Here is a 144179-nt window from a genome sequence, read left to right on the forward strand (position 1 = left end):
ATGCCTATCATCTCCTTGTTATATTTCTCCGGTTTTCCGTCCTCACTCTCAGATAGCAATGAGAGAAAAGAGGGACAGTGTTTTGGGAAAACAAATCTCCTGTAGAAAAATGCAACATGTCAGAAAAGGGTTGTTTTAATCACAGACTGATAAGGAGTTTAGGTTGGAGGTCATAGTGCAGGAAGTGGAGTAATTCTCCAGAGTGTGTTACAGTGCTGACAGCCAAGGCCAGGCCTTCCTCATGTCCCTTTGTATTGTTATCTGGCTGACAAGAGTAACAGTGCACCATTGAGCACAGGTTTTCTGTTCCATTATCTTAAATCATTTTTTGTTCTTATTGCCATTAGTGTATCAGTTTTTATCTCACTATCTTCTGTATTTTCTTCAGTGCTGAGCTTATGTGTGTTATCCAAAATTGTTTTTTTTTTGTTATGCCAATTTAATTTTACCCAAAACTCCCTGTTGCTAGTGCCTCAGATTATACTTCTGTTGTCCACAGACAGTACTTTCTGAGTACTTTGTCAACTCGTAAAGTGTAAATTTATATAAGTTTGTCTCTCACTTTCTCTGTTCTCCTGTTGTTATTTTAGCCTCTTGCTCTACACCTCTAGGTCTCTGAGTCGTGGTGTCTCAAACCCATTACTGGTCAGATTTTGATTGACAGCTATTGCAGCAATGTATGCAAGGTCAGATGACATGATGCTCCAGTCACAACACGTGCTCCGTCCCAAGGGTGGGGCAGGCCTGCTTGTACTTGTGCTTGTAATGTTATAGAGAGCTTGCTATTTACATTCTAGGAATTCAGACCTCTATAAAAGTACCAATTTGCACTTTTTTAATTTTCTTGTTCCATCTGGCCTGGTCTCACTGTAGGTGCAAATAGAGTGAGAACCCAATAAAATACCTCAAGTAGAAATAAATTATTAGTTTTTGGTTAGGCTATAAAATCGTACACTATACAAGCTTACAATCTTGTCCAAGCAGTTCAGGATTTTTTTTTTCCATTCTGTATTGTTAGCTGAAATGGCTGAGGAAGGATCTGGAGCTGCGTTGTTTGAATGGACATCTTTAAGGCCCAAGACTTTGTTGATTACATTCAGATTATGGTCTTTTTGCTCCCTTTAAATGACTTCATTGTTCCAGAACATTATGCAGTTCAAATAATCATGAAGCAGAAGCAGAGCACATCCAAATCAGAGCTGGCAATTTTACTGAAGTCCTGGTTACATTATAAACATTATAGAGGAGGATATAAACATTGAATACTTTCATAAAATAAGGAGCCATCAAACATGCCCTCAAATATTGAATGCGGCTTCAGACAGACAATGGTTGAGCAGATCCAGGGTAATTCTCCTAAACAAGGACACCCACTGTGCATGACACTGGATGGAGTTCATGTCATGCCTTATTACTTAACATGTACGTCTGGTCTGCAGGCCTTAGCAGAACAAACATCTCTCTACAATGCAGCCAGCTGAACACGTTAGTTTGTGGTCTTACAATGAAGCTTTGACGTGCCATGTGGCCCTTATAGATGCGCCGCAGAAAGCCATGTCTTAACTCAGAGCAAAATTTATGTGGTTTCCCCTCTAAGTTAGGGTGAATTAGCAGTAGCCTCATGCTTCATAGCAGGGACTCCCCAAGGAGTTGGAAGATTCTGTTAATCTTAGTGGTGAGAACGTAATTTACGGCTGGAAATGAAGCGAAAGAAAACGTTCCTGCTCTGGAACGCATACTTGTCATAACCTAGATATGATTAATATTTTGGGATTGTTTTTAGAAAAAAAAGAAGAGCATTACCACCCACTTCTTGAACTTCTTGGTTGCAACTCGTAAAATTGCTTTTACTTGGCTATTTTTTTTTTTTTTTATTCAAACTGATGCATCTATTATTTCTTTGAATCATCTTATACATACTTTTGCTTTATTAGTGGCTATAAATAGTATATAAATTTAAACTTTTTATCATGCTAGGACCAAAGCTTGAGCTTTATTTTGACAAAACAATCTGTTTTCAAAAGCCAAAGCGCATTTCTTTACAGTCAAACAAGAACATGAAAAATTGCAAACTCTCCAGAACTCAAAAGATCATATGAAAAGAGAAAATGTTTTTGGAAAAAGAAAAGAACTATAAATTTCAGCTGTTGTCAGTCAGTCAACTGATATAGATGAAGACTGACCTGCGCGACATTTACATGTACTGATGTTCTGATACGTGCATGCAAATGTCCTTCCTTATTGAAAATTGAACATTTTATCTCTAATCCAAGCAGCAAATTCTGACATCAACTCAATAATGAGCTGAAAGGTGACAATGACAGTCAATGAGAAAGTATTGCAGTAAAACTGTTGCCAATGAATAATCCTGCCATTTTCTCAGTGTCTGCAAAAGCCTCCTGTGCATTAATGGGGTGGCCCCTAGAAAGTCTCCATGCTCAGTCTAATGTTCAGCATGACATCAAACAGACCCAGTGGATTTCTGCAGTTCCTTTCTCCGTTCTAGTTTCCTAGAATCATCGCACCTTTCACCACTTAAGCAACGGGACCATTGGAACTTCATTGGGCTTATTATGGGTTTTGGTGCGACGGTTTGGCTCCTCTCATGGGACATTCCTGGCGAGCAGCCCCTCCCTGAAGTCGCTCATTGCGCAGACTCGCGGTCCTCCGCTGTCAGGGCAAGGCAGACTTGACAGTATGGCGGCGGGGTGCAGCTGGAAGGATGCTACTGTCGCCCGTGATGTATCCATCGCCGGTAGGACGTAAATGGACTACTGAGGGCATAAAGAGAAGAGGATTTCGCGTGAAAGGCCTGTAGCCGTGAGCTCCGAGATGGCCAGGCTCGCTGACTACTTTGTAGTGGTCGGTTACGACCTCGATAAGCGAGGTAGGTGCCTCAGCTAGCCTGACCTGCTAGCTGCAACGGCGTATTATTAGCTTTGGGTAAATTGGAGGCGGGGATGGGCCGGGCCGTCACTCACAGCTGAACGACTCTGGTCGCTGTCAGACGCTTGTGGCGTAAACTTAGGCCGGGGACGCACAGGCCGCATGGGATTAGTGTGCGTAAAAGCTAGCCCGTCAGGTGGTGTCTCGCATATTTTGGCGGGGGCAACAGTCTACATACACAATCCCTCTGCAGTGGGTTACTTCATGCCATGTAGTCAGTACTAGCATAACAAGCCGCCTCACACTGTTGACAGTTAACTTTAGCTAACCCAACCAGGAGCTAACATTAGCCGGGCGAGTTGTGAAGTCGGCTATGTCCTAAGACGGATTTATTCACCCGTTTCAGCTTTATCTCGCCATCGTTGTCTGTCAGATGATGCGTGATACGTATCGGTTTCTGAAAGTGACTTTTAAAGCAGAACTTCACTGAGAAGTTACCGTTCATCAGGGTTTGGGCTGCAGGGTCCCGGATGGGGAGAACCCTTACAACCCCGCTGACTTCTTCCAGGTCTTGGTTTAAATGGTGTCAGCGAAAAACCTAACAAATGGTTTTCCTTGGTTGTTGTTTGGTTTGTGTGGATTAACCTAGATGGATTTGCCCCTCCTTGAACCCCCCGGACCGAAGCTGGTGTTACCTAGTGTTGTTGGGACGGAGTTTGGACCGTTATCTGAGCCCCCTCCCCTCCAGGCTGAGTCATGGCCTAGATCTGTTCAGTATAATGGACCGTTTAATCATGAAATATTCATACCGCCTATCTGATGGAAGCATTGGGTTTGTAACGTGGTACTGTTTTATTTAGAGTGGGGGCTTGCCCAAGATTAATTTAGAGCAAATTGTAACAGGACAAGACCTCTGCTACCAAAAGCAGCTGGAGAACTGGCTTTTAACTTGATGTTGCAGCAACCTACATTGCACTTTTGCTGGAATGCTCTTATTGCATCTTGTATTTTCCATGCAAAGGTGCTAATACAGGATGTTATAATGTGGACAATGCAAACGTTGCAGAAAGTCCTCTTCCTGTTTAACTGTGGCTGCATGCAATGTAGCGCAGAACAGGCCTGTAAAAAGCATCTGGGATCCAGACATTAAAACCTTCGGTGACTTTAATGGATCAAGGCTCCGATGCCTCGTAAAAGTTAACACTTAAGGGTGATGATGATTGTTGCCTTTGACTTGTTGTTGACGGCGGCTTTGGAGGTGCAGAGATTGTTTGCTTCATGTCATCATTTCCATTTTCATCAAATTCTCTTCAAATTTTTGAAAAAAAAAGCCATGATTAACTGATACTTATATTTTTGTGTACACTTTCCTCCGTTTGTCCTTCTGTTAGCTTTTTGTGGTTCCTCACACATGATCATATATTCCACAGTGACATGCATTTCAAATTTTATTATTGTATATAAATGTGGTGTAGTGTTTGTCACTCATCAATGTCTCATATCGTGTGATACTACCTGTATGTTCTGTTGTAATGGAGTCTTTAAACATAATTTTCCATACTCTCAAGATATGATTCCAGAATGAACGGTTCCCGATTGCAAGTAGACCAGGAATTCTGCAGCACAGTGGAGTTTCCTCCTGTGTCTAAATATTTCATACATCCTGTGTGTGTGTGTGTGTGTGTGTGTGTGGACGCGCGCGCGTGTGCGTGCGTGCGTGTGCGCGCGCGTATTTTTTGTTGTCCCTGAGTGGAATGTTTGGCAAGCATGGGGAATGAAAAGTTGTCGGGACTAACATGCAATGAAAAGTTGTCAGGACTAACATTATCATTGTTAATCTGTCTCTCAGGATGCCGCCACCACGAGTATTACCACCAGAAAATCTGTGGGCGTAAATTAATATCCTGCAGGCAAAACAATGTTTATAGTATGGTCTTTTTTGATTTAATATGCAGTTCTGTCCAATTATTATACCATGATTTTGCTTACATGTTAATATGGATGCAGTGCATTGAATAGTTAGTTTGTTCAAAGGTTTATGGTTCTCACATTGTGTACTACCTACATGGTCAATTGTTTTATCAGTCGCTATTGTGTAGAGCTGAGATAGTTGTCCATGAGTCGAATTGTCCACAGTTGCTGGGGTGTGGTCCCTGCTGCAAGGATCTTTAGAGAAACACCACAGCATGTCTCTGTGTCTTGACTGTGCCAGGGACCTGGCAGTCAATTTGACACACTGTTGGAACCCCAAGCAGGAAAGAGGAGAGAGCCCAAGGGGGGTAGTGCTTCGAGTGAGAATCCAGATTGTCCCCTTGTGTGTGTCTGAAAGCCAAAGGGACGAATGTGAGCTCTGTGGGACAGCCTTTCTGAAAGACAGTAAAGTTACACAAATTCATGCACATACACTAAAATTCAGCTTTTATTGTAGCTCTGTCTATGTTTCTGGCAGTGCACTTTGTGGTCCTGGTCATTGCTATGGCAGCCAAAACCGAATGATGCAGGATGGTTTGACAACTCTGGCACACAGATCTTCAGATGAACAAATGCACCACACCTAGAGCTACTCCCAAAAGCATGAGTGTTTCTGATTTCTTAAAGCCCATGTAAGTTAGATCATAACAGATTATCATGTTTAATTTGAAAATTACTCTAGGCTGTATATGTATACTTGTGTGCGTGTGTGCGTGTGTGCCTGTGTGCCTGTGTGCCTGTGTGCGTGTGTGTGTGTGTGTGCGCGCGCGCGCGCGTGGGTGCGTGCGTGCGTGTGTGTGTGTGCGTGCGTGTGGGAGAAACACTGTTTCAGACCCCTTTTACAAAAACATTTTGCAAAAGTGCTGTTGCAAGTACCCCACCACTGTGGCCATGGTCCCCAGAGAACCACACAAAGCATGCTATTAGTATTCAGGTGTGTGAATTTGTCAAATTTATGTCATTTTACAGCTTAGCTGTGTTATGTCAATATATAATTCTCACTCTGTACTTTTTTCTCCCTACATCTTTGTGAACCTTTATCAAATAGTGGAAGTCAGACTATGTAAAAGTCCTATCTACACCATACTGGTGCTGTTATGTTTGTATGCTCTTTTATGATTAATATACAGGTCAGAACACATTACAATTTACTCTATAGAGTAGCATCACCCCAAGATTGTGTGGTGTAGTTCAAGACAAAGTCTCTTCAAATTTTTGAAAAAAAAATGGGGGTGCCTTGATTCCATGTGATGAATGCATAGCAACAACTTGTAGCTCATATGACAAGAACACTTGCAACGATCAATATGTTGTTAGTTGTAGGTTTGTCTACGGAAATTACCTCACCCTCATCTCTGTGTAGCAGTTGTTTCCGTCTCTGTTGGGTTTTTATTTGGATTATACATTTTTGTCAAATTGATAGATTATTTGGCTTAAATTTGCCAATAAATCTTTTATGGTGCTGATTGAAAAATGTTTTTTTTCCCCAACATTACTTAAAAGCATTAAGGACTCAGTTTTTTTTCAGATTGCTCTTTTGATCAGGTATTCCCAATGTAGAAAATTAATATACCTGTGTTGTAGTCCCTTGGCATTTTTATGGTTTTCCCGATGCTGAGGGGTTGTGCCCTCACTCACTGCTGTCACTGCCATTGTTAAAACAACCACACCGTTAAAAGTTAAAGTTAACCTTATGATGGATAACAAAACAAATATGGCTAATTATCATTTTATGAATTTATAAAATAGGACAACTTAATGTCACTCAAAGATTCACCTGTCAGTCTGCATGGTTTCCTGTTCCTGGGTTTTCATCTGCTGTCTTTTTTGTTCTGTACCTCAAAATTACATTCCAGGTTACTCTCCTGTTACTGCCTCCAATAGGTCTATTGCAGAGGAAAACAGTCACATGCAAAAGTTGCATATGACATACTGTGTGTCAGGAGAAAGAATTTGCCATGCATTGCTGTGGGAGACCCTGCTGTGTTATTGATGTGGTACCCAAATGACATCCATATTGCGACAGAAACATTTGGTCATAAAATAAAGTAACTTGAAATGTGTCTGAAAGAGGGATGCAAATCTTTGTTGTAGTGCTGTATGGATAATGGATTTGCATCATTGTGGCGAAGCTGTTACTTATTCATGCCAACGTTACTGCACATGAAGCTGTACACAGAGCCTAAGAAATCTCATAGGGGAAATAGAAACCTCTCACACTAAAAGCAAGATGAAGCAAATGTGCGAGTAGAGGAGAGAGGAGTGTGTGTGATGTTGCCAGCAGAGCCTGCCTGTGGCCAGCCACTTCCTCTAGTGCTCCAGTGCATGGCTTTAGCCTTCAGGCTCTCCAGAAATAACCCCACAATCTGCCTTTCATAGGGGCACAGAGTGACAGTGGGTCGCGACTGTGGTGCATGGACACTTGTGTGTGTTGGCGTGAGTTGCTCGCTTGAATTTCTTCTGTGTTTGCAGCATAACAACCATCATTTTGTATGCTGTGGGTTGTGAACAGCTATTGTTGCTAACTTGTTATATTTTTTGTATACTAATTTGTGCTGAAGTTGCCAATTGCTAATATCTAGCAAGCCAATCATGTAAAAACAAACAAACCTTTATCTAAATTTAATTCAAGGAATTGAGATTATATTTCATAATATTGAGATAGCACAACTTACCCCTCACACCAAAGTGGATGGGCTACTAAGTAAACCATACAAGTAGACAGAAAATGGTTATATTCAGCAGCGAAACAACAAATTTAAATGTAATGATAAATGGAAAAGTCTGCGATGAAACAAGTAGGAATAGAGAATCTATTTTTGGCTTTGTAATCAACAGATGTTAGATAGTTAGTTGCTAAGAGGCAAAAATCTCTTTCACATCACTGTGTGTGGCAGTATTACATCAGGCTGTCTGCTTAGCTGAATGCTGGTTATTCATGAGGGAGACGAAGGCCCTCAGGCCCAAAGGCTGCCCCCATTCCCTCATTCCTACTACACAGATACAGAAGAGAGGGAGTGTGTTTATGCGCTGGGGGGCAGTTACATAGTTCCTCACACATGTTCTCTTTACCCCAATGGCTGGTAGATCATCTCTGTTGGCAGACACATGTTGTTCTGGCTGATACTTCTGATACTGTATAGTCAGCTGTAATTCCCAATAATAGGACAACTTTTGTGTATTCTTATGTAACTTTGATATGCACTCGAGGGCAAGGGGTACTCAGTAGAGGTAACTGAATAATTGGTTGGTTGCTGATAAGAATGATTTTTTTTCGATGGACCTTGGCTCAGATAGTGACTAACATCTGTGCACCATTGCACTAGGACATAATTCCAATTTACTCAGCTGCTGCTCTTCTCTAGTAGTCGGATGGCTGATATGGATTAATTAATAATCACATATAGCACCCGGCTGTGTAAGAAAGTGGAGACAACAGAACCAGACGAGCTGAAATCAGCATAACAAGCAGTCACACTTGCTAAGACACACATTTGCCGAAAATGTTTAAATGAAACCTAACTGAATACAAAATATTATCAGTGATACATTTTTTTAAATCAAGACAATGATGATGCTAGCAAGGAAATGCTATACTATACTGTCAAGTTGCTGTCATATTTCAGAAGCGTTCATGATCGTCTTTAATTTGTGAGAAAATCAACCACCCACAACACTCCATTTTGACTGTAACCTTGCTTTGCTACTATACTGATAACGCAACATAAGATCATAGGTATTAAAGACATCATGTGGTTCTGTTTCTGTATCAAAGTAGTCCTTGCAGTGGAGAAGACAGTCCTTTCTGGCACACACACACACGTTCAAGAGGCATTTTGAAAGCTATGTTTATCTTTCACACCCTGTATGCCACCGTCACAGCAGCAAGTTTCTATCTGTGTAGAGGGCTGTCTGCTTTACACAGGATTGTGTTAGTTGAAAGTGCGTCTGCTCACTGTGCCCAAGTCACTGGCTGTTTAAACAGACTGGCTTCTGGGGTAGCAGCTATCTCACCTCCTGCTGTCTGTGCAGTCATTGTCTGTCTAACCTTCCTTTTCTCCTCTAATATACTACAGCTGACAAGAGTCCTCTGTTTCGATGATAGATGGAGTAAGTGAGGGGGCTAAGGGTCTGCCATTGGAAATAATAAAATATAACCCACCGCCCTACAACACACGGTCTCTGAACTTAAAAAGTTTGCAATCAACACTGTGTTTGGAATGTGTGGGTTAAAAGGCATGAACCTCAACCAGACACCACTGACTGCTTTAGTGACTGGTTTATGGAATGAGTCAGAAGAGCTCAGCTGGAATATCATGACATGCTGCAGAGGGAGGACAGCTAATGCTGGGGGCTGGTCATCTGAGCTGAAGGCCCGAATTTCTGCATTGAACAGTTTCATTTTAATGAGGTGCTCCAAAACACATTCAAGTGTTTGTTCCAAATGGACATTACTCTCCTTAGAATAAAAGATGGCATTGCCCTTGTATTTTAGATACCCAACATTATATGTGATGTTTTATTATTGTGTTTTTTTTCTCTATGAATTTGAGAGCTAATTTTCCTTTGGTAAACAATTGTTGGAAAGAAACTCCCCAGAGCTGACCTCAGTTTATGTCCAGCACAGGGTCACATTAAGCATTTTTTGGCATGGTGTGATTTTAAAGTGGTATTACCATTTTTCTCAATATTGCCATCTGCATTTAGTTATGTAGCTGTTGCCCAAATTATTGACATTCTGTATATCATGCAATTATTTTGAATTTGTTGGAAAAAAGCAAACTTTTTAGCAATGGTTGCAGTTAGTGAAAAAATGAACATCACTGATTTTTAAAAATGTCAAAGGAATGTGTAATACAACAGTAAAGGTAGTGGTCTGTAGTGATTCGCCTTATTTAACTACAAATTAACTAGAAAATTAAAGAAAACAAACTGATTATACTTAAGCAGAAGAAAGATACTGTCAGTGTGCCACTTTGTTGTCACATATGATTGGATCAGTCATTTGCGGATTGCTTGCTGATACAGACCCCCTGGAAACTGTGTTTGTTTGACATTAAATCCAATATTTTCAAGTCCTTTTGCAGATCTGTCATGTGTGTTGGTCACATTACTTGTTACTCTTGTATCAGCAGAGGATAAATTAGATGGTTATAGCTGGGGCGTCATAACAGTTTTCTCTTTGTTGATTGATGCTGTATATTTTCATTATTTTGATTTCACATATGAGAGAGCCTAGATACTGTATTAATGTGGTGGATTTGTAGAACATTTTCTGGGAAAACTGGCAAAGTAGTATCCTTAAATCTGTCTGTCTGGAATCAGCATGATGTTGAAGTCGCAGCGGCTATCAGATGACAGTAACTGACCATCTGTCCAAAAAGGCAGAAATAGAACTAGTCAAATGAATAGTAAAATGGTTTCTACTGTCAGAAGAAGCAGTCCGTGTCACACAGTCTCATGTTAGTTGATGCATTTTAATAGCTTTCAGAGGCTTGAAATAGATCACTGATAAAGCTTTTCAGAGAACTTGTTGACTCATGGCAGCTGTCAAACATACAGACTTCCTCTACATTATCAGGTGACACGTACTTGAGGTCATTTTTTTTGCTTTGCTATTTAATTTTAAAGATAAAGCCATAACGTATGTAAAGGACAAAAGACCCTGCACTACAATACAAAGCAGCAACTCAACAGACACATTTCCCCACCGCTGCAGTGATGTACATCAAACTGGGCTTGTGTGTTCCCTCAAAAGAATGTACGACAATTGTAATACAAGCTGAAAAGCCAGTGGTCAGTGTCATGTATTCAACATTGGTAGGACAATGATTGAATCACACATACATTGTGATTTTAGAGGGATTTAGAATAGGCATGAAAAACATCGGCCTGGCCTCCAGTGCATTGTCATTTGGTGTGGTTCTGAGGAATTCACTCCAGTTTTTTGGATATTGGTTCTCCAAGTTACTGAGCATAAGGGTAGGGGTGTGTGGGGGGCGGGGGGATTAATGTTGTTGCATGAGCGAGTTTTGGGGCTAATTTGCAACTGAATGCAATCTGATGCTAGAATATTGTAGAAGCGAACAGACAGGAAAGAAGAAGAGAGTTTGCATGAAATAAAGACAGGGATTTATTGCTGAGTAAAGAGCAGGATGTGTGCAACAGAAGATAAGTTGTGAGCCGGAACTATCAGGTTTCTGCTGTGGCAAATGGAGGCCATATATGCCTCTTGTTCAGACAGTGCTGATTATTTCCTGTCTGTGTCTGCTTTGGTTTGGTAGCGTCATGTCTTAATGCTTCTCTGATAATACCCATCATATAGCCTATTAAGGAAATTTTCAATGACTTTTACCTCCCACTGATTACTTTCAATGTAATATATTTTTTGTTGTTTATCTATCAGGAGCTAATTCGGACTTTTGAGTAATATGCACTGTGCGCTGATGATAACAAGCAATGTATGCTCGTGAACTATTGATTCAACACTGTTCTCTGCCAGTTGCATTTAGTATTATTTTATCTTTCTGTTTCCCTTCCCCCTAACTTTCTCTGTAAATCAATTTAAGTCCGACATTTGTGTTAGTGAAAAATCAGGAGATAATCAGTGGGTCACACAATTGGATCTGCTGTATTGACGACCCTAATCAAAACGGATTTGTTGAGACAACTTGATGCAGCCATGCGGTGCTTTCCTTTTTTGACATCCTTTTGCAGCGCTCCCAAGCACCTTTGCACCACTATTCTGTTTTTAAAGTTAGCTTGGTGGTCGCATGCCATTCCCCTCCTCTTCATGCAATGAAAACGTTGTGGTCTAAGCTGGTTCTTTGTCGAACTTTATTGAATGCTGCCGGGCCACCGTGACTGTTAAGTCAAGCTAATTTCTACAAGCCTTTACAAGACTTTAATCTTTTGCCGGAATGTGGTTGGTAGCAATTTCCAACTAATTAAATGTCTGAATAGTCATCCTCTTGCCCAGTCAATGGTCCCTCAACGTCATAAAAGTCAGCATAATCAGTACAATTGCTATCCTCATATGACCATCATCCACTGATGACTCTTTGCTGTCACTGGTAGTGTCTCACTTTTTGTTCGTCTGCCACAAGTACACTGAAATGCACACCCCTGATGCACTGATGATCGGAATTATTGCAAGTTTTACTACTTTACAGAGACTGAATTTGGTTGGTACCACTTTTCAACTTATCAAATGTCTGAATAGTCACCCTCTTGCCCAGTTAATGGTCCCTCAACATCATAAGGGTAAGCATCATCAGTACAAATGCTATCCTCATATGACCATCATCCACTGATGACTCTGCCGTCACTGGTAACTTCTCACTTTTTGATAAAAATAGCCCAGTTGGGCCACTGAAGGCTCGTATAGGCCTGCTATCCTTTTAAGCTAACTTTCAGTTGATGTGATATTCATCTTGTACAGATGTGCCAAAAACCTATGGTAACAAGATACAGTAAAACTATAAATCTTATTATTGTTTTGTTTTTTTTTGTTTGTTTTGCTTGTTGTTCATTGCCCAATACCAAACTGAGATAGAATTGCATTTGGCCAAAATGAACCTGATCCAATAGTGATGAAACATGTCAGGTGTTTCATTTGTGTCTTTCACACTGTATTAAAAATTTAAGCTTACAAATGTAACTATTTCTGCAGCAATGTGCTGAGCCGTTCTTAATATGCAGCATTCACACTCATACTCAAAACTAGTTCACAAAGTGAAATAATGGATGCAGAAACCTGACACATATAACTCTGATGAGGAAGGAAGTTTGTCATTCGATGCCACAAGTATACTGAAATGCATACACCCCTAATGCACTGGTGATTGGAATTACTGCGAGTTTTACTACCTTACAGAGAATGAAATGGCAGTTGCATAGAAACTCATGATATCTGCAACTGAAACTTTCACAAGTATAAGTGAAGGCAGAATCAAAGTGAATGCACCTTTATCTTTTTTTTTTTCAAGGTCCAGACCCAACATGTGAGTAAGTGTATGTCCATAATTCCCAATGTAGATATGACCTTGTCCTTCAGATCTTTTTATTAGCAGCGGCGCAACTTTTTGAAAAGGAAAGCAGTACTGCTTTTACCCCTCAGAAGGATATTGATGTATTGAAAAAATCTGTATGAAGAATGTTTTGTGCATTTTGACTGGCCTTACTTCAGGAAGACAATAAAACAGACAGACAGTGAAACAGCAACATAACTGGGGATGTGGCAGATGACTTGAGCTGATGTGTTCAGTTATTAGTTGATACTGGTGATAGTTTGTGAGCTAGAGGCCTTGGAGAAAGTACCCACGTGCCAATGGTGATTCTTCCTTTGGTTCTGTCAATGCTGAGTGAGCCACTGACCATTTTGTAAATATAAATATTCTGTCTGAGCGTTTAAACTTTTAATCTTGGATTTCAGGTGCAGGAACACAGTTGTGACAAAATCCTTAGCTGAACTCGTGACACATTTTACTTAATGATGATAATATGGTGCATGTGTTGTTAAACAATCTGTGGATGGTTTTTTGCCAGTGGAAGTGGAATAATAGATGTTCTCCAGAGTGAGCAGAAAGCAGATGGCCAGTGTTCTGTGAGCATTGGCAAGTTCTGCTACTCTATTGAATGTGTTTGACAGTTTGGACTTAAGCATAGGACATTCTTGAAAGACACCTGCAGCTACAGAAGGAAACCAAAAATTAATCTCATGTTGTGAATCATAACTGTCGTTTTGATGTGAATGTACTCTACAGTGGCCAAACCTCAAACTGAAATAAGACCAGTGACTTACTGTGGCTGCTGTCTCTGAGGTTGTTTCCTCTCCTGGAAAGCCTTTTTCTTTTGTTTGAGGGTGAGAGAGATGGATGGGGTGGGTATTGGTTTTGCAGGAAGGATGTGAGTTTGCTGAAGAGCTTTTGTACAATGAAAACGTCCCACGTTGTCACCAGGGTGACTGTGTTGCTAGATGGAGATTCTTTATTTCTTCCAGCCTCTATTCATTGAGTTCCTAAATGCAGCTCTGCTTGTGAATAATACAGGATTATCGTCTTTGACGTTGCCAGACAGAAATCAAGCAAATCAAAATGTCAGGTGTTATTTATTGCTGTTCTTAACTTCTCTCTGGCCTTAAATGATATCAAGCCATCTACTGTAGGCTCCGTCCAACCCAAGCCAGCAGTTTGTTAGTGCTGCATTTAATCAGTGACTCCCTCCCCTTCATCTTATTCTCTATATGTGAGTCTTCACAAATATATCCATTTAGAATTGAATGTTTGTAATAGTAAACTGGTTGGACAGCAAAGAGCCCTGTCCAAGGGTGTGGAGTGTACATACTGTATATATAATTACATCCTAATATTGTTCACCCTAAGACCGCAATTCCATGAAGCCTTAGGAACTGTCACAATTACTTACTAATAATAAGATTGCAATTATTATGTCTTGGCAGAAATTACCCAAAAACCCAATAATGCTCATGCTGTAAGATTAATGTTCAGCAGCAGTAACAAAGCATATCATTTTAAGAGTCATTCTTTGACGAAGCTTTCTCACTTGAGCCATCTGAGCCTGCTGCTCTCCATCTTGGGTGCTGCTTGCAGAAGTTCCAGTGATCAGTGGTTATCTGTCTTTATATGTAACCAATCAGGGGAGGCTGTGGGCAAGACATCCTGCTGGAACTCAAACTGATGACTGCAGGCAGGGGCAACCGACGCTGTGCACTTTTATGTTAACTTATTTTCTCTGCTGAAATTCAGATTCTGATGAATATCAGTTGTAATGACTGGTGAGCATCTAGTTTAGGGTCCTCTGTCATTTTCTTCAAATTACTTAGAAATATTTTGATCATTAATTGTATATGCTTAAGAAGTGCCCTTTCATAGATTAACAGCATGCTTTCCATCATTATGTGTTGATTTGCAGTTGGAATGAGTTTATGATCCTTCCTTTGGTCTCTAGTCACAGATAAGACCAAGTTCCCCTTCCTATATTTTGGTTTTATATAATTTGAATCATGATCAGTAATAAAAATAAAAAAATTAATCGTTTTTAAAAAAAAGTAATTAAAAAAAGGGAATAACTTGAAATATTGACAGCTCTCCTTGTTTATTTGTTTAGTAAGCAAGCCAAAGAAAAAGAAAATGTGATCAATGAAAAAAGTTACAAGTCGATAATAGAAGCGAAAGGGAGCAAAGTCCAAATCCTTTTCAAACAGCCTCTGCACACATGATGCAAGTTCGCCTTGCCCCTTATTGGACCTGTTAGTAATACAGCTGTCATTTTAATCTCAACACCTGACTATAGTCTTTACACATTGTCCACATCAATTTAAGTCACTGTAGAAATGAGGTAAAAGACAGTAATATCTGAAAAATTGAGTGGTAATGACATTGAGATCCAGCGCCATTAACGTTGCATTTTTATATGAAAAATATCACAATCAATTTTCACCTTCTCCAATCCCTTCATTTTTGTGTTGTTAAACCGCTGCAAATGCCGACATTTGAGTTGTAGACTACTTTATAACAGATTTGTTCCATATTAGGCACACCGATTTCGGTAGGAGAAGCAGGAAGCACAGAAGCTTGATCCGGCTGTTCAGCTGCTGCCTACAAAGAGTTCTGCTCTAGAGGAAAGGCCTGTTCACGCTCTGCACATTGGCAGAGTCACTTTGTTGTCTCACTGAATGCGACTGAATGCGCTGATTGTGAGTTGCCGATGGTGTTGCCAAACTGAACACACAGCTGCTGTTATCCCTGCATGGACAAAATAGTGAAAAAAAATTGCCACCAATTTCGTATTTGGATGTGTGCTGCATTGTCTGACCACTGTTACATCGGCATCGTTTTCAGGCCAGTACAAACTCATTTCATCGTCTTTTATGCATGACAGGGCAAGACGATAAAGACGAAATCAGAATGTCTAAGATGAATATTGTAATTGTAGTAAAATGATCCATATCTGGCATGAGGGGAATAGTGACATATTGAAAGTGGCAGTGGCAGCTATCCAAACACTAAACAGGCAATTACAGCACAAACAGCCCTGAGTTAAAACACACCATATCTGTATGCATCAGTAGATACAGAGCATTCCCAGTACTACAGAGCAGTGCATGTGTGAGCGGCTACAGCAGAGGATGACATGTCAGCCTGACATGAACTGCCATACTGGTCTCTTTCGGGCTGGCTTCTGTTGGAACTCAAAAGGCCCGGCTGAAAGCAGCGGCCGCACTCTGTGTGTTGATCACATCGCTTCACATTAGACTCACTCTGTAGTGAACCTTTCAACTGAAAATTTATTTTTTGAATTTATATGTATCTTTCTTTTAGTGATTTTAATTTGTCTTTGGAGAGGAAAGGTACAGCACCATTCCCTGAATTAATCTTGGAAATCAACAAGTTCTTTACTGGGTGGGAAACCGCAACAAAATGAAACCCACATTTTTTTTGTCATCTGAATGTATCAATGCTGCACTCCTCTTCTACAGCATTAGTACCAGTGCCTTGCACCAGTTGTCATGTCTAATTATGACTAATTTTTTTCTTCTCCAGTCCCACCTGCCAATTCTACCTGTAGTGCAAGCTCATTACCAGTACAGTATTGACAGCACAGTCATGCATTTTGGAAACTTTGAATTGGCCATATTGTTTTGGGAGCTTGCCTCCTTTGCGTTTGTGTATTATCTTTGTGTGTCAGTGCTCCTTTTTCCTCCCTTGGTAAGGCCTTCAGGCTCCCTGTGGATTTCTGTCAAACAGCAGAATTTAATCCAAAATCTCTCCTTTATTCAACATGAGATACTATTTCATTCTGTGCAGTTGTTATGCCTAATTTTTTTTTGTTTTTTTTTTGTCCATTGTATTGGAAGGATAAGTCTATTCTCTGTGCCGATGAATACTGCCATTAAACAGGCTTCAGATGGGAAGCTGAAAGACAGGCCTGTGTTGGTTACATAAGTCAGCCTTTTTTGTGTCATTGGGCCATTTTGTGGCGAGCCAGGCACTGGCCAACAGTGGAAATGGCCCAATTAATCAGCAGCAAATAAGCATTATATTACAGCTGACTTATTTTTACCAGAAACGGGACATGTTACGATAAAAATATACACATCTAAATATACATATGCTGTAACTAATAAAGTCTTACTCAATTTCATCCCTTCTTTTTATTCAAGTGGTCAGTCCTTGCCATGTGGTTTGCAGAAAATATCCAGTATGTTGTAGAAAAGATGAAAAAGAAGTATTGGGCCATCAGAGCTAACTAAACAATTAAACGACAGCACCAGAAAAGAATAAAAACACACCCTAACATATTTTCTAAAAACTTTTCATAATTCGAAGCACAAACCCAAATTCGGATTAACCACAGTTTTCAAGACTTACTGTAAAAAGTGCTGTGCTTGACAAACATGAGTACATATAAACAATCAGACTTTTTGCACTTTGCCCGGGTGAAGGACACATCCCATTCTTGCATCAAAGACAGACTGCAGCATTTGATTGTTACAGTGGTCAAGGGTTCTGCTGATTATTCCATAGATCATTTGAATAATCACATAAGAGATACTTGTCTGAAATTATCCGTGACAACTGCTAGTAGGCTGACATACTATGGTGAAACTACAATGAGATGCAATGGAATACAAAAAGGGGAAAAACAATTAAGTCCATCCAAGGGGAAATTTGAAATGAAGCACTGAAGCAAATTTCTTAAACCAATAGACCTGAAGTCACAGCAGCCATACTGTACGGCCATACATATGTATGTATAAAATGACAAAGCAATGCTCCAGTATTCCTATTTTTCCCCATGATATTGGGTTGATCATGATTTAACAATCGTGATCCTCGAATCTTTCATTGACTGTAAGACATCAATTTGAGTAAAATGCAAAATCCAAACCTGCCCACTGATTTTTTTTTTTTTTTGGTTAAAACAAGGCGTGAAACTGTAAATATTGAAAGGCAGCCATTTGCTAATGACAGTCCATGGAGAAGAACAGCTGTACTTTGGTCTGTTCTGACATGAGATCACGTTACCAAGTAAAGAATTGGAATTTGTGGTATGTGTCATCAGGTGACTTAAATGAGTCTAGGACACACGTACACTCATTCACCCAGACACGTACACAAACACAGACACGTGAATGCACATGTGTGCTCAAACACATGCACATACACTGCTAAATGCCAATTAATTGTATCAGTTGCAGGGTGAGGCAGTATTACAACAATGTGGGATGTTTGTTATTGGTTTGCTATTGCCATGGCTGTCTAGCTAATCAATATACATGTTGTGCAGCCACTGATAGCATTCATGAAAAAATTAAAGTAATTTAAATATTAAAGGGAATGCCAACATTTCCTGCTTCATATCTCTTCTGGAAAACACCACTCCTAATGACTCTTGCTGTGGCACAGGGAGCCGCTTCAGCCGACCAAACAACACACTCTTCCCTCGCCCTGCTGTTTTGCAGTCGGGCTGTCCTTTCTTCAGTTTAGCAGACCTATTGACGGTTTGCACAACAAACAGTACAGATGTTTTCTTTTGGCTGGACAATTAAAAAAAAAATTTAAGCAAATGCTAAAAGGTTTCATCCAATTTATTTTTGAAGCCAAATCAAGCATATTTACTATTCAGATATCAAGTCAGTTTACTACCCTGAATTGATTTTTCGTCTTTTACACATCCCACAAATGGTCAGAGGGTAGAAATTGACTCAATTTAACTGGTATGATCCAATTTTTTTCCACTGATTAAAAATCCATGGCCCTGTGACTGACTGGTGACTGCTCCTGGATGAACCACTCCTCTCGCCCAATGACACCTGGGATAGGCTTCAACCCCCCATGGCCCTGAGTGCAGGATAAGTGGTATAGATAATGAATGAATGATTCGAAAAATCAGGTTTACTGTCCTGAATCACTTTTTAAAGGTGTTGTATTGCTACATTTGCTGGCACTGAAATTCAGCATCTTTTGATTTTTTTAGATTTAACAGAGCTACACCAGCTGGGAGTCCTATTCATCTGTGGAAAGATTTGTTTTTCGAAACCACTAAGATGTTGCACAAACTGCCTTGTGAATGATTTGTTGTCTCAGTGCGTGAAACTTGGCCCGAGGTTCTATTCTTCCTGAGGAACCCCACTCATCATCGTGTCAAAAAGGAACAAAGTGGCACTTAAACCCAATGTACCATTCTATAAGATCAGCGCAGTGTTTGCTGTGGCATGGAAAAACCTCAGTTTATCTTTCAGTATGATTATTTTATTTATTTTCTTGGCAGTAGATACAAAAGGAAGGTGGACTCGGTGAAATGTACACACTTTCAAAACTGGAGAGTTGTCGAGAACAAATAGACAACAAACAATCTTTATAACAAACACTGATCTCTGTATGTCTCCCTCTCTTGTCCCATGTATATATGTCTCTGTAGTGGAAGGTGAAGGTCAAGGTCGCATTCTCCAGCGGTTTCCTGAGAAAGATTGGGAGGACAGCCCATTCCCACAAGGCGTCGAGCTTGTAAGTCAACACTTACAGACACTTTCTTGCGATTAGATCAAGACGCTTAACCCTGTCATAGTCATGTTTCTATGATGAAGGCCACATGCTGTTGGGCTCTATCACACCTTGGAATAATTTTTCAAATCTGGTATAAGTCAGCATAGGTTTTTTTCAGGCCGTGTTAAAAAGTAACCAGAATGACTAATTTCAGATTTCTGTAAAAGGGAGTGTTATGGGAGTATGCCTTCTAATCAAAACTAATTGATATCCTTTTTTTTATGTGTGTTTGTATGATGAACATAATACCCAGTGATCAAAGAACCCATAATCAATAACTGCGCTGGTATATTTGTCTTTTTTTCCCCTTATGTTCAAGTATTTGGTAATGGTATTTAAGTACATTAAAAATACATGTCATCGAAGTACTATTTGAATTTATCTATTGACATGTTTCTGCATATTAAAATTTGCCAACCAAATCGATTAAAACAATCCTACTTAAGAGTCCGGAATTGGGTTGAATGAGACAGGAGGGATTTTAACTCACAATTATTAGTAGGGAAGTGTCAGAGATTGTTTCAAACTGTTCATTAGTGACTCAGAGATCCTGTCTTCCTTGGACTAAAACAAAATATTCCCTACCATTTGTTATATGTGCATTTTGTTTTCACTAGTTTGTCCCCTTCAGACTGTGTATTTCAATAAAAGGAAAACACATTTTCTTTTGCAAGTGATTTGAACTTGACAACTGTGATGGCCCAATTTCATGTTGAGAACAGAGGAATCACATGTCTGGATTTTTCATTTGCCCATAGAGACCAGAGGATTGCAATTATATGTGGTACATTTGCCACTACATGTTGGTCCTATATATAGGTCCACAGCAAAATGACTGAAAAAGCACAAAGTGGGGGGCATGATAGTTAGCATGGAAATTTGGATCTCCTCTTCAAGGAGGGTTGCCTTTTCTTTTTCTCTCCATTTTTTGATTGCCTGTACCTATTTGTTTGCGGTGCTGCTCTAAAATGACCATGATGACTGAAGATAATCGCTTCGATGTGAATCGTGCCAGCGCAATTAACTGCATGCAAACGCAAAAGTGACTCATGTTTTTTGAGATTTTGGGAAATGTTCTATCGTTCCTGGAGCCATAATAAGATTGTTAGTTCCACTGAGAAAAAGGATTTTAAAAGCAGATCCACATCTTCATGAAAAGAATGAAATGCAGTATCCATCTTTATTGTTAGCAGATGTGCAAAAAATATTCATACTGTCATTTATTGCGGTATCAATATTCCATGCCAGATACAGATGCTATTGTTAAAAAACTGTTAGTCTAGTGTTGTACTGACTTCCCATTACCATTTTGATAATCAGTTTGTTTGTGTTGATGAGGCACAAACCTTATTAGCGTAGTTGTAAATTTTCAAATCATGGGAAACTGAGGATGTAAAGCCGCCAATTCATATACAATATCTATATTTTAGATATTGGTAGTTTTTTTTTTTTTCATTTTCACAGATGATTTAAATGTGACCAACTACCTGTAGTTGTCAAATGTCTTGGTGTTGGCACCATATTGTGAGTTACTCTGGAACTCACTCTATTGTCTTGAATTATATTGAAGACTCTGACCAATTAGCATATTTTTCTCACAATCTTTAACAAGTTCTGAAATAGATATGAGAGGAAACCAATGTGGCAGAGGTAATTAGAACATTACCGAAATGTTCCTGTAAAGGAAGTCTGCGCTATGAGCCAAAACATTTGACTTGGACAACTGCAATGTAGATTGACTCAAGATAAAAGGTACCTTAAGCAAACAGCATGTTATAAAATGTTTGTACATGTCAAATTCAGATCAAGGCTTCCAGTCAGCAAAGTGGCATGACATATGGAATGATAAAATCCTAATGTCATCTCAGCATAAAAGGTTATTGACTTTGCTTTGTTTGCTTGCTTCAATCAATAATGTAATTGAAGTGAACAATCTATCACAATTTATTTTACTGACAGTTAGTATTGGGAAATCACATACCAAAAGTTGTTTAAAACCAGCAGCATGCTGATTCAAAACAGTCCTAGACTTTATCATTACCATCCTTCACTCGAAGTTGTGTTTGGGTTACACTTTGTGAAGGCTGAAAGAATGCTTTCAGAACCTGTTTTGTTGAATTAATCATAGTCCGACCGAGATGAATCATCCAAGGGTGCTATTGGAACATATGTCCCATTGCTGACATGTCACCTTGCTTTGCATTTATTTAAATATTCTCCCTTTCTCTGACTTTTCATGTCATAATCTACAGTTCTGTCAACCCAACGGTTGGCAGCTGGTTCCTGAGCGGCAGCCTGCCTCCTTCTTTGTAGCGGTCCTGACTGACATCAACTCCGAGCGTCACTACTGTGCCTGCTTTACTTTCTGGGAGGGTCTTGACAACCCACAGGTGAGATCAGATTGCCCTTGTGCCCCATCTCCTCCCAAACCACAGGTGGATGTGGTACTTGCATTGCTATCAACACCTTGATTTGTGAATATGCCAAGCAAAGTGACACACTGTTCAACTAGAGGGAGACCTTAACCAAATTTCCAAACCAAATCAAGTCTTGATTTGGAGACACTCCTCCCAAACCAGTGATTTAGGAGAATTGTTGTTCAAATGTTTTTCAAAGGAGATTTGATGAAGGATATTGATAAACTGAAATGTCACCCAAGTCAGAAATAAACTAATTTGTTATCAATTGTTTATTTTGATTTAGATGCTATTCGATGCTATTTAGATGCTATACCTTACTATATATATATATATATATATATATAAAGTCCTTAAACTATATATTTTTTGTCACGTATTGCAAGTTTTCCTACACTCATGGGCAAATTGCCTATCCTCCAATCTCTCTCTTCCATGTTTGTTTGCAGTTATGAAGTCCAAACTTCATTAGCCCCTGTTAGCACAACCTATTCTATCCAGAAGAAGAATTATGTCATCATTAGGTCCAAAAGGTTTTAGCCCATAGACCTACAGTTGATGTATTTTCTCATGTCACAGACTGCAAATAGACTGCTTTCAGGGTTACTCACAGGTTAACTTGTTTGAAGTATGACCCGAATTGGCAGAGGTCTAAGCCATTTGCTCATGGCTAATGTCTGTAGTCTCTTTGAGTGGATGTCATGTCCCTGAAGCCACCTCAAGTTCTTTCACATGTATATGACCTGAGCCTTTAACGGAACCTGTTGCAATATATGTTATGATTTTGCTGTTTCATTTTTAAACTTTTGATATTTGTTGTCAGGCAGCAGTTCTAAAGAGATATAATAACTGAATATCTTTAATTGGAATGAATACAAACATCTGACTAAATTAAGGAGTTCATTCACATCAGAGCCCCCCCCCCACCACCACTCTCACACTCCTATATTGGTGTTTTTAATTACTCTATATATCACTTTAAGTGTTGATTTGAGGCCTATTTTTTTCTGTTCAGCTGGAGAATGCTGAGGCCAATGAGGTGGATGAGGTGGATGAGGAGCCTGCTGTTGTCCAACCAGCTCAAGTCTTTGCCCCCAAGAGCCTGGTGGTGGTGTCCCGTCTGGACTACACTGAAGTGTTTAGGGTATGAGATGTTACCATGAAGTCCATTTGTTTTGTGGGTCTTGTAGTCTTTCACTTTCATTATGTATGCTATTTTTTATTTTTTGCACTCATTCCGTTTCTTCACCAGATTTAGTGTATATCACTAATTTCTTTTGGATACAACCATAATGCAACTGTTTTGACTTTTAGTGTTGTTGAAATTAATGACAAAGAATGAAGATAAAGGTATAACATGACACTACATTGATTTTTTTTTTCTTTCTGGTGATATTGCTTAAACATGGCTTAATAAATTTCATGGGATTTTTTCATCATTGATGGGGGGGGTCTGTCCTTATGAGGCTGGTTAACAACAAATTTGAGCTTTCAAATGCTTATCCCTTCTCAAACACTCTGAGTGCTGCTGCAATCTTTTCTGAAATGTATTTGTCACTGTTTTAGTTACATGTAGTCATTTATGTTGTTGATAAATTTTGCTTGTACACAATTTTTAAACATTGCAGGCTGTAACATTTTACTTAAGTTGAGTGAAGTTCAGTTCTCTCCCATTGTGCATTCTGTTACAATAAATGTTGATATTTTTGGACATATTTTCAACCTTTTTATGGCATGATTGGAATCCTGACCTCTGCCTCTCTCGGTCCCTTTTCATTTAACAGAACTGTCTGGCACTGATCTACACTGTCCATGTAGATGGCCTGACTGTCCCCTTGGAAACGGTGATTGGAAATCTTCTCACATGTGTCATTCCCATCGCAGGAGGCTCCCAGGTAAATGCTGACTTTTTGTCACAAACTGATCCCTCAATCCTGAAACAAAAATCATTTAAAAAAATATTTAAAGTGAAGCTGAGGAGGGCTGACAGGATGAAGATGCTCTCAGTTACTGTCATAGTAGAAATAACAGCAGCAGATGCGAGAGGTACTGTCATTTCCAATGCATTCTGCACTCCCTTGCACTTTTTGGTTGCTTCTACCTGACATAGGCATGCCCAAAAAAACAAACCAAAAACAAATACAAAGAAAAAAGACCCTGGATCTTTGCGAGTTGTTCAGTATAGAGGGCCTGGGTTAGCACAATTCTTTGTACATATATAATTTGGTCATTTGTGGCTAACTGTCACCAGAAAGCCATGTGATCAAATCTGCACAGAGCTTGTATAGGCCTGAATGCCACTGCCTCATGGTTCTGTTTACCATCGCCTAAGGGGCTGCACACAGCACTTTTCATTTCCATGACTGCACTTACTAGCGGAGGTAAGAGGAAAATGTTTTCCACAGATGTTTTGTTCTTTGTCATCCAGCCCAATACTTTTGTCTATATGTTTTCATACTTTTTTGATGCCTGAAATAGCTTAGCTAATGAGTCACCAGAACAGGTTCTCCTTCATTATCCTAAAAAGTGAACTACTGGGCTTTTTTCCCTCTTTGTTCTTTTACCAGAATTTGTATACATTTTTCACCTCCAGCAAATATTAGCTTTTTATTTTATCTTTTGATCAAGAAAGTTAAGATCAACGGATCCATTGTGATTTTTTTTTTTATTGCTATTCTGACTTTTCATGCTCACAATTGCACATGCATGTGAAGCAGTTGAATCACCCCACCCCGGTTTCAGGTGTTGTAACTTGTGGCGGTTGTTTCTATCCACTCCCACTGTACACTGGTTCCTCTGTGTTACAGATAAATGAGTCGCCACTTTGTAGTTTAGACAAGGTTCCTCAGGTCCTGGCCTGTGACTGGCTCCTGGCCTGTCTCCAGGTAACATCGTTCTTCTGCAAGCTTCGCAACTACAGTGATTAATGCTGTTAATCCAAAAATTCTGGAGGTGTTTTCTTTACGGAATGTGTCCTTTCTCGCTCCCATTTTGCTTTGAATAGTTTTGAGCTGTTTTTATTCATTTTTTCCTGTTTGTGTGTTTCGTAATCAAACAGTTTCCATAGGATCATGTTAATCATTTCAGACATGTAATTGTTTTCCTCTCCTACCTTTTAATGTTGATTTTGATTAATTGCAACCACTAATTTGCATTTGGTAGTTTCGAGTGATTTCCCCACCTGCACGGGAGAACAAACACTTATAGATGTGCGCTAGTGATCACGCATGCACTCGCACAAACATGTACACATAAACAAACTTAATTCTGTTGCAGTGCAGGTCGTAGTTCAATCAGGGTAAGACCATATGGGATGGCAGATGGCTTCCTACTGGGCAGTGCAGTGTCTGAATGAGAGAATCACATCTAATCAGTCTTAACACACATGCAAACCCAAACAGCGAAGGTAATGCAGCGCACAGGCTGAACATGAAGCCTCCCTTCACATTACCATGCAAGAGGATGAACAAATGAATATTCAGTTCAATTAAGTGATTATGAGTCTAACAGATACCACAAGTGTGTATGCCAGCTATGGGGGTTTTGCACTTCCATTGGAAGCAACTTGTTGAAACAAGTACAAAAATGTAGCAACATCCATCCTAACAGTGATATGAGGACCCTCATAAAGAGACACAAATATAGACTATGGCCCTGATTAGTTCAAATGTTAGATAGTAAGTCAGGGAAAACAAAAGTGCCAAATGAGGTATTTATATAATTTTAAATTAGATTTTACATCTATTTAAATCTGTTTTTACAGCTGTACCATGTGAGTAATGCTTTTGAACCATAAACCTAAACAAGACCATCACAGTCTCTGAATTTGTCCCTCTTAAATTATCTTCCCCCATATACACATATGATGCACGAGTACACAACCTGCCGTTTTTTATTTTCATTCCTAACAGACCCATGCAGTTGAGCACAAACAGTCCTGTGGTGCTTGGAAGAGCACAGGCTGCTTTAGAAGTAGTCCTACACTTGAGCACATCCCTGTCTGTTTATTCACCGGGGGGCCCTATTTGGTGTGATGGACCCCCTTGGAGGTCTGTCATTATCGCATAGTCTGTTCATGTCAGCTTTATAAAACAAACCACAAACAGCATTTCGGTTGTGTTAGGCAGCTGAAGGAGGTATGCTAGTGCAAAAACATTGCAAAATGCTGTCAAACAGCTACTTTCTACAAGGATGTCTGGAATTACTATCATTCTAATTGTAATACTGTATATCTTAAATGTCAATTTCTCATACAGCAGCATGGGTGGGATGAATGCTGGGCTTATTTTTATTCTGAGGTGGGAAGGAGGTCATCAGCCATCGCCGACCCCAGAACATCGGATAAATTTATAATCACAAGACACCTGTTGATGAATTGGGGCATCAGAAACATTCCCAAAGCTCCTGATCATGAGGCCAGCGGGTGTGATGTCTGAAATTAAGTTGGAAATTAAATGGTGTTTTTCTTGTGCAAATTATTCAAAGGAAAATGCTATTGAACCAAGATTCAGGTAGTACATTGGTCTCTTGTGATCAGTTTGGAAAAATCAAATCTCCCTCTAACTATGGAAACTTGTTACTGTGGAGACACTGTCAAACACAACACTGGAAGGCAATGCAACCAGTTCAAAACTCTTAATATCAGGTCAAATGAAAGCTTTAGCTGGCAGGATGACATTTCCCCCATCCTTCACAGGATTAAAATGACAACATTTTTTATAACTGATTAAAAGTCTGAAAGATGAAGTCTAAAAGTCTGAAGGTGGGTTTTACTTTTTTATCCAGAAGAGCCTAGGTCAATTTAAGTTTATCATTGTTTTTTGGAAAACGGTACCATTACTTGCATGATTTTGAGCCAGACTAAAATGTCTGAAAAGTACAAATAAAATGTGGAATTCCAAATGTAATGACGCTGGTCCAAAAAAAACGCAAACTCTGGTATGTGTATTGCCTCTTATGAAACCTAAGTAGAGGTTTTTTTTTTTTTTTTGTATTTTGCTTTTTTCCGATTCCGGTATGTGGTTTTATATGAAATAGTACATTGCTACACATCCAGGGTTACACTGCTGAACAGTATCTAAAACCAGAGATGTTTGACAAGTCAGTGACCATCAAGAAGTGACAGCACTATTTGTCTGAGTCCATGACGCAACTCCAGAGGGAAGTAAACTCTGGGCTGCTGGCCTGATGGTGACAACTTTCAAAAGACGAAAGATGATGGTTAGGGATGCTAATCTGAACCTAGAAATGTATGTCTTGCCTGCTTAGGAAACAACACTGCAACTTAAATGGTCAGGACTTCTGACCCTCCTTATTTGTGTAAATATATTTGTGATGGTGTCTGAATTTTCCCCCAGAACAGAATTCATCCTTCTCAGTCCAGCCCAAAGTCAAACACTCTTTCCAGTCCAATTCAGCTGTCACAGGAGTAAATCAGTCTGCAAAGTTCAGAGGAATTAATAGATGCATTGTTGGAGCACTGTAGTCCAACTGCCATGGATGCTGAACAAAAAAAAAAAAAAAAAAAAGAAATTCAACTAACTCAAAAATCAATTAACTGTTTCAAAATCCCACTCAGTCTGTCCACTCAGGTACATTACCACTGTCTTTTCGTTCCATTACATGATAAATCTCAAGCTTGTTCCCACTATGTCACAAAGACAAGGCATTTCTGGACAGTAGCAGCTGATCTGAGGTTGGAAAGTAACTTTCATACAGGAACTTGATGTATTTCAGTTTTAGTACCTGTTGTAGCCAATGGTTTAGGGCCTAAGAAATGTTCTCATCATAATAATGTTATTCAAAGTTTCTCGTATAAAACTTCTCTTAAGTGCAATTGTTGCATAAATTAGAATTGTATGGGTATTAAAAAAGGGTAATTTGTTTTGCTGTTGTGCATGTTCATCCCGAGTAAAATAAACCATCATACCATTTCATCATTGTGCTGCTGGATGATGGCTTTACTGTTTATTTTGCTCATGGCTCGCTATGTTTTACATACGGCAGTTCATGTTGATTGTGTTTATGTTTGTGCAGCCGACATGATCTGCCATTTGGACACATTGTCATGTTGATACCAGGTTTAGCTATTCTGTGTCCACACTTTGTTGTTTCTAACCTGTGCCTTATCTTGCTGTTTGTGTGTGTGTGTGTGTGTGTGTGTGTGTGTGTGTGTGTGTGTGTGTGTGTGTGTGTGTGTGTGTGTGTGTGTGTGTGTGTGTGTGTGTGTGTGTGTGTGTCTGTGTGTGTGTGTGTGTGTGTGTGTGTGTGTGTGTGTGCGCGTGCGCACACGTGTGTGTGTCTGAATGTTTTTTTTTTTTTCTGCTTTGTGCGTGAGTAGCTGGGCCACGACGAGAGAGAGGAAGGTTTGGTATGGCAGCTTGTATTTATTCTCCTCTCACACCAATCAGCTCTGAGCTCATGCTGCTTCCTTCTTCTGTCCATTTCACCTGGATATAATCAGTACTTGACCAACAACTGAATATTCATTTCACAATAAGCCACTGCTGCAAGCATGGTTCTTTCAACCTTTCCCTGTACTGTATTTTGGTGTTCTTTTGTAATCTTTATTAATGAGGTAACTCCGAAGGGTCTCTCTCATAACATAATTTCAAATAATGATGTCACCACACAAGCATCTGCCAAGGTGTTTAGACTTCTGGTTATAACTTGTGTCATAATGACCTTTGCAGTAAAAAATATGAAAAAAGGGAGTGGTAGACGACAGCAATGCAAGTTGAACGAATACCTAACACTTATTTTGTAATGTTGCTTCAGACCAATCTCTCATCCAGAGGTAAAGAGACAGTAACTGGTCCATTAAATAGAGCTGTCCACTTCTGTTTAAATAAAGTCAAAAAATCCGAAGAGGCCTGTTTGGATTTAGCACACGAGTCAAGTGTGTCAAATTAAAGATGGTTTCACACAAGAAAATCCGGTATTTGGAGCGTCTAATATCTGGATTTCTATTTGCAGTAGTAGCATCATACATGAGATTAATACGCATGATATATACCTGCATTGCTGTTTTACTTTTTGTGCTAAATGGCACTAGACTAAATGTTTACAAGATTGATGGTAACTGCAAAACACCAATTGAAACAGAAAGAGACCACATTATTTCTCAATGTGGTTATTAAGTTAATTGTCACCGTGTCAGCCATCCAGTAGTGAGTGACATGGAAGAGTGATTTCACTGTAATGGAGGTTTTATTTGGTCAAACGTGTTATTCCACGGGTCTGAAAACTCCTAAACAGAGCACCTTAGAGAAATTAACTCATCCACATAGCACCCCGCTGTAATGTTGATCTGTACATTTTAACATTTGATGAAAAGTCATTTGCAGCATTAAACACCCTAAAAGGTGAACCACTCTATTGACCAGAGCAGTGTACTGGAACGGCATTCCTATGACACTGACACATCTGTGCAATTTAAAAATACAATTATGTTGTCATAAAGTTATCATTTTACCTAGCTACTAAAATGTTTACTATCCTTGTGATGTTTGCCTGTAAAAGTTTTCCAATTATTAATGCAAAGTTCCCGCACAATGTTAGCAAAAATGTACAAAGTTTAATGCCATTATAAACTTTTAATCTTAAAATCTCTTCACTCTTTTGTGTTTTGAGAAAATCAGTTTTGGACTGGCATCTTCTGCTAAAATGGAAATGAAAGTTTCTTGATCCACTTTTTTTCAGACACTTACCCATTACTTGTTAAAAGATGTTTGCTCGACAGTTTAGTTTACTGAAATGACTGTGGCACCAGTAACATTCAAGTTCTTTCTTTAAGAATACGGTTAGTGATACTTTCTCAGAATGGTACCTGGGTGCAATAAATTCCAATCTGACTGATATTATGATCCAATGTGTTACCACATTGTTATTATACCTTTATTGTACAGTTGGGACCACTGGTGGATACTGGATATAACCTAATGATCAGTTATTACATCACAGTATTGAATTGCTAAAAGATAATCTATGGCTGCAGATTCAGCCTTTACTTCTGTAAAGTAGGAGATAATACTTCACTTTTTAGGATTTAGCTCCACTTCCTGGGCACATTTAAGTGCTTTCAGATCTAGTTCTGAAATGCAAATCATAGTTCTTGTCCAACTGGTTGTGTCACGCTGAAACTGAATACTGCTGTTGCTAGCAACATGTAATTTTGGCTTAAAATTGTTACCACATTATTTGGAGAATTCTTCCCATAGATCAGACTTCATCACTGGTCTTACCTCAAACGGCGCCTGGTTGTGCTGAAATTCTCGACTGTTAAAAATTTTTTCCCCCAACTTATTTCAATCACACTATTTCAGATTATTTTTTACACTTATTGCTTTTTCTTTTGTTTTGCTTATGATGCTTATCATCTGACCGGGTCACAAATCAGTATTTATCTTTTGTCTGCAGTTACAGGGATGTTAGATTTCCGGTTGCAAAGTCAATTTGATTATCTATAAAATGAACACAGACACTATGTATTAGGTGACAGTGATCATCCTGTGATTAATTATAGTAATCACTATATGGGCTGCAAGCATATTTGAGAAAGATTTTACAGTGTGTCCTCTCAGCCAAGTCTATCAGATAGTCCCAACTCATTATTTTTAAATTGTCCTTGGATAGAATTCATAGCCCTAAAAATGAACTAGCAATCAAATCTATTTCCACTTGTGCTCCTGTTATACCACAGTGGAAAATCACCTGCGTGTGACAACCTGCCATGTCACATGGATCCCTTTTCCATGAAGGCTCATTGATATGGAGGCTCTGGTGTTTTGCTGTTGTGGTGGTTGGCATGGAGCCCTCCCCTATTTCATTTTCTTCTTGAGCAGCTGGAATGGCTTGTGTCTAATTTGTCATGTACCTGCTAAGCTTCTGGGATTACATGTCTCTGATTCATGCTGCTTTCCTGGACCTGCACGATGTTGATCAAACCACAGCGGCAAATCATTTTTTGAGAAATGGCCCGTCTTGTTTTCACCTTGGATTGTAATTTCTCCTTTTTTCTCTTCCTCTCTCTTTGTCTGTAGCGGACGATAACATTAGGTGCGGGTGACCGGCAAGTTATCCAGACTCCCATTAACGATTCGCTACCTGTCAGCGGCAGCAGTGTGGCCCAGCTCTTCAGGCAACTTGGTACAAGCATTGAAAATACAGCATTACACTTTCCCCTTTGAAAGAAAACTCAAAAGCTCACTGGGTTGCTAACGGAATTTGTTTGTTTTTTTTCTTGTCACGTAAAATCTGTTTATCTTTCTCTCCCCCACCACAATTTTTTTTCTACTTTTCTACCATTTAAATTGTATGTTCAAAATAAGGTGACATGAGGCATGTAATGACCCCGAGTGAGCACAAGACCCATGAGAAATCTTATTTCCTTGAAGCAAAGGTCAAGTTGATAATGGCTTCTTAATCCTGTATAGAATCAGTTCTTAGTTGGCCACAGTTGGGTTTTTTTGTATCATATTTGGACCTTTTTTAACTGGGAAATGACAAACTATTGATAATAAGAATGATGTCACTTTAAGAAACAAAATTTTTCCTTCTTGTCTGAGCAGTAATAGGCTAATAAACCATCACCTGTAGATTTGTGTGCTTATTAACAACCACTGGCTTCTCCTTTAGAATTTGTGCAAATAATTTTTTTGCTGTTCTCCCATACCCCAGGTATAATTAACGTGCTATACCTGTTCTGTGCTGCCCTGACGGAACATAAGATCTTGTTCCTGTCCAGCAGTTACCAACGACTAACAGACGCCTGCCGGGGACTATCATCCATCATGTTCCCCCTCAAATACAGGTTGTGTTTACTGTCTTTTTTGCATCCCACCCTGTACAATCACAAGGGGATCAGTTGTTCAAAGTTTTTTGGTCACTTGAGACAGAACGTTCATTGTTGGACTTGTTGAATCTTGCAACCTCCACCATATATACTGAACCATGTTTCAGTAGTTTTTGTAGGATGGAAATGTAAGCTGTGAATAGAAAACCATGCAAGCATAGATTCATGTGCCTTCATTTCTTTTGTCTCCCCTCAGTTTCACTTATGTACCCATTCTGCCGGGAAAACTTCTGGAGGTCCTGAGCTCTCCCACCCCTTTCATCATCGGTGTCAACTCTTTCTTCCGCTCTGAGACACAAGAACTGGTAAGTTCTCATTGCTGCAATGAGTTTTGAAAATGCCTCATTACTCCATGGCAGTAATTTATTTCACTGTGGAGTCCTAGGAAAAATAGAGGAGGTCAGTGTGAAAATGAGTCTCAGCAGATATATTCCATTCAAATCTTTTGTATCTGCATCCTTGTTAAATTTTCCCATGAAAACAGGTGTGTGTCATATTCAATCGTTAAAACACGAGTTATAATAACAAGTTGTCGCAAGTATTGCACAATTCCAGGAGCAGGAAGGATTTATGGTAAATGTTGTATGATAAAGTAATCAAGGTGTTGTTTCTTAGATATGTGCCCTGAAAGCACACAGGTTGTAGTCATGTGGACAATTTATACTCCTTCATTTATTATTATTTTTGTCGTTGTTGTTGTTATTATTATTGTTATTGCAGGAAGTGGTTACCATTTAAAGTAACATTGACAATGGACTAGTTTGTCCATTTTGTAATAACTTTCCATCAGGTCCATGCCAAGATTAATAATAACATTATACCATTTTCTGTCTAGAACTTAAGAAAACCAAGCCATTTCTGTTTCATGAAAGCCTGAATAACATTTTATGAACTCTGATGACATGTTGTTCCATGGTGAACAGGCACAACTGTGCATATGCTCATGGGTACAGTCATTTTCAGTGTTAGAAGGAGGTTTAGGTCATAAGTTGATGTCCATGGTGAGAGGCAAATGTGGTGTTTGACAGCAAATATCCCGTAATGAGAAACTGTTGATAGAAGGCTTTTGTCTGTCCACATCTTTCGGCTGCTATATCAGCCAGGGAATCAGAACATGGTGCTATTTATCAACAAACCCAGAAAGTAATTTGATGTTGACTAATTAGAACGCTTTGTGTATGTTCTTTCCAGTTGGATGTGATCATTGCTGACCTAGATGGCGGCACCGTGACCATCCCAGAATGTGTCCACATCTCTCTGCTGCCTGAACCTCTTCTTCAGCAGACCCAGACTGCACTCTCCATGGTATAAACTGCTCCTTAAATTTTAAATATCACGTGATACTTTTTACCAAGTGCAGGGAATATGTACATCCATATATGTATATATATGTGTGTACTGTATTTTGCAGACCATATGGCGTACCACATTATAAGGCACAATATCAATGAATGGATCTATTTTCATACAGAAGACGCAGCACTGCGTTATAAAGCGCATGATAAAACTTATGGTACATAAAGCAAAACAAAACAGTCCGTTTAGTTGAACTTTATTTAACTCATTCACAGTAGCTCAAAAATATTGTTCAGTTTTAGCAAATACAGTAAAATATACTCACACTTCATGTCACCTGCTATAGCTGTGGCCTTGAATCAAATGGAAACTGTAGAGATGCTTCTACCTGCTATTCTCTGTTCAAAAGCCCACTGTTCAATTTTGTCCTCTAACTGTGGCCATCTTGCATTGTTCCCTTGCAAACTCTGTTTGGTCTTCTTTACTTGGCACAGCTCGCATCTGCTTGCTTCCTCCACTTCCATACATTGATTAATTTATGTTGGATTCTCTCGCAGCTGCTCTATTCCCATGATCTACTGTGTACCTGAGAGCCTTGAGTTTGAATTCCACTTCATAAGCATGTCTATTAACTGGTGCCATTTTTGCAGGTTCTCATACACACAAATGTACAGTAATATTATGTTTAAGCACAGTACATACCGGTATTACAAAAGGTGGCAGAAGTAATCGTACTACGTACTGTTCTCTGATTGGTTTATTGTTGCCAGCGATAGCGGACACCTGACATTAGTGTGAGGTTGGAACAAAGTTGTATTCCAGTACTTCATAATTAGTTATCTAATGTTGTCTGACGTTGCAACCCATATTTAACCAAGGACTGACTGTAATACAACATCCCTGTGTCAGGTGGGAATAATCCAACTATCAATCAAGTGGAGCGGCTTCGTCACTTACCAAAGTCGCACTAAAACATTTTGACAGATTTTTGAGCGCAGTGTACCACATTAAATTGGTTCAAGGTCAGTAAGCACAATAAGATTTCATACATCAGGCACTTTTTCCAGGCACACAGCCGATTTTTGAGAAAATTTAAGGATTTTAAGTGTGCCGTATAGTGCACTCCATACTTGATACATGCATTTATCGAGCTCTTGTACAGACTCGAACATTTCATTCAAATGGCAAAAGAACATATGGGAATAAATTAGTGTGTGTTATTGATGTTTTCCCATACTCCACCTGACACCAGCTGCTGTGGTTGTGTTTGTAATGCTAAGTTTATGTTTTAACGTCCTGGTAATGACATTTACTGCACCTTGCTCCCATTCATCCATACACATGCACTCACACTTGTCTTGGGTATTGTGACTCATTCAAGACAGCAGCAATTGAACCATTGCCAAAGTTTGATACTGAAATAATTAAAAAATTACGTGCCTATTGCAGCCTTCCAGTTGTAGCAACGCCCTTTCAAAGAAATCTTGTTTGGATATTTCCCAACTTCCTTATTCTTTTGTTGTCGGATATGATATTGGCAATAAGTTCTTCCTCTTTGATCTAATACACACCTGTAGATCATCGTACTTTCAAAGACAGACTCAATTAATGATACAATTTCACATCACCAAATGATGACATTGCAGGTTTTTTTTTATTCTGCATGAGTTTTGCAGGGACTTGCTAGCCCGTTTATGGTAAAATGATCTATTATATCATTTACTGGTTAAAGAGTTAATAGTTTTGAATGCAGTCAGTTCAAAACAAAGTAATAGACCCTGTTCACTTGAGCCATGTGCTACAAAGCCGTAAACACTTCCCTGGACTAACATGACTGTTTTATTGTTTTATAATTGCTGTTTATAGTAATATAACATGTCCGCTCTTGATCATGATTTCTAAAAGTGCGAAAAGTTATCTTTTGGTACAATATCATTTTATTTGGTGACCACATTTTCATTTAAATTACTTCAAGTTATATTCCTGTTTCCCTGTTCCATGACTAACAAATGCTGTTAAACCTGGGGTCACTGTCCTCTGGTTGCCTGCAGAGGGTAGGGTTTTCCAGAGTTTTGAAGTTACAGAGATTTTGGGATATGTTTGTTTTGGAGAGACTACAGACGACACACTCAAATATGCCAGACATTTGCCCTCAGTGCAGCTGGAAATAGCCTCGCTAAAAATACTTTCCAATCTTTACAGTCTCCAAATATTATAATATTAATTGTAATATTATAACTATTTTTTTAATTTCCTCACATATTTTATTTAAAGCTTCAAAACCTTAGAATTTGTGGTTGGAGGATAATTAATGAATTACTTAGGGAGGCTACACGTTTTTCTTGACTATTAACATTTTATTACATTTTGCAACTCGCATTTTGGACTGTAACCCTATCTCTGAGGGAGAGTCTGGCCACCCTGCGAAGACAACTAATTTCGGCCACTTCTATCCGGGATCTTGTTCTTTCGGTCATTACACACAGCTCATGACCATAGGTGTGGGTGGGAACGTAGATCGAGCGGTAAATTGAGGGCTTCGACTTCCGTCTCAGCTCCCTCTTCACCATGACAGACCGGTACAGAGACTGCATCACTGCAGACACCGCACCGATCCACCTGTTGAACTCCCGCTCCATCAGTCTCTCACTGGTGAACAAAACCCCAAAATACTTGAACTCCTCCACTTGGGGAAGGACCTCTTCCCTGACCTGTGGTGTGCATTCCACCCGTTTTTGGTTGAGCACCATGGTGTCAGATTTGGAGGTGATGATCCTCATCCCAGCCGCTTCGCACTCGGCTGGAAACCACTCAAGTGAGAACTAGAGATCATGGCCTGATGAAGCCAACAGAACCACATCATCTGCAAAAAGCAGAGACTTGAGCCTGTGGCCACCAAACCAGATCCCCTTGACGCCCTGGCTACCCCGAGAAATTCTGACCATAAAAGTTATGAACAGAATGGGTGACAAAGGACAGCCCTAGTGATGTCCAACCCTCACCAGAAATGGGCCTGATTTACAACCGGTAATTCGAACCACTGAGGAGTGTGATCCCCTGTAGTTGGAGGACACCCCACGATCCCCCTTTTTAAAAATTGGGATCACCACCCCGGTCTGCCAGTTCAGTGGCACTGTCCCCGACATCCATGGAATGCAGCAAAGGTGTGTCAGCCAGGACAGCCCTACAGCATCCAGAGCCTTAAGGAACCCAGGGCAGACCTCATCCACCCCCTGGGCCCTGCTACTGAAGAGCTTTTTGACTGCTTCAACAACTTCAGCCCCAGAAATAGTTATGTCCGCTCCAGAGTCCCCCCGGCTCTGCTTCCTCATTGGAAGGCGCATCCCCATCATGAGCTGCTGGATGGTGGACCAGAATCTTCTCAACGCCCACCAGAAGTCATTCACCATGGTCTCTCCGAACTCCTCCCACGGCTAAGTTTTTGCCTAGGCAACCAATGAGGCTGCCTGCCGCTTGGCCTGCCGGTATCTGTCAGCTGCTTCCAGAGTCCCACAGGTCCGATAGGACTCCTTCTTCACTTTGATGGCATTCCTCACCGCTGGGGTCCACCAGCGGGATCAAGGGTTGCCGCCCGAACAGGCGCCGACTGCCTTACGGCTGCATCTCCAGCCTGCTGCCTCCATTATGGAAGCACAGAACATGGCCGATTTGGACTCAATGTCCCCTGCCTCCCTTGGGATGTGGTTGTACAGCTGCCGGAGGTGGGAGTTGAAACTCCTGAAAGGGGACTCTGCCAGACGTTCCCAGCAGACCCTCACGTTGCGTTTGGGTCTGCCAGGTCTGAACAGCATCCTCCCCGACCATTGGAGCCAGCTCACCACCAGGTGGCGATCAGTTGACAGCTCCGCCCTTCTCCTCACCTGAGTGTCCTTGACATGCAGCTGCAAGTCCGATGGCACAACCACAAGGTTGATCAAAGAACTATGGCCTAGTGCACATATGGACACCTTTATTCCTGAACATGGTGTTTGTTACGGACAATCCGTAACAAGCACAGAAGTCCAATAATAAAACACAGCTTGGGTTCAGATCTGGAAGGCTGTTCCTCCCGGTCACGCCCTTTCAAGTTGCACTGTCGTTGCCCAAGTGAGCGTTGAAGTCTCCCAGTAGAACGAGGGAGTCCCCAGTAAACGGAACTGTTGTTGGGTGCAATTAATCTGCAGATGATTGATAGAAAGTGACAGCTGAATGATGATGAATGACTTTTTTCAAAATTTGTAGAGGAACATTATTGGCTGAGATGTTCTTGGATAATGAGCCAGTACTGAAGCCAGTGGTCTATCTGAGATCTAGACTCTATTCACAGAAAATACTGATGTGGCAGGAACAGGCAAAAGTAGAACTGCAAAGAGAGACAGTTAAGAGAGACTGAGTGCGGCTTCCTCTTTGGTGTTGCAGGTTTTGGATCCAGAGCTGGAAGTTGCTGATCATGCCTTTCCTCCACTGTCCCTCCAACCCTCTGCACTCAAAATCCAGGTAAGCTTATGACTGTTGTTCAGTTTTATTTTGTTGTGATTAAAGAACAAATAGGTGAGGGGAAAAAACAATAAACCCCTGCCAGCTGCTATATTTATGTTCAGTACCTTAACTTCTAGGCACATCAGCAAGTTCCTTTCATATTCCACTTGAATATTGGTGCGTAATGCAATGTCACTGATTTTTTTTTTGGGTGTGTGTCTGTGATCAGGATAAGGAGATCCGGGCTGTCTTTCTTTGGCTGTTTGCACAGCTCTTCCAGGGCTATCGCTGGTGTTTACATATCATCCGCATTCACCCCGAACCAGTTATTCGCTTCCACAAGGTAAAGCAAGAATGGCCTTCACTTTTTCCACTTCAGGCTGGATCAGAAGTCTCCTCTCTGTGCTCTATGAACCAGTGTACATTGACTGATGTGCGTATTTTCTTAGGCTGCCTTTCTTGGCCAGAGGGCACTGACGGAAGATGACTTCCTCATGAAGGTGTTGGATGGCATGGCGTTTGCGGGCTTCGTGTCAGAGAGAGGGCCTCCTTACAGAGCTACTGACTTGTTTGATGATGTGAGTCAAGCCACTGAATTTTGTCTTTCTTACTTTTAGAATCGAACCGCTGGTAAATGAACATACATGGCTAACTGTGTATTCTCTCTTCCACAGCTGGTAGCCAATCAAGTGCAAAGAATACGACAAGAGGAAACCTATCCGCAGAAAGTCATGAATCACGTCAAGGAGCTGGCTGAGGAGCTCTTCAAAAATGTTAGTTCCCAATGAAATAGGCATTTAAATGCTTTTAGAGTATATACATAGTGTGTCATCTTAATGTCTATCCCCTTTAACCCTGCAGGAGAATCCCTACCCAGCAGTGACAATGCACAAAGTTCAGAGACTATCAGAAAACAGCCAGAACACGTCACAGAGTCAGTCACCCTTTCCTGTTCTGGATGAGGTTGCAGTCCAGCTCTTTATTGACCATGCTGCAGCCAAACTCAAGACTGCGCCACCTGTGGTCAAGGCAGAGCTTAAGGGCATGGTGCCATCTGGGCCTCCACTGGGTGAGCTGGGTAGACAATTAATGGTTTAAGCATCAAAAATATTAAAATGATTGGACCCAATTAATTCTAAGCTCTCAGAATGTAAAAAAGTGAAAGTGAGAATGTGTTTTTTTGGTTGAATGCTAGCAATGAATGCAACATTTGTGCACTGGTTGAAACAAGTTCACCAAGCCGGACTCTGAGAAACTTTGCAAACATTGTGGCCAGCCATTCTGTGTCAGTGTGCACTTAATAGAGATGCTTTCAATGGCAGCAAGAAATGGGTCTGATTTCATTTGTCTGTGTCTACAGGAGACATTGTAGATAGGAATGGAAACATGATAGCAAACAGCGCTCGCAGGCTGGAGGTTGTAAGGAATTGCATCACGTACATTTTCGAAAACAAGATGCTGGAAGCCAAGAAGGTGAGACCATACAGATTGGGTACCTCTGGAAACTCGGCACGTCTTAAGTTACAGAAAAATTACCATTTTTTTTTCCTTTATCTACCTATAATGTAACATGAGTTTTACTACCTTTGTATTGTCCCTTTTTGTGATTTGCTTGTGATCTAATTGAGGTTTTTGCCCTTCTTGTCCAGCTGATGCCAGCCGTACTGCGGGCACTAAAGGGCCGGGCGGCTCGAGTTTGTTTAACCCAGGAGCTCAATCAGCATGTCCTTCAGAATCGAGCTGTGTTGGATGACCAGCAGTTTGATTACATTGTCCGCATGATGAATTGCACCTTACAGGTCAGTGATAATATCATCGCAAAGGTACCACTATCCAGCCCACCAAGACCATTTTTCCTCCCGGGTTTATAATGAATAAAAACTCTTGAGTCTTTTTGGAACATAAGCATACAAGAATTTTTGTGGGCAAAAAACAAACTTTTACACTGATATTCTGTTTGTTCCACAAGAAAGACAAAATCAAAACTAGGTCACTTGAACTAGTAGTGTAGTGTAAAGGTGGTCTTCACAGTTCCATTCACAAGGCATAATGGGTATTTGGCTGTACAAACAGCATTTTATAAACAGTACTCCGCTCTTTTGATGTGCAGTTTATACCAGCACTATTATTTTTATTTCCAGCATTATTCAGTTTGGTGTATGGCTCAGTTACTTTATGACATAGGTAGTATTTTATACGGTTGTTTCATTTTATGAAATGTCATGTCAAATTTTCTTTCTGCTCAGGACTGCTCGCATATGGATGAGCATGGGATTGCAGCCGCTCTACTTCCACTGGTCACAGCCTTTTGTAGAGTAAGCGCATCATAAAAATAGATTCCTCAAAATTGGCCACAACTTCTTCTGAAAACCCCTCAAAAGCAGTAACGCTTGAGGTGAGAGCTGTTTGCCACAAATGGCTTCTCTGCTGAACAGTCTTTGTCTGTTCTCATGTGACAGAAACTGGGGGCTGGCATCACTCAGTTCGCTTACAGCTGTGTACAGGAGCACATGGTCTGGACCAACATGCAGTTCTGGGAGGCCATGTTCTACAGCGACGTCCAGAACCACATTCGGGCCCTTTACCTTGAGACGGAGGATGGAGAGCAGCAGAACAACTTGGTGAGCTGGTATCTCAAAAAGTATTGCGAAGAAGTTCTGAATCACATATGTGGAAAGCTGGGATATTACCCTACCTGCTCAGGAGAGAGCCAAAGCTCATCGACTATGAATCTGTAATTTGATATGTTCACAGGAGCATCATGACGGATCAGGTGACGGACGGAAAGTTGGTGCCCTAGAACTGGCGTCTGAGCAGAGCAGGCTATGGCCAACGCTCAGCAAGGAATTGCAGACCGAACGTGTGCAAAAAGAGGAAAGCACTGTGTTCAGCCAGGCCATCCATTACGCTAACAGGATGAGCTACTTGCTGCTACCACTAGATACAAGCAAGAACCGGCTGCTCAGGAGCTCTGGGCTCGGGGACGTGGAGAGTGTCAGCAACAGCTATGTGACAAACAGGTTAGAACATCTGTTGTGTTTCCCACAAAACGTTATTTGGGAATTGTGACAAGGAAACAATGGAATACGGACAGATGTTTATGATCAAATGATTCATGAAATCATGAGCTCTTTGCCTCTGACTCTTTCTTCTTATTCTTTAAACTTAATTGCCGTGCAATATAGTGATATTTTTTATTGCTTAACAGTTTTCAATACAGGCCAATGAGCACTATTTAATTTTTTTTACTGTAAAGCTGCAGGTCATTTACACATACCAACTATCATTGGTTTGCAAGGTACTCTAACACTAACTACAAATATTTAACACATCAAATTTTCCCTCCATGCTGTATGTGCATCGTCCATACAAATTTCATATTATTTGAAACGCATTCAAAACATTTATACTAACATATGCTTGATTTTTCAAGATTACTGTTTTTTTTTATCTTGCGTAAGTCAACATTGAAGAGGATTATTCATTTTTATTGATTTTATCTGCTTAACCTTTTATGAGACATCAAAGTCCTATGAAAAGGTCCCCCTTTGTGAAAATGAAATATGGCACCGTCGAGAGCCGGTGAAGTGGAAATATAGAGTGTTTTCTGTGGGTACAAAGGAATAATTTTGAAACTTTATTTTCAACAATGGCATTTATAGAGGTGGATTAGATGAAGTCTTGAAAGCTTCACTAGTGTTTGAATTCCTTTTGTAAGCATCTCCAGAATGGTTTCATTTTAATCTTAATGCTTTGTTACCACTTAGTTATAAGAAAAATATTGGCACCCTCTTAAAAAAAAATGAGTCTCACATCTATTTGCTACAAATTCTCCGAGTGATTTATCAGTTCACCCCTTATAGATGCTTTTAAGACAGACCTCTGAAAATGCAAAATGTGCAATGCAAGTGAGAGTTACATGGAAAAAAAGACAAAGCAGCCAGATGGGCTTTCTTCAATCCTGCTACCCTTTCTGCGGAGGATTTTTTAAATGTAACAGTGGAGCCTGTCAAATGTGAATATAAAACTGTCAATACTCTGACACCTCTGAGCTTCTTCTAAAGATTCAGACCAATATGTTGTTCTTGTCAACACAAAGACAAAAAAAGGCTACACAATGTAATCCAAGGCATATGAAGATAATTTTTGTCAAATGTGTCTTTTTTTATATGTGTCTTTATGTGTCATGTGTCTTTATTTATATTTTTATATTCATATGTTTTAAATTTTTATATTTGTCCTGAAGTATTGCAGGCAGTATGGCAGAGAGTTATGACACAGAGAGTGGATTTGAAGATGCTGAGAGCTCAGACGTGGCAAACTCAGTGGTGCGCTTCATCAACCGCTTTGTTGACAAAGTGTGCAACGAGAGTGGCGTGACGAATGAGCACCTGAAGGCTCTCCACACCATGATACCAGGTGAATGGTTTTGTTTATTCAGAGCAACAGGACACATATCACGCAAGAATGTCCCTGTCATGATCCCCTTGTTCTTTGATCGCAGATATTGTTCAGATGCACATTGAGACACTAGACGCAGTCCATCGGGAGAGCAAGCGACTGCCACCAATCCAAAAGGTAACCAATTCCTATTTTTACGTTCAACTGAAGAGAGCCAATGCAGAGTCCCAGCCAGTCCCGCCCACTCCCCTCACCACCAGTCCCTCCCGCTCAGCCTCACAGTGTCACACCAGGTATGTCTGCCTGACAGACAAAACCATGTGACTCACAGCACGCCTGAGCATTGCATGCTGGGTGATGACCAGTCTGCCTGCGTTGCTGTTCGGTGGCCTGAGGGTCTGGTGGAGCCGCGGTCGCTCGCAGAGGCCCTGCAGGCCCGAGTGCCTTCAGTGTGAAGGATGCTGTGTGTCGCGGAGGGAGCGAGGATGGCTGTGCTACATGCCTCTGTGTTTTTATATCAGCCGAGTTCATGTTGGAAACTGTCAAATGCCAGCGTCAGCAATTCACATCGAATGTTGGCCGAGCCAAACCACAAAGTAAAAAATCATCAATTTATATTTCCCGGCGTCCTGACTTTAAACTTAGAGCAAACTCTGCTTCTTGGTTTCTGCCGTGTAGCTGCAGCAGGAATGTGTGGCATCAGTTGTTGTGCAACACATTATGAAACAGGTTGGTGCATGTAATGCACTTGTAATTTCCTACCAGTTGGTTACTTAGGATACTTTCCAGGCCCTATCAGAGGGACAGGAGGAGCTGAGGACAAAGACAGTCTCGGATTTCCCATGATCATACTTAGAAAGCATGGTCTTCATCAAACAGAGAGTTCTGAAATCCAGCTGAGGATTTTTATGTACTGTGGAAAGTATGACAGTAGTTGATTTAATGAAAAATGACAAACTAATCACTTGTTTAACCACATAAAACCATACGGTTGTGTATAAATAACATTTATCAATGTATATGTTTTCAGACACCAATGTAGTTTTGTTTCTGTAAAACACTATGTTTTTGAGATAAGGCAGTTGTGTTGTGTTCAACAAAAATATTTTCTTCACCATTTTGGAGGTTAAGCCATTTTTATACACAATACTCCCTTTCAGAGACTTGTGGGTAATTGGGCATTTGATGGATAAGAAATTTATGGCTTGATATCCCATGAAAAATTGAACAGATAAAGAGGGCCGGAGTTGATTCCAAATGTCAGGTTTATATTTTGTAACTGCTGATGGAACTTAGTAGATGACGGGCGAACAGGTGGAAGTGTGAAGAAACAAAGACATCATTATTGTTGGAAAAATAAAATTAATCCTTCAGATAAATCATAAGCATATGAGAAACGAATGGAAAAAGGGAAACACACCAAAAGAAAAACACAACACAGGACAGCCGAAGTAAATGCTGGAAACATTTATTCCTTGGTGAAGAAAAACCTTCACATCATCCAACCCAGTCAAAACACTGAAGGGATAAGGAGTGTCTTGTCCTCATGAATGTAAATACAGAGGATGTCAAAACAAGCTGCAAACACAGTCAAGAACAGGAACCGTGAAGAGAAAACATCTAGAAGGCCTCTTAAGTTCCGGAACACAGTTATGATGACAGATGAAGCACTGGTGAAGTTCTAGCAGGATAATGGAAAGAAAAAACTATGGAGAAGGATAGTGAAAGCCCACATAAGGTATCAAACATGGTAGGGGGAGTGGGACACATAGTTGTGTATGGCTGTCAACGGAACTGTATCTGCTGTGATCATGTGATGCTGATAGACTCTTAGAGGCAGTAAGAGGAATTCTGAAGTGACAGGGCTGGCTGGCAACTCTTCAGATTCAGCAAATGTTCAGTGACCTAACACTTAACCGTTTGACCAAGTGCATCACATGATCGCAACCCAACAGAATCTCAAATCCATGTTTTTTCTGTTACTGAAGACCAAACAGACAAAAGCAAGATGACAAATAAGCAGCAAATTTGGCTAATTCAAAAGCCTGGTAAAGTATTACAGATTTAGTTACTGTAGGGTAATCCTCATATTGTTATGCTAAAATTACAAAACTGGCGGTCGCTGATGAAATATGTATGGACCTTACTCTAAGTGAACGTTTGCCTTTGTCTAATCCGAGTGATTTGTGTTGCACAACTGGCTCTCCTCTATTTAAACATGTCAAACACTTACATCAACACAGTTGTAAAAGCATGAGAATCTAATGAGTGCTGTGTTTTTAATCACATTTGACCATATGGAAATGGCTTATGCCAGTTGTTTTTGCTTCAGAAGATTACAAATAACTGATGTCAAATTTTTCTGTTTCCAATTATATTTGTCTTATGGACCCAAATGAACAAGTTCTTCCACTGAATAGTTGGTGAGATCCAAGCTGAGTTACCTGTACATATTTGTGCCTGACTTCATACGGCCGTGTCCACTTGGGAGTTTAAAAATAATTCAGCCTTTGACTCCAAAAATTACATGACCTCAGCAGTTCACGGGCACTCACCAAAAGGCCTTTCCACGCACCTAAACGTTTAGAATGAAGATGTTTCAGCAGTAGCATGAGAACCAGTGTTGCAAGTGTCTTACAAAAATGAACAGGATCCAGAGTCTTGAAACTCTGGTGCACAGACTTGTCATAAAAATGACTCTTTAAATCCTGATTGATTTAATTCAAATTCTTTCCACTTCTGCATCATTAATCTCCCCACCACCCGTCTCCATTCAGCCCAAGCTGTTGAGGCCAACACTGTTGGCAGGAGAGGAGCTCGTGATGGACGGCATGCGTGTCCACCTAGTCCCAGATGGGCGCGAGGAGGCAACAGGGCTGATGGGAGGGCCCCCACTGCTCCCTGCAGAGGGAGCCATCTTCCTCACCACCTACCGGCTCATTTTCAAGGGCACACCCACAGACCCACTGGGTGAGAGATCGTGCACGTCACAGCTGTGTTATCACGTCGTGTCTGCTGGTTTGTCTGTAAAACTGCCTTCGTGTCCCCCTCCTGCAGTGGGTGAGCAGGTGGTGACTCGCTCCTTCCCAATCGCCTCTCTGACCAAGGAGAAGAGGATCTCCGTATCTTTAGCCACGGACCAGTTTGTCCAGGAGGGGCTACAGCTTCGATCCTGTACCTTCCAGGTATTTGAATACTTTGACATCAGTGTTAAATTTCAATGTGTGGCTTCGTGGATCATGAAGTTCTTGTCACTGCAGCTGATGAAAATTGCATTTGACGAGGAGGTCGCCGGAGATCTGGCAGAGGTTTTTAGGAAGCACGTACACAAGCTGCGCTATCCTCAGCATGTCCAGGGAACCTTCGCGTTCACTGTGGGTCAGAGTGGCAAGCTGGTGGTGGAGCATAAGACCAAGGAAAAGAACCAATCTCTCAAGTAAGGAGCTCAAATGTACCTGTTTTCCTCTTAAAGAATAAGAACATTTACAATCAGAGAACTGACAGTTTCAAGTCACTCTAACTTTTGTAATCTTTAACTAAGTCCCACTTTAACCTAAAGAGCATTCCCCAACATAACTACCCGCATGAAGTCTTTCAAAAAGAGGCAAGCTTTTTTCCCTCTTTTTTTTTAACAGAGAAAACTAACATTGAAACTTTCTGTGGAGATATTCGTCAAACTGTCTAGTTAATGAAAATTGTTTGGGTCTTCGACTAATGTTGTTTTCTTCTCACAGTTTAGAAACTGTGACTTAAAAGTGTGTTTTGTACTGGAATGATGGTTGATACAGTAACAATGTGATGCTAGATTGACGCTGGTCCATTCCGCAAGATCAGGATTGGCCTTCATTGCACTCTTTAGTACCTCATGTACTCTATCCCATAGTAGTGCATCAAGCAGAACGTGGGCTACTGAAATAGCCCCAAGAAAAGTAAAAAATGCCTCCAAGTCCACAAACCCCTGAAGTAAGGAATTGACTTAAAGTGCAGCATTTCACCATGTTTTTAGAATATGTCCACAGTAATATCGTAGCTCACAGTTGTCTGAAGGAGACCTGAGGTTTATGAGACAGAAATTTAATGAGAAAATGTGGAGAACTAATCATTAAAATGAAAACTTGATATCTAATTCCACTTTCAATCAATTATTCCTTTAAATGTGGTCTCCGAGTTTTTCTGTTTTCTTTGGTAAGCCACCAGAGCTGTGCCTATGACCAGAGAGTTAATACAAGCGGCTTGAAGCCCTTAGTTGTTGTCTCATCTTTCTGCTTTTTATTTTTATTCCAATCCACCCTCAAGACCACTGTCGAATAGATAGTTATTCTAGATCTATAATAGATAGATATGCATTCTTCACTGCTTCCTTTTCAAATTGATTTTTCCTTTTTCAAGGTGTCAATATCCAACCCCCTTCTACTTCTCTTACTACACACTCACACAAATCCCTCTTTCTCAGATTGCTGAGAAGATAGCATGAGAGTGAATATTTGTATAATTTATTTTCGTGCCGGTTTAACAACGCGTCTGCTTCTGCTGTGTGTATGAGGAGTGTTTGTGCGTGTATGAGAGAAAGCCATAAAATCCTTTATCCAGGCATATGAATTCTCACCCTGTCCCTGCGGCACCCTACACCAGTCAGTTTACAGGTGTCAAACACCAAGTGGAAAACTGTCTCATTGTGCGTCAATCGAATATGTCAAATATGGAATTTGATGCTATATGTCTCATGCCAACCGACTTTTTACATTCAGGACAATTTCTAAAAATCTGGTAAAGACTGCCAAGAGGACCATCGGCCGGCAGTATGTGACAAGGAAGAAGTATGCTCCTCCCACCTGGGAGAACAGAAGTAGTTTCCAGTCCGAGCTGGATGAAGATGAGATATCAGGTAGGAGAAAAATAAGAATGAAAGAATGAAAGCTGTGCAGACATTCTCCAACTTCTTTTTTTGCATTGGCTGTGTCCCAAAGGGCATTGGGTCTTGAATCCCATTATGCAAATTCATTTCCCGCAACCAGCCTGCAAATCCTAAGCACTTATTGACAATGTAATGGATACCTGTACGTAATTTAAATAAAAGTATATTAAAGGAATTTTTTCACAAAGAAAGACCTATGTTGTAGGCTTAAGACATGCCAGTGGACTTAAAAGAAAAACCTATTCATGCCATATGTTTTATTTTATTTTAGCAAGACACTGAACCCTTCCTGTTACCTGGTCCACCAGTGTATAATGGAATATTTCTTAAACCCACCAACATATATTGACACTTGAGTATCATACTCAGCTGACTTGGTAAATAATTTTATTTAACGCAGTGGAATATTTTAATATTGAATAGATTTTTGGTTTAAAAAAATCAGAAACACAATACATCAGTATACCACAATTCGTAATAAAGTAGATAAGATAAAATTCTGTACAGCATTAATTGAACACCTTAACCACTCTGTGTCACGGACAGTATCTTGCTTCTCATACATCAAGGTCGCCAAACCACCAAGAAATAATGAAACAATTTGAATGTTTAAATCTTTGCAATCATCCTGTGTGTCTCTAGTCTCAGAGGAGGTGGACCAAAGCACCCACACTCTCTCCTCCACCATACGGTCTTCAGACAGGCAAACCATGAGCAATGTGGTGGAGAGGGCCTGTTGCCGTGACTACCAGCGACTGGGTTTGGGTACGCTCAGTAACAGCCTGACTCGGTCAAAGAATGAGCCCTTCAGGATATCAACTGTCAACCGCATGTACACAGTCTGCAGGAGGTGAGCACACTGAAGACAGAGGTTACCATGATACAGTCCAGAGACTATCTACCTGTTGCTTAGCTCTGTCTATCTGTGTGTGTGTGCATCTTTGTGTGTTGTTGCGTGTGTGTGTGTGTGTTTTGCCAGCTACCCTGGCCTGCTGATTGTCCCGCAGAGCATCCCGGACACAACCATCCAGAGAATCTGCCGCTGCTATAGACAGAATCGATTCCCTGTGGTCTGCTGGAGGAGTTCTCGAACCAAGGCTGTCCTCCTCCGCTCTGCCGGTCTCCATGCCAAAGGGGTGGTGGGCTTCTTTAAGTCCCCTAACACACCTGCAGCAGGTGAAATAATTCACCCATCCTCTCCATTTTACATATCCTCATTGAATTTTCCAAAAAGATACACAAGCAAATCATGCAAGTCATAGAAAGGTTAAGTTAAACATTGTACTGTATATGGTCTGATGTTAAACTGCAGACATACACATAATTATTATCTGAATGGACTTTGGGTTTGGTTAGTCTACTCAACAACTCAAAAACATCATAAATCTATTAACAGCATCGTGGATCAGTGGGTCTGCATCAGATGTGGTCTTGACTGTTGTCTTGATTGATTATAATTCCCGGAGGACATACCCAAATTGTTATATACATATTAATGATGCATTTGTTAATGTTTATTCAAAAAATAGATCACATTTTGAAGCTAAATACTGACCTTTGATATTTTACATTCGCACATACATTGATAGTTGATGTTGATACAAATATTGATCAGACTTAATGTAATTTGAAAAAAAAGGGGGCAATACATGCATATGCAGTACAGTACCGATGCATGTGCACGCACAAACACAGGCATAAATCGCAGACCTCCATGTATTAATTTAAAACAAATATGTTATCACTGCAGTGCCCTCTCAAGCTGACTCCACCAGTCTTGAGCAGGAGAAATACCTACATGCCATTATCAGCTCCATGCCGTCATACAGCGAGAACAGTGGCAGGAATACACTCAGCGGCTTCACCTCTACTCACATGAGCACCTCAGGTGGGTGGACAAGCATGTGCCGCGCAGTAGTTGACTAATGAAAGGTAAACATCGCTGCTTGCAAGTCTCATAACACATGGCAAAAATAATGGTTGTTTCCATTGGCAGATTCATCGGATAAGCTGAGGCAGCCAAAAATTGGTGCTCTGATGAAGCAGGTGATGGGCACTAAGGAGGACATTCCTGGGACCTTCAGCAGAGGAGGTGAGACACACCTGTGCCGGTGTCACAGAGAGCCCAAGTAGGCTCCCTCTCAGTCAAAGTGCTGTTGTAGCCCCGGTTCCAAAACCACATGTGTGAATAATGGTTCAAGTGTGTCGATATGTTAGAGAAACTTGGACCAGAAGCTTCCCTGGCAGCTCATGTGTGGGATCAGTATGTGTAGCGCTGTTAGCTAATGGGCCATCTCTGTCATTTGACCTTAGCTCTTGGTCAAAGGGCGAAAGTCATCTCCCTCTCTCAGCCCAAAGTGTCTGGCAAGGCCAGGAACCCTCCTAGAGGTACAGTAGGCTACACCCCCCTTCCATATCTGTCTAACCAATCAAAACTCTTTAACAATATCGTCAGTTTGTTTGATGTCATCTGTAGTATCGTGCTGTCTCTGCAGTCTAATGGTCTGTTTTTACTGCTTGTGTTGATCTCAGAACTGCTGTGTGTGTGTGTCTGTGTGTGTGTGTGTGTGTGTGTGCGTGCGTGCGCGGGAGCGCGTGGGCACATGCGTGCGTGTGCATGCTGCTCTAGCTCCACTATCCTATTTGGCGTGCCCCTTTGATTCTCCTGTCTCTCGAATGTCAAGAACAATCAGGAGTCGCATCATAACTTAGTTGTTGTTGATATTGGATTAGCACGTTGGACTGGGTACCTTTTCATAGTGAGTCCTGAGTACCAATCTATATCTAGTCCTTTCTATTTTGTTTACCAGCATGGCTAGTAGGTTCAGTAGCTGTGGACATTATACTCATGTTATAGACAAGCATCATAGAGGATGATTTTGCTTTACAACCACTTTGATCATGATTGACAGGAATGACTCTGTGAATACTGATTAACACAAAGAAGTTCCTGAAGGTTCAGAATTAATCTCTTGATTCAATAAAGAATGTATTCTGTGTTTGTGGTTGTGTCTGTGCGTGCACCTGTGCGTGTGTATGTGTGTGTGTGTGTGACTTTTGTAGGTAAATGGGGCAGTATCCGAGGAAGTGGGCGCCTCAGTTCATACAACCCCGACGTCGGAACGCGCCTTGCAGGGAGGGAATCTCCGCAGCCAAATGGCGGGCTAAGCGAGGCAATGTTCCTCCGTCAGCAGAAAGCCTACCTCTACATCATTGGAGACAAGGCTCAGCTCAAGGTGACTAATGAGTTGTTTACAGTGCAAAGCCAAGGCGCCATGTCTCCTCTTCACGTCCCACAGGCCACTGCAGCCACCATATACAACACTTACACAATATTGTTTTGTTCTAAAACATGAGCATGCATTACAACAACATAAAGAACAGAACTTCTAGTTTTACATAGTTCAACTTTTCAAAGTCAGATCATAAGTAGAGTTTTACTCAGCACAACTCAATCTGTATCACTGCCTAGGGTGTGATACATCCCTGTTGAGATACAACCCATCTCAACAGGGATGAGATGGTTTGTGAGAAAATTTCCACTGTAGGGCTAAAATTAAAAATGAATTTATGGTGTTTGTATGATATCTCTAATGGTTTTGTGCTTTTTTTTGCAATATCTTTTTTCTTCATGAATAATTGTGAAGAAAATTCACGACCATGTTTACTATTCTTTCCAACTCAAAGAAAATAGCTGTGACATCAGAATTCTTAAAATAGAAAATCAATTGTGGCTGCATTTAATGTTCTCATATCATTCATATTAGCAATTATATAATTGCTTAAGCCTTAGTCCTGTGCTTAGAGTGGCCTGATGACATATTGGGCACCATATCATTACAGAGAAGGATGACTTCATGCTCTAACTTCCTCGAGCAAGCCAAAAACTTCCACATTGGATTACTTGGCCATAGCTGTGAATATGAGCGTTGTTAGTCCTTAGTCTTTATCTTGTCTAAGATATCTAAGTTGAACTTTATGGTTCATGGAGGACAAAAGGTATAGAACATAGATAGATGGATGGATGACTTGCTATGGAGCTGTATTGATCATTTTTTATTGTGAAACAGTGGACAAAAGCGCTTACCTGCAAAACCCACCATCCAGTTGACACACTCCTCAGGAAGTTGTGCTTCCGGGAATGTGGTCCTCCTCTTCTATCACCCTTAAGCTCTATTTTAAATCTTTAGTGGTGGATGTGGGCCAAGAAAACGATTGCAGGAAAAGCCTTGGCAACAAAAGTGTTTCAAAAGGAACTGAACTATTCCACCCTTTGTTGTCATTCCGTATTCAGGGAGGAAAGCAAGACTCATTCCAGCAGTGGGAGGTTGTGCCTATTGAGGTGTGCGACGTCCGTCAGGTAAAGAACAGCTTTAAGAAGCTGATGAAGGCCTGCGTGCCGAGCACCCTCTGCGTCTATGACACCAACATGAATTTCCTGCGGTGCCTGGAGGAGTCAGAATGGATGGCGCTGGTTAGTGATCACCATGACAACTGTCTATTTTGCTGATGCTTATCACATTTTCTTAAAAGCTGGCATGTAGTACTCTAAGGCAGCGATAGATAGGTGATAGTACGGAACCAGAAATACCAACAACACAAGCGGATCACAGTTATTTCCTGTTTTATTTATAAAAAATAGTGATTGCCAAAAAGCCCTGGTTATACTAAACTTTTAGCAAAAAAATCTAAAGGAACAAGCTGGTCCTTTGAAAAAAAGTTAAACAGCCCTAATGTTATCAGAAGTTAGTTTTTATTCAGACATCATATTTTCAGGACTTCTGCTTTCCATATTCTCAACTTGCCTTAAGTTGTCATTCAAAAGGCCAAAAATTTGCAGCTTGTAGTTAAAATGTTATTTTTACACACACTGCAAATATGATTCAGTCTAGAGATTAGCTTGAGAGGCTTTGGATGATCATGCAGTTTGCATCAATCACTTGGACAGGACACCATGGTTACCTCACTCTGTGGTCATCCTTGTAAACCAAGCCCTGCGATGTCCATTTGAGCCTGTGTGATACAAGCTAATGATGGCAAAGTATAACTGACAGAGAACAGGAGGATTGATCTTTTTTTCTATGATATGAACAAGCTTGAAGAATATTTATGTGCAAAGATAAATGAAAGAGGAAATTTGTAAGAATATGGAAGCACAAAAAGACTATTAAAATTAAAAATTTTGACTATTCAGCGGAGGGAATTAGGGTAAGATACTGGAGGGGTAGGGAAAGGTCAGATTCTTATATGTGTTGGAATGCACTACGTTCATTAAAATAGTTAAAACCTATACACAAGTCAAGTGATCGTTTCAGCTCAGATTTTAATATGAACTTTGTGTGTATGTAGCTCCACAAAGTGCTACAGGTGTCAGTCCTGGTGGTTGAGCTACTAGATGGAGGCTCTTCTGTGATGGTCAGCTTAGAGGATGGCTGGGACGTTACCACACAGGTTTGAACCGCTAAAAATGTCTTCTATAACTCATCCAAAGCTTTAGCTTTAGGCTTCAGTTTCTGAAAGTTCCCTGACCATCCCTGTGTCTGCAGGTAGTTTCGTTGGTGCAGCTGCTGTCCGATCCCTACTACCGAACCTTTGATGGTTTCCGGCTACTGGTAGAGAAGGAGTGGCTGTCATTCGGCCACAGGTTCAGTCACCGGGGAGCTCAAACACTGGGCAGCCAGAGCAGCGGGTTCACGCCCGTCTTCCTGCAGTTCCTTGACTGTGTGCACCAGGTGAGTCTAGGCAAAAATTCTGTTCTAATGTGAAATAAGGCCAAATCACACACAAGCGCACAGAACTTTTATTATTGTAAAAAGAAAAAAACTGGACCCAAAATAGGACTTAGAATAGATGGCAACACGTGTAGACGCACATTTAAGGTGATTTACCATACTTCTTAGCGTATGGCGGGCTTTTAGCCACCAGCTTACAAGTACAGTCAGCAAGATCTGCTGAACATCTACAGAAGCCAGCCTCGTGACACGATGGACAGCTTACAAACCGAGACAATCAAAGAGCTCAGACTAAAGGAGGCGCCGCAAGCGGTGTAAGAGGAAGCAGAAGAGGGGGAAGCGCGAAGATATCCACGCTAGGCTAGCAGCTAAACCCTCCTGGTCAGCCATATCATCCGTCCTTCTGGTAAACGTACGATCTCTGGACAATGAAATGAATCATATAAGGCTTCTGAGGACAGTGAATCAAAACATGAGTAACTGTTGCGTCCTTGTCTTCACTGAAACGTGGCTAAATGACAACATCCTGGGCTTTGCTGTACAACTGGAATAACTAAGATGCCACCGAGCAGGCAGAGCACTTGTAAATGGAGGAAAGACTTGCGGCAGTGGAGTCTGTTTTTACATCCATGACGCATGGTGCTGGGACGCTGTGGTGGTATGCAGACACTGTTCACCACTGGCAGATTTTATGATTAAGTGCCATCCTTTCTTCCTGCCGGGGGAACTCACAGGGATTCTGCTAGTTGCTGTTTACTTCCCTCCCACCTCCAACAGTAGTGACAGGAATGTAGCACTAAGTTAACGCTATCAGGCCATCAGTGAGCAACAGCACACCTAGATGGATTCCTCATCCTTGCTGGAGAATTTAATCATGCTAACATCAGGGCTTTCCTGATTTCCCAAAACTCCATCAGCATGTTGATTTAGCTACAAGAGGAGACAACACCCTCAATTTGGTCTACACCATCCACAAAGGAGCATACAATCCCCCCACCTTGGACTCTCTGAACACATCACTATTACGCTAATCCTGGTTTACAGACCCACAGTGAAAGTCACCGGACTGGTTCAGAAAAAGATGCGGGTGTGACCAGATGGGACTACCTCTACCACACCAACACTGAGGAGTATACAGACACTGTTACTTCTCACATCAGCAAATCCATTGACAATGTAATCCACGCTAAAACTGTCATCACCCAAGCAAACCAGAAACCATGGCATACAGGAGATGTCCACCTGCTGCTGAGGACCAGAGACAGAGCCTTCAGAGCCAGGGGCAAAACTGGCCTGAGAGCAGTGAGAGTCAACCTGGTGCGGCATCAGGAAATCCAAACACAAATACACCAGCAAGATAACCAGCCGATTCAAGGATATCAGAGACGCATCGAGCCTGTGGCATGGCATTCAGACCCTCACAGACTGTGCCACACCTCTGTGATGACATCTCTGTTGAACAACCTCAACAGCTTTTCAAATAGTTTGAGGCTCAACACAACACTCATCCACAGAAGACCCCACTGCCCCCCACGACCAAACCCTTTGCCTGTCTGCCGCCTGCATGAAGAGAACACTCTCCACCATCAACACCTGCAAGGCGGCAGGCCCAGACAACATCCCTGGTTGGGTGCTGAAGGACTGTGCAGAGAAACTTCACAGACATCTTTAACACCTCCCTGAGGCAACCCGCTGTCCGTCAAACTTCAAATCCACTGTCATCACACCTGTGCCAAAGAAACCCGCCCCATCCAGTTACAATGACTAATGCCCCTGACCCACATCATCATGAAGTGCTTTGAACACCTAGTCATGGCACACTTCAGAACCATCCTCACACCTACTCTAGAAGAGAGTAGGTGTGCCAATAGCTCCACAGAGGATGCCATCTGCTCAGCTCTCCACCCAGCCCTCACCCACCTGGTCACCAAAGACTCATGTGTGAGAATGCTGTTCCTGGACTTCAGCTCAGCGTTCAACACCATAATCCACCAACAGCTGATCACCAAACTACAGCTGGGGCTTAACACCTCCCTCTGCAAGTGGCTGCTGGACTTTCTCTGCGAGAGGCCACAAGCAGTACGAGTTGGCAACATCTTGAGCACCATCACAGTCAGCACAGGGGCTCCCCAGGGCTGCCTGCTCAGTCCCCTGCTCTTCACCCTGCTGAGTTACAGTCACATGCTGAAGTTTGCAGACGACACGACTCTGGTGGGTCTCATCACCAAGAACGACAAGACCCACTACAAGAAGGATGTCGACCTTCTAAACACGTGGTGCAGAGACAGTAACCTCCTGCTGAACGTCCGCAAGACCAGGGAGATTGTGGTGGCATCCAGAGGGGCCACACCAAGCACTCCCCACTGACCATCAATCGCGCTGCTGCGGAGAGAGTTAGCAGCACCAAACTCCCGGACACGCTCACCAGTGAAGACCTCACCTGGACCACCAACAATGCATCACTGACAAAGAAGACACAGCGGCGCCTCTACTTCCTTCGCAAACTCAAGCCCCCACACCCATCATGCACACCTTCTACTGGAACACCATTGAGTGTCCTGATTAACTGTGTGGGGCAAGAGCTGCACAGACTACAACAGAAAAGCACTACAACACATCATGAACACGGCTGGAAGAATCATCTGTGCCCCACACCCCTGACTGAAAGACATACACACCACCCACCTCAACTGTTAAGCACTCTCAGTTGTAAAGTGACGCAAGCCACCTAGCACGCTGCCTGTTCAGCCTCCTGCTTTCAGGAAGACGGTACCGTATTTTCTGCACTCTAAGGCGAACCTAAAAGCCTTTAATTTTCTCAGAAACCGACAGTTCGCCTTATAATCCGTTGCGCCTTATGTATGGATCAGTATTGGTTAATTATGGCCACCGTAGTCAGGGGGCGTTGCCGAAGTAGCAGCTGTAAAAACAGTAAAGGGGAATTCCAGTCCTACATTACTTGTGTGACTAAAAAGACTCCAAAATGGCACCTTTCAAGAGACACGCTTACGACGCAGAGTTCAAACTCAAGGCGGTCAGCCACGCAGTTGAACATGGTAATAGAGCAGCAGCGAGAGAATTCAACATTAATGAATCAATGGTACGGAAGTGGAGGAAGCAACAAGATGACCTGCACCAAATAAAGAGAACTAAACAGAGTTTCCGAAGAAATTAAGCGAGATGGCCACAGTTGGAGGACAAACTCCAACAGTGGGTCGTTGAACAGAGAGCAGCAAGCAGAAGCGTCGCTACAGTCACTATTTGAATGTAGGCAACATCGCTAGCCAGCGACATGAACATCATTAAATTCAGAGGCGGTCCTTCTTAGTGCTTTTGTTTTTATGGAAAGCTTTGAACTGTGACAAATGGAGTCGGAAATACATTGTTTTCAACAAAGGCGATACAAATACCGGAAGAGCTACCAGTACTTACGGTACCGTATTGTGAATGCACCAACTTGTTTTGGGAGTGAACGGAGTTGTCAGAACATTAGTTTGTATTCCATTAATGAAGTTTGACTGACCGACTTATCTGTCTGTTTTGTTGACATTCCCTTTAGCGCACCTTCATCTGGTGGATGTATTAACGCAACCCCAGCCACTACAGTGGTTTCTATTCTATGTGCCTTATAATGTGGTGCGCCCTATATATATGAAAACAGTTTTAAAACAGGCCATGCATTGAAGGTGCGCCTTATAATCTGGTGTGCCTTATAGTGTGGATAATACGGTACCAGAGGCTCCGGGCCCACTCCACTAGACTCATCAACAGCTTCATACACCAGGCTGTCAGGCTGCTGAGCCCCCCCCCCCCCAGTCTGCATTGGACTCTGATTACATACTGAAACATTATCACTATCTTCTTTTTTTTTTTTTTTTTTTTTTTTTTTTTTGCAATACTGCTACTTTGCACTGAAAACCTTCATCCTGCTATTGTCCATATACAATCATGTTACTAAAATAGTAAAAAAAAAAAAATCTGCTGCTACTCAAATATCAGTCTATATCTGCGTGTACTTTACTTACTGCGGGATTGGGAGAAATCTCGATTTCTCTGCATGTCCAGACACTGTCAATAAAGCTGACTTTGACTTTGACCTCTTTTAGAGGCACATCCTTGGGTCCCAAGTCATCTGTATACCAAAGTGAATTTCATCATAAGACTTGTCGTTAAATAGGACCAACACACACAATTGTCCACATAGAGAGATTGTGTACAGTGAGCCCATTTTTAAACATACTAATTTGTCTGTGACTTCTGGTTTTGCTAATTATTGATCTGGGTTCTGCATCAAAAGTTTGATGGAAGACCCGGCTATGTTTTTTGACAAGATGATGATTCAGCTGAATGTTTTAATTTTTTTTTTTATGAATGTATTACAGACTAGCTGTATATATGTTGTTTTCTTTTTTTAATAGACTATTTGTTTTACAATACTTAAAGTTGTGTTGCTTTGTAACCAAAACTAGTTTGTAAGTACTTGTCGCAAACAATTTAAGATGTTTTTTTTCCCTTAAATGCTATGATACACTTGTACCATACACTTGCATCTTGTACCAACATAGCTGAAATACAGAAAAAATAAACATTCTGTTTCCATGTGCAGGCATCCCCTTGTGTAAGGGTGTCTTGTACATAAATAGAGTGGCACTGACTCCATTCAAACCAAACACGCTTTCTTTCCTCAGATTCACCTCCAGTTCCCCATGGAGTTTGAGTTCAGCCAGTATTACCTGAAGTTCCTGGCCTACCATTATGTCTCCAACCGCTTCCGCACCTTCCTCCTGGACTCAGACTATGAACGAATCGAACTCGGTAACAACCTCCTTTTGTCGCTTATCTTCATCAACCCTCTTGAACTGTGTTTGTGTGTGAAACAGATGGATCTTCATTATCCGTGTGTGTGTCTGTGTAACTATGTGTAGGGGTGCTTTATGAGGAGAAGGGTGAGAGAAGAAGTCCTCAGGTGTGCAAGTCAGTGTGGGACTACATTGACAGACTCAACAAGAAAACGCCCATCTTCTACAACTACATGTTCTCTCCCGAAGAAGAGGAAGTGAGCACGCCACACATAACAACACACACAGAGTAGACATCTGCAAGTATTCTGCTAAGTGAAAAGGAGGAGCGTCATGTGCTTGATCTAACAAGAGGGTTGTCTTTTCTACAAGGTGCTGCGGCCGTACACTTTCATCTCCAACCTGAAGGTATGGGACTTCTACACGGAGGAGACGCTGTCTGAGGGACCGTCTTACGATTGGGAGCAAAGGGGGCGGCAGGAGCGCGTGGCAGAAGAGGTGCCTGACAAACCTGACAGCAGCGGCCCCAAATCGCAGCGGTGTGTTGTGTGGCCGTGCTATGACAACCTGAGCAAGGTTGTACCGGACGCCATCACCAAGCTACTGCAAGACCTGCAGAGTCTGGAGGCCGAGCTGGGCCAGACATCAGAGAAGTGGAAGGACATGTGGGATAAAATCAAGACCACACAGAGAGCTGAGGCCAAATTGGAGAGCAAGGTATGACCAAAAGTTATTCACTGCACTTTTGTCTTGGGAAACTATTCATGGTATTCATTAGATATTAATTTAATTTCACTGGAAATGGCTTTTCGTTTCCTTCGAAGCACTGCTATCAGAAGAGTCTGACTTAAGCTTGGGACCCATAAGGAAGGGCAAAAGTTTCCAAAAAAAACAACACAAATGAAAACGAAAGTACAGCTGGCGAGTGTAAACATAGCTGTCCCACTCGAAAAGTGCTGTGGGATGAGGCACTGCATTTTTCTGCTCCTCATGCTAACTAGTTCCCATGGGAAATTTGTTTTAACATTGTACGTCAGAATGATTGAAGAAGACTTAATATATTTATGGGAGACGGCGACATAACCTCAAAACGCTGTAGGTCGAGGATGGCGTAAACCGTCATTAATACTGTAGAATCACAACATGAATTAAAAAAAAACATCACAAGTTGTTGCTGTCAATGAATGTCAGACAAAAATAGAAGTGATAATTATTATGGAACGGCTTCTTTCATGGTGCCTATCTCTTTTTCCCTCAGCCATCTTTCTCCAGTTCGCTGCTGATGTCATCCAACCTGGGCCACCAGCGGCGCTCTCAGGGCGTCTACCTTCAGGAGAGCGGTGTGGGATCCTCCATCAACCTGGCTCTGGACTGTGAGGCCAGTGCCACCTCCACACCAGCTGCCGGTCGGCCCAGCACCAGCACGCTCTACAGCCAGTTCCAGAGCACTGAGAGTGAAAACAGGTTCGTATATGGCCTTCTACGATGATTGGGTGTTTTTCTTTCTCCTCCAGCCTGAATCTCAAGGGTTTTGTTTTTTTTTTCTCCTATCAGAAGCTTCGAAGGCATCTTGTACAAGAAAGGGGCGCTGCTGAAACCATGGAAACCCCGCTGGTTCGTATTAGATAAGACCAAACATCAGGTGAGCCAAACATTTTTTTCGACTCAGTTCACAGATAATCTTTAACTTAACAGCTATGTAAATGAATGTAGCCTATTACCTGCACTAGAAGGGGGCAGGAGTATGCCTTAAGTCCTTTTGAACACGATTAAACTGCAGGAGAAGCAACTGTTCCTTCAACTACAATGCAGCTTCTCTTGTGTTGATCCAAAAAAAAATGCAATACTATAACTTTAGCATCAAAGCAGCTAGCATGTTAGCTTCTCAGTCCTCCTGAGATACCCCTCCTTCCCCCTCAGCTGAGATACTACGAGTCCCGGCAGGACAAAGATTGCAAAGGGGTGATCGAGCTGGCTGAAGTGGAGTCTGTCATACCGGGGGCGCCGGCAATGGGAGCGCCGAAAAACATTGAGGAGAAGGCCTTCTTTGATGTGAGTCGCCCTGAGGCAGTAAAGCAGATCATGCACACGGTGTGCATGCAAACGGTTTCGAGTACATACAACCCTGGAAAACCTAGAAAACTGAGAATGAGAGTAAGGCTAACTGTACCAAAATATTTTGAAGATTTAATTACTTCAATATTCCTGTTTTTTTTTTCATCAGTAATGCAAATATATATTTATATTATTATTTTCTAAGCCAATTCATCATATAGTTGATGGAATAACCAAACAACAATGTAATCAGAAAATAAATGAATTGTGCATTTACTTTCTCATGAACAGTGATGTCATACATTGTTTCTTTAAGTTATGGAAAGGGATCTTATTAAAACCTCAGGTAACACAACTAAAGAATCAGACACAAAACTTGTAATCTGTATTTTCATGCTCTGCCCTCTGACGTTCCAGCTCAAGACGACCAAGCGAGTGTACAACTTCTGTGCGAAGGACAGCTTGAATGCACAGCTGTGGATGGACAGCGTACAGAGCTGCCTGTCCGATGCCTAGACAGGATGCAGACTCTTCAATAAAAGGAGCAATGCAACCTGGAACAACATGTGCAGTGGCGACGTCTCTGCTGCCCAATACCAGTGGAGCGGGGAGGCCCAGGGGCCTTTCACCGCTTTACCCTCTTCTGTATTGAACAAATTACCCTGCATTAATAGTTCAATGTTTTTGGTATAAAAAATGAGGAAAAGGAAAAAAAAAAAAAAAAGTCCCCCCGGAAGACCCACTTGCTGTTGTGTCATGAAGTAGCTGCAGCCTCTCACCTCCCCGACGGTCTGACCACTATATGCGCTGGATGTCACGGCGTCCTGCCGCACGGAGCAGCATGAAGATCCTCCCAGACTCTCCTACCTGCTCTCGTTTTTGCTCGCCCTGCTTGCCCTTTAAGAAAACACACTGGGAGGTGGAATGACGAAGGAGCTGCGGCCTCCAGTCTGCCAAGCCAGATGTGGACTCCTCCGCTGGATTGGACTGGAACGGACCGGACTGGAACGGACTGGACGGCTTCTGACGGGAACTATTTTGCGGGTTGACGGACCAAAATGAACACGAGGAATACGAGGAGTGCTCTTCCCTTTTAAGATGAAGCCGGTGTGTTGCGGCGCAAAGGGTGGTGGGGTTGGGCCCTCTCTTAACAGGTCATGAAGGATTTTCTTTTTTCCAGAATCTCAAGTCAATATTTGGAAGGAGATTGTCGCCCGTCACGAGAAAAGGCAACGAGGATATACTGTGAAAACGGAGATCAAAGAGCGCCAGTTGTAGATTTAGAGTGTGTCAGGTATTGAGTGTGTCGGTGCGTGTTCACCGAGAGTGTTTACAAAGTACACAACACCTCCCTCACTAAGCTACACGTGTTCGGAAATCAGCACGACCACTATTTTTCATTCAGACGTTTAAGGGATGCTGAAGGACATAGGAGGGATCGATGTTGTAACGTCTTAAAAAACTATATAGGAGGGGACAGGATCCGGGGTGATTTGGAGACGGTGGCTTGAAGAGACAGGCGTGAACGAGTCATAAATGAAGGAAAGTTCTACTATTTTTTTTTTTTTAAATCAACCCCAGCCTTTTAACGTTACTTTATTTAACCACTGGATCCGAGTCTGGCTAAAAGAAAAAAGGATCAGTAAGAGAAAGCCTACACGTTGTACAGCTGCTTCCTGTGTCGTCTCTGCCCCCAGGAAGTTTGGCCGGGCTGGGAGACACTCGAGAAATGGCTTCACCGTGTCATTTAAACTACACCGACCCACAAACACCGCACATACTTGCATGTGAAAGAAACAGCTATCATTAATTTTGTTTTTTGTTTTTTTTTTGAACACAAAACTTGTTTAACTGCATGGTTACATCATTTTTCAAAGTATTATTGTCTGCCCGGTAGAGTTCACTATGCAGAAACTATACTTGAAGGACAAACATTTTGTTTTTAAGCTCCCATATGCTATTAAACCGCTCTCGTATTCTTAAACCACATATATGGACCCTCCGTCTCCTCCGTTATCGCCTGGTCACTGTTCCACATTTCTTGGTTTGTTCACTTATGGTGATTTTTTTTTTTTTTTTTTTTGAATTAGAAGAAGCAGAATTGCTTTTGTCTTTACTGTCCAATGCCACTTTGTGCAGTTTTCTGTCACTTTGCCGGTCCGCACTACAATAGAGCGGTAAAACTTCACAAAATGATAACGTGGAGACTCTGGAGACCAGAGGCCTGGCCAACAGTGATGTATCCAGTGGTGAGGGCAGCACAAGTCCTGGAACAGCTGACATTATTTGTCGTCTCCAAATTGATCCAGAAGAGGTTAAACTGTGTGGGGTTTAGTGACTCGCTGGCTTCATGACCAGCCAGCTCGCACATCTTGTTCGGCCAATTTGAACTCAACTTATCTAGAGTTTTTGCGACCAGGAGGGCACGGGGTTAAAAAAGAAATAGTGGAACCCTCCTTAAGAGAAGCCAGGGACAGTTTTGAGGTCGAACTCAGTGACGGTTGGTGAGATGCTGTGTCGTCACCAGTGTCTTCACTTCAGCGCCTACAAGCCTGAACTGGGGTTTGTACATAGAAGAGTCTACATCTGTTAGATTTGTAGAGAAACAGTATGTTTAGCTAGAAGGATTCCAGCATCAAGTCAGCCCCCCCCCCCCCCCTTTTTTTTTTTTTTTTTTTTTTTTAAAAGGTTACTTCACCCCCTTCCCACACAGACACACACACACACACACACGCACACACACACATGCACACACACGCACAACTTTTCCAACCCACTCTTGGTAACTGTGCTATGTAAAAATGGTTCTACTGCTGTCTTTGTTGAACATAAAAATTTGAAATTGTAGATTTTTTTTTCTTTTTTGCGTCTAACTCCTATGTATATACTACTCCAGATTTGTATGTAACGTTTATTGTAGTAATTTATTTAACTTGTCTCCTCCTTAAAGAAAGGTCCTCAAGCACCACTTTATTTTTAAATTAGGAAATCAATGTGCCATTTGCTCATTTCTGTATTAATGTGACTAATGCTTTTTTTTTATGTATAAGCAAAAACCCTCATGTCTTTTTTTTTTTTGTTTTTTTTTGTATACACAGTTGTCCTTACTCAGTCAAACCAGAGGGGTGTGTGTTTGTGATTGGAGACCTGTGGGCTAGTTTTTAAGGCTGGTTGGATTTCCCCACCCCCACCCCTTCCCACAGGAGGTGGGTGTGATGCAAGTTTTGATGGCAGTCTAAATAAATGACAGACACATTAAGTGGTTAAACCCTCGCTCCCCGCTGTCTGCTCATCTGACTCTTCATTAGATCGCCAGTGAGACAACGGGAGGGAGACTTTGACAGTTTTTGGAAACAGGGTGAAAAGTTGAAAATAATTTGATTTTAAACAAGTCCAGAATTTTTTTGGTGCTGTTAAAAGCCTGTTCCACTTTTCTTGTGCATCATTTTTGATTTTTTTTTTTTTCGCTAATTGTCTCTTACCTTTTCTTTTTTTAAAAGTTCATTTATAATCTAACTTTTTTTTGCTTATTTGTTCATTATCTTTTTTTTCACTCATTTCATTATGGGGGAAAATACAAGAATAGACTGAAGAGAAATAAATTTAAAGCCCTTTTCTCCTGCAAGACCTTAATTGAAATAATAAGCAAAAATTCCTCAAGAAATCCTTACAAGCGATTCAATCAAAGAAATTGACCAAAAAGCAGAAAAATCTTTGGAATAATAAATGATGTCTGTGCAGTTTGTGTGCAGGGCCCCCAGATGCTCCCACCTCAGAGGCTACAAGTAGCAGATGGAGCAAAGAGGAGACTTAATCTGTCCTTCTCTTAGACCTAGCTCATCACCATGCAACACACTTCTTTTTATTTATTTTTACCTTTTTTCCATTTTTTTTCTTACTTTTTTATATTTTAGAAATGACCTCCTGAGCCGGGTAATGTTGTCAATCATGTCAGTATAGTTTTTAGAATCAAAATAAAAACTGTGGGTTAAATCTTTTGTGTTCTTTGTCTGTTTTAATAGTTACAGGTTACTTCCGTTGAAATATTAACCTGTATTTTGACCATGAAAAAACATAAAAGAAAAAGTATGACAAAGAGTCAAACTTAAGGGGATGCCAGGTTGAAAATATATTAAGACTTATTAGACAAACATCCATATGAAACAAATCAATTTAGATATTTGATGTTTGCTATTTAATCCAGCCAATAAGCACATGATTCAAAGTGAAATCTTTTAAGCATGTTGTTGCAAGTTTGGTCTTTGTGGTTTATAACACCTTCTCAACACGATAGCAGCTTTTTTCTGACATCCAGGCTGCTGTGGCCTTCAGCCAACAGAGTTCTTGTCTTTTTTTAATTTTATTTTTGATATTTATTTTAGGTCAGCTCAACTTAAAAAGCAAGCATGATAACCGGAATGGAGTGTGGAATTAAATAAAATGACAATGAAAAGAAAAAAAACATTTGAAAAACTCAAGTCTTAGAAAAAATCTTATATCGGTCCATACTTTATCCAGGTCGAATGTTACAGAACATCAGACATATCATTGATATGTTGAAATGTCAAACAACAGCTGTTAGTGGCATGGTGATAGCTTGAATGGAAGCACCAATAGTATCAACAATATGTCAGTTTCTCCAGAACAGTGATTCCAAACCACTGTGCTGCAGCACATAATTGTGCCATGAGACATCATGAGATGTGCCGTGGAAAAATTCCCACTTTCACCTGATTGGTTCAAGAATTATTTATTCAACAGAAGTAATGTGTCTTTGTACGTATATCTATGTGGGCAGCATGCAGTGACAGGCAGAGCAATTAAATGCTCTTCCACTAGATAGTAACAGGTTGTGAATTATTCTGTGTACAGGACTGTCTCAGAAAATTAGAATATTGTGATAAAGTTCTTTATCTTCTGTAATGCAATTACAAAAACAAAAATGTTACACATTCTGGATTAATTACAAATCAACTGAAATATTGCAAGCCTTTTTACTATTTTGATATTGCTGACTATGGCTTACATCTTAAGAAAACTCAAAAATCCTATCTCAAAATATTAGAATATCATGAAAAAGTATTTTTTGTTTTTGTAATTGCTTTACAGGAGATAAAGAACTTTATCACAATATTCTAATTTTCTGTGACAGTCCTGTATCTATCTTGTTGCTCAAAACAGCAGAGAAATTAGTGATGTGATTCGAGTGAGACAGTGGCAGTGATACGCCATGGATAAATATTTTAAAAGAAAAAGTACTCAATTAGGAGCCTCTGATCCACATTGTGACCCAGATGAAGGCCCAAGTATGAGCAGTGTTCAGAAGAAAGCCAAAAAGGTGATCTCAAAAACAATACAAAAGTTACATTGCATTTGAATTTACTTGTACTGGGGGAACCAACAGTGCCATGGTTTCAAGCAAACTTAAACGCCATTTCCAAACTAAACACCCTTCACTTCAAGATAAGAAAACAGACTTTTTTGTTCATCTGCGTTAATGGACTGAGAAACGGCATTGCCGATGAAAACCACCAAGATGAGTGAGAAAGCTCTGAAAGCTAGCTACAAAGTTGCTGAACTCATTGCTAAATCCACCCAATGTGGACAGAGACATTAATACCACCTTCCTGCAAAATCATTGTAGAAGAAATGCTCGGCCCTGGCGCTGTTACAGATATAGGCCAGGTCCTGCTCTCAAATAATACCATTTCCGGACATATTGATGACATGTCTGCAGACATTGAAGAGTGTTCTGGAAAAGTTGCACATCAGTGGGAAATTTGCATTGCAATTCAACAAATCTACGGTAATTCAATATATTTTCACCCCGAATAAGTAAATTGAGACGGCATTTTGATTCTACTTCATTAAAAAACGTTTTTGACATATGTATTTGGTGGTGTGCCGTGTGATTTTTTTTTATATAAAATATGTGCCGTGGCTCAAAAAAAGGTTGAGAAACAGTGCTTTCTAGAAGTAACTCCTGTTTCATCATATTATGTTGTCACGGCAATGACCCCATATCCAGAAGCAGGGCAAAGTTATTGCTATCAAATGACCTTATAACGCTATTTCCAAGCAGATGATTTGAAAGGGGCATTGCCTGTAACATACGAGCGCTACTTGTTATATGGATAAATATAGTGTGTCACACGTAGCCTAATTAAGTCACTTTTCTACATCTGAAAACCCTAGCTCGTCTTCCTGTTTAGTAAGCTATTTCCTGTTATTCTGTTAGATGCTGTCTTTCACAAACCTCTTTGCTTTTCCTTCTTTTGTCTCACTTTGTGAGGCATGAAGGTCTCATTGTGGCTCTGGATTTTCCTGGGGACCAGGGTGTGTTCAGTCTCACTGCCAGAAATCACTGATGGGAAGTTCATTGAAGAATGCGTGAGCGAGCACAACAAGGCGAGGTCCTCTGTCAGCCCCCCTGCCAGCAACATGATTTACATGGTGAGTAATGTTAGCAAATACGTTATCTTATCGAAAAACATAATGTGTGCAAAATCATTCCTTTGGCATGAAGTTAGAATTTTACTGCCTTGGACAGTACTATAGATAGATGGTGGACAGTCAAAAAATATTATTATTATGATTGTTATGATTATTATTACTGTTGTTGTTATTATTATTGTTACTACTATTATTATTATTATTATTATTATTAAGTGAAGTAAAGCTCAGCATGAGCTGGGAATTGAATTGGGCTCTGTTGGATGCCACAGTCTTTGATAGTTCGACATCATGGTCCAACATGTGGCATTGTAGCCTGAAAGAAAGAAAGAAAGAAAGAAAGAAAGAAAGAAAGAAAGAAAGAAAGAAAGAAAGAAAGAAAGAAAGAAAGAAAGCCTCCCCTCATCACATAACAGTTGTGTTAGAGAAAGGCCAGCTGATGAGCGGCTGGGGCTCGCACTTACCGGCACTCAATTGATGCACCACAGCGCTCATATTGCATTGAGGGACTTGTAGTATTAATGGTGCTTGTTTTGCCGAGAAAAGATGGCAGAGGTGTGGAGGAGTTTAATACTTTAATAAAGAACCCCCCCCCACGCGTGACACGCTCCCTACACATGCCCATGTCCAACGCAAAACTCTAAGGTCCACCTCCAGCACCATGAGCAGCCCATTGTATGGGGGCTGCAGAGGCAAGCAGTGAGGTCATGCCTAACGGACACAAAGCGATCAAACATGAGCTCCGCCGGTGATCCAAGAACACAAAAAAGCCGGAGACATGTCCGCAGCAGTTGTGGAAGACAACGGGACCACCTCCGGGAACCCACCAGGGGCTGGGGAACCCACCAGGTCGACTTAGACGTGGTCGAAACGCCTGGCCAGAATTGGAAATGCCTCAAGCGGTACCCTAACACGCCCACTCCTTGACATTCCTACGAATACCAGGCCGGACAAACTTGGCACACGCAAGTTTCACCGATGCTCAGACCCCCAGGTGTGAGAGCAAGTGCACAGTCGAAAAGTCGCCGCTGCCAAGCTATGGGAACCAGCAGACGGAGCCGGCCAGCAGAGACATCGCAGAGAAGGGTGGGGCCACCGTCCTGCAAATTTTCCAGCTCAAGGCCAGTGTGGGATGACTTCAGGGCGAGGATGTCTGCGTCTCCCAGCTGGTCAGTGGCCGTAGCCACAAAATCAATCCCAACATGCACAGGACAGACAAGAACCCATGACAGGCAATCTGCAACATGTTTGGCCTTTCCAGCCACAAGCCTAATGTAAGAAAGCGGAAGTTTTGCCTTGCCAGATGCGGCAGTGCCAACAACTCAAAAATGCTGTATTTACGTTCACTGTCCTGCAATCTGAGGCTAAAGAACACAAGGGGCTGCCAGGCATTCACCCCCTGCTGTTCAACCACAGCCACCACGGCAACATCACATGCATTGGTCGTCAATGCCATAGGAGCCATAGACGCGGGATGGATGAAGAGGGCCGCATTAGCTAGGGCCCGCTTGGCCCCATTGAAGGCCCGAACCCACTCCGGAGTCCAGACAACCGCTTCTATGGCCCGTCAGGACCACAATGCCCCATGAAGTGGCAGAAGGAGGTGGGCAGCATGCGGGAGGAACCGATTGTAAAAAATTGACCATTCCCAAGAACTCCTGAACTCCTCGACTGATGCCAGGTCAGGGAACTCAGACTCAGCCTGTACCCTCGATGCGCCCTGCGGTGAAATGTGGTGCCCCAAGAATTCAATCAGACAGGCAAAATGGGCACTTAGCTGGATTGATAATGAGGCCATGCTCATCTAGACAGCAAAAAACCTGAGTTAGGTGCTCCAGGTGCACAGCAGCTGATATGCTGGAAAACATTAAATCAACATAAAAAAAATGAATAATTCTTAGAATAGTATAGTATAGAAATATACATTGTTTATTTTTGTTTGCACTCCTGCAGATGTGGGATGAGGGCCTGGCTGTCACGGCACGGGCTTGGGCCAGGCGCTGCATATTTCAGCACAATCCAGAGCCGAATGATGGTGGTCTCTTCACTTCTGTGGGAGAAAACATCTGGGCGGCGGGATTCTCCCCGTCACATTTCGACGTGAGGAGCGCGATTACCGACAGCTGGGTGCATGAAAAACTCCTCTACAACTACAACGACAACAGCTGCCAGGGCATATGTGGCCACTACACGCAGGTGCGTGGGCTTTTCCTCATTCACATTAAACGCTGTTCTCGGACCCGCGGATGCATGTGTGTGTGTGTGTGTGTGTGTGTGACACAGTGTCAGCCATGACCCTTGTGACCTCGGGTTGTCCTGCAGGTCGTGTGGGCGAGGAGCTCCAAGCTGGGCTGTGCGGTGCACTGGTGTGAGCATGGGATCCGGAAAACACAGTATCGTTCCACGGGGATCATGTTCGTGTGTAACTATGGGCCGGCGTAAGTGGAAACCGGCTCGAAACACGGCTGTGTTTGTGTCGATTTAGGACAATAATATTTAAGAGCACATGTGTGTGAATACCGAGTATTTAAGATAAGCACAATAAATATGTGTGAATAGGTATGTAGGTATGTACTGTATATAGTTGTACACATATGCACACAATCGCTTAATACTAAATTCTTGTCAAATATGATGTATACACACATATATTCATATTCATGGACAAAAACAAATTTGTTTTGTTATGTTTTATGTATGTATGCATTCATAATTCTGCATACATATATATAAATGCACACATAAATATATGTTGTGCTTCTGGACAGAGTGAAATATCAGTGTATGTAAGTACAGGCCCAAAACGAGAGTGGAAAAGAGAATATATGCAGAAGTGAACAATACCTGACCGGAGCTGGATGGTGGCTCTTGCAGGGGGAATATGAATGCACGGCGGCCGTATGAATCTGGGACGCCCTGCACTGGCTGTGAGGGGACCTGTGAGGAGAGCCTCTGCCGTGAGTTTCCAATCTGCACCATACAAAGTTCACCTTGTGAGAGTTAAATTTGAGAGATTTTAGACTTTAAATGCAAATGCTTGGACTAGAATAAACATGTAATTAGAAGGTTATCGATTGGGGGATGAATGCAAATCACGAGTAGTGAACACTATTAGAAGTTCTTTATAATGTCCTTGCAGGAAGCTAAGAATGGGATTCAAGTCAGTTCTGTAGCTCCAGAATAACTGCATTAGTTAATTTATATAACAAAAGACGTGATTAAATGAGTAAATCCATTTTGTCCACAGGCTATAAAGGGACTCAAGATGGGGAAACATCCACCCTGGCTGGTCGCTTCAGTTTGGCTGCTGTTGTGATTTCGCGCCTTATTGCTCTAGTCCTAACCTTTCTTGCAGCCTTTGTCGTTCACTACTTCTATCCTGACATCTTCTATTATGAATAAATCATTGAAAATATGGTGCAGAACACAAGATTCAGTCAGAGACTAAGAGATCTATACCACAGACTTAGAATATTGATTTGTCTTCACATTGCAGATGTCCTATGTCAGACGCTGATCAACATACATAAGAATCAGTGTAACAAACTAATGGCTCTGATATTTTATTAACTGATACTTCCCCTACAAATTAAACTTTTATACTGCATCAAGAATGTTGGTTTCCTACTTGAGGACCAACATTACTCTTTTGACTCAGTTAATTACCTCATGACACAACATTCTGTTTGACATATTTAATTGTTTAAATTCAAAAATACTTGTATTGCAGGCGTGTCACTGTTGTCCTCTTACCCGAGACAGCATTTAAAAAAAACATTTGCTTTATGAGTTGTTTGATTTGTGCTTTCATGAGGCAAATGTATTCAGCAGTAATGCAAAATTTAGAAAAATATTTCTAAATTTCTAATACGTGAAAAAATATTTCACGATATATTAGGCTAATTACATTTTTGGTTATGAAGTTTAAGACTGCAAGACCGATGAATTGAATGCAAATCCTAAAGAAACATTGACCTCATGCATTTGTTAACATGGAAGCAATGACAATGTTAACGAGTGAAATGTTAATTTATTTCTTGTCTGGTTCAAATGAATCTTGTCAAAGTTCATCAAAATTAAAATTCAGACCCAGAATTGTTTTTTTTCTAATTGGAGACCTTACTCTGAATCATAACTTTTGGACCAATAGGAGTATGTAATATGCATCTTCTATACTCAGTGTGAATATTCTCTGTTATGGTATATGGAAATTAATGTGAGCAGATCAGTTATTTATTTGTACTTCCAAACAGGAGTTTATGTTATCGACATGTGCATGGTGATTTCACTGTGCTCTCCGTCAGCAAAACAGCCTCCGTGACATCGCTTGGAGAGAACCAGTCCGTGACTCAGATAAAATAATGTGACTTGGGCCAGTGGATTCTTAAACAAAAGAGCCTACCAAGAAGGACCCATGGATATAGAATGATGTAAGAAAAAAAAACAAAAAAAACAGCTGTTATCCATCAGTCCCTGGTGTCCTGCCGGTCATCTGACACAGATGGCATCCGAAAATGTCACAGGACAATATTAGAGTCCCCTCCCCTGCGAGCTTCCAGAGCCCTGACTCTGTCCCATCATGACCCAACCAGCACTATTCAAGGTTTGAGTGTCTGGTTGCCGGTCACCCTTGGTTTTTTAATTTGGTCTTTTTCTTTTTGTTGCTGCTGGTGGCGGCAGGAGGAGCTGGTTTCACTGGAGGAGCCCCTAGTTTCTTCGTCTTTGCTTTCTTCACTTTGTCCTTGATCGCCTCAATGTCCAGCTTCCCCTCCGTGGGGGCTGTAGGGATAAAATCATGTTATATATATTTACAGTCTTAGTGTGCTAGGGGATTAGCCTGATGACTTCAGTCTGATATTTACCTTTACCCTTCTTCTTCATCAATGGCTTCTCTTTGGGAGGGATGAAGGCTTTGTTCCGCTGTTCTTGCTTCTTGGTGAGTGCCTCTGCTTGTTGAATCTGAGAAACACACATTTGACACGGTTAGTGAAGCGCCTTGAATTGCCAGATGTGAGTTACCATGTAGAAATACCAAACCTAATGAACACGTGCAAAGTCTTGAGGCAATCTGAATGACCCATGAGAGCAGTTCAACAACTTCACAACAGATAGAAACCTTATGAATGATGCATACCTTTATTTCCTCCATCCTCTTCATCCTCTTCACACTTTCCCGCAGGAAGAATTCACCTGAGGCCAGCTCTTTGTCAACCTACAAACAATCACATTTCAAACAGAGAGGGCTGTCAAACCATGTCGGAAATTAAGCTGACATAAGCTCTGTTAGCTCTTTCTATCGTATTTCACTTGAGAACATAATACTCGGCTGTCTCGAGGCAAAGCAGCAGGTAATCAGGTGTTCCTGCAGCTTGCGTTTGACTGAGGTGAAACTGATGTTTTCTTCAGTAAACGAGACCCTCAGGTTTTCTTTTGCTGACCTGGCTGTCCGGCTGCTGTGGAGGGAATGGCGTGTACTCCTTCTTCTCGCTCTTCTTCTTGGGCTCCTTGCGCTTAGCCAGTGTCTTCTGGCGGAACTTGGGCAGGAAGCGCTCCCAGCTCTGAGCCCGTAGTTCGGGGTCTTTGGACAGCTCCCGTTTGATCATCAGGGTCTGATGGTTCCAGTCCACAGATGAACAGATGAAGGAAATATTTTGAGTCCTATCTGAGGTGATGTTCCTTTAATATGATACATTTTCAGTTCTTAGGAATGTCATGACTTGCTGTGATAAGAAGAGTGAATATGGCATCAGATACTTTGACCAGTAATACATTTACAAATAATTTATAATAATACATTTATTGATCACTCCCTCCTACATAGTGTGACCTGAGTCAATAGCGTCTAACTTACTGTTCTCCATGAGTCAGTTTGGACAAACTGTCCAATGATGCCTTCAGAGTGTATACACTGTCACTCACAAAGGCCATCTTCGATTATACTGGGCAAACAGCGCTAAGGCATTTTAAGATTTTTCCATCACTTTTGCTAAATTTGGGAAGAAACTCTGTTTACATGTGAAACTCCAGGGGTGATTTTTATGGGGAAATTCAAAAGGTTTTATCTTACTTCTAATAATTTGGTTTTGTTGACACTATAATTTGTCAGAACTTTCATGCCATTAAGTTCAAATGGCCTTTACGAGTGGGATTTGTGAGACAAAGAACTTAAGATTGCTTATCTTTTGTTCCCGTAAACAATATCAACTTAATGTGAGCTGGAATGTTAAGAGCAGAACATGAACAAAAGGAGAATAAACTGTTCAACATACAAAAGCAGCAATGTAATGTCCTGTTACTCTGAGACAATTACAAATTTTAATATTTTATCAAACTGTTGCATTTTGCTCTGCATTTTTTTGTGCCCTCAGCTCCAGGTTGAGCATCAAAACCCAGAGAGATGTTTCTTTCAGTCAGAAAATCCTGAACAAGGATGGAAACCTCTTCATCGGGCAGTGGCGCTGCAGCCTGAAAGAAACCCTGCCAGCAGCCAAAGGCAAAACCTACCTTGATGTTGTAGATGGGATGGATGTTTTTCATCGTGTCCATAACCACCTTACGCACCTAAAAAATAAACAGAACACTAAATTCTACATTCTTTGACATTGCAAGCGCGGGGACAGCAAAGTTCTCACCTCTTTAAGGCCGTTGTAGGGCCCAAGAGCAGACACTGTGTTGCCCTGCACCATTACATAGCAGTTGGTTAACAACTCCAGCGCCTGGAAAGACAAAAAAAAAACTGTGAGCAAAAGATGTGACTGAAGAGATGGACCTCTTAGGAGGACACGGATAACTAAGATTGCATTAAAGTAATGTGTATCTGTGTTTGTAGCAAATGCTACTGTGTGTTGCTGTGTCCAGGAAAGGAACAGCGATAGGACTGAGAAATTAAACCAGCAGAAAATGATCTACACAGACATTTCATGCCTCATTCCAGGACAGAGTCCACTGATCTGCAAAGCTTTATGCCTCCTCACCCACATATTTAATGATCCAGTTCAAAAATGTGTTGAGCAAGCAAAGTGAAAAATTGAGGTGATCTCATCAAGTCAGTACAGGAAATTCAAAAACAAAACCGATCAGAAATAACAAAAAGGTCAAGCTCTCTGTCACCTCGCCTTGCAGTCTGAGTTACCTTCCTTCTCCAACCTTTTTTAAACAGCAAAAGAAATGACTCACTTTTAATGTGGAACCTTTTGGGCCTATCAGTCGCTGTCTTCTTTTGACAAACCGATCTCTGTTTCGCACCAAGGTCCCAATTTTGATGATGTCACATGCAATATCATCCTGTAAAATTCGTATGGCCTGGAGGTAAGAAAAACAAACAAACAGAAAGTTAAAATACAAACTTTGCTATTATTAAGCTCAATGTTCAAAAGAATTGCTGCAGAACATAATAAAAAGTCAGCTTGGCAGAAGAACTTGTGAGTGAGCAGAGAGATCATCACCTGTTCGAAAGGAACACTCCTGGCGAGCAGCTTGATGAGATCTCTGGCCCTAATGATGGCATACGGGTCAAATGTTTTCCTCGTGGTGGAAACAGTCATGCTTCCTTCAATCAGGTCCAGGGAGGCTTTTATGTGCTGTAATAAACATAAAACATGTTACATAGTACCTGACTCTGCACGGCTGAGGCCAAATAACTCAATAATCCATCAAAGTAATACTTTAAATTAAGCGTTCATCAGAGATTTTCTTCACTGGACATGGCAATTGCATTAGCTTTTTGTCAGAAGAACTTACTGCTTCTCCCAAAGCTTTTTCCACAAGAGGCCAGCAGTCCTTTAGGTAGACTTCTCTGTATTTGGGGAAGAGGGTAGCGAAGCTGCTCTCCTCCAGCAGGCCGCGGGGGTTGTCTTCTTTGGTGAAAGGCTGCTCTTTCCATCCATCAGGAACAGTCAGCAGCTCCGATTCATCCACTGAAGGGATAATATCAGAACTTTAGCAGGATTCAAGACTCATATGTTTGTTATGTACCTTATGTAGTTTGTTACTTAGACACAAGTCACTATTTAGGTAATGGACATTTAACATGGAGGTATCCAGGACAGTTTATAGGTACATATTTATTTATTTCTCAATTACTTGAGATCTTGCAAAAATTACCGGAGGGTGTACTGTAGAATATTGACTGTGGACACAGTAATATTGAACAGTTAACCATATATGTTTACTTGCAATCTGCACATGCGCAGACTCGCTGTAGGCGGGGCTCATGTCTGTTGGTACGAATTGCTATTATCACCTGTGCTCTGCTCTTCAGTAAAACCTTATCACAATATTTGTATTACAAATGCGTACTTCATATAATATTGAAAATGGTATATCATGCGGAGGAAAAGCATGTTGGAGAACATTGAGAGTTGCCTTTTTTTTTGGCGTCTTTGCCGGGAGACACAAACACGTGAAACACGTGTAGCTGTCTGTATGTTTCGTTTAAACACTACGACATTGCACTTTTAGTGTAAAGATGTAAGTGAAAGCAGCGAACCTATCAAACCTTTGTGGTTTTCAATAGCATAGACTCGGAGATGTAATATTATTTCATAGTTGTTTCAAAGGGAACCACACTGGCCAAACTTAGCTTTGATGCTAGTTATAGCATGCGCGTCTCCCATCATGTCAACATTTAAGCAAACACACACACCTCCACTTCCGACAATCTAGGTGGTTGTGGACAATAACCCGTCGTGTGGCAAACAGAATTTACCTTCATTCTTCGTCTTTTTCGATTTTTTCCCACTTCGTATTTCATTCACGCCGCTTTCAGCCGTGTCGGACGCCATCGCTGACCAGAAGCGGAAGTGACGCAGTAAGTCAAATGTTTTGCATTACCGCCACCAGCCGTTGGAAAGCGGCACTCAGCACACCGAGAGCTCAGGGTTTTTCTAGAAAAGGCAAAGTATACCGAAACGCAACCCCGTTTCCCTATAAAATTAAAATTTTATAGGCATTCCAAGAGCAGAAGAAGGCCCAAAGAAGCTTGAAAGGACGTTCTGCACCATCCATGGTAGCAAGGAATGCATGGAACTCCCAAGAGGGTAAACATAACCGCTTTACGGATAAGCCAACACAGCAGAACAAGCGCTTCAGATATAACCATTTAGTCTTTTCAAAATCATATTTACTATATATTTTTACCGTCTCTCTTATGTGGAGACGCCGACCTGTACTGTGCCTTATTGCAGCGGTCCTTTGGGGAGGTCAGGAGATGCCAAGGGGTCACTACATCACTTCTAAAACTCAGATTAAAAACTTGCCACCTGTCAGTTTTCACACCAAGGACAGAGTATGTAGTTCAATTACTTGGAAAATAGCTGATAATGAGATAATGTCAAAAACTTAGAACTTGCTCTAACAATGGCAACTACGTTGTCTATATTGAAGCGTATGGCAGGGACTGGCCCACGGAACCCCAGAATCCTTTGCCAATGATGACTGTTGGGAGTTTCTCTTGGTTTTATGTTAAAGAACTCCATGGCAAATCCCGGTTCGCCACAATATGATACAATGATACAATGATTTCCATTTACCTGAAAAGTTGTCAAAAAAAGAAAAAAAAAACACTAATGAACTGGTTCACACACATGACCCTAGATCTCTTAATACAGTCTGTCTTTCATAAAATTTCTTTCGATGAATTCTGATCATGGCTGTCTACAAGTTAACCAGATTTAACTGTGCAGTATTTCCGCACTATCTTTTTGACTGGTGACAGAGATCGAACAGTTTGGAGGTGAATCAACTGAGTTGTTCAGTTTGTTAAAGAATGAAAAGCTTGTGTGAATAGGTTAACTTTGGCTCCCTTCAGCAGACTCTGTTTGCACCTGATATTAAACTGTATCCTGGGATAATCAAAAATGAACATCAACAGACCAAACATATCCAAGATGTGTCAAATGCACTATAACATTCCATCACTCAGGCCAGAGTTTGTTGAGAACTTTATTGACATACAAAAATGACTTGGCAGACACAAAAGGATGTGTTCATAATTTCGTCTCTGTAAAAATTTACATGGGAAACAATACGATTTTCTTTAATAGACTAAGATTCAAATTTATAAATTTTCAACTACAGAAATTTAAAACAAAAAATTCAGGGACATGTGAGTGGTGTGGTTGATTCTACAGCCAGTGATGCTGTTTTCAGGCGAGGGTATAGAGCTTTTATTAGCTTATTGTATAGAGCCGATCATGAGCATTTTTCTGTTTAAAGAGACCCATTTTATAATTAAGTAACAGACAAACTGACTGTGTGCAAATTACATTTATTGTCTCTGGCGGTGTTCATAGTAGGAGACAATGGCTTTAACTGCACTCAGCAAGAGAACGGTCAATCCCAGCATGCCTATCAATCCCACTGCGATGGAGATCCTAGTGAAGTGCTCGTCCACTGCAAATGAAATTTTTCAAAGTAAATGAACCTATTCAAAGAGGGCACCAACATAACCCTGTAATAGCACCCCACCCATTTTGTGTTAAATGAATGAAAACACCAGAAAAAACAAAACAAAACATGACCTTTAAAGTGATGTTCAGTGTGTTCTGTAAAATGAAAATAATCTCACATGATGTTGGCTGGAGTGGTGGCCTATCTGTGCTGACCACCAGGGGTCCGGCAGACACAAGGGCCGTTTGTTTCCTGCTTTTGTCCAACGCCCTCTTTCTGCGCTGCTGTTGAGGACATGTCTATATTCAATAGAAAAAAAAATGTTAGTCTTTTTTCACATTTAATTCATCAGTGCAATGTTGGATATCAAAGCAAATTATGGAGTGAAGGGTTTAAGGACAGAAAATCATCATCATCATGCGCCATATCAAATACCAAATTAGTCCGATGTTAACAACCAGACATAAGATTATACTGAAGCTTTGATATGCAAGTACCTAAGCCAAACAAAAAGCAGAACTGTAAAGTACTTGGTCCATGTCAATTATGATCCGAAAACAGATATTACTAATGTTTTCCTGATGGAGCCAAGCATTTTACAGATTTTGGTGGTAAACCTTTGAGGTCAAATACTGAACTATGTACGCCAGTCAAGAATCCACAGTCAGTCAAAGGAGGGTTTGAGATCACTTTGGGCCCTCTTACACACAGTACTTTACCTTGGTACAGGGCTCTTTATGGTCACATATGTTTGCCAGACAGTGAAAGAAGAGCGGCAACTCTTGGGGCATGCGGAACATCTGAAGGGAAAATCGTGTCATCTGTGCCAAGCCGTTATCGGTCAGCCACCAGAATGTGCTGTCGGTGGGACAACTACAGTGAAAAGAGAAGAGAATAAATATGGAAGTGCAGTGCTTCCGGTACTTGGAGCAGGATATTTCACACATCCACCTACCCATCCTCAAGAAACATTGCCTTGACGTTATCCTGCGGGTCAGAGGTCTCAGTGGCCCAGCATGAGTCCACCTGCAACAGGACGTGTGAGGCAAAAGTGTTGTTGGTCTGCAGAGCCACCTGGAAGAAGAGGATGTCGTCGGGCAGCAGTTTGGGGGATTCTTTAAAACTGTCGCTGTAGGACCGATCTTTGTACAGGGTCATTGCCAGCAGCAGCTGCAGTGTTGAGTTAAACTCCACAATGGAGAAAGATCTGAGCCTGAAACACAGGGGGGGAAGAGGGGTGTCTTTACAATGGGTTCCACTAACCGTCTCATAGGAAGCTGTGAAAATGGCACACCTGGGATTTGAGACACAGTTTCTAATGATAGATAGAATATACACCCGTGATCCCGGATACAAACTGAGACTTAGGACTGACTCGTAAAGAGACTTTAAATGATAATATAATCCTGTATTAATTCCAAGTAAGGGAAATTGTAGTGCAATAGGACTGAGGTTGATAGCATCCACAGAGGGCTCTGGCCAAAGGGCTACCTATTCTGACAATGTTAGCAGGGCCAGTATTTAATTGGTTCAGTCAAGAGATAGATCAGCATCACATTTAAAACAGACAATCCAACATAAATTGAAAAAGGACTGGCTCCAAAGGTTCAACAATATCAATGTTGAATGTATAATTCATCTGTTCTGGCTAAATCTGTCAGTGCAGAACTGCAATGGAACCGTCAGCATCTCCTTGCACTCCATCACAACATATTCAAATAAAACCTTAATCTGTAATCTTCATATGAATATTTCCAAAAGTAAGTAAATTCAGGAGACATATAAAGACATGGGTGTACACTGTTTGAGCAAAGACTTGTGTAAAACTCTTTATTACCTTACCTTTGTTTTTTTGGGGGGGGGTCCTAACACAGTAAAACATTTTATTGGTGCTTTTAATGAACCACAGTGCTGAATAAGACCTTATAATGGGCTTTCAAATAGAACAGCCAATAGAGCACAATTATGTTTGAAGATGGATTATCAGTGAATAAAACAAATACAATTAAGACCTTGGATTTGCATGTATTCATGCAATCAGCTTTGAGATCATGGACCTTTTCCAATTTTGTATTTGTGTGTGTGTGTGTGTGTGTGTGTGTGTGTGGTGGGGGCAGGCAGCAAAATAGCAAAGCTCACATGATTTTCAAGGCCTCGATTAGTCTTGTGGCAATAAATAAATGTAAAGGCTAAATAACTAAGAAAACAACCACTTAATGAGTCCAGGCCTTTGTAAGAAGTTCTTGGAGAAATGGTTTAACTGATATTCCTTGGCAGCTGAGAATTTGGTCATTTGTTCAAGCATTTGTCAGATTTTGGAAAAATCGGATTATGATTTTTAAAATACCTATTAAAGACATTAAGAAGAATCTTCATTGCAGTGAGTGAAACCTGCGTTATAATGGGTGTATATTTTTGAGATTATGTGGGTACAAAAATGCACGCGCTTCAGAAAAGTAACATGTGATTTTTCAAGGACATGTTCTGGTTGAGACTCACCAGTCTGAATGGACCCTAACTTCAGCGTTACGTATATAATGAAGTGGGTAGACACACTTCCAGACAACTCTCAGATCCCGTCTGCTGATGGTTTCCTCCTTGGTCAATGTCACCGTGAAAGTGTTTTGAAACTCTATATGAGTTTTGTTGACCTGAGCAAACAAAACAAGTTGGGCTTGACTCACAGCACATTGAAATGCAAAGACAGGTTGCACTGCATTGGCCCTTTGGGAAGTGAAAACGGTCAGTGTAGGATTTAGTGAGTCCTAATTTTCCATCAAATACCAGAATATTAAAATTCAACCTTTGCGTCAAGGAGGAACAAAGCTTGAGAAATACTCGAAGCAATCTGATGAGCTTAGAGTGCTTTAGACACAATAACCATCAGGATGATGTTCTCAGGTCATTATCCTGATCAGTTTATTGCAATTGAAAAATTCAGTGCTGTTTAATAAGCATAATTGTTTTACCGAATATGAATGCACTTATGGGATGCACATAATTGTTGTTCATCACTTGCAGGCTGTGAACATAAATGACACCTGTGGTTTGTAGTAAATGCTTTTCTGTCCCAGACTTATAGCATAGTGTAGTTGATCTGAGTAAAATCTTCGTGTTGAAAAGGCAACTTCTAAATTGAAATATGAAATATGTTGAATCCTTAACTATAGGTAATAAAAATATTATACGAGTGATAACAGTTTCCTTCCACACATCAGGAGGTAAATGTCATGGCTGCAGAGTTAGTCATCTCAGTCTGCTTATGGCCCACTTGAATCTATAGAATTGTCAGATAGGCTGGATTTATTCTGCAGAACTGTGACAATGACTACAGACTAGAGGAATGTTTTTTATATCTATTATGAATAAAAGTCACCTACATTTGCACATTCCTGCAAGTATATATAGATTCATGCTGGAACAAAACTTTCAGAGGAGATCAGTAACAGTTTGTCAATGATGATTCAAGGCTGTTGGAAAATTATGAGCGGTATCAGATTAGCATAAATTAATCTTCCCTAAAAATGTGTTAAGCTGTGACGCAGCATTTGTCAATGCGGTGCCTTTGTTATGATGTAGAGAAGGCCACGCACTCACTAGCATCTCTGTTCCACATTCAGAACCTCGTCGGGAGGTGCGGAAGAGGTAGAACGTCTCGTCCTCACCCACAGCACATCTGCCGTCATTCAGCTTCACATCAACCTTACCACCGATGTAAGATGTCAGATGTTGTTTTGCGATTCCGCCAGTCATTACTCGATCCAGACACTGACTGAAGAGGCCCTTTTCTGTTGAGGGAAAAAAAAAAAAAAGTTAGCAACTGGGGGAAAACTGAACAAAAAACGTGTCTGAGTTTCTTCATAATAACAATGATTTAGAACTGGCCCTGGCAGGAGAGGGCCTTGAGTGTTATTTTGGACCTGGACATCAGGCAACATTTCATTAAGTTCTAGAGCAGTTCAAGTTCCTACCATGTGGCACACATTGGTACATTAATGATGAACTGGTGAAAGGAGCAAAAAAAAAACCAAAAAAAACTTTGAAGCCAATATTCTTAGATCTCTTCAAGCTTCATTCAGATGTGAAATCTAATTACATAAAATAGAAGGAATTTTTTGTGGGATTGAAGGATTTTTTTTCTGTAGATCACTGGAATCCAGCTTGAACAAGTGTCAGCAAAAGGCTCTCCGTGTGTCTTTTTTGTAATAATGATTTTCTATGGTAGTCTGAAAACAAAGGCTACATTCTTCTCAGATACATCCAACTTCATTGAGCATCATCTGATGTAATTGCTGCTTTATTCTATTACCTATAGAGGCGGTATAGAGGCCATGGAAAGCTTATTTTAAACTAGGGTCTGACTGAAGGCCTTACTTAAACAGGCATTTCAGAGTACTTCTGTTGGAAATCAAAGTCTAATGTCTGATAACTTTACTGCCTCGAGACAAAATGTGATCAGGACTGATCTTCAAGCCCTGACTAAAATACCTGCACAGGTTCAGTTCAAAGGATCAGAGGTCATTCTGTATTGTTGGAAATCTGAAGATTTAAATAAACATTATTGCATAAGTTGCTCAGAGGTTAGGATTGTTTCACATAAAGTAACTTCTATCCTTCATAGATAAAGCCAGTAATGGGTTCTGGAAACATAATGATCATGCACATTTAGCGGTTTTCCTGTCATGCAAGTAAAATAGTGACTCTAGCCTATTTATGAAGTGCAGAGGATCAGGAGCCTTACGAAAGGAAACAACCCCCTTTCCCCCCCAATTCCCACTTTAGTTTATTATTAAGTATACAATCCAATTATCTGCTCTGCTGCTGGAGTTGGCACTGAACACTTGTTTGCTGGTATCTGCGCTGGTTGATACCCAACATCTGCTTTTACCAATGGCAGATTGTTGAGGTGGTCTTGAAATGATAACCATTTATCACAAGCATTAAACCCACCCCTCAAACCCAGGCAAATTCTGCTGTTGGCTACATTTTGGACAGAGGAATAAAAATGTCCTTGTTTTCTCATGAGGAGATTTTTAGTTTGCAATGCCTCATATTTCATGTCCTAAAATTTGACTAAAACTTCAAGTATTTTAATGCATTTGTGCTTTAAATATTGGATGCAGATGGGAAAATCAGTAAAACAAGCCACGGTGCTGCTAATTGAGAAATTCTTCCATGAGGAAATCAGAACTTATTCTATTTTAATTTTCAGACATTCCGTTTACAGCTAGATATTTCCCTAAACCCAAGCCTCAGCTTTAAGCTGCCAAATTATTTAATTGCTCTGACTTTGAAATAAAGTTTAATACTTTGATTGACTGCTTGCATTTGAGCAAAACAACCCTGCCGGTTCTGTTTCAGGATATGTATTCTTTATTTAACTGCGTTACAGTCTAAAGCAATGCTTAGCTCTAATAGTAGCAGGGACAAGTTTGTTCAAGTTTATTTTGTCCTTCAGGCAATGAATGATTGACTGTCTGGCTTTGGCATTTCTAAGGATTTAAAGTCCCATCAGCCTCTTGTCTGATATCTGCAATGCAGTTTCTGATCATTTCGTGATGTGTGACCTTACCATTGCAGACCGGGCGTCTGAACTGCGGTAGCTGGAGGATGCCGCTTACATCATAGTAGCCATGTTGACACACACAGGTGTAGGAGCCCAGTGTGTTGATGCACCAGGAATTGGGGGGACACAGAGTTTGGGCAGACAAATCACACAGATCGGGACCTTACGGGACAAAAAAAAAAAAAAAAACGGGTTTGGTTATGAAGCATTTTGCATGTTCTAGTTGTTCCAGACATTCACTTAATTTCCATTGACACATACTGTCCCAGTAAATGACCCCATCTTCAACTGTGACCTCAGGCGTGTTCAGGGATCGAATGTAATCCAGTTGCTCGTCGACAGGCAGGGGAAGCTGTTTTTTCGTTTCAACTGGGTCAAAAGACATCAGAAAGAACTCTGTCTTGCCTGCCTCCGATGCAGGTTGAAAATACAGCAACTCTATTTGGACAGGCTTCTCAAATCCACTCAACAGATCTTGCAGCTAGAGGACAGGTAGACATGGACAAGCACAGCAAAACCTTAATAGTTTCACAAGTGTTTCAGTCCTGTGCAAATAATGTAACATCCTTAATGTCAAGCAAAATCAATAAAAGTAACCTTGTGACACTACTGTGTGTGTATGTATGTAAATACATTAATTATGATGTAAGCAAAATTGACCATCACACCTTTTTCTGGACAATCCCCTCTATCACAGTTCTTGAGTCCGAATCGCTGTCTTGCAGGTCATCAGGGAGTGACCAGGGGACCACCATTGTGAAGCCTGTGTCTGAATAATCCAACTGCATATCTGGAGTAAAAATATCAGCATAAATACATGTGCATATTCATATCTTATGATAAAACTCAATCACAGATGTGTCAAAGTGTTGCATGAGGTGCCATGAGCTTCCACCATGACTCAACAGAATACACTTCTGCATGATAGAACTTGTTCACCTGGATCTAGAGGGATATCGGCTGACTTCACCATGAATCCATGGGAGGAATTCTTCACCACAAAATATAAATGGCTATGGTCTGATTCCCACTGTCCATCACATTGCTCCCGCACATCCAGGATATAGGTCTTCCCCTCTTCCAGCCCTGGGAGGTGCAGCTCCGTCTTAGTCATGTTGCTGATCTGCAGGGTGGTGCCATTCTCCAGCGAGAGCTCATATAAATAGGCCACTGCTTTTTGGTTTGAGGTTCCTGAGTTCCACAAGGCTGTGGAGTCACTGGACCGGTACCAAAGGTCAGACACGCCCCTTGGACCTGAATCCAGACATGGATAAAATAAATAAATTAAAAAAATTATATATATAAAAAATAAAAATCCAAAAAAGGATAATTAAAAAAATATGAAGCAACAGCAAACCACAATTGACTCACAATGTGACACACTCACACCCTAATCTTCCAGCTGATCAACCGTGTGGATTTTTTTTTCCTCATTCTTTTTACATTTAAATTGTTAGAATGAACATGGAGGAATTAATCACCAAAACTATCACAATATAATCATTTTGAAAGTATTGCATGGAATTTTCTTAAAATTTTGAAATCATTTATGGCAGCTTCATTGCAGTCTGTGGCATTTGAAAGTTTATTTTTCTCACTGTTTTCTTCCAGCTTTGAAAATTGTGGTGTAGAGAAGATCTTTTTCTAACCCTGAGGGACTGTTCAGGTCTTGAATCACATCACTGACTATGGTTTCACATAACTAACGAAAGAAACTGATCTATATATTTTTCTAATTTCTTTTTTGCAATTTTAGGGGTTAGTCTAAATGCATAGTTAAAGGCAGCCTCAGGGCATCATGGGCCGGTGTCTCCCTGAGCTCGGATAAATGCAGAGGGTTGCGTTGGGAGGGGCGACTGGGGTAAAACTTTTGCCAAAACCAAACATGCGAATCAATCATAACAACCAGATCATACCGGACTGGTTGAGGCCCAGGTTAACAATGACCACCATTGGTAACGATGACCTAAAGGGAACCAATGGAAACAGAGAAGAGGAGGAAGGCATGTTTGGAAGCAGAGAAAGAGCAGGAAAGGAAAGAGTCTGGGACTGAGAGTAGGGACTATGGCAGCAAAAAGCAGAGACTTGGTCGAAGGAAAGAGGACATACTGTGTGTCAAGGAAACCAGGTGGAGAAGTAGTAAGGCTAGAAGCTTAGGAACAGGCTTTAAGTTGTACTATGATGGTACTGACAGGAAGAGAAATGAAGTAGGAATTATCTTGAAGGAGTTTGTTATGAATGTTCTGGAGGTGAAAAGAATGTTAGACAAATGAGTCTGAAACTGGAAATTGAAGGTGTGATGCTCAATTTTATTAGTTGCTATGCCCTGCAGGTCGGATGTGAGTTTGAGGAGAAGTTCTGGAATGAGCTAGATGAAGTGATGCAGAATATCCCCAGACATGAGAGTGGTAATTTGTGCAGACTTCAATGGGCATCTTGGTACAGGCAAGAGAGGGGATGAAGTGATGGGCAGTTTAGGTATACAGGATAGGAACACAGAGGGGTGGATGGTGGTAGATTATGCAAAAAGGATGGAAATGGCTGTAGTGAACACCTTTTTCCAATAAAGAATGATAGAAGACTATCAGCCAGAATGAAAGGTGTACAAGACAGCGGTGACACAAGTGATGCTGTATGCCCGACAAACAGTTCAAATGATGAAGACAGGAGGCAGCTAGAGGTTGCAGAGATTAAGATGCTAAGGTTCTCTTTTGGGAGTGACCAGGGTGGATAGAATCAGGAATGAGTCCATCAGAAAGACGGACTATGTTAGATGTTTTGGAGCGAAGGTCAGTGAAGCCAGACTAAGATGGTTCGGTCATGTACAGAGGAGGGATTATGAAAATATTGGTAAAAGGATGCTGGAATTGGAGCTGCCAGGCAGGAGGTCTAGAGGAAGACCAAAGAGACGATTTAAGGATGTAGTGAGAGGATATGAAGGTAGTTGGTGTGAGAGAGAGGGATGCAGAGAATAGGGTTAGATGGAGAAGGTTGATTCACTGTGGCGACCCCTGAAGGGAAAAGCCGAAAGAAGACTACTGATTGCGTAGTTAATTTCTGTGCTCCCCTATTCAGACTGATAGGCATCCCCCTTGATGCACTTGTGATCTCAGCCTTCTGACAAAAATTCAAGTCAAGCCTCTCAACTGGAACAGACTTCTCTGCATGTCACAACTTTTCATTGGAGTACCCATATCTAAATTTAACTCTGCTATTGTTTGTATCCCTGCGCCTGTCAGGCAACAAGCAGTAAATTCCGCCTGGCCCCGTCAGTCACATTTGACTTCCTGGTAAATAAACTACAACAGCCTTTGCTTTCAGGATTCCACATCAGCAGCCCCATGTTCTCCCCAACCGCTACATTACCTGTGTGCACTGTGACTGACGTCGCACCCATCAGAACGCTGTCCCCACAAACTGCTTCCACCCTGGCCTGGTATCGGTGGCACGGGTCCAGCCCCACCACAGTGTAGTTGTTTGTGAGGGTGGTGCCCTGAAGCAACTCCTCGTGGAAGACCATGAACCTGGAGATGGACGAATTGTCCCTCACAGCCCAGGTCAGGGTGTAGTTTTCAGGACCATGCGATGTCTGACGCAAGTCCTCGATGTGAGAATGATCTGCGTTGCAAAGAGTACTATGTAGTAATGTAAGTAATTTACAGTAATTTGTATAGCTTAAAATTGTCCAGACTACAGCATTTTGGTAGTTCAGACCTTATTGCAGAAACCTACCTGCAAAAAGTATCCCACATAATGTCAAAACTAATGCAGGATATCAAAGATTGCTACATGTATAGTCTAACAGCTAGTCAAACATGTACATTTTTTTTTAGTGATAGATGTCAGATTTACTTTAATGGTTGAAGCTGATCACCTGAGTATTTCAGCTTGATTTCACTGAATTAAAAATCGTTTTATATTGCAACAAAACAAATTCATGATTTGCTCACTGATAATACTGACCATTTAAGTCTGCCTCTTTTTTTTTTGAATGTTGAAGACAACTTGAACTTTAAAACTAAGCAGGATTTGGCCTTCGGTACAGTAATGACCATTACCTGTCAAAAGGAGTCACTGTTTCTCATTATATGGAATTGTAGAAGCCTCATCAGGACAGACTGCTCTGACCAAGGCAGATTTTTAAAGGCCTTGTTTGAGTATTTGAAGTATGCAAAATACAGTTTGACTTAAACACTTTGTCTGAAAAAGTTGAGATAAGCATTGCTTCTCAAACAAGGATTAATTCCCCAAGAGCAATTTCTCATGAAATAACATGTCAAGTTTCACTCAACAACCTCTGGTTGATTCATATGAATTACGAAAAAGGATGGACTTTTTTTAAACGATAACAGCTTACCCAGATTTCCATGGTTCAGAATCATCTCACTGTAGCGGGATTCCATCCCTGCCTGGCAAACCGTCTGAAGGCCAAACTGAACCCTGCTGCAGGGCTGCAGGTCAGATAGCATGAACTCAAAGTTTTCCATCTTGTGCCAGAAGGCAACCTCTTTAGTGACATGGTTGGTGCCATTGAGGTAGAAGACCGTCAAGAGGAAAAGGGAGAACTTCTGGTTCTGAGGAGGGTCCCAGGACAAGGATATGCTGCTGCTGTTCCATGAAGTCATTTCAAAGTCCTTGGGAATGTCAGGGTCTGATGGAAAAAGGATGTCATGTGGTTTCAGTTATTTCATTCCTCATCAAACGCCCTTTTAAAAACAACCCACGGCACAGTTATACCAGTTATCGTAAAGAGGCAGGTGAGGGACTGAGTTCCTGCAATCGCCACACAGGCCGCATAGGGGGTACAGGAGTCCAGCCCTGTGAAGTGATACTGGCTCAGAGTGGTGGAGTTAATGCCGAGCTGTCGATAGGATGGGCGCTCAGCGCGGTAGATTGACACGTTGTGTCTTCTGGGAGTAGCTGGTTGGTTCTCAACCCATGAGACCAGCAAAGTTGAGAGGGTCCAGGACTCCAGGTGGACAGGTAGCCGCACAGTATGTCCTGGGTTGAATGAAAACCAAAAGGAATGATGGTGAATATGATAAACAACATTCAGGAGACATGAATAAAAAGCAAATCTAAAGTCAAATCAAGAACTATAAATGAAATCATTCATGGTCTTTACTGTCCTGCACAGGGTCTTGAGGATACTGGAACTGCAGACATTGCAGTGAGAGGCAGGTTAGTCAACCACAGATTGAGAGACTGTCTCTTTGTACTCCTACAGACACTTTACAGTCTTCAGTTAACCAAGTGCATGTGTGTGTGTGTTTGACCAGTGACAGAAAACCAGAGAATCCAGAAAGGGTCAGGGATAACACACATACTCCACACACTCCCAGTCAGCTGGGGTAGAAACAGTGCTGACCGCTGCATAATAACGTCAATCACCAGCAGATTAAAACAAAATGATCATAAACATAGCGTCACCCAGAGTGAGGATGAAGTCTTCTTCTTGGTGAAAGAACAGCGTGCCATTTTCACAAGCAAATACTTCAGTTGGACTCAACATCTGAAGGACAGCCTGTGGACAGAGGGGGTTGTAAGATGGTGGACGACTGCAGCACTCAGACTATTTTATCAGGTTATTACCTGGGTAGAGTTTGTTGGATAGTTTTCCGGTTTCTTCCGCCCTTTAATTTTCGCAAGCTTAGTACCTTCAGGGGCGAGAAGAATAAATCAGCCACCTTTTTTTTTTAAAAAAAAAAAAAACCTCAAGATTCCTGATGGGCAAAACATGAAGAAAAAGCGATTGTTTGCTCACGTGAGGAGATCGTGAAAGTCCAGGTTTGAGTGGTACCTCCATATTTAAGAGTGAGTTTGTTTTCTACACCTCCAGAAACAGTCAGGGATGTCAATATTCTTTCAGTCCGGATGGATTTTAGTGCAGAGTTATTGAGCCATATATTGTTATTCTCCCTGCAAGGAAGACATGCCATACTATATTTGATGAAGCCACATTATTGGAACATTTCAGGTTCAATCTATATACTAAAAGTGCTTATTTATACTCCTATCTAAAACTGTAATATTGATCAGAAGGAGGAAATGTCCATTCGATTTGTATCGTTTGGATAGAAAAAGACTTATAAACTCTTCAAACACCCTCTCCCGTGTCTCTAGATTCAAAAATCTCTCCCACCAAACTTTGAGTCTAAAGCTTTTAATCAGACCCAAAGTTTTTTTTTTTTCCCCCCAAAGTCATTCTTGTCGTGATCAGGTTAAGAAAAGTCAACATTTTTCAAAGAGTAAACAAAGTGTAAATTGGCCTTTTGTGAATTCAGTTTCCTGCAGGGGGAAACACCATTCGACGGTGTGCGTCTCCAGCATTTACCTTGCAAAGGCACGGTCCTTGCTTAACCAGCATATGGAGAAGGAAATATTGTCGCAACGTACTGAAAGGAAACCATTGCATCTTTTCAAACGTTGCTGGCTGTATGTGCTCTGTTAGTAAATACCACGTGAAAAGTGCGACTCACCGAGCAGTATGGTGTGAGGTAACAGTATGAAATAGACCAATGTAAACTCTATGGGGTTCCTGGAAACATTGAAACAACAATCACATGCAATCAAGTCAAATTAGTAAGAGGTAAATAAACAACTACCGATTCTTCTTCTCGTACATTTTTCTTTGTGGAAAAACAGGAGCGACAGCAATGGATTCAGTTGAGGAAGAGCTGTGAGACAGACTGCTGATGAGTTACAGGTGTGACTTCCTGTCCCTCACCTGTTCAGACTCGCAATCTCCTGAGCAAACTGCCATGGCCTTTATGATGTCATCAGGGATACAGGGTTCAGTGTCCACTTCCGATAAAATTTTCTAGAGAAAAATGTAGCTAAGATAAACAACCAACAACTTTTCAGTCTTTAACTTCCCTTCAGCTGAGTCAACAGAAGTGAAAGTGCCCTTAAAGGTCAGGGAGGAGGAGTAGAACATGGAGTTGACCTGGCAGAAAGCATGTCTCTGAACACAAAGTGGTTTTAGGGAAACATATGGAATATTACCAAGCGTGAAACTTTTCATCACAAATAAAGTGTGGAAAAATATTATCATCATCATCATAATTTTGTGGCAAAATCAACATTTTATTTCATATGAAAACTTAGGATTGGATTAGTTGAATTTTTAAATTCAATTTTTTGGGGGGAGGAAGGTTTTGTAAAGAAAAGCCTCCAAAAATGAATGGTGAGGAGAGGCTACAAATGTATTTATGATCTTTTATTATTATTGATCTTTTGGCTGGTTGGATGGTTTTATTAACCAGAGACATTTTTTTCTGTTTATGAAAAAATTAACTCTTTAGTAAAAGCAGATTGTTGCTGTATATTGGCATCGCTCACTGTATCTGGGGAAAAACAGACCTTTCAGTTCTAACTTCAGTAAATAGCTTTGCTTGTGAAAGTAAAAAAAAAAACAAAACACATATTCGACATGCAATGGCAGTTTTTCCACAAGCATCTTTCCTCCCTCATTGCTCAGTAAAATACCGCTGCTCTTCAACAGTCCACCATAATGAAATTGTTAGAATTTGTTGAATCTTTGGAAACCCGTCTTTCAAGACATGAAAATGTTAAACTTGTGACTTCCTGAGATGAGTTCTCCTCTCATAGCGAGTTAAATATAATTATGAAAATTCAGTGGAATGCTACTTTAAATGTATTCACACATTTCTTATTGAGTTAATTTGAAAATATGGTACATCTGACATCCGTTTTGATCCGGACGCCTGATGTGGATTCTAAATGGCCTTAATTGTTTTATCATTTGCCGTTATCCTTTAGCTCTTACTTACAACTTCACTCTCAGACCTGCTCAAATTCCTGGACTCACAGGATTATAGAAAAGTTTGAGATAGTTTGATAAACCATTTATCTAAGGACATGTGTCTACAGTCACAGTGAAAAAGGGCCAACATTCAGTCAGACTTGTCAGCTAGATTTATTCCATCTATTTGAAATAATAAATATTATTATACAGAGAACTTACAGAACTTCTCTGAGGCGCCGATTATCAGTATTCTGGAAAATAACAACTTACAGTGACGGACCCTGTGTGTCTGGAGGCCAGCCAAGAACATCTATAAATTATACCATATTCCATGAAAGTCTTTTCAAAGAAGCCAAAGGTTCACGTGGCTCTTTATGGTCTACATCGCCATAGAAAGCTCAAGGGAGGTGACGCACCTCAGTCTGATGTGTTCTGCTGCTGTTGCCGATTGTGGTTTACTACGTCCTCTTAACTCGGAAATGACAATAATAATTTTACTTATGTCGGAATTTCACGCAGGCTCCTGGAATAATTTGTCATTGAGCATTTGGATCGATATTGAAATGGATTCATTTTAGGTGATTATTTTCACAAAGTGCCAATGTATGCTTTCAGTTTTTTATTTAAATAGCTGAGAACGGCGGTAAATATTTTACAATATAGTTTTTATTTCATATTTCTTTTCCTCATGACCCATCTATTAGACATACTTGGGCCCCTGCCTTCCCAGCTACCACTAGAGGCAAAGAGTGTCTTTTGGTGGCAGCGTTATTGGTCATGCAAATTTCCAGTTCACTATCTGCTGATATTAACTTTTTTTTAATATACTCCAACAACGGCATTAGGCCACCTTGCTTGAAAAGGGAAAATGCGAGAATGTTCTCCCTTATATATCCAGCTGCATGACCCATTCCAATGTATTTTGCATTTTTCCTTATTACATTAAGCAAAGCAAAGACAACCGGTCCTCAATTAGCGCTGCATTACAGTGTCCATGTTCAGCTCTACTGAACAGAATGCAGCACAGTCAGACAGAGCTACTTTTGTCTGATAAGTTTTTAGCTAAATTGGAGTCACAAGTATAGAGTCTGCAGAGAGATCGAGGTTGTGCGATAACGGGGGCTTTACCTCCTCTACCTCTGCAGGGAAGGCATTGAAGTCAAACCATGATCTGAACAGCGGGGTTTGTCAAACAGATCATCCAATATGGGGAGCTGGCGCTGTTGGTTGCTGCTGTGCACACAAAGTTTAGTGCTGATCTCAGGAGAGACGCTCAAAAGTGATGACAACATCGACCTTTTCAGCTTTCTGAGAAGAATCTACCCTGGGGTACTGGTCAGAGATGAGCTGTTTGTCATCAACCAAGACTTTGAATTAAAGTCCCTGCAGGAAAGGGAACACCTGGAGGTCCCCTCTTTCCAAGAGGAAAAGGAAAACAAGGACAAAGCTGACAGTGGCAATACAGATGTGACTCCTGGACCTGTGGTGCTAACAAAGGATGGTCAAATCCAGGGGATTACAGTGGATAAGGCCCATGTGTTCTACGGGATACCATACGCAGCACCCCCTGTTGGAGCTTATCGCTGGAAGCCCCCCAGACGTGTGAGTCCTTGGCAAGGGGTTTACGATGCATCGGCCCCCAGGGCAGCATGCATGCAGGCCTGCAGTGGACCCATCACGGAGGAATGTCCACAGAAAGTAAGGAATATCTCAGATTATCACCAATGTTCATGCTGTTGTGAAATCTGACGTTATGGCTGTTTGTAAAGAATCACAACAGAGTTGTTGCAACCAAGCAAGGGCTGCCTTGCAGTTCAAGGCTGAGCGGTGATATATGTTTAATTAAAAACAAGTGCTTACTGGTTCTTCGCCTTAAGAGGTGAGAGACTGTGGTCTGAGCTCATTGTTTTTTATTCAGAATTTCACGGTAGATTCACACAGGTAGCCTGGGGAACGGTCTTCTTCCATTTAATCTTTGCTGGTATAAGCGATCGACTGCATTTCGAGCGGCTTCATCATTATGCTGCAGAACAACTGAAACCAGGTGAAATCTAGACCCCCATCGTAAGTTGCAGTTGGTAGTTTCAAGCTGAGGGCTTTTGGCACAATAGCAAAATTCTGGCATTACTAAATGTTAGTCGTAATATTAGACAAGACCTGTTTAACAACATTATTATCAATGAGCCGCTGTTCTTTGTGGTATCCTCATCTTGGTACGATGGGTCTCAGTCAGGTTCTGAAGTGAAATCCTTTCTTAGCTCATCTTAGAAAAGAGATTGGGTGCTGACAGGACAGTATGAGGCTTGCAGTCCCGCATACTCACCCTGCACCTCTAGATCCTGTCTTTCTGCTAGAGCTAACACAGCCTTTTAGGCAGAACAGAATCTGGACACAGCTTAGGAAAAAAGGAATCCATTAATTTCAATGAAAAGCTGCTCAGTGAGGCAGAACACTGTCGGAGAGTTTTCTTTCGATTCTTGAAAATGTGAATCCACTGTTTTAAACAGTTTCTCCCTCAGCCTGCTCATTGTGTCCACACTTTCAACTTCAGGGTTCGATCACGACTTAGAGCTCTTATCAAAGCTCAGACCAGAATCCATGGCAAAATCTGATTTTTGATCACACTCAGGGAACTTTCAAAAACATGTTATCATCAAAAACGTAATATGAAATGCAACTGATGGAAGTAGTTCCTGTGCTGCTGTAATTTTGGAATCGCCCTCCATATTTTTTCATAAACATCCCTTACTGGTCAATTAAGTTATGGGGAGGTGATGAACTAATGGCCAGATTTAAATGGTGAGATGAAACCATGATGTCGTTATAATAACACACAAACACACACCAGCTTTTGTTCTGATAACTTCCTAATATTTTCTGGTCCAATAATTTCAGGTGATTGCAGTTTCAAAATGACCAAATTATATCTCAAAATGAAAATAAAACTGGAGCTTGGATGATCAAATCTGTTTATCTGGAGGCTCAGTAACCAGGACTAAGTCGCCTGTTGATGGAGGATAATTTTTATGAGATTTAAATGACCAACTGGTTGGTTGAAAGCACCAAGTATGAACCTGTGGCTGCGTTACCAATACTTGTTCAGTTCTCATTAACATAAAGACTTTAAATAGAAATGTTCAAGAATTTACCCCCAAGTGATCAAATTAATGATTATATCCGTTGTCATCCCCATCAAGGTGAGTGAGGACTGCCTCTTCCTCAACATCTTTGTCCCCTTGGATGTGAACTTCAGCTCACCCCTGCAGAAACCGCTGCCTGTCATGGTTTGGATCCATGGCGGGGACTTCATTGCTGGTTCTGCTTCCAAACGATTGTACGACGGACGCTTCATCAGCAACTTCACCCACACCATTGTCGTAAGCCTGGAGTACCGGCTCGGTGAGGAAGTTATTATATTGTTAATTTTAATTTAAATATGATTAAACCATTCCCAGTCATAGGAAATCCTACTGAATTTGACTTGGGAACAGGAGCCAAAAATGATACTGCCACACATGACTCATTAATGTTTTGAATAGGGGGCCAAAAGTTGGAACATCTTGGAAGAGGTTGAATACATTTCTAAATTTATATTGATTTTTGTGTTTTGCAGAGAGTACAGAAGACTGTCTCAAAATAAATTTTATTTAAGGCACTTTAATTGACACTTAAACAATAAAAGGTGACAAAAATGTAATAAATAAATAAATAATAAATAAAAATGTTTGTCACATGTTCTTCAGTGGAGAGCTCAGATCCGCTCACATCCGAAACCCTCCCATCAATCCTCTGTAATGTGGGCAGGGGGTTGTTCCGTTTTTTTTTTAAATTGAATTATGATTTAATTATGACCTGATTTAAGGCAACACGTTGCTCTGAAATCAAATATTCAAATGTTATATTCTCTCACTATTTGCTCTCTCAGTCGGTTGAATGACTAGACACTCGATTGTGGGTTTTTGATGATTAACAATGCAGTTGTTTCTCACAGTCCTTGGTCAAGACAAGAGAACGTGCTCTCAATGTCCTCCTTCAAAAATGTCTGATTCAGATTGACCTCGAGGGTGTCCATCACACAGTGGAACCGGATACATCGATGATCTTCCGGGGACATTTGACATCACACTCTCTTTTGACGCTTACATTTTAACAGGCATCGGTGGATGAAGCTCCGTGTTGTACTTGATAACGTCATGAAAGATGTCCGTTCTCAGCCTGAGCCAATTTGGTTCCCTGAAAATCATGCATGGTTGCTGGTGAAATAAATAGCAAATGGACCCTTCGAATTATTGGGAGGGGGGACTTAGTGCCGACTTTACGCGTTTGCTCATTTGTGCTGCAAACAGTGACAGTAAGAGTTTTCAACATCTTAATAAAAGCTGGTTCGCCAATAAAATTGTGAAACCTTTCCCAGTCGTCTTTTTAAGGACCACTGTTTTTTATTCATTTCCATAATTTTATCATTCATCAGATGACAAAGCCGTCCTGCTCAGCCCGGCATTAATCTGAAAGGACACAGACTTTCTGTCTCTTGTGCCGAATCATGATTACAGATTGCTGTGAACATAAATGGTGTTGAGTTATTTATAACTCTTAATAAGTAATCAAGTCCATAATTCCAATCAAACTGACAAGAAAAATTGTTTGCATTGTCTACATTGAAATGAAGGTCAAACTAAAACCAATGATTTCTTTTCAGCCTTTTCTGGCTGTAATTACAACAAAATGAATTGTGTGATATTTTATCCACCTTTTTTATTTGTAGATTCTATAACTGGCTTAAGTTAAGTTCAGGAAACTGGCATTTATTAAAAAAAAAATTAATCACTCTTTAAAAGAATATCCTGTGGGTTATATGTGTGTGTGTGTGTCTGTGCGCGCGCATGCGTGTGCATGAAACTGGATAATGTGTATCTCATTATCTTAAATGACTGATCCTGCTGGTAATTACTGTACTGCAAGCGAGGAAAAAACATGAGCATTAATACAAAACTGTATTAATATATTACTGTATTAAATTACTGGAATCAATTATATGCCATTGATCATGTCACCTAAAATGTAATTTAAGGTGCCTTTGGATTCCTTGTATCCGGCAAAGACCCAACCACATCCGCTGTCGGGAATTATGGCATTTTGGACCAGCAGGCGGCTCTTCTGTGGGTTCAACAGAATATCGCTGTGTTTGGAGGTGACTCCAGTAAGGTAAGCAAGATACACACACACACACACACACACACACACACACACACACTCACACTCTAAGCATATGTGCTTTCAGGTGATTTGCATTACCTTGACAATTGCTGTTATTATTTGGCTTTATTCCAAATTATTGAAAAAGTGATACCGTTTTAATTCACTCAAACTAACCAATTGAGAGTGATGACACAATTTGCATTGTGTTAAGGTTTTAAGGAATTCAAGATGATTTTGATGCCTGCAAAGTACTGTAGACAACAAAATCCATGCATCTCTCGCTGATTATACGCTCAGGGTCACGGGGGATGCTGGAGACTATCTCAGCTGTCACTGACTGGTTGCCAGTCAGTCACAAGACAGAGAACATTCACCCACTCACTCATTCGGGGCAATTTTCCCAAATTTTCCAATCAACCTGCTTTCCAACCTGCTATTTCCATACCAAGTTGATGGATACACTTTCTACCTTGGATTTTAGCAGGATTATGAAGATGAGTAAATTGTAGATTATGTGGTCCAAATTAGCAACAAACAAAATATACAGGACTGTCTCAGAAAATTAGAATATTGTGATAAAGTTCTTTATCTTCTGTAATGCAATTACAAAAACAAAAATGTCATACATTCTGGATTCATTACAAATCAACTGAATTGCAAGCCTTTTACTATTTTAATATTGCTGATTGTAACTTCCATCTTAAGAAAACTCAAAAATCCCATCTCAAAATATTAGAATATCATGAAAAAGTCATTTTTGTTTTTGTAATTGCATTACAGAAGATAAAAAACTTTATCACAATATTCAAATTTTCTGAGACAGTCCTGTATATTCTTGATTCTCTATGTTAGAGATCAAATGTAAGTAATGGCCAATCAGCTGATCCATATTTTGGTTATCAAATAAAATTATGAGATATAAGCCTCTTGCTGTGAGGTGGCCGAGCTAACTGGTGCAACGCCGTGCAACTCTTTGTTTTTTGATTTTTGGATTCCAACTCAATTCCTATTAAGGAATATTATCACCACAGATATTTTGCAATTCGGTCTCCCAAGATTCAAGAGCACTCAGAGGTTATTCAAGTTTTTATGCAAAAAGTACGAAGAAAATCTCTCATTTTATGCATGTTATTGTGTGTGGCGTGTGTGTATCAGGTGACTATACTGGGAGAAAGTGCGGGTGCTCAGTCTGTGAGTCTTCACCTGATGATCCAGAGCAGCAAGCCGCTCTTCCAGCAGGCTACCCTGCAGAGCCTGCCCTTCTCCATCCCCATGAAGACCAGGTGAAGAAGGCTCAGCTTGGGTTGTCTCCCACATAGGGGAAAGCGGGCTCTTTTAATAAACTACAAACACATTATCATTTTTTCTTAGATTATATTCTGACTCATGGTTATTTTCTTGAGCTTTCCCACCCTTCCCCCTCGAACCAAGATACCTTTCTTTAAGACTTGTAGGGACCATTCTTTTTATAAATCTCTCCCTCTCTCTCTCTCTTTGTCTCACTCAGACACGAGGCCCTGAAGCTTGGAAAGGACTTTGCTAAACAGACCAACTGCTCTGTCAGCGACATCGTCTGCCTGCTGTCTCTCACTCCGCAGGCCATCCTCGCTGCTCAGATGAAAACAAGTAGGGATCCACAAACACCAGCCCATATGCACCAGAATTACAGTGACGCTAATGAACTCTGGCCACACGGCTCCAGAAGGCAGAATGTACTGTTATGTGTTTATCTGCAGGAAGGAAGATTTTTATCTTGAGTTGTTACTTATTGCCGAACTGCAGGGCCAGTGCTGCAGAGGGTCTCTAAACTGCAATGAGAGACATTATTTTGCTTCACGGCACAAAATGACAGTAATACATCAACAGGGTTGGCAGCGTTATTGATCAATACCAGTGACTTCATCTCTTTTTCCTCTCTTATTTTGTCCAGTCACTTTTGGGTTCTGAAATGTCAAACAACAAGGTATCAGGAGGTTTCAAACACAACAGCACAAAAATCCAATCAGAGGCAGGGTTGTTACTTCCATTTCTATACAAAATGGTGCTACATGCTGCTTTCCTATTTGTTTACAGGACTGTCTCAGAAATTAGAATATTGTGATAAAGTTCTTTATCTTCTGTAATGCAATTACAAAAACAAAGATGTCATACATTCTAGATTCATTACAAATCAACTGAACTATTGCAAGCCTATTATCATTTTAATATTGCTGATTATGGCTTACATCTTAAGAAAACTCAAAAATCCAATCTCAAAATATTAGAATATCATGAAATAGTAATTTTCGTTTTTGTGATTGCATTACAGAAGATAAAGAGCTTTATCACAATATTCTAATTTTCTGATACAGTCCTGTATTTATTTATCCATCTATTTATCTATTTATTGTATTAACACAATGTCTGTCTCCCCCTCCCAAAATGGTTCTTTGATCTAAAGGCTCCAAGCTCATAAATCCGTTCAGGTTCCTGGAGGTGTTTGAGACATGGGGCCCATATATTGATGGGGAGTTAATAAAAGAGCAAGCTGTTACTGCCTTCCAGAAGGGCCACTGGCAGAGAGACAAACCCGTGCTGCTGGGTGAGACACACACACACACACACACACACACACACACACACACACACAAACACACATTTAAGCTTTTCTTATATGCAGAGGGGAGAATGAAACTGTCAAGTAGAATCATTAAAGTGGGCCCATTATGTTCATCTTCAGTTCTGTATTTTATAATGAGACTCCCTCAGAATACATTGTGTGATATAAAAAAAATATTTAAAGCACTTTGTTGGTTTGTTTTTGTCCAGAAATGACTGCTGTTTTTCATAGTTGTTTGGTAAAATATGTTTATTTCTGATAAAAAAAAACGTTTAACTGGCACATAAACCCAGCTTGCCTTTCCTCATCGAGACAATTTATGACAAGTGGTTTCTCTTCCTGCGGTAGCTTAAGTATCTTAACAGAATAAGGACTCACACATTACCAGTAGACAGGAATTCAGAGATATCTTTTAAATGCAAAAAAAAATAGCCTCTCAAGATGAACTACAGAAGGCAAAAACAGAAAAAATCTTTAAAACATCAAGACACCGAAATTGCACAGAATAATTTCGAAGTCCCAGGACAGAAACCCAAGCAACCAATTTCACCTGTCAAAAGCAGTATGATTGGCTATGATTCTCAACCAACCAGCAAGTCTGAAAATAGACCGGACAGTTTTATAATGGAAAAGTTTAATTTCAGGCAAGTTCAGAGATATTATGCCTAGTTTGCATTTATAATTTCCTGTAGGCAGATCAGTGAGGTGAGAAAGGGGGAACAACATGAACACACCGGCGCTCAGAAATTGCTTATGCTGTTGGAGTTTCATCTGTTAGTGCATCATATAACGGACATAAAATATTGTCTAGATTTTTTTTTTCTAACTTTAATCCATAGAAAAATTAAATGTGGCTTATTTGTCTGTAGCAGGCAGAATGTGGTTTAAGTTTGTGTGGACTGCTCCTGCATCTTTTTAGCACAGACTGCAATGACACTGACTGGTTATTACATCTGAGCCATCCTGTGGAGAATTTCCTGAAAAGTTGGCAATGCCACAGTGAACAGATCAATTATTGTGAGAAAAGAGCCAATATGGGCATTTAATAGATCAGACTGCAGTTACTTTTGGTAAAATGTATGACCATGGACAAAAATGATCCCTTGCAAACTGCTCTACAAACAGCACCTGTCACTTATTCTGGGTTTACAATCATTATTTTTTTTTTTGCAAGTCTGGGGGATCTCACTGTTCTATCTGCTGAACTCCCTTTGGTTCTCATTAAAAACACCTCATACTCAAAAGAAAGCTGAAGGCGATACATTTTAATATGCGGTGGAAAAAAAAAATTGGTCGTGAATCAAGGTGAAAGCCGAAGCAAGTTAATTAGGTTTAAAACCCTTCTCCTTGAAAAAAAAAAACCACAGAGGTAAATTATTATAGAAATTAGACAACATGAAAGTCCGTTCATTCGAGGCTGTGTTTACCATCTTGCAGGTACCACCTCAGAAGAGGGGGTGCTCTTCGCTTACGCCGTCTTCAATAAACCTGTCTCGGCTGTGGAGTCGACCGTGTACATTACGGCCATCTTTAAACAGCACGCTCTGCGCATCCTGCACAAGTACCTGCCCCTGTACAGGGACTTGGACCGCAGGGACATGCTGGCTCAGGTAAGAGCCCAAGACTTTTGATTTATGTCACAACTGCAGCTTCCAATCTCCAAAAGTGCGGAGTTGACACTGCAGGTGAGGTCTGGCTTCTCACCAGCAGATAAGATATGATATGTTTGACCAAATTTTCTGACGCAGAATGAGGTGGACATCTTTGCCTCGCGATACCGTGACACTATAGTTGCTTGTTTGTCCTGTGACTCCTTAACCTTTGGATTTCGTGAACAATGCAGCTCCATTCATTTCACAGAAAACTGCTCGCTCAGCCTTCATTCTCAATGGTTTCCTGTGTGTTACCTTCTATATATCTATTTATCTATTGGCTGCAACCACTGAATGATTTTAACATGGCACCAAAAACAATTTAAATTCCTACCGAGGATTCTCTTTTAAGAACATTGGCACTCAACAGTTTATAACCATGTGTAACCCTATGTTTAAGTACCATTCGCAGGACCAGACAGTACCTGACCAAAGAACAAATATAAGGAATAACTTAGTGTCTCATTGAAAACAAAAATACCAAAACATCTGCCTGCTGTTGTGAAATGCTAGTTTTTAATGCACCACAAAAGATAATTTATCCATTTCTAAATGTATTGATGAGTAAATCAATATTCCTTTATTTCAAACTCTACTTCGGTTAGTAACATATTTTATGCTACAAGCAAATTCATTTGTGTTTGGTCATTTTCTGCAGGAAAATATACATGATTAGAAGCCCTTAAAAGTAATTCAACGGTATGAACCTGTATAGGAAGCAGAGGTATAAATACCAATTAACTAGATTCCTAGTTGTAGTGTTCAGTGGATAATAAGTACTTGAACCAATGAATATGGGGTCATTCTCATCTTGTTATACTTCTTTGTGTTTCAAGAGCCTGTAATGAGGGACCTTTGGTTGCACCAGGATGCTGCACCTATCTCCAGAGCACTTTACCTGTTAATAATAAGTAATGAAGAGAAAAAAATTACAAACTCCAGTTTGTGCATTCTTATTCTTATTATATAAATACAAATATTTTATTTAAAAAAAAACAACGGAATTTATTTCACATTTTTACAGTGCAATTATCACTAGTCCACGTCTATTTGCTTATTCAGACAACTCTATATTTGTCCACTTTAGTTCTATATGTGCTGTGCTTTGCAAGAAAACCGTAGTGGCTAATTGCCTCGTATCTATCTTTATATTTTTATTTCTGGATATGTAATATATCTTTGAGTCTCAGTTTAATCCTTTGGGTGGAAATCACTTTTTCCTTTTTCATGCATGGATGAACCTTGGGGTCACCTACAGGTCAGTCAATCAGCACAGAGAAATCCACCGCTAGTCTTTTTTGTTGTTGGGCTTGCAGTTCAATTTTTCTTGATATTGCAGTCCATTTTTCATTTACATGCTGCCACATATTCTTAATTGTGATGTATCGTTTCCTGGCTCTTTATAAACTCCTATTTCTCATACATTTTGCCAATGTACGAAACCGATATATATAACACACCATGTTCTCTAGTAGGTATTGTAAAAATACGATATCTAAAGTTTCTGTTTGCACAATGCAGGAATATAACATTGAACTATCTTTTTTAAATGCTGTATATCAATAACTTAACAGCTTATCTACTAGTTACCGAGTATTACATTACTACTTTTACAATGGTGTGTATTTTAGGTGTCTGTAACTGTAACAATGCATATTCTTAACATAATTATGTCTTTTAATGAAAAATCCAAGAGTACATAAAAAATGTTAATAAGTATGTTAGATTATTAAAAGTATTTCAAATAATGGTTTTGTAAAACTCTCCATTATTAATCTACTGAAGGTGCAGCCACTCATATTTATGAGGATTTGTTTTCAGGAATCTCAATACAGGTCTTGTTAAATGGGGCTGTTTTGTTCTTATTTTGTTTTATTGTTTAAAAAAAAAACATTTCAATTGCTGTCATTTTGTTTAAATAACTGTGTAACACCTTTCTTTCTTCATTCTGCCATGTAACTTCTAGATGTTTGTTTCTCATCATCAGCCACTAAAAAAAAGACAATATTTGCATCCATCCATTTTCTTTCGCACTCAATCGCCAGTCGATCACAGGGCCACATACATACATACAGGACTGTCTCAGAAAATTAGAATATTGTGATAAAGTTCTATATCTTCCGTAATGCGTTAAAAAGCAAAAAATGACTTTTTCATGATATTCTAATATTCTGAGATAGGATTTTTGAGTTTTTTGAAGATGTAAGCTATAATCAGCAATATTAAAATAGTAAAAGGCTTGGAATATTTCAGTAGATTTGTAATGAATCCAGAATGTATGACATTTTTGTTTTTGTAATTGCATTACAGAAGATAAAGAACTTCATCACAATATTCTAATTTTCTGAGAGAGTCCTGTAGACAAACAACCATTAACTCACTCAATGATTCGGGGCAATCATCCCTATTGTTTCCAATTAACCTGCATGTTTTTGGACTGTGGGAGGAAACCCACACAGACACGGGAAGAACATGCAAACTCCACACAGAATTGTTCCCTGTGCTGTGAGGCCGAAGCACTAACCACTAACCACTGTGCCACCATGCTGTCTTAGATAAATTAAAAAAAAAAAAAAGAAAAAAAAAAGACAAGATATTCAAAAAGAGCAGAACACAAAGTTAAAACATAACTGAAAATATGCAGACCTGTTCTCATGCGAATGTGTTTTTTTTCCTTTGTGATTATCAAAAACCTTCAATTCTCTGCTGTGGCACAATTTAATTTAAGCCCAGTGATAAGGGAATATTTAGAAAACTCTTGAAAAACTTTAGTTTGGAAACAACTGAAGTTATTGGAGCATGTTGCTGTCCTTCTAGCTGCAGCAAACCTTGTGTAATTAATAATCTCCCACTCGATGTAGCTTTGTCTTGTCATTCTGTACTATCTTATGAGCGCAGGAAGTCTCCCAGCCGCCTCACACTCAGTCATTTCTCCAAATTGGAATATTTGCAAGAGTTAGATTTTTCTCAAAATCATAACACCAACTCATCTGCACAATATAGGTGCATCAGCAGCCAGTCATGCTGAAGCTGAGACAGACAGTCAGGTCACGCATGGATCAATGTCCCTCCCCGTCAGAGCTTGGTGTGTAATGAGGACCCAGCTGTCGTCTGTTCTTTCTCAAGCTTCTCTACACTTTGAGAGGGCTGATGAGGAATTCTAACAGTCACACAGTTTATTTTTTATCCCATCTTACACTCAGGAGAATTTAAAATTGCCTACATGGCTAATGGGGGCGTAAATGTTCGCGCTTCATCACTGTCACTCAAGGCTCCGAGCAACAAACACAGCAGTTGTTGACCTGTAGGTGGAGCTGCAAGTCCAAGACACATCGTTGTCTTGCATGACCTAAGTATGTTGACCGCCAGGATTCAACCGCAGAATTACCTTGATGTGCAGTCTGACTGCTTCGTCCAAGGAGTGTCTCCTCTCTCATGATTGGCCGAAGTCAGCGATGTCAGCCTTTGAGTCAAAGATGACAAGACAATGACGGGATGAGGCAGAAATATAATACTGTATCTATATATATACACATAAATATACATATATAGTACATATACGTACACAATTGAATTTCAGTCTCGAATCTCAGTGGCCGAACAGGTCATGCGTCCTACATATGATCTGTAGTTTGGAATTACTCGGAGGCATCAACATTATACATCTTGAATTAGTTCCCGCAAAAGTAGAAGCCAAATACACCATATTGTTGATTTTATTTCATTTCAATGCCTCATGGAATGAGGAGTGAAAGGTCATCAAGAGGAATTGAGTAACAAAACCTTGCCCTTGGCTCACTAAGGATTAATAATAATTTAACGCAGAAACATGAAAAGAATGCTACTTGATATGGCAAAGGAAATGAATACACTAGCAAAGACATATGAGTCTCTGCATCCCTCAGCTGAAAGTTGACAGAAAGGTGAAATTGGTTGGAGAGTTCGGAAGAAAAACACGCTGGGGTTTCCTCTCAAAATATGTCTATGTCCTGAAAAAAAAAAACAACCAAAAAAAAAAAAACTTTTTTCATCATTTTTCTTTATTTCTATATTTTTCTGGAGCATCCAGACCCTACGTGTGAATGCAGACACCGAGTGCAGTGACTTCACTGCATCCAGCAGTTGGGATGGCCGTTTTGGCCCACAGAAAAAAAGCCCATTTCCTCTGTTGTGCTACAGAGAAAGTAGCAAAACTTTCTGCTGGGAGCAGCAGACTATAGGAGACCTCTGTCATGATGGGTCTACCCACGTTTTCAACCTTGGTCTCCAATGCAGCAAAAAAATAACAAAAGCCCAGAAATGATGGCCTTGTTTCAGCCTATCTTTCATCATACAAGAAGAAAAATATACCAAAATGCTTACAAAAATGAAATGCACACATACGAAGAAGTTAGTAACTGGATGACAGCATCTTCACTGTTGCAAGAGACAGCCCCATAGCTACTGACAAAAGAATTAGTATGTCAATATGAAAAAGTCCATTTCAATGTTGTTTAAAATTACTGACAACAAGACTGTGAGAAACAATATTAACAAATAATTATCAGCGAGCTGCATATGTAAAATAGTTTACAACTTATGGAGGGGGCAGAGGTCAAAGGGTTTTACAAAATGGAACTGAAGATTGAATATTCCAGAATGAACAACATTTTTGCTTTTTATTACAAAAATATTTTTATCAAAATGTGATGAGAAAATTCTCAGAATGCACATTTTCATGGCAGATCACCTCTTACATTTCTGTCTTCAGTGTGTGATTTATTTATTTTCATTATTATTTTAGAGTCTTATTATTTGATATCTTAATATTTAATCCACAGTGACTGCCTCATAACATCAGTCTGAGAGTGTGATATCTAACAAGTTTGTTGACGTTCCAAATAAGTGAAACATCAAGAGTGGAGTTTTAATAAGTCTCGGGCTGAATGTTGATGAAGTTATCTGATTTAAAACTGAAAACAGTTGAACACAACCTGACTTTGCATACAGCTAAATGAACAGTAGCTTACATAATTTATTTCAAGGTTTTTTATTCACATCTATCAGTGTGAGAAAGCAGAGGCAGGTGAAGAAAACCTTTACCATTCTTGCCTTTGCATTTCCAATGCAAAGCGCAAGGAGGCTGCCTGGGAGAGCTGCGGGGGGTCAGGAGGTGATGGTCCCAGGCATATTTAGTATTCAGAGCAGTTCATGGTGCAGAAGGCAGATGATGGAGTCACAAGCATCACCTGCCCTGTCACACACATACACACACACACACACACACACACACACACACACACACAGGCACATCTCTGCACCTCTTCATAAAGGGCACTTCTCCAGGGGACTGTATGGGGGGTCAGCATAAATGTCAACCAGTCAACATGGGAGGCTGATACTGAGAGTGCAGCAGTCTGTTTTTTGTAGCATCCTGGTTTGTTCACATTTGTTCACATTATGACATTATGAGTGTACCTGGAACAAAGAGTTATTTTGAGTGGAACAGATGTGCCACTTGAGAACATCTCTGAGCGGAACACAAAACACTTTAGGTTTATAGAAGTATGTGGACAAATAAATTGAGATTGAGAACCTTTGCTTTGCCCTGGCAGAGCTCAAGACATTCATGTGTGTAAACAATTTGTCATGCAAAATTTTCAGTTTTTAGGGGAAGAGATTTCATTTACATCACTGAAATTTTTCTATTCAGGATCGATCTTTCTTTAATTTTCCAATTGTGTCATCTTATTGTGTTTTGTTCCGCTGTAACCAATATATTTCCTCCTGGATACCTGACATGTCATGTGATTGTAAAACAGGAGAATCTGTTGCAGAAACCTCACAATGCATGATGAACATCCAAAGTCGATGAAAAGATAATTGTACACCAGGACAGAAGAAAAACTAGTTTCATATTGCTGGACTAAAAAGTGAAGAGAAAAAGCAGATGGAGAAGAATACAAACTATCTCTGGAACACTATGTTAACCTCATGGTGCCCATTACATAATACTTGATTCCTGTAGTTGCAAAGGAATGCCTGCAGATAAAAAGTGAACACTTTAATCGACCTGTTTGTGGATGTGCAAACTCATTCCAGTCTATTTGCTTTCAGATGTCAGGCGAGTGGGATCACGTTGCCCACTATTTAAAAGTACACATTGGTTTCCAGGTAACAGGCAGAGTGAGACAGTCTAACTCAATTTTCAGTTTTATTTAGTTTCTTTGCCCTAAGTCTGTGCAAGAGCTCAACTAATTGGGATATTCATTTTGTTTCAACTAAAACGGCTAAAACTGAAAGTGAAACTGGAGAGCACCAACCACAACAGTTTGAGGGATTTGCACCATGGAGGCCTCAATAAGTGGATTATATTGGTTTATCTGGTCGGCGACTGGCCAAATATAGCAGCGTGCATCCTCGATTTTGTGCTGTACAAAGCGGTTGCCATTCAAAACTCCATATTGCAACAATCTTTTTGAACTACTCAAGTCCATTCTGCTTCAGGTGGAACAATTTTCTTACAATACAACAAAACAATTTCTGAAAATCTAGAAAATACAAATGACAGAAAAATCATTCTAACCCCTTTATTCAATGACGATGATATTAATGAAACACTATTTTTCCAGGCAATTTATCGTGACCTATTTTGGAGTGACTTTCTGACTTCACATGCTTATTAGGTTGTAACATCAAATAGATTGCCACCATCCTGTGTTGTGTTTGTGCGTGGGTGGATGCAAATTTACTAGTGTGTAGGTGTGGGAAGTTGAGAGAGTGGACCACACGGTCATGTTTGTATTAACTCATCTCAGTTTGTTACACTGTTTGGATATATTTTCTTTTAGAGAGAAATTATGTGAAATGTATCACCGTGACCATGAGTTCTTTCCATTTCTCTTTTCAGTAATAATTCTTGGTAGCACAAGTAAACACAGAAAATGCAAGCATGTCGGTAAGCATAACAAAGGTAGAAGGTTACTGTCTTTCCATCGTTCATATGCACTCCCAAGTGCCAATAATGTGACCATTGACCATCATCATGGAGATGCAATTACTTTGATATTAACCCTGTGTGAATACTATAAACTATGAATTTTATAGAAATATATTTCTTCATCTGCATTTTTACCAATTAAAAAAAGGGATTATGTTCATGTCAGTCATGGATGATAGAAAGCGTGGACCGTAGTGAAGGAACTCATTTGAATGGAGCTCTGAAAGCAGAGCGGCTTTGATGAATCGGCCAAACATCCCTAGACATGGAGCCTCTGATGTAATTTCAGAAAAACATTGGGCTTTGCTCCAAGGCTAGAGTTTCCATTTGACCATTCACAGATAAACAGAACCTGATCACAGCAATCAGGACACTGTAGTTTAGACCTTTAACTCGCTTGGACTTTGGGCTCTCCGTGGAACTCACTCATCAGGTGCCGCTGTAACTCACTTAGTAGAATGAGTGTCCCTCCGATAGAAAGGTCGGTAGTTTGATACCCAGCTCCTCCTGTCAGCAAGTTAACGCGTCCTTGGGAAAAACACCGAACAAACTACTCCTGATGATCTTGTTTGCACCTTGCATGGCATCGTGTGTGTGAACTGGCGAATGTAAATTGGTGTGAAAGTGCTATGTAAGCGGAGACTATTTTCTTTCCCTGCTGAGACTACACCAGCTGTCTACTCTTTTCTGTTTGTACTGTCGACCAATAAAAGAATTGTCAGAAAGACCCCACGGTCGTCGTGCTACAAGTGGGTCTGGCTTTCACACCCCATGAAAAAAACTACATCCAAACCATATTTGTCGAGTGTTGTTCCTCTGCCTGCTGAAGAATGTCAGTGAGGCATCACATCCTTTTCTGTTTTGACTCAGAGCTACATGACATCCTCCACGAACCCAAAACCTGCCAAAAAAAATAAAATTCTCGAGAAATCTTTAAATCATATCTAATTAATTTCACAGAGTGTAACCCGTTTTCCATTTATTGCTTGTTTCAGTTTCTAGCAGCTCCTTCCAAACCGTTTTCCTCCCTTCCAAATTGCATCTCTAACAAACCACTGGTTGTTTTCCATCACTGCCTAAAACATATTCTGAGATCTTGTACACAGTTTCACCCTGGAAGTACCTCATTTTAACAGTACATGTTTTACTGGAATGATTCCGCTAGTTTTTTTGTGTACTTTGTGAGTCATCTCTTTGATTTTTCCATAAGCTGACTATTTTCAAACGCAAAGTGGGAATTATACTTGATGGGGCATAAACTGGGTTTCAGTTGTACCAGTACTGATCAATCGAGAACAAAGAGTTGGCTATTGAAGTGGTGGCTTATGTGATTGTATGCATTTTATATCGGCCTTTTCCACTGAAAGAGCTCTGAAAGAACGATGTAATCTTAATTGTTTTGATTGTAAACTAAATGTGAACTCTCTGTCTTTAGATTGTCACAGACTTCATCTTCCTGTGCCCGTCCAGGAGGTCAGCTCGCGCCGGTACGCCAACAGGAAGCAAGCTGTGGATGTATGTGTTTGACCACGTGGCCTCAGACCATCGTGTCTGGTCAGGTCTGACTTTCTGCTACGAACACGTGTGTCACGGGGCCGAGCTGCCCTTCCTCTTTGGCTCGGCCTCAGTGGCCAACTTCACACTGTCACCTGCAGAGAAGCTGCTCTCCAATCGAATGCTTTGCTACTGGGGCGCGTTTGCTCACACCGGAGAACCTTCCTCTCGGGCCCAGCAGACGAAATTCTGTCGAGAGCAGCGTCTGCCTGTTTGGCCGCGCTATTCTGACACAAGCGGGTGGCTGGTCATGAACTTCACTGTGCGTTCTCATGCACAAGTGGAGACCAGGGACCATATATGTGACTTCTGGGACAAGCTGGGTATCTACTAGTAAGGTCAGAGTGGGCTGCTTAGCACTTAATTACCACAAATACATGCTATTGTATTTTTGCAGAAAATGTGAGTTTCAAATTAATTGTAGATCTTGGAGCATGAAGTTGCTGTTATAAATCACAGAGTTTTTCATCAGTATTAAAGTCTCCTTTTTGAAAATGTAATATTCTGCCTTATTCTTCCTCTAACATCAACACACTGGTACGATACTATTTATAAAAAAAACATAAGATCAATATGAAGAACTAAATTTGGTGGTTTTATTTATTAAACTCATTTGTCTTCTCTATTATTACCTCACCTAGACATAAACCACAATTTGATCCGACTGACAGTTAGGTCAGAGATTTCAGGTGTTGTGTGATTGAGATTTAGAGAATCCTCATGCAGCTGGTTTCTAACTCACAAGGAGTAGCAGGAGAACAAATGTGTTCAACCAAGAGCTGCCACTGCATCCACTGCCCAGGGTGTTTATCAGTGTATTTACCCTAATTGATCTGAGCAAAAGAGTTTCTTGAAATATGAATTCTATGATATTTCTAGCTTGATAAAGAGGTTTTTGATCTCAATGGGACTTTCCTTGTTAAATAAAGGAGAAATAAAGAAAATATGATTGGCATGAATCAGGGGTTGAGTTCGTGTGTGTGCAGCAGTGTCGACCAGCGGAGATGTTAATTTAGTTTAATTGGATTTTTCTCTATCAGGGTGTAAGCTTGTGGTGGAGAGTGCATAGAAATGTCCATAAAGAAGAAACTGACCCAAAAATGATCTTAATGAGCTGCTTGGCTAATAGCAGGAACTGAGCGAACAGTTCCTGAAAAGGATCTAAAATGGTCCCCTGGGTCAAGCCACACACACACACACACACAAACACACACACACACACACACACACACACACACACACACACACACACATGCACACAAACCGACATATTTGGAAAGACACCTAGAAGATTTGTAGAGACTTGTCGAAAGTACAGATACTCTGACATTGGTGTTAACACAAATCAATAATTCAAGCTATTGCCACACTTAGACTCAAAGTTTAGATTATGAGATTTCTGTCAGTAAATTAATGAAAACATGAATCAAAGTTTTATTTGCTCCCAGCCAGTAATAACTTCAGATTTCTGGCCCTGGACTCCTTAATGCTTAGTTTTAGAACAACTCCCTCTTAGTGAGAAGCTGACTTGTCTTCTTTGGATTTCCTGTTAACGAAGTTTCCATAGATACCTGGTGGTTCAGGCCAAATGGGCATGTTTTTATTCATTCATTTAAAAGAAACCAAACCCAAAGTTTCAAACTAAATTTGAAAGATAAAAGTTTCTTTGAATGGGTTGGAATTTTGCAAATCAAATAAACAAGCTGTCACCTGTGCCTGTATTTTAGTGATTTGACTGGGTAATAGGTTGTAGGATAGATGTTGACAACATATGTTTTACATCAGCCAAGTCATACTAGTATTCATCCATTCAGTCATTATCTATATGGCTTAACTTGCACTCGGTGTCGTGTGACTGTGTATGTGTGTGTGTGTGTGTGTGTGTGTCTGTGTGTGTGTGTGTGTCTGTGTGTGTGTGTGTCTGTGTGTGTGTGTGTGTCTGTGTGTGTGTGTGTTTGTGTGTGAGGGGGCAATCCCAACTCTCATTGGCTGAGACCCTGGACTGGTTGCCAGTCGATGCTAATATATATATATATATAATATCATGCTTATATATGATATGCAAAAACATTTCCCTGCAAATGAAAAAATTGTCTTTAGCTAAATGTCTGGTTAGTAGGGTGGAAAAAACTCAGTGATGATGAACATTGGCTACTGGTGAGTTTGGTTCTTAACACACCAAGTTCTGTATAAACAACTTGAATAATCCATTAATGTTACGTAATCAGGAATCCATAATCTACAAAATGCACTTTAAACAGCCACGCTTCTCATCTGTGGTGACTGATGGGGGGGTGCCTGCTGACAAAGAGCATCTGTTCAGATTCATCAGTGAGAATAACTGAGAAATATTGACCCTCAGGACTGAAAATGACAATGTAAAGCCCAGTTAAACAGATGTAAATCCAACTCCACATCCAGCATGACTTTGATGAATGTCACGCGAATGAGAAAGGTATTTTCATGATAGAAAATGCATATTTGTAATTTTGGGATCTTGGTTGACCTACAGCTTTTTGCAGCACGCAAGTAAGTTAGGATGAGATTTAAGGTTCACCCACTTGCTGTTCTTGGTTTTCAAGTAAAATTATTCCTCCATGAATGATTTTTTGTAGTATGTATGAAAAGTATTGATAAAAAAAAAAATTAACCACGGCTTTGCAGTGATGTATTTCCATGATGTATTACACAAACATAATATTTGTGGGGCTCACAGCCAGCCAGATGGATTAGTACATGCAATAAAAAGGGGGAATTGCCATCTTTTTCTTTACTTATTCTTAGATATTCTCTTTTAGCTATGATCAAGCATCAGTGACAAAGTCTTCATTTCCTTTCACTTGCCGCAGGGACATAGTATTTCACGTGCGTGTTAGAAACAGCCAACCAGTTCTGGGATTTTTAAGAGTCCATCTTCATAGATGTTGATTCAAACTGAAATGTTTGGCTCCCACAAAAGGGTGAATATTGCATCATCATTTGAAAGCACAGCCGATGATGATATTTATCTCCCAGTAGATTTGTTAGCTAAACAAGCCCACATCCAGTCCACATCTCTGTCAGACGTTTTTTTTTTTTTTTTTCCTGCCCATCCAAAGGCCTCTCCCAGCTGTGGATAACTTTTTGGCATGGTTTCAAATGGACTGCATTTGCACATGAATACACAAACACATGCAAGCTCAATTTTATCGGCTGTTTACACATGAGCATTGATTAGTCGAGCGCTGACATGGAGGGCGTGTCGCGGACACCTCATTATCTCAGCAGACATTTACTTTGCTGTCATCCAATATCAATAAGTTTGGCACCTGCTGTAACTGAGCTGTCTGAAATGACCGCACAGCCAATCAATTGCAGTTCATCTTATCTTTGAGCTCCCAGAGTCTCCTACATTGTGCTCCCAACTCCAATTCAGTGCTCATTATGGTGACAAGTGATAAGGGGACAGAGAGAGAGAGCAAGAAAAACAAGACTCATTATTCTCTTAGTTGCCTGGATAATTTAGGAAGGTTATGGTAATGAGTGAGCATCAATCTGCGGTGCTTGAAACCATCGCTTAAGAGAAATTAGGTACACTGGCTTTTCATGGATACTTTTCATGAGTATCTGATTATTAGTATTGTGGACACAAACAAAAGTCAGATGACAGTTATTCCTGAGAGTCTCCAACTTACTTCTGTATTTGTATCTCGATAAAGCCATCGTCTTAGCCGGATATAAAGGCTGGAAGAAAATGTCAGAAATGCACAGTGAAGTTTGATCAAAGGCAACAAAATACGCATTTAATATCCTGCATTTGTGAACTAACCTCTTGAATATATCGGACGTTATTCAGCCGTGACCCACAACCCATTCAAAGTCATCATTAATTTGTAGATGGTACATTGAACATGCAGGAACATCGGCCTCCACCAGAGAGGTCTTCATTGGTCTGAATATTCATACTCCTGACCAAATTACCGTGAATCTACTGCCTGGGCTGCAAATAGACTCATTGCTGATGTGAAAGCGTGGATTTACAACTGAGATATTTTGAATTGGAACTTAACCGGGAGACACAGAAACAATTCACAGTTCACATCTGACAAGGGGATCGTACAAAACTCCTTGAACATCTTATCTAATGTTTTTTTTTAAAAAGCAATAAAGGCCCAACATCTTCAAATTAAAGATGGGCACATAGTGGAACAAATCATCAAAATAATATTGAGTAAATGATATTCCTCAAAAACAGATAGGATGGACAATTCAATTTTGCTGGGATGCCCTCATTTTTCAAGTCAATGTAAATACACCTCACAAAAGCAAAGCTGCAGAAAGGTCTGATGGCAGTGGAGTGCGCGTGGTGCATTTTGAAACCCAAACTGCAACAACAAAGACTCAGCACCACAGGATGCACTGAGGCTTGTTTACAGAAAGATTGGGATGAAATAGCAACTGAAACACTTTGTCACTTGTGTCTTTAGCCCCTTCGATGCCTTTTCAATGGTAGACTTTTTGAAATGTGCAACTTCCCGAGTGGTGGTGAAAAAAATTATCATTCAGATATGAAATGATGTTAAAATATGCAAAGTACACTTAAAAACTGAGAAGTGAAATTAATCTTTTATATGCCATTTTCAAAATGATTTGTTAACTTTTATTTATTTATTATTTTTTGTACCAAGGTTAATAATGATTAATTCCCGCTAAAGGTAGAATTTGTAATTTATTATAAGTCGTACTCCACAGCACCAACCACTTATTGCAACATAATGCCTGCCAATCATTTGATTTATTCAAAGCTCTAACAGTGAAAGTAACAACTGGTGAAACATTTGCATGATGGTAGGTAAACTCCTACAAAAAAAACACCAAAAGGTTTAAAGCAATACATAACCTTCATTTATTTCAAATGTATGAAATTACTTTTATTGGTAAAATACACAAAATAACTTGGTCATTAAAGTGTCACAGAGTTGAAGCCTGACTTACTTTTCCTTTGGAGGTGCTCACTGGACCCATTAAAACCACAGACCATTTTTAATAGCTGCATGCAACTCTGGCAGGACCCCATTAAACTGGTATCACAGAGGAACAGATTTCTACTATGGCCAAATCAATGAAACGGGTACATGTCGCTGCCAGGATGAAAAGATCTACTTTGACTCATGACTGTGACCATGTCGGAAAACAGATAAACATTGGGAGGTGATAAAAATCTTGTGAAAAGATTCCTGTGGTGCATTCACAAGCTCCTTATAATCCTTTATTGAAAGACCCAGCCTGATGGCCTGATCTGAACCTCCTTCAAAAGCACCCATTTGCACCACACATGTCGCTTCTTCTTGTGGAAAATACTCAGAAAGTGAAGGAGAGGAGAAGAGAAAAAGCCTTATATGTATTGATCCACTAGACCTACTAACAGAATCTTCTTCTTCTCTTTTGGCACTTCCCTTCAGGGGTTGCCACAACAAATCAGCCTTCACCATCTACCACTATTCTCTGTATCCTCCTCTCTCACACCAACTACCTTCATATCCTCTCTCACTACATCCATAAATCTTCTCTTTGGTCTTCCTCCAGACCTCCTGCCTGGCAGCTCCAATTCCAGCAATCACTCTTCTAGCATCTGTCAGTACATTTTTCCTTTCTATCCTTAATCACCCAGACCTGCTATACATCCTTTCCATCTCTAACTCTCTCTTGATCTTTCTTGTCACCAGAGTCATCCTACAAACCACCATCCTATGCTGTCTGGCTACACTCTCACCTACAACTACTTTGCAGTCACTGATCTCTTTCACGTTACCTCATCGATACAAGATGTAGTCTACCTACGTGCTCCTAACTCCGCTCTTATAAGTTACCCTATGTTCCTGTCTTTCTGGAAAAAGGTGTTCACTACCTCCATTTCCATCCTTTTTGCAAAATCTACCACCATCTGTCCCCCTGCATTCCTATCCTGTATACCAAATCTGGCCATCACTTCTTCATCCCCTCTATTACATGCACCAACTAGCCCATTTAAGTATGCACCACTTAACACTCTCAGCAATGAGGATATTCTGCATCACCTCATCTAACTCATTCCAGAACATCTCCTTCACCCAAAACTAACATCCCAACTGTGGAGCAAAGCCACTAACAACATTGAGCATCACACCTTCATTTTCCAGTTTCAGACTCATAAGTCTATCTGACATTCTTTTCACCTCAAGAACATTCCTACAAACTCCTCCTTTAACATAACTCCTACTCCATTTCTCTTCTTGTCAGTACCATGATAGTACAACTTAGAGTCTGCTCCTGAGCTTCTAGCCTTACTACCTTTTAACCTGGTTTCCTGGACACACAGTACATCCACTTTCCCTCTCTGCATAATGTCGACCAGCTCTTTACCTTTTCCTGTCATAGTCCCAATATTCCCTACTCTCAGTTGCAGACTCTTGCCTTTCCTCTTCTCTCTCTGCTTCTGAACACACCTTCCTCATCTCCTTCGAGTAACAGAAGCCCAATTTCCACTGGTACCCTGTAGGTCATCGTTGTTAACCCGGCCCTCGACCCATCCAGAATGAGATTGTTAGGTTTGATTCGCATGTTTCGTTTTGGCAAAAGTTTTACACTGGATGTCCTTTCTTACGCAACCCTCTGCATTTATCCGGGCTTGGGACCGGCTCAGGGAGACACTGGCAGTGCCGCCCTGAGGCTGCATTAGACCTACTGACCAAATCTATTGATTAAATTAAAATGAATTTACTAAACAAACACTCTTATATAAATTCTTGCTCTCACATACTGTCAGCAAAAGAGCCTACAACTCCTGCACCAACTCAGACAAGATTGAAGACTTTGCAGTGGCTTTGGGAGCAGACAGGACTGCAGCACCTTGCTAAAGGACACAATCATTGAGGAAGCTACAGACTGGAATCGTATCCCTCAAACGGCTAAATGAGTTCTCCTCAAACTGAGTCTTCCTTCCCCATCTTGTCCCCATCTTGTGGACTTTACTGAATTATCAATTGCGAGATGAAGCACAACAAGGAAGGAAATCACTCAAATAACAAGCACAATAGGCTGGACAAAATACAAAAACAATATGGAACAAATATCAAGAGAAAATTACAATTTCCTGCCTGTCTGGGTGAGGCAAATTGCTCCACTCCTGAAATTCTCCTGGTGGGATGTGCAATCACAACGTGGCCGGAGTAAAATCACAACAAAATCATAAAACAGCACACATAATCCTGTTGGATATGACCCCCAGCATCTGTCAGCAGAATGTCTGAGAAGATACATACTAATATGCAATATATAATTACACCAAGGTACAGTTACTTATAGGGTGCATATCAAATATGCAGCATCATGATTCAGAGTGATTGTTTGGAACTCACTTAATAAAAAGAGAAGTCTTGTTTACTTTGGAGATAGAAAAACATCCCTCTGCATTGAGCCTCATATTTACACCACAGATGTGCTATTAAAAAGCACAGTATCAAAAAGATTGTCGGAATTCACGAGACACAGATCTAATAAAAGCAGACAAATCTGCAATAAACTTGTCTGGTCTGTTATTTTGTACAAAAGAGGAAAATTAATTCCCAAAATGTAATAAGAGAGCAGATAGATAAGACTTTAAGTCTCTATAAGAAACCCTAATTATCAAAGTCTTCCTCCTTGGCTCTTCTTCTCCTCTGGCTTTGCTTTTTTGGCCCAGCGACACAAATGACAACCAACGTAAACAAGCGCACATGCTTGAGATTTGTTTCAACGCAACCAAGGCTCAAAGGCACATGTGAGGGGAGCTGATCAAGTCTGAATGGCTGTTGCTCAATTTAAGGCTTAAAAGCAGAAGCCTGTGGGCAGATATGGCACTCATTGTCATCGCTCTGAAGAGCAGTATTTAGTTGTATTTTGGCAGGATGCACTTGTTGTATTTTGCAGGATGAACTTATGTATGTATATATATATATATATATGTATGTATACATATATATACACGTATACATACGTATATATATGTATACATATACATATATACATATACATATATGTATGTATGTATGTATGTATGTATGTATGTATGTATATATGTATGTATGTATGTATGTATGTATGTATGTATACATACATACATACATATATATATATATATGTGTTTTAACCACTTTGTCACTTTTATTGTTGTCTTTTTTATTACTTCTTTTAAATCTGTATTTTGTGAATATGTGTATGTCTGTACGGTGTCCTTAAGTGTTGAGTTAGGCTCCTTAAATAAAATGTATTATTATAGTTATTATTATCTTGTTTCGAACAAACTCCTGCTTAAAACATGCTGGTTTCTGCACTCTGGACCAAACTGCTTCATTTTTCTCTGTGCAGATGCTGTGGACTCTGCAGATATTTTACAGATGGCAGGAAGACAAGCTGGTACAGGCCCCTTACACATTTTCACCATGTCATCAAATGCTTATGTCATATAGGCATATTTATAAGCAAGAGATGATACCTATTCTGAGATGATAAAGTTGTGTTTCTGTCCACTTGCACTGAGGTATATTTTAAAATATAGCATAAGAAAACCTGCATGGATGCTTGAAAAATAGATGGTTTTATAGAATCAATGAGACAACTGCAAACGATTGTTCTTTAAGCGGCGGCAGGAAATGGACAATACTGCTCGTACCCTTAAACCTCTTTTCATCTCTGCCATCGCTTTTCTGAAATGAATAATTGAACTCTCACAGTCTGTTAGTTTTCCCTGTGTCTGCACTGTCTCACCCTCAGCTGTGTATGAAGGAACCAGGAAACCTTTACATCCGGCGACATGTAGCATCCAAGTAAAATAAAGGGATGGAGAACGGATTTCACTGGAGGATTTCAATTATGTGGATTATTTTGAGACAAAGGTTTGAAGCCAGTAAGTCTGTTTCACAAAAGCTGTTTTGGCATGTCACAGCAGGGAGAGGAAATGAAGATTCAATTAATAAAATCAGTTATGATCCTCTTTCATTTTCTTGCTCAATGCAAGCTGGTTAGCAGGAATGGTTATGACAGTAAATAGGATGGACCATAATCATACAGTATTTACCAACTGCACATGCATTTAATCTGCTTTAAAAGAACATGAAATAAAAAGCTTGTTCAGAGAGACCCAGACTGAGTCTGGGATCCTATCCTCAGTGTGCCTGAACAACACTTTATGCGTTGCTATGGGCTTTGTAGCAAATAAGTGTCAGTAGGTTACAGTGGCGCACTGGGATGAAGAGTGATGAGTCCCTGGAAAGAGGACACTGTGAATGGATGATGAGGATTTAAATACACTATTCATAGCACACATGGATTCATCCTTAATTTTCTCAGTCCTCTACATGACTGGGTGCCATGAAAAATCCGCATTGACGACACTGGTCATTTTTGACAAAAACAAATATTAAACTAAAGCACTTGCAGCTGTTCTTTTCATTTTGCCTTTGTTTTTGAGGTCTAAAGTTGCTCCTTATTTGTGGCAATTGAGAAAAAAATCTCTGAACAACAATAGGTGCTCCATTCAACTGCCCTGAATTTCTTGACACTTCCAATGCCAGAAAGTGTTGCCATGGACACACAAATGTGACAAATGTCTGAAGTGACTAAATTTTGCACAAAAATGAATAGTGCACATAAAAAGATATGAAGTCCATTAAATACGAACAGGTCTTCTGTGATTTCCATAAATGTCTGATTCAAACACTAAATTTGCCATATGTCAATTTTTATTCTCTTTTGTTTTTTACAAAACCAATTTAATCTCTCAGATTACCATTACAAAGATATAGCCACACACTGCAGCGCCTATCTGTTTATCTGTTTCATTAAAAGATCTTATGGCCAAAAGCCTGGCGTTAAAATGAGATAAATTTCGCAATCATGAATTACTGTTATCTAAAGACAGAAATTCCATATTTTCTGATATCCAAGCCAAAGTCTCCCAACATAGCACAGGTTTCATGTGAAACTATTCTCTAAAGGTGGTCTTACAGTGAGTAATTTGTGTGAAGAATTCTTAACCCAATCTGAAGTAACTTATGTAATACTACCTACTATCACTGTTAACTGCAAGGCAACAAAGTATATGTTTATTCATTAAACAGAGGGCCGAGGAAAGCTGTTTTTAACTGAGATACATGAGAAGAGGGCTGCATTTTCAGTGGTCAATACTATACACACACACATGCATATACTGTATATATATATATATATATATATATATATATGCATATAAATTGCTGCTTCCAGATGATCTGGGTTTCCGCTGACTTGCGGGCTTCTGTCTCATTCTCCAGAGATTTACCTTGGTAATGGAAAAGCTGTAGCTGGAGATTTTTTTTCTCTCCCCAACCTGAATTGCATTGGTCCCAGCAGCAATCAGAGTAAATTCACAAGGTAGACTACAGCACAATTTGCTTGTAGATCACATAAATTGTTGTCATTCTTAGAGAGGGATTATGTATGTAGCAGTATATGTGTGAGTGGCAAGAAATACTGCAGCTGCTTTGCAACAGTTTGACAATTTTTTTTTTCTTTTTTTTCTGTCCTGAAGAAAATACTAAACCTACAGCATCAACATGGCATTAGAAGAAAACATGATGCAACTTCATGGGATCATTGGTTTTATAATAATGTGCATAATAAAGAATTTTAGATTAGAAAAGAGTGTCATCCCGGTATTTGTTTTGTGAGCAAATTCCCTTTCTAAATGTCACAAAAATGTATTGCTTTAAACGCAAACCAAATGCAAGATAATTAGTAAAATGTTGTTTGCACAAACAACTAGAATATATACGGTGATGTCACATTGCTTTACGTAAATCTGGCTTTTAAAAATATTCATTTACTTAACAAGCAAAGATGTTGGTTTCAAAAATGACAAACTAGTTAAACAGACACTTTTTTTTCCTCCTTGTTAAATTCAAATGCAGGCGGATGATTGGGCAGAATGACACGTGCATATAGACATTGACCATGATAATCGAATCTCAGTTTGTGACACCTTGTAACAACTACTTCAGTCTAGACCAGTATTTGGCAGATCCAAGATGAAGGAACCTTCAGTCTTCAATTCACAAGCAGTGAATACATTAGTTTGTGTTGCTCAGCAAGTAAAATTATTAAATCAATTTGCATATTCATATATGGGAGCACTTCAGTGATGGAGGAGTAGTGTCCATCATAACGAGGAATATTAATGTTCTACCTATTTTAATAAACAATCGGATGCAGTTTTTGGGTCAAAGAAAGAGATGAGGAAGGCGTATACAGAAGCAGAGAGAGAAGAGGAAAGGCAAGAGTCTGCAACATAGAGTAGGGAATATTGGGACTATAACAGGAAAAGGTAGAGACTTGGTCAACATGATGCAGAGAAGGAAAGTGGATATACTGTGTGTCCAGGAGACCAGGTGGAAAGATAGTGAGACTAGAAGCTTAGGAGCAGGATCTAAGTTGTACTATCATGGTACTGACAAGAAGAGAAATGGAGCAGGTGTTATCTTGAAGCAGGAGTTTGTTAGGAATGTTCTGGGGGTGAAAATTATGTCAGATGTATGAGTCTGAAACCGGAAATTGAAGGTGCAATGCTCAATGTTGTTAGTGGCTATGCCCCACAGATGGGATGTGAGTATATACAGATGGGATGTGAGTTTTGGGCGAAGGAGAAGTTCTGGAATGAGTTAGATAAAGTGTTGCAGGATAACCTCATTGCTGAGAGAGTGGTAATTGGTGTAGACTTCAATGGGCATTTTGGTGTAGGCAATTGAGGGGATGAAGAAGTGATGGCAAGATTTGGTATACAGGATAGGAACGCAGGGGGACAGATGGTGGAAGATTTTGCAAAAAGGATGTAAATGGTTCTAGTGAGCACTTTTTTCCACAAAAGACAGAAATGTAGGGTAACTTATAAGAGTGGAGGTAGGAGCACGCAGGTATAGATGAGGTTATGTGAAAGAGATCAGTGACTGCAAAGTAGTTGTAGGCGAACGCGTAGCCAGACAGCATAGGATGATGGTTTGTAGGATTACTCTGGTGACAAGGAAGATCAAGAGGACAAAGGCAGAGCAGAGGACAAAGTGGTGGAAGCTAAAAAGGGAGGACCTTTGTATGGTTTTCAGGGAGGAGTCGAGACAGGCTCTGGGTTGTCAGGGAGAGTTCCCAGATGACTGGACAACCAAAGCTAGTGTTATTGGCTAGACAGGTAGGAAAGTACTTGGTGTGTCATCTGGAAGGAAAGTAGATAAGTAGACTTGGTGGTGGAATGAAGAAGTGCAGGAGTATATACAGAGAAAGCGGTTAGCAAAGAAGAGGTGGGATATTGAGAGGACTGAGGAGAACAGACATGAGTACAGGGCGATACAATGTAAGGTAAAGATAGAGGTTGCAAAGGCATAACAAAGGGCGTACAATGACTTGTATGCTCAGTAAAGAGGGAGAGAATGATCTGTAAAGGTTGGGGAAACAGAGAGATAAAGATAGAAGGGATGTACAACAGGTCCGGCTGATTATGGATAGAGGGGGAAATGTATTGACAGATGCTAGAAGAGAGATGGGAAGATGGAAAGAGTACTTTGAAGAGCTGATGAATGAGTAAAATGAAAGAGAGGCAAGGGTAGATGAGGTGACTAATGTAGACCACAAAGTAGCAGAGATTTGTGAAGTGAGAAAAGCATTGAAGAGGTTGAAGAGTGGAAAGGCAGTTGGTCCTGATGATATACCTGTGGAGGTGTGGAAGTGTCTTGGAGAGTTTCTTACAAAATTATTCTACAGGATCTTAGAGAGAGAGAGAGAAGATGCTTGAAGAATAGAGATGACGTGTGGTGATGCCCATTTTTGAGAATAAGGGGGATGTGCAGAATTGCAGCAACTATAGAGGATAAAGTTGATGAGCCATACAATGAAGTTATGGGAAAGACTAACGGAAACTAGACAAGAGCAGAAGTCAACTTTTGTGAACAGCAGTATAGCATCATGCCTAGAAAGAGTACTACAGATGCAGTATTTGCTTTGAGAATGCTAATAGAGAAGTACAGAGAAAGCTGGAGCTGCACTGGGTTTAGTTAGACCTACAAAAAGCTTATGACAGGGTGCCAAGAGAGGAACTCTGGTATTGTACGAGGAAATCTGGAGTGGCAGTTTCCAGCTTGGGTGCATGGGAACTTTGACAATGCACAAAATGTTTTTTTTTTGACTCCATATACACTAATTTGCATACATTTTAAACACAAACATGAATTAAACTGAATTAAAGTTATTTTTCCATTCAGATTTGTTCTCTAACAGCAAATGAAAACAGGCCTGTAAAGTGCTGCTAAAGAGGAGCTATCTAGATCAAGAAACAAATCGAAATGTTTTTTTTAAAGAAAATTATAACCATTTTGCAAATTCAATCGGTTCATTTTCAATGATTGAATAGTAAAAGTAATGATGTAATATGGTTTTGCTTTACAGCTTCATAAATGTGGTTTGGGAGGATTTCTGTCCACTTGAGTGTAAGAAAATGTGTTAGAAAAGCAAAAACCTCTGAACTGTGCAGCCGATGAAAAATCTATTTCTTCCTCCAGCATCTCAGATAAAAGGCCACCTGAGGTGTCTGACTTCTTGAGCTTTAAAAGTACCCATGTAGTAATACTTCTCCTGGTCTGCATCGACCTTGCTCAAAGATTCTTCTGAGACGCCTTAATATATTGACCAAATATTTGAAGGTACAAGTAATCTTACTTACAAGTAAGATTTTAAATCTATGAGCCAAATGCAAGTTCAGCACTGAATTTATTCTCATTTCTGTCTCCTTCTTAAGCAAATACACTGAATAACGCATAAGAAGTTTAAGGTTTCACCACTTTCATCAGCTGAAAGTAATATTTCTGACAGGTTTAGTACCTTGAACCAAATGTGATGAGAGCAATGAGACCGAACTGAAACGGTAAATAGTCGCAGGCCAGCAAGCTGACACCAGAACTTTCCACCCTTGTGTTTTAACCAGGCTGCTCTATAATTTGTCTTTCTCCTGTTGTCCACTTTGTCCAGTAAAGCCAGTGTGAATGTTGGTTATAACAATGAAGATGAAACATTTCGGCTGATAAAAAAATACAAGTTTTCATGTCGAGTGATTTCATCATTCAAATCTAAAGCATTTGCAAGCAAAAAAACAAAAGCAATCACCAGCCTCATGGAAATGGCAAGCGGGATAAATAAAGACGAGACATTTTACTAAATGTCCAACAGCAGTTAAGAAATTTTTATCCAGCATTATGATGCATTGATAAAGAGTTACCTCGGGGATACTTGTGAAGTGAACTTGCAGAACATGAATAAAAACAGGTAAAAGTCAGTGTTGGCGATAATTGAAAAATATTTATTCTTAATTGAAAAATTGGAAAAAATAGTGGTAATAGAATTGTCCTCACAGCATGCATTGATGATGCATAATTTTTCTTAGAGTAGCTATTATTTTGTAACAAAATAAGTTCTTATTATAAAGTTTATTCAGCCAAAATTAAAAACACTATATAATTTTAATATCGCACATTAGAATTATGCTACAGCCATGAGGCAAAAAAAAAACAAAAAAGGGTAATTCAATGCCTGCGGCCAATAATTAGATGGCTCTTTCTTTTCCACCTGTCAGTGGCACACCTAACAAGCAGCACGGAACTTTTCCTCTATTTTTGACATTTCATGGCAAATAAAAGTTAACCAAAGTTAACAAAAATGAAACGCACCCAAAGGTATAAAAACAGATGAGTAATATGATGAACCGTTGTAGAATTATCATTCATCCATTCATCCATACATTCATTCATTCATTTTCTATACCCTAACTGCTTATCCAGCACCAGAGGGTGCTGGAGTCTATTCCGGTTGTCATTGGTGGAGAGGTGCGATTCACCCTGGATAAGTCACTGGTCAATCACACGGTCACATGGAAACACGAGCAACCATTCACTCTCATTCACACATATTTGGGTCTCCAAAGAACCCACTGGATGTTTTTGGATTGTGTGAGGAAACCAGAGATCCTGGAGGAAACTCACACAGACATGAGGAAAACATTCAAATTCCACAGAGAGAGGCTCCTTGTTGGAGTCCAACTGGAGACCTTCTTGCTGTGGGGCCGGAGCCACCGTCCTGCCTAGAATTACCATAATCAAAACTATCTATGTTATCCACATAGTGTTGTATGTTAATAATCTTTACTGATTTCTTTATAATCTGTTAAATGGTATATAATTTGAATATCTGAGTCACTTGAAGCCCTTGAACAGAAGACTGTTGAGATTGTGGCCTGTCAAAATCGAGAACCTCTCAGGACCTGAGATTTGAGATGAGTCCAATGGGAGTTATTGATCTACATTATGGTAAATGGAATGACCATAAAGGAGAGGGGAGGAGCTGGTAATGATTCACTATGGGAGACACAGAGCCTGTTGAGACGACATTCGTGCAGATCACAATCAGGCTTTAAATCAGCAATGAATGGTTCTGCTGTCAGTGAAAGGAAAAAAAAAGGGACCATTGAACCGATTGGAACAATGGCAGCAACCACTGAGAAGGTGAACAGGTAACAGCAGTGTCAGTTAGGTCAGACAAAGAGTGAAAAACATTACTCAGTGCTTTTTTTTTTAACTGTTAAGATATTTTCTTTCCTTCTGAGTGGTTTTGACCTTAGAGAGGTTCCACTGCATGATGGGTAGGCCTCGTCAATTTGCCCAAGAGCTTACAACAGTAGTGAGGCTGAACTCTATGCAAATCATGAAGTGCAGGGGGGGGTTCCCTGATCTGTCATTACATCATAGGCCATGATATTAAGCTTGTATAATTAACAGAACTGCAATTCTACCCCTAAAATCATGCATAGTGCTGTTTGGGTAGGTAGGAGTTTATTATTATTATTTTCACTTTAATGAACTTTGAGCAATTGGCATGCATTCATATATGCAGGTTTTTAGCAATTTATTTTAGATAGCTTTTCTTAAAGGTCTGCTGGTAAAGCTGTGATGCTATGCAGGGATATAGATGGGAGACAGATGAGTGAGATCTTAGTGTGGTGTTAAGTTAACCTGCACAGCACAGTGTTTCAACAATCATCATCAGGATCTAATGAAACCGCAGCACTGAGGTGCAAAGAAAGATGCACAACAGGATCGATACATCGGACAAGTTCAGCACTGTCCAGTACATTTATTGGTTGGTTTGCGCATCCAAAGCTCTTCTACTCACCACCAAGACAGTTCAAGGTGCACCTGGCTGCTCCTTAACTTAACTGCACTGCTCATCAGACACATTCCCACAGGCTGTCGATTTTATGGACCTTGAAATAAAGTTAGTTTATTAGGCCATTTCCTCTTTATGCGGAATAATCATGTCAGTAAGCACCCGCAGCAGCACAGAATTTTAATTCCCGGTCTTAGCAGCTGCAGATCGCTCCTTGAGGTTGAATGAAAATGACCGGCAAACACTCAGATCTGTCGACAAGTATTATCATCCTCCAGGGACACTTGTTCCTCCGGGGATAGAGAGGAGCGCTTACGCAGGCGGCGGGAGGGTGGAGTGTCAAAATTTATAAGCAGTATGATATATTAATTGTATTAAATATAAAAGTAAACAATGGTAAACAAAATTGGGAAGAGCTTTCCATCTATATCATCGCATATGTTAGTATAATCTTCTTTGGATATTTTCTCACATAAAAGAAGGCCCTGGATTTAAGCCATTCATTCACGCAAAAATTTTCTCACCTGAGGATTTGAAGCCGAAAAATCTGAATTAACTTTCAAGGGATATATTATTCAGTCACATTTTCCGGCAAAGGCACTTTTATCTGTATAGTGATAATGGTGCACACAGAAATCCTGTGTGCACTAGTTTTTATGGCAGACATTTATTATGTTGCAATGTTAGTAGCACCTGACAAGGTGACAGGAATGCAATTCTTCTTCTCTCGAAAGTGTGAAAGCAATAATTCCCCTTTTTTAACTCCTAAAAATAACTCATCATCTTGATCTCATTCACACGAGACCTTATTTATTAATCGCAACATCAGCTAAATTGTGCAGCTATACACTTTCCTGGCCCCTTTGATTTCACATTTTTGTTTCAAGGTTAAAATAACCCATACCCCGGTGTGCGTATAAATATCTGGAGCCCGAAACAAAACTTTCAGCTGTTATATACTCAAATTCAACCAAATTGAAAATAAACAGCATTTGAATGTGAAGCAGGGAAGACACTCTGTAGCCCGTTTCCCAACCAGCACCGGTGTTGAATAGATCCGGGAAAAAGCAAGATGATCAGATATATGACAAAGAAGAGAACATTAGCTGTAATTACAGCTCATCCTCCAGAGACAAATCTACTCTGTAGAATAGCTACCATATTTAAGCCAGTTTCCAAGTCTCTTCTGACTCTAGCAAGTATTTTGCACCATTTAATAAGTTGACTTTTTCGCAGACGATCCAAAATCCAAACTGGCGAAAATTAATCAAAGGCATTTCTTGGCATGTTTACAGCAGAAACAGCTGGAATCGAATCATTTTTCTGACTGCCAAAAATGAGAGAGGTTGGGGATGGGGGGGCGCAGATTGCAAGCAATCATAAAAAACTTAAATAAAAATCCTTTTGATCACTTTCACAAATGCCTAACGGGAGACTGCATATGTCTGTGACACAGAATACTCACGTAATGATCTTCCATGTAATTCATGCAGGTGGTGTGTGATTATTTTGACGAAAAAAAAAAAGAAAAAGGAAGAAACTTTCCTCAACAGGCTCAGGTGGTGGTCTGCTTCCACTAATTAGTAGTTTATTGATTAATCTGCGGTTCCAACACAGGATGTGTCCAACATACTTTCCTGCAACTGTTCTTGACATAACCGGTGTGTGAAGGCATTTGTCAAATTTATCAGTTGAATTTGGTATGAAAATACAAGTTAATTGACAAAAAAAAAGTTCATGTTCAAAAATGGTGTTTTTATTACATTACACAATTACATTATTACAATGTTATTACAGTTATTAAATTCATCATGATAATTTTTTTAAAATGCTTATTTTCTTCATAGACAGAAACAATTCTGAAATATACACTTGTGGAATTTATACCATTTGGTCTGTGTATCAGCTCCCGTGTAAGTCATGTCTGAGATCTTAGAGAGCCACCCTGGAACAGAATCTTGGTCACTAAATATTTCAAGTGGCAAACGGAGAAAAGGGAAAAAAAATGGAGATGGACAGATGGATGGGTTGATGAAGTCTGGCAGAGGATGTCTGATGGAAAATGTTCACACTTAAATATCTGCGAAAACATCCTATCGTTCTCAAGGGTTGGACCAGTAAAGGCTAAAGTTAGAAATCAGAGGGATCACTAAGATCTTTCACCAATTCCTGAAAACCCGTGATCTGTTGTGACCCTCTCTGCTGGCTACTGCTGCTTCATTGGGAGCTGATTGTGCTGTTTTGCTGTCATGTCACTTTTCGTGACCTTGGAGAAAGTTGTCTAATTACTGAGTCGCAGCAGGACGGAACTGCTGGGAGTCTGGGTGTTCTCTCATCCTTCCCAGGAGGAAATATGTGTGCTGAGCGGGAGTGAAATAGAAGACGGAAATGCCATTGGCATTAAGGCTCTGATATTACCAATCTTAACTCCCCCCAAGCCACCTTACCCCCCTCACCAACACAGGCTTCTGACTGAAAGGAAGAACGTCATATATTTATGAGCAAGCAATAATTGATCTTAAACATCACAAAAGGCCCAAACTTAAAAGAAAATATCCAAAGGAGGATTCAAAGGAACCCAGTGGATTAACCAAGGCAGAGCTTATTAAGCAGGCTTTACAATTTTTCACTACAAATGCTACGAGGACCTACACAGATCAAAAGCGCATGCCTTTTTTGGGATATTATGTTATGTTGCGGCTTTTGATTTGTTCATTTTGAACACCTAAAGCAGTAGTCATTTATCCAAATTTATTTCACTAGAAGGATTTTTTTATGGAAATGTGTTTGTCAAATTAATTACGATTATACCTTTCTGTTTTTATCTGTTTTGGGCTGTACTGTCCTTATTTTTTTATTTTAAATTTTTGAATAAATTCCCCAGATTCCCTGGTTACCAAAACATTATTGTGCTAAAATGATAATAAAATGCCTCAACTTATATTATTTTGTATAAAATCGTAAAAAAAACAACTTTTCACTTGCAGTCCACCATTCTTGCTTATGTTGTCTGGGTAGTGACATCACAAGGTTGGTCTGAGCTCTGTTCAGTTCAATTTACTGTTCCGTGCGAAAACATGTCATCTGTGCAACCCTTCCTACTGGAACCTGAGATAGACGTGAGCAAGGAGGATAATGCTGAAGACAGAAGTCAAAACGAGTTTCAAAATGCGTCCGAACAAAGATGAGGCCAAAGTTGCTGCTGTGTGAGCTGAAACTGCATGGCTGTGCTAACAGAGTGAGAGCGACTGTTGTAAGAAACTCAACTTTTTACGATCGGCTGTTCACTATAGGCTCGGGGACCGCGATGCTGACTGACCGGGTAACTCGTCAGCTTTCTCCGTGATTGTGGTGCTGCTGGGTCTTGCTACTTCTGCAGTAGCAGGCTGTTGACATCCTCACAGGAGAACATCCAACGTCTCCTGACTGTGATGTTTCTTCCAGCGGGCTTCACTCGCTTCCCCCAGTTAGTGACTGTTAAAAAACTAGCAGCATGTGTAAGCTCTTTCAGCAGCTTAGCCTAGCTGAATGCATCAAATGCAAATGAAGAGAAGTGGCAAGAACATCACTGTGGGTCCTTGAGAAGTTGTGTAAATCCACAAGCAATTTCCCACTCCTTTCTTCTCTCCTTGTCTCTTGGAAAGCTATGTAGACTAACATCAGTCTCTTTGTTTCCCTTGGACAGGAAACTGCATACAGAAGCAGCACAATATGCCATTATAACCATATATAGTGTACTGTACCAGGCGAAAGTTACCACTAGTGGAGAGCCAAAGTTAACAACGCAATCTGTTCAAGTCATCAACTATGTTGTGAGCCATTTCCAAAGCATGACTGGAAAACCTCAAAAAGGCTGGTTTTGAGAAAAAAATTACACAATTGATTTGTAAGACTCTTAGGAGTGAAGTGGGTTTGTTAGAAAAAAGTCTATAATTAACGAAAACCTCTTAATCAAGAGTGGGCTTTTAGAGGAGGGCTTAATTACAGCTATGGCTGCGGTACATGGCATGTTTACAGAGACAAGGTCATTATATGAAGGATAGTATTGCAAACAAACAAAAACTTCTTTGTAGCTTGGATGAACAGGAATCTAACAGATATGTAGTCCAGATGAAGAGATAGTTGAAGAGAAGGATTGTAGACATGTGTCTAGTCTTTTGGGTTCCTGATATCGATGCATGGATGGATGGATGGATAGATACAGTAGGTAGGTAGGTAGGTAGGTAGGTAGGTAGGTAGGTAGGTAGGTAGGTAGGTAGGTAGATAGATAGATAGATAGATAGATAGATAGATAGATAGATAGATAGATAGATAGATAGATAGATAGATAGATAGATAGATAGATAGATAGATAGATAGATAGATAGATAGATAGATAGATAGATAGATAGATAGATAGATAGATAGATAGATAGATAGATAGATAGATAGATAGACAGACAGACAAGATACAGTAAGAAAATAAAAGGTCATTTCAGTGCTAGTCCAGGCGGGGCAGAACTTCATTAAATTTGTCTCTAATAAGTAATATCTTCTTCATCAGAAGATTTATGGATGTCGTGAGAGAGGATATGAAGTTGGTTGGTGTGAGAAATACAGAGAACAGGGTTAAATGGAAAAGGTTGATTCACTGTGGCCACCCCTGAAGGAAAAAGGCTGAAAGTAAAAGAAGAAGAAGAGTTTAAGTTTTAAAACTCTTGTTATTCAAATCCTGGGATTTAACAGGCATACATTAAACAAGAACAATGAAAAATGCTCAGTATGGCTCAGTGGCAGGGGATCAACTCAGAATGAGAACATCAACTCGCCAACACAAAACACCTCCTATCACCAGGGTAGAAATAAAATCCCCCAAGTTGCCTGTTGAAGAGAAGACATCAAAATCCACTTTTAGGCGAGTCTTAATAAGTGCTTTTAAGACCGTCACTGGACTCTCGTTCCCTTGATTGCAAGCCTTCTTCTTCCAGGTCTGCCAAATGGCTAATTTGGCAGAGCCCAATAAAAAGTTGAGCATAACTGACACCCTCTCGTTGGTCTTCAAATATCTTGGACCAAAAATAAATAATTGGAAGGTAAAGGTAACCTTCAAACCAAGGAATAAATCCTTCAAGGAAGAAAACAGTGGCACCAGCCTGAGGCATTCAATAAATAAATGAGGCAATGTTTCAAGGCGTGTACAAAACAAACAGTCTCACCCCAGGCTCAAATTGTGCCCTGTACGTGTTTGTGGCTATAGCACCATGCACAATCCTCCACTGGAGGTCACCTGCCCACTTTTCCAGTGGTGGCTTGTACAGGGCCCGCCTGCTCCTCCTCGGGAAGGTGTTCAGTCCAAAGAAATTTTGCCACTTTGAGAACTTCACCTGTGAAAGGGATTGTAGGTCTATTTTGTCTGTAGCGTGAAAAATTGTCAAGCTTGGGGTTCCAAATGGCAGTAGTCGGCCGTTCTTGTCCTCCCACTCCACAACCTGTGGCAGGATGGCCAGCGAGGGGAACCTGTAGTCGATGTTCTCGTTCTACAGTTCGTGGTGGGAGTGATCCGACACGAAACTCTTCAGCCGTGGAGGGAGAGAGTCAGCGATTTCCTTGGTGACCCTGGTGATCAACCTGGCAGAGGCGGCACGTCCAGACTCCCTCAGTGTGATCCGGGACAAGGGCGTTAGCTGCAAGAGGTGACCCAGCTTCATGAGCCCACCATGCTAAGGCTGAGACCCAGGCCTGTGGAACGCAGAGACATGGACCTCAGGAAGGTGTTAAAGAGTAGAGGCTCTTCCATCACCCACCAGCCTGGAGGTTCATCCAGCACCTGCCAAAATGCTAGAACCTGCCAAGCTTGGAGGACTGAACCATAAAACGATGTGAATCCGTTCAGGTTGAGAACCTCCGGCTGCATCAAAAAGGGCTGTCCAACTGCCCAACCATTCGCAAAAGTAGCTTCCCAGTGACTTGCCAGCTGGATCCACACTCATACAGGATCCAGAGGATAGAGGACTGCCGCTCGGTCCAGCGTTTTCAAGACCAGTAAAAGTCAGATGAGCCTCTGGATCTCCTCTAACGAACCCCTTAATGACACTAGTGCAAAGAGCTTATGCCAAAGTATCAAGGCAATCAGGTTATTGACAACTAGCACCCTTCCCCTGTAGGACAGGTGTGGTAGTAGCCACCTCCACTTTGACAGCCCTGCACTAATCTTTTCTTTCACTCTTTCACAATTATTTCTCCTGAAGGCATCAGTCCCTAGGTACACCCCTAGCACCTTAAGGCCTTCCCTCTCCCAGCTGAGGCCACCGGGTAAGGTGGCCAAAGTGTGGCCACTCCATTGGCCACTCAGTAGAGCTTTGCTCTTTTGACGGTTCACCTTTGCTGGGCTCACCCTCTCATATGGGAGAGACCATTCACAAGGTGCTGGACATCATTCTGGTCAGAAACAAATACATGCACATCATTAGCATAAGCTCACAGGCTAAAGGAGTGCTCCTTGCAGAGACCAAGGGGAAGCCGTGGAACCCATTCTTGAGTTGTGAGAACAAAGGATCAACTGCAAAAGGAGAGAGCTGGCTGGAGATGAGGTAGCCTTGTCTTATTCCATGTCTAGAGATGATCAGCCGGCTCAGCCCTGTGCCCATTTTGACCAGGCACTGTGCATTAATGTAAAGTAGGCGCAGCCAGGATACAAAGTTATTGCCAAAGCTGAAAGCTGTGACTGCTGTAAACAATTATCAGCGGTCCACCCTATCAAGTGCCTTGTCTTGATCTAACGCGATGAAGCCAGCCTTCCAACATTAACTATCACTTACATCAAGTTCAGCCCTCATTAGAAATATGTTGTCCTTCATAGTCCTGTCCCCATCACCAGAGGTTTGATCTGCGTGTTACCTAGACAACCCCTACAGCCTACTGGAAAGCACCCTGGAAAGGATTTTGTAATCTTTGGATGAGTGGGGGAAGAGAGACACCAGGGTGAGAAACTGGGCACAAAATTCAACAGGGTTGATTGAAAGAGCAAGCGTGATACATGGGGTTCTACTTTCTTTTCCTTGTAGTTTTCCCTTTCACCTTCCTCAGAAGTGTGACCTGCTTCTGCAGGTGGTAACATTCCCTCTCATCCAAAAGGTACGGATCTTGCGGTTTGTTGATGGCGCTGACCGATTCAATAAACTTATCAGTGTCAATAAAGTAATCTGGGACATCAACCTCCTTACAGAAGGTATCCTCTAAGAAGTCATGAATGTCCTCTTAGGAGTAAAAATCTTTCTGTGCCTTATTGCTGCAGTTAATTGAAACAGTGTCTGACTACGACTCACATTCCATGTCTTCGCCCTCACCCTGTATCCGCAATGGTGTCATCATGTGCATGACTAGCAAAGCGAGTGCTTCCGACTTCAGGAAGGCAACCACTGCTTGGTTCATTCTGGACGCTTCTGTCAGATTCTCGTGTCCTACCTGCTCGCTGACTGCAAGCATCATACCCAATCAAAATTCACAAACATAAACAGAAAAAAACACGAACAGAAATAAACTAAATAAACAAAGTACATATACGGAAAAGGGTGAGTGGAGAAAATGGCCCAAAAGACCAAAAAAGACGCTTTCAATCTCCGCTTCTCTCTCGCACATCTGCACCAGAAGAGGAAGAAGAAGAATTTCATCATTGAAAAACACATTAAGTGGTTACTTTTAAGGCTCAAATGGAACTCTGAGAATTCAAGCAGAAATACCAGGAAGTACGATGAGCTGCTGTCTTTTTTTCAGGCACATAGTGAGAGACTAAGCAAGGGCTTCACATGAGCTATGGTTAAGTTTCGGTTCGGGACTGATCAATAAATCTGAATAGAAGATTGCAGCCACTCCTTGGGACTCCTTGGGCACTACTCCTTGAGTAGTGTTACAATTGGCAGGGGTGGAATCATTTAGGATCACATATCTGCTAGGTTATAGTATAGCAGAAGAGCTAAATGTGACAATCTAATATCAAATCATTAAAAACTAATATGACTTTCAAAGATAGAGATCCAGTGTTCAGAAGGTTACATTTATTTTTACTGTGAGCCACTACAGCAGCGCTGTTGATTTTTATTCGATTTTTGTGTAAAAATGCTGTTTTAACCTTTTATTCAATCCGATGAGATGGGCGGGCGCATTCGTATAGTGTTAGGATCCGGGGTTATGCGTCCATGTGCATTTCCCTTCACCTCTGTTCTTCACCAGACAGCCTGATTTGGATGTCAGCTGGAGGCAGTGCACGCCCGTGGCTCATCATGCCTCATCAGGCGAAGGATAAGAGGAGCCTGCTGCTCGCCCTTCAATGTCAGATTGTTTGTCTTGAGTGGGTACTGCCACATGGACCCGTCTCCTGGATTCCAGTTGTCGCTTCCTGGTGGGTGTTCATCATTACAATGCCATTCACCCCTTCCTGGCAGATCTTCATCTCCAAACTACCAATCCCTGACTGGGCCATTTCCTCGTTCCAGAGGGTGGACGCCTGTCCTCGCCACTTCCCAAGTCTCCCCTGACATGACCCCAGAAAAAACTAAGACCCCAGTAAGTGGAATAAACCCTTAAACGCCTGACATCTTGAGTGTCCTTGCGTTTGGGTCAGGCACACCCTTCCAAAATCATGACAAGTGTAGTATATGTATTAATGTATAGTTAATCAATACTGAGCTCCCACTCATAAGCAAACCACTGTTGTTTTTCCAGAATATTCAACTGGTCATTTTCATTGTACAATTTGATATCCTTTATCAGATTACCAGCTGTTTCTGGGAACCAGTGTCAAATGGCTGTTTAATGTGTTCAAAAATTCCATTTATTTTGAGTGTTCATGCTTCATCCAATTTTTTTTTTCCACCTTCAAAACTGTAAAACGCGGTATAATTTTTTAGAGAGATACTCAGGTTGCCTGAAATATGATCATTCTTGATCCCCTATGTGGCAGAAAATAAAGAACAGGTGAAATTTTGTACAAGGCAGTTCTCAGACTAGCTGAGAAGGGGTTTATGGAGTGTGCAAGAATGTTGCTGGGAAATCATGTTTGTTATTTTCCGACAGGATGTTCTGAAAATAACAAAGCTGAATTTTGACAAAATTGGAAGTCTGTTCATCTGACGACCATGTCCAAAAGGTCTTTTCAGCACTGTGTCACTAAATGCTGATTTATATTTCTGTGCTACATTTCTAAGTTAATCCAAGCACTCCAGGGAAAAACCAAGGGCACTGTCTGAAATACACCTAAGAAATGCATCTACCAGTGGCACAATACAGATCTTGCTCAGAATGGAGTAATTCAAACTCTGCCATCTGGTCCGCCTCGAAATATTAAACACCTCCTTTCCTATCTCTGCGCTCTCAACCTCTGTGTTCGGCATACCAGTAATTTTGTTCAGCGTAAAACCATTCATTATTTACAAGCGCCATCTTCAAAAACAATCTGGGTTGTCTCAGCAGCAATTATGGAAAGTAGGTAAAGAAAACAAAGCATCACTTAATTTCCAGTGCCAAATAGTGTGTTGTCAGTATAGTTGCAGCTGAGAACAGGCGTGCCGTTGAAGAGCTATGTCTGCTAACAGTGTCTGGATCAGCAACATATTTGACAAAAAAAACAAGTTAGGCCATGAAAGTACACTCAGCAACATTTCTACAGTGCAGTAATAGAGATCACTCAGCAAGGGTAGTGACAGTGACTTCCATCAAACATTAGCTGAACGGGGCTCGCCGCTGATACCAATACCAGATAAATCAGATGAAGTTGTTTTTTTTTTAAATACAGCTCAGGGACATTGAAGTAAGTTTCCAAGGTCAGAGAGACCAAAGTTCTCAAAACAACCCTTACTTTGTCAAATGATGGGGAGGAGCTCGGAGTAGAGTCGCTGCCTCCTCCACATAGCGGGGAGCCAGATGAGGTGGCTCAGGCATCTGGTCAGGATGCCTCCTGGGGGGAGGAATTCCAGGCATCTCCATCTGGGAGGAGACCACGGGGAAGACCCAGGACACGCTGGAGAGACCATGTCTCCAGACTGGCCTGGGAACGTCTTGGGGTTCCCCCAGAAGAGCTGGACCATGTGGAGGGGGAGAGGGAGGTCTGGAGAGATGTATACATGGATGGATGTAAGTCGCTTTGGATAAAAGCGTCTGCCAAATGTAATGTAATGGATGGATGTATAGATGGATGGATGGAGTTAATGGCTGACTAAATAAGGACAGAACATTTAAAACAAAATTACATTTTGACACTGATTCACTGACTCCCTCATTTATATTTTAACTTTTCTACACAAATTATTAATTTGCAACAAAATGATATTAATCTAAAAGTACAAAATCAACAACACACACATACACACACACACACACACACACACAGCTATTTACATCATGTATATTCTTTGTATTCTTATGTTTGAATTACAGTTACCATAACACAAACGTTAAATATTACGTTTCTCTTAATAAATAAACATCCAATATCTAGATTGGCATCTGTAAACAGTTGTGGCAATTTAACTTTTTCCCCATAAGGGGACACATGCCGAACATAAGAGCTCAGATACTTCGACATCTCAATCCGTGTGATTTCTTTTTTAAACAAACACAAAAGCGATAACAGGAGGTCCAGTGAACATCAACATTTCTTCATTCCCTGTCTGCCTACAGACTCCCACTCCCACCCACCGGCACACATTATCTCCCCTTGAGGGAGCATATTGATTATTAATGGTGTCAGCCTCCTGCAGATATGTCACTCTGAGATAAAGTCCAGTAAAAAAAAAAATCATACTTTAGGCTATTTACTCCTGGACAAATGTCCTCCTAAAACTGTCCGGCACCCCGAGTGTTTCCCACCCACTGCTCTCCTTTCTTCCTTGTTCAGCCTTGAGCATCTATCAAAGCACATTACAGTCTCCAGTGTCAGCAGTGCCGCCGCCGCAGCAGCCCACCCACATCTGCTCTCTGCAGCGTCTGCCTCTGTTTACTATGGTGCCTGTACCCTGAGCCCCAGAGCCCCTGAGCCCCCTGAGCCCCTGAGTGTGTGTGTGTGCGTGTGTGTGTCTCCTAGGGGACGGTCAAAGTGAAGCTCGACTTTCCCAGACTTGCTTGGAACAGACCAAGACCAGCAGATATCAAGGCTGTTGGCATAACAAACACCGAAAAACACACACACACACGCACACACGCACACACGCACACGCACACACACACACACACACAACACACAACACACTCTGAGTAAAGATTGTCTGACAATACCTCCCCCCCCCATTCAAAGTTGACCGACCGTAGCGTTTTGCTATAATTCAAATTCAGCTGTTGAAGTTTGGTCATGCTTTTACTCAGCCAACACACACACACACACACACAACATATGTCAGGCACGTATTGCTTTTGCAGTCAAAGTCAGCCAAAAACACATTGTAAATAATGCAAGCACTTCAGGTCTATAATAATCGGAGCCATAAAGCGGGAAGCCGGCAATTCATCAACCAGCCTTTTCCACCTCCCCCCGTATCTATCTTCTAAATCTTGTTTGAACTTCCAAACTTAGAGAAGGGGATTGCCCGTACTTCCTAATGATCAAAAGTTATACCTTCAAGTAGATTAAACGTTGCATCTTATGGCCTTACCCATGATCCGCATATCATTATATCATTAATTTAAAACCACCATCAAGTAATTAATTACACTGAATTACCAATCATTCATAATTTGAGGTGCAGCAGTAGATGTGTGATCCATTCCATCTGCCCATACCTGATTTGTGTGCCAATATTTGTAGCTGAGATGATGAAGAGTATTAGAACCGTTAAATAGCGGAGAGTTACCATCACAAATAGCACATTAGCAGGCTAGCATTCAGCTGAACATGCTGTACAGGTGAATGATGACTCATGAATGAATGTTAAATGTCTGATTTTGTCTTGGGTAGTGATTGGAACTGGATTACAATTTCAATTTTTTTTGACGCAGACATTGTTGCAAAAACGAAGTCATGATGTGGGTAAATGAATTGAAAACTGACATGAGGCATCGCAGATGTTATAAATGTGTAATTGTAATCTGCATTAATTTAGATTATCTGCCACTTAAACTAAGCTTCTGTTTGATTTGCTTTTTTTTCTATTCCCTTGGATATTGTGGGGTAAGCAGGAAGGAAATAAAACTAATGAATAACCAGTTTCGGTGAAAACAATTTTGGAAGATTTTTGGTTTGGATACATTAAAATGCATAACAAAGAAGGTGTGTACATTTCCAAGGAAATGGGACAATGAACAAAAAAATATGTGATCATATAATGCATTATAATCAAAATAGAACACAGTAACTTGCTCATTTAGTTATTAATAAACAAATTCAGCTTGTGTATCCTCATAAAATGAACTAATCCAAGTCCCTAAACAAATGAAATCATCTGATTTGTTTTTCTTTTTTTTTTTAACCGATTCTAAATTATGCAGCTTCATATAGGTGCCCAGCGGGCAGCAGTGTAAACTTGAAACCATGTTCGACTATGATGGCAAAAGTATTGTGTTCTCTCCGCAAACAGCTGCCCATCGTGTGAACAATAGTCTCCCCTCTATAAGTTCCGGACTCACAGAGGAGAATCCCCTGGGGACGCCAGCTGCACACAGCCATACTTTATTCCCACTTACATCCCCGCTACCTGATCCCCCCCTTAATTTAAACCCTTCAGTCAGCATCCATTACTGTAACTAAGGTCTTCCATCTCTGTTGATAACGTGTGAACGAAGGCCAGGGGACACTATTCATGTATATTTAAAACATTCGTAGCCACTTGTTTTTTTTTTCTTTGGTTTTCTAAAGACAACTTCCTCTTTAATGAGCCTGTCAAGAATTCCTGAGATGGTTTAAAAATTAATACATAGAATTTTAGGGGGGGGGGTCCCAGTCATTTCTTACCCTGAAGAGGTTACTGTCATATACGGCTGTAAGTTGAGCTGGCACAAAGAGCTGCTGCTCAGAAAGGTAAAACTATACTCAATGACCTTTGCCCTCATTTATTGAGTTTTATTATAATGGCAGGGCAAAGGGAATGAAGCCAGGTGATTCACAGGCCTCTGTGGATAATCATCCCAGGAAAGTCACCACCCTGTCTTTATCTGTGTAAGATCTCATTGCTGTGTTACTCAATACCACCACCCGATGCGCGCACACACTCACACACACACTCACACACACACACGCACACGCACACACACCACAATGCCAGAGACTGAGACATTATACTGGTGGGAAACCATACAGATGACAGAGGGAATGTATCCACCAGTGATACCCCAGGGTTTATTTTGTGAATGTTTTGTACTAAATATGCTCATTGAACTAAATTAAATAAAATCAACTTAAAATTATGATGTGTTTCAGTTTTGTCCCAAGCAGTAGGAAGGCTTGTGAGTGTGTGGACTCACTTGGCCAGTGCATACATGTCTGGAGCCATCCATCCACCAAGGTTATCGACTAGTAAAATCAATATATCTAGTTCGGCCCAGAACTATTTTGACATTGACACAAGTTTTGCTATTTTAGCTGTTTACGAAAACATATTTAGGATACAATTAAATAATAAATATGGGTTTAAAGTGTAGACTCTCAGCTGTAATTTGAGAGTATTCACATCCAAATTGGAGCAAGGGTTTAGGAATTACAGCTTTTTACGTAGCTATTACGTAGCTGTCTCTTTTTCAAGGGACCAAAAGTAATTGGACAATTGACAAAGAAGGCAGCAAAAAAATAACAAGTCTGCATGGGTTCTTCCTTCAGTAACCTGTCATCAATTAAGCAGTTAAAAGGTCTGGAGTTGATTCCAGGTGCGGCGTTTGCATTTGGAAGCCGTTTCTGTGAACACACAACACGCAGTCAAAGGAGCTCTCAATGGAGGGGAAACAGACCATCCTGAGACTGGAAAAAAAGAAATCCATCAGAGTGATAGCAGAAATGTTAGGAGTGGCCATACCAATAGTTTGGTACATTCTGAGAGTGCACTGGTAAGGTTGGGAGATCAAAAAGGCATCTTCTGTAAAACATTGTGGAGGCAGTGTGACGGCATGGGCATGCATGGCTTCTAATGGCACTGGGTCACTTGTGATTATTGATGGTGTGACAAATGACAGAAGCAGCTGGATGAATCCTGAAGTGTAAAGGAATATATTTTCTTCTCAGATTCAGCCAAATACAGCAAAGTTGACTGGATGCCACTTCACAGTAAAGCTGGACAATGATCCAAAACATACTCCAAAAGCAACCCAGGAGTTTTTTAAAGCAAAGAAGTGGAATATTCTGCAATGGGCAAGTCAATCACAAGATCGCAACCCGATCAGGCATGCTTTTCACTTGATTTCAAATTTGGGACGCTGAACGTTGCATCTGCAACACATCTACATCACTAAAAGATTCAGAACTGGTATGTAGTGCCATGGAAGAGGAGCAGCAGCTGCCCACCAACACCCTGGGCTGGATGAAGCATGTGATATACACATCATGGACTTTAGCTTACATGCAGGACTTTTCAAATAACAATTGTCTATCTCTCTTTAAAAACAGAATGTTTCTTGAGTTCAAAAGCAGATGATTTTGGTCTTCTAATGGGTCCTGTTCACTACACTTCTTCCCTCCAGCACTCTGACTCTGCTGAACAGATCTAAAGCAAAAATGTCAGTGATGAACCTGACCTCCGTGTCAGCAGGACGTGCTCAGCTTTTAGGCTCAGTTTGAAGAAAAAATGAAAAGAATCTCAACTTTTGACGCTGGCAGGAAAACCTATCCGATCACAAATGCAGAGTTTTTTTTTGTTTTTGTTTTTTTTGTTTTTAATTAAAAAGAAAAACTTAAAATATGCAGCAGTGTCTTGTTTGCTTTAACCTAAAAAAAAAAAAAAAAACACCACCATCCTGGCATCTTTATCCCTCAAACAAACTGCACTCAGTACGACTATCCGAAGTTATTATTACTCTGCTCACTTTTCACGACTAAATGGTGATGATTTATTGATGTTCTTTGCAGCAAACAAAGATTCCATCAAATCTGATGTCAAGGTGGAGTATGATTAAAATGAAAAAAACAAAATAAAACCAAAAAAACGAATGATAAATTTATTATGGGGGTTCAAATCTCTAGAATAACGGATATTTGAGTTGGAGTTTGAGAGTGAGATGTAGCTTGTTGGTTAATCCACTCTGAGGTCTTTAAAGGACAAATCTGGTACTTTAACACCTCATAGACCCAAATCTGTCACATTGGCATGTCACTGGAAAAACAGCATTTAAAGTAGAAAGAGTTTGCAGGCCAAGTGGTGCACATTATATTGAGTTTACTAAGCCTTGTACATCAGTGCATCTAAAACCGTATTAGTATCCAAATATAAAAACCTTTTAAGACTCTATATGGAGACCTTTTTGCATCTCCCAACAGCAACATAACCAAAAGATACCCATCCGTCTCAAAACAGTACAGTACTGCAGTGTCTTCCGACTGCAAAGTAGACAAGAAACAAACTTAATGCTTTCAAGGATTTCAACAGGAGGCTCAGCAATTGTTATATTCTAGGACACAATGTTCCACAATAACAGAATTATTTCTTTGTTAATGGCCTGCCCAAATATCCCAAATAGAGTATCATGAGGTTAAAGTGTTGAAAAAAAACAATAAAAAAATAAAATACAGAAGATAATCTTGGTTGTGCGCCCATCAAAATCCACTTATAGAAAATCATGTGTTCTTATATAAACCTTACTTCCACCCAAAATATTGCAATAATGTTACAAAAAGTTAGTAATACCAAACACTTCAAAGAAATTCGCAACATGGTAACAATATCGTACTACTTCTAGCAATGCAGCTGATAAATCAAGACATTTAGATACTAAATAGCCTTTTAAAAAAGGGATAATTGTGTTGATTATTGTCTCAAAAAAATAAATAAACAGCTGCTCCAAAAGGTAGAAACACAAGTGGGCCTTTATTTATCCAAACAGGCTACCAGCTGCTGCAGTCTTTCGCTGGTTCTTCTTTAAGGACTAAAACAATGCAAACAAATTTTGGGGCGGCTTAGTGATCCGCTCGGCAGAGATGGATGGACAGTGGTGTACGTCGGGTAAGCAAGCTGCTCAACAGCTATTAGAGGAGGCAAGTACATTGAGGGAAGCTGATGTCAAAACGTTTCACAATTATCTATGTAGCATAGTTTCGTCTTACAAGGCAGGGAAATAAAGGCCAGTTTCTCATAGAAAACTCCCCCTCTTCTTGCAAATGGATATGACCATAATATTTCAAATTCTTTCCTTCGGCCCTCTCTCCCCCTCGACTGGTCTTAACTTTTCCGGGAAAGGGGGGATTGTGAGAAAGATAGTGTTTTTGTAAAATGGCGGGGGCCATTGGCACCTATCAACCTATTTAGTTTCAGAGTGTCTTCACACCTCAGATGGCGTGAAAGAAGAAGGACGGCAAACACACCTGCGTCCTCCTCATCCGCCCCCCTCTGCCTGAAGATATCGGATTCAGCATGGAAAGTTTACTCCTAGTATTTGACCCAATTGCTTCTCGCCCCTGGGATTGACTGAGGTGTGTTAGGGTTGGTGTTGGTGGGGGGTGGTGGTGGGGTTGTGCGCCTATCAAACAGTTTCCATAGCAACACCTAGGGAAACTTTAGCTGGTGCAGGGACAGAGAGGCTCAAAGGAGCTGTTACCTCAGTGGCCTCGGAGTAAACCATCCAAAGCTGGCTGACTAATGAGACGGGCTGGAGTTTTGATTGAGGGTTGTTGGGGGGGCAGAGCTCCTCCTCGGGAGGCCAGGGACACGAGGCTGTGTTAAGGGTTGATAGAAAAATAGCAATTGATAAATTGCCTACAGATACGGTTTGTTCTTGACCTTATAAAACCTCATTTTGGGGGCCTGGAGCTGCAGGTCATTATTAGACTGGGTATCAACGGTTGTAGACACAGTGATACACAAATATTGTTTAGAAAATGTATACAGTCCACAAATGATCCACATAAACATTTTGTTACATCTTAGTGCTTGTCTACACTAAAGATCATGCAATAATCTTTCAGTACAGGACACACATATCCACATACACGTACACTGCAGAAGGGATACAAGGCGCATATTGACACACATATTACATTTTCTTTTGGTTTGTTAATAATAGCGTTGTATTCACTGCGATCTCTTTCTGTCTTTTCCTCTCAGTTGCTCCCTTCAGTTGTGCCACAGAATCTTCTGCCTCCATCTAACCCTCTCTTCTGCATCCCATCCATAGGACCCATCCATATTTATTCCTCTGTAGTTACCACAGTTCTGCACATCTTGGCGCCAACTCACTTCTCCTCCACTCCTCAGGCATCCTCTCACTCCCCAGTTTCCCGTTGAACAACTTTGTCAAAAAATCTGCTGGACACTTCAACTCAAGTATATCATCAGGGGCAAACTACCTTTCCAGTCTTCCATTTTTCCACTCTTCATCTTCTTCCATCTTCAACGCCCTCCTTTCTTCACCTTTACTTAACTCTATCACCCCTTATACTTTGTGCTCTCTCATTTTCTTCATTCATATCCTCTTATAAGCACTCTTTCCATCCTTTCATCATACTTCTGGCCCCTCTCAGTCGAAATCCTTGTCTATTCTTATCCACCCTTACCTACTGCCTGTCCTTCCCATCTCTATCGCTCTGCTTCACCAACCTGAATAAATCAGTCTCTCCGTTCTTACCGTTCCCAACCTATTATGCAAGTCATTGTTTTGTCTTTGTTTGGTCTTTGCCACCTCTACCTTCACTCGATGCTGCATCTCACTACACTCCTGTCTGCTGTCTTTAGTCTCCTCCACTTCTTTGCAAACTGTATTTACTCCCGCACTTCCTCCTTCCCCCACCAAGTCTCCTTATCAATTTTCCCTCCAGACGACGTACAGAATTTTTGTACATAACGATTAACATCACTGAACATTACGCCTTCAGTTTCCAGTGTCAGACTCTTCAGTCTAGCTGACACTCTTTCCACCTCCAGAGTATTCCTAACAAACTTGTCCTACTCCATTTCCCGCTTTGCTAACTTTCCACCTGGTCTCCTGGACAGACAGTACATCCACCTTTCTCCTCTGAATCATGTCAATCATCTTTCTCGAGTTTCTCATCATAGATCAGACATTCAAAGTCTCTGTGTCAGACTCTTGCTTTTTCCTCTTCTCTCTCCGACTCCTGACATGGCTTCCTCTTCTTCTTCTTTGACCCACAGTGGCCCAATCTCCACCGGTACCATGTGGGTTATCAACACCGCTGTTGGTCGTTGTTAACCCAAGCCTCAGCCCATCCGGTGGGAAAATACCAGGTTTGATTTGTGAATTGTTTCTGGCATATGCTTGTAATCAGATGCCCTTCCTAATAATAAAAAAAAACCCTCTGCAAAAATCCAGGCTTGGAACCTACTGAAGGAGAACACACAAGGCTGCATTTACCCCCTTGTGGCTACATTGCATATTTACTGCAATCATTTATTGTGTTTACTGCACTAACTGCAGTCATGTCATTCTGAGGTGCAGGTCTCTGCCCCTTGGAGCAGGACGGCGGTGCAAAGTGCATTGTATACATTAACCTTATCCCTGACCTAAAGGTTTCTGTTTTTTTTTTGTTTTCTTTTTTTGAAACCCACAAAGTCTGCCAAGGTTTTGTGGGTATAGCTATTTATTTCAATGTCAAGAGAAAGTGTGGTGCAAAGGAGAGAGACGAGTCCACGAGTTCAAGTGCAACACTTGCGACTTGGAAATTGTGGGTATGTTCGCTTGTGCGGAATAGCTGGATAGTGAACTGTTTTTCTTTATTCTTAAATATTCAGAATAAAGAAAAAAACATTTGTAAAGAGTAATTGATACATATAGAGACATTAGAAAATATAAAATTCATATAGAAAACTATATGAATGGAGTGTCAGCTGTTTACTATCCAAGCTTTCCACCATTACCTCTGTGCATTTTTGTGTTTGTCAGTTGTTGGTTTGCTTGTGTTAGGTTGTGTGTGTGTGTGTGTGTGTGTGTGTGTGTGTGTGTGTGTGTGTGTGTGTGTGTGTGTGTTTGTGTGTGTGAAGAGCATATATACACAGAAAAACAATTTGTTAGAGGTCTAAATTAGCTTTGACCCTCCCCTGGGAGGCACACACCCACACTCCCCGACACATGCATACAAAAACAACTCACTCTCACAATGGACTTTAAACAGAATCAAGACAAGGAGTTAACATGTTCCAATGATTATAATTAGTTGAAGCCAGCTGTTTTGCGGCACAACAAAAATTATTTTCAGAAAGTAACAGCAGGCAATTAAAACTTTCATACCAGTGATTGATAACCTTCTAAAACAGTTTACAAGCTCCATGTCTCAGAAAATTAGCAGTTATTCCACATGATATAATATCCGCTTCATGATATAATATCCAGCTCTTTTTAAGCCAGAGTTTAAAATTTTTGTTTCACTCAACAACCCCATCCACCACCTGTATCTTCTGCTACAGTACGACACGAAAGAAACTTCATCGGTCTCTAAGGAGGAACACTCAGGACGTGTGCATTCGCATAGAAACAATGCAAGCTTGCATGGAAAAAGGGAAGTTAATATTTACCACCCTCGTAATCACACAGACTGTATGCATCACTGCCAGAGAGCCGAAGATACAGAGCAGACAGTAAAGCGGCATGCACTGCCATTACATCATCGACAAAATACGCCCAAAACAGTGACAGGTCTAGTAATTGCATTCAGTGGTTCATAAAATTGCAGGAGTTGCATCATTCTTGCCACGTTGACAGAGGAGGTGGCGAGGGAATGCAGCCCAGGTTTGAATGCACAGCGCGTTCAGATGCAGATTCACTTAATTAAAAATCAGGGGGCGCCGCATGCATAGTAATGCGTCACCTCGACACTGGCCTTCCCTGAAAATCCCTCGCATGAGGAGTTTCAATGGGCTATTTGCGTTCCTTTGCCGTATTATCACCTCCAACCCCAGACGCCCACAGACTCCATTAATTGCCAGAGCCCCAATCTGTGTAAATATAACAGACACATATAGATATTTGTGAAGCAGAATCAATCTGGTGCAGCGAGGATGAGGCCAGCTAATTCTCACATCAGTGTCAAGGAGGCAATGCGGCTGTTTACCTCGACACATTAACTAATTATCCTTTTTGGGAAAAAAAAAGAGTAACCTGATGAAAGACGTCCCTTTTGGATTGACTGGTTATTCAGATGGATATCTGAAAATGACGACTCAGCATGAAACACGAATTGCACACTAATCAGTGAAATGTATTGATCATGGAATATCCCCTGCTCTGATCCATGTCAGTGATTTTTACTTACAGAACTAAACATCACTCTCACCTCACTCAGCAGCCTCAGCAGTTTGATGTGTGCTGA

At 40.7% G+C, this 144179-nt stretch overlaps 5 protein-coding genes and 1 pseudogene across 7 annotated transcripts; 3 read left to right on the forward strand and 3 right to left on the reverse strand.

Moving 5' to 3' along the window:
* The first annotated feature begins 2720 nt into the window (after window positions 1–2720).
* sbf1 (SET binding factor 1) lies at window positions 2721–63367 on the forward strand. Of its 2 annotated transcripts, XM_086146842.1 has the most exons (43): window positions 2721–2887; window positions 19303–19388; window positions 21680–21817; window positions 22860–22988; window positions 23629–23739; window positions 24652–24729; window positions 28185–28214; window positions 30886–30991; window positions 31523–31655; window positions 31894–32002; window positions 32889–33002; window positions 37413–37490; window positions 37702–37815; window positions 37922–38050; window positions 38147–38245; window positions 38334–38541; window positions 38833–38945; window positions 39122–39271; window positions 39719–39787; window positions 39932–40093; window positions 40227–40492; window positions 41719–41891; window positions 41977–42050; window positions 44651–44843; window positions 44931–45058; window positions 45134–45309; window positions 46622–46758; window positions 47431–47638; window positions 47768–47964; window positions 48539–48676; window positions 48785–48880; window positions 49102–49176; window positions 49852–50024; window positions 51083–51262; window positions 52138–52239; window positions 52335–52520; window positions 57209–57335; window positions 57446–57576; window positions 57692–58036; window positions 58578–58783; window positions 58874–58961; window positions 59240–59371; window positions 59792–63367. In XM_086146842.1, exons 1-43 carry the CDS (start codon window positions 2833–2835, stop codon window positions 59888–59890), a joined length of 5841 nt encoding a protein of 1946 aa, XP_086002968.1. In that variant the 5' UTR covers window positions 2721–2832; the 3' UTR covers window positions 59891–63367. The 2 variants fall into 2 exon arrangements, with proteins under 2 accessions (XP_086002968.1, XP_086002967.1); XM_086146841.1 differs by lacking the exons at window positions 24652–24729; window positions 28185–28214.
* A 2262-nt stretch (window positions 63368–65629) lies between these two features.
* glipr1a (GLI pathogenesis-related 1a) lies at window positions 65630–69704 on the forward strand. The gene is made up of 5 exons (XM_086146846.1): window positions 65630–65827; window positions 67781–68023; window positions 68150–68265; window positions 68702–68784; window positions 69075–69704. The coding sequence occupies exons 1-5, from the start codon at window positions 65669–65671 to the stop codon at window positions 69227–69229; spliced, it is 756 nt and encodes a 251-aa protein (XP_086002972.1). The 5' UTR covers window positions 65630–65668; the 3' UTR covers window positions 69230–69704.
* Window positions 69705–69840: 136 nt separating this feature from the next.
* On the reverse strand, window positions 69841–74613 carry krr1 (KRR1 small subunit processome component homolog). 2 transcript variants are annotated; one of them, XM_086146844.1, is made up of 10 exons: window positions 74535–74613; window positions 73568–73743; window positions 73273–73407; window positions 73004–73129; window positions 72460–72543; window positions 72332–72388; window positions 71266–71436; window positions 70962–71039; window positions 70690–70786; window positions 69841–70606 (listed from the first exon to the last, which is right to left on the reverse strand). In XM_086146844.1, exons 1-10 carry the CDS (start codon window positions 74608–74610, stop codon window positions 70452–70454), a joined length of 1155 nt encoding a protein of 384 aa, XP_086002970.1. In that variant the 5' UTR covers window positions 74611–74613; the 3' UTR covers window positions 69841–70451. The 2 variants fall into 2 exon arrangements, with proteins under 2 accessions (XP_086002970.1, XP_086002971.1); XM_086146845.1 differs by lacking the exon at window positions 74535–74613 and having other exon boundaries at window positions 73568–73591.
* Window positions 74614–76094: 1481 nt separating this feature from the next.
* On the reverse strand, window positions 76095–90329 carry LOC147234095 (uncharacterized). The gene is given in 18 exon segments (XM_086147392.1): window positions 76095–76219; window positions 76395–76515; window positions 76936–77089; window positions 77172–77429; window positions 78716–78867; window positions 79814–80004; window positions 81789–81944; window positions 82044–82263; window positions 82451–82572; window positions 82722–83036; window positions 85149–85400; window positions 86140–86433; window positions 86520–86783; window positions 87213–87306; window positions 87375–87439; window positions 87547–87714; window positions 88133–88161; window positions 90229–90329. Coding segments are annotated over 18 exon segments (3081 nt in total).
* On the forward strand, window positions 87521–108420 carry LOC147234096 (cAMP-regulated D2 protein). The gene is made up of 9 exons (XM_086146143.1): window positions 87521–87596; window positions 90696–91248; window positions 92748–92949; window positions 94622–94755; window positions 95905–96032; window positions 96257–96375; window positions 97190–97330; window positions 98786–98958; window positions 107415–108420. Exons 2-9 carry the CDS (start codon window positions 90757–90759, stop codon window positions 107865–107867), a joined length of 1842 nt encoding a protein of 613 aa, XP_086002269.1. The 5' UTR covers window positions 87521–87596; window positions 90696–90756; the 3' UTR covers window positions 107868–108420.
* A 20505-nt stretch (window positions 108421–128925) lies between these two features.
* Window positions 128926–144179, reverse strand: part of LOC147234097 (uncharacterized) — a 17306-nt pseudogene continuing 2052 nt past the window's right edge.

This window comes from Fistularia commersonii, chromosome 5 (genome assembly GCF_037954325.1).
Source record: "Fistularia commersonii isolate RoL2024-O1a breed Wild chromosome 5, RoL_Fcom_v1.0, whole genome shotgun sequence".
Classification (NCBI taxonomy): domain Eukaryota; kingdom Metazoa; phylum Chordata; class Actinopteri; order Syngnathiformes; family Fistulariidae; genus Fistularia; species Fistularia commersonii.

What these genes read in the sequence shown, in the direction of transcription:
- sbf1 (XM_086146842.1), top strand. Translation starts at nt 2,833, where the DNA reads ATGGCCAGGCTCGCTGACTACTTTGTAGTGGTCGGTTACGACCTCGAT. An exon ending in TTCGATCCTGTACCTTCCAG is followed by an intron (nt 45,059 to 45,133) that starts GTATTTGAATAC and finishes TTGTCACTGCAG; the next exon opens with CTGATGAAAATTGCATTTGA. An exon ending in TCTCTCCCGAAGAAGAGGAA is followed by an intron (nt 57,577 to 57,691) that starts GTGAGCACGCCA and finishes CTTTTCTACAAG; the next exon opens with GTGCTGCGGCCGTACACTTT.
- glipr1a (XM_086146846.1), top strand. Translation starts at nt 65,669, where the DNA reads ATGAAGGTCTCATTGTGGCTCTGGATTTTCCTGGGGACCAGGGTGTGT. An exon ending in CCAGCAACATGATTTACATG is followed by an intron (nt 65,828 to 67,780) that starts GTGAGTAATGTT and finishes GCACTCCTGCAG; the next exon opens with ATGTGGGATGAGGGCCTGGC. An exon ending in GTGTGTAACTATGGGCCGGC is followed by an intron (nt 68,266 to 68,701) that starts GTAAGTGGAAAC and finishes TGGCTCTTGCAG; the next exon opens with GGGGAATATGAATGCACGGC.
- krr1 (XM_086146844.1), bottom strand. Translation starts at nt 74,610, where the DNA reads ATGGCGTCCGACACGGCTGAAAGCGGCGTGAATGAAATACGAAGTGGG. An exon ending in ATCCCATCTACAACATCAAG is followed by an intron (nt 71,437 to 72,331) that starts GTAGGTTTTGCC and finishes TGGAACCATCAG; the next exon opens with ACCCTGATGATCAAACGGGA. An exon ending in GATGAAGAAGAAGGGTAAAG is followed by an intron (nt 70,607 to 70,689) that starts GTAAATATCAGA and finishes TTATCCCTACAG; the next exon opens with CCCCCACGGAGGGGAAGCTG.
- LOC147234096 (XM_086146143.1), top strand. Translation starts at nt 90,757, where the DNA reads ATGGGGAGCTGGCGCTGTTGGTTGCTGCTGTGCACACAAAGTTTAGTG. An exon ending in AAGCCTGGAGTACCGGCTCG is followed by an intron (nt 92,950 to 94,621) that starts GTGAGGAAGTTA and finishes ATGTAATTTAAG; the next exon opens with GTGCCTTTGGATTCCTTGTA. An exon ending in GCAGGGACATGCTGGCTCAG is followed by an intron (nt 98,959 to 107,414) that starts GTAAGAGCCCAA and finishes CTCTGTCTTTAG; the next exon opens with ATTGTCACAGACTTCATCTT.